This window comes from Strigops habroptila, chromosome 1 (genome assembly GCF_004027225.2).
Source record: "Strigops habroptila isolate Jane chromosome 1, bStrHab1.2.pri, whole genome shotgun sequence".
Lineage (NCBI taxonomy): Eukaryota > Metazoa > Chordata > Aves > Psittaciformes > Psittacidae > Strigops > Strigops habroptila.
In genome coordinates, this window is record NC_044277.2 from 29,614,142 (window position 1) to 29,758,320 (window position 144,179).

Genomic DNA, 144,179 nt, shown 5'->3' on the forward strand with positions numbered 1-144,179 from the left:
AGCTCACTGCGCACAGAGCTCAGCCTGCAGCCTTGCGCCTGCATTAGCTTCTGCTGCTTTTTGACTGACTGCCAAGTCTTCCAGGGCAATAACTTGGCTCTGAAGTAAAATAGGCTTCATGGGTCAGAAACTGACTGTTGCAGATCTGTAGCTTTTGGTCCATATCTCCAAAAGAGCAAGTAAAAGCATGACTTTAGATCAGAAAACTAATCCTAGGGGTAATTCTCGATCACTGGTCCAGTTCTAAATAGGGCCTGATCCAATTTTATATCTCAGCTTTGCAGCTCAGCAGCTTTCCTAGTTATTTTGTGTTTTTCAGAAAATCATGTAAACGAGTCCCTTTTACACTGAAAATCAGTGCAATAACAGCTAGAATCTTGCTGCAGCTATTGATGTATGTACCCAGAGCTACATTATTCACTTTTATTTCCCCCAGTTCCTTTTTTTCCCAATATTGAGTCAGGACTAAGGGGTGCATGTGCATGTGTGTGTGTAGCTAGTTCTCTTTTCTAATAAATTCAGTGCTAGAGGTCACATTTATAGGCTTGGTTTATATGGTAATCTTTATAAACAACCAGCCTAAGCTCTGGAAAACACATAGCAGGGGTTAGTCCTGTATTAGCAGAGGAATAGGCTTGATTTATTAGTAAGTCTTATTTAAATCTTATTTCCATGCTTGTATGACTACATTAGGTTTTCACATGGGCACGTGTCAAGAGAAGTAATGGAGCGAGAGAAGAGACAAGCCCTTTTTCAGTTCACAGAACCCCAATTCTTTATTAATCACAGCTTGCTCACAATGACATACAGGAAAATAGCACTAATGAAGAGTAGAATATGCAGGCAGCAACCTCCAGGGGGGTAGGGACAACTTCAAAACTGCAGCTATTTTGGGAGTGATGTGTTAGGTTTGGTGATACTGTACTTGGCACAAGCACCCTGTCTAGTCATTCCTCCTGCTTCAGCCCTCTTAGTCCTAGATGTCTGTCACTAGGTAGGGTTGGCTAACACTGAAGAGTTAAGGTCATGATGAATGGAAGTCAGCAGTGTCAAAAAAAAAAAGGTAACAACTTGCTCATGGGCTCCGGGTGAATATTCTTTAGCCTCTTGTACTATTTATTACAGATGTAATGTGGTAGCATCAGATAAGTATCATAGATTATGGCACCTACAGATAAAGCCACTTGATGCTGTTTATTAGTTGCTCCATCAATAAATTTTCAAGTGGTGAATTAAGCTCACTTTACAATTAGCATTTGTATGGCTGTTTGGCATCATCCAGAATTTGTCATAGCTTGATGGTTACAATGTGCCTCTTAAATTTGCCTCAAACTGATCCCACTTGCTTTCATTCTGTCGCACAGCTGTATTTGTTGCCTCTCACCCCAAGAAGCAGAAACAACAAGTACTGCACGTGGAGATTTAACCTCAATTATTCAGTAGACTACAGAGTCCCACAGTGCAAGTTGCATTTGAAGAAACTACATTTTAAGAGCCTTTTGTCTTGGACAGCTGAATGTGAAGTCACGATACCTGTGATCAAGTCACTGTTTCAACAAAGCTTATTGATGGCAAAGCAATCTAGATTATTAGGCAATGACTGGTCTCTAGCACCATAGAACTACTACTGACCTCGTGGTGGATTGGAATGAAAGTCGCAGGAAATGGAATTAGACGTGAGGTGCTTCAGATGAACAGACCCAGCAGATTCAACCGAGTGGAAATAGACAACATCAGAAGCCTGTTACAGGACATGTAAGATTATGAAATAACTTGCATAATGCAATACTTGTATTTTTTAACAAAAATGTAAGTATTTACAAAATAAGATCCAAGTTTTTTAAACATCAAGCAAATCATTCTGCAAAGAGACCGCATTGGTTTTGTTTTTATTTTTGTTTCTTTTTTAAAGTTTTTTATTGAGTTCTTGATTTTTTTTTTTTTAAACCATGTCATACACTTCCCATACTGATATCGCATGATCCATAATAATATAGGCAGGGGGAGTTTACTAATGGTGGGGATGGGTCACATCCACCATTGCTGTTTTCAGCCAGACAGTTCCACCTGGAGCTCCTTGTTTCTACGGACCTCTGCAGCATGCCTCTCCTGAAAAACATCAAGAAGGGAAAAATCAAACCTTTTTCTCATTCCACCTGCCCAGTGAGGCTCCTGATAACAACCCGTTTAGGCTGTGCGTTTAATGCTTGTGCAAAACTTGTTTCATAGCACAACTATCTTTAAAGGATGCAACTCAGGAAAGGTGTCATCCACCCGACCAGCCTGAGGCTTACATTCTACTTATTCTCTGGTGCTCAGTCTTTTATCTGATATGGCTTTATACTCCTCAGTACCTCACAGAATTTCATTGTAAAGGCCCGCACAGAGAGGTGCTGCTTGCAGCATAAAATATGCCTCATGCTCACATTTGCCCTTTGAAGTCCTAGATGTTAAACTATACCTAGGGAAGGATGAGTGGGCTTGAATTAATTTTGTGCACACTGTATGTAGAAGTAGTGTTAGTTACTGTGTTATCTGTAGCATTTAGGAACCATAGATAAAGGCCCAAGAATTCAGTTCCATCATGATGGGTCAATCTGAACATCTCAAACATCCCCTTAGACTGAACAGTGAAGCTAGCTGTCCTCTCCATTATTTCCTTGCTGTGATGGAGAAGGGACATGGTAACCAAAAATCAATGTTGGCCCTTCTGTCCACTTTTAGCCATGTTGTCTTCCCTTTTACAAAAGCAGTCATTATTAATTTAGACTTATTTGAGCCACTGTATATTCATATACTTCTGTGGAAATGGGCCTGTGGTCAGGAATAACAGATCTCAAACTAATTTAGTAATCCTCTACCCGGGGTGTTTATAAAACCATCATTTTTGGCAGCTTCTGGGCTTTAGGGGTTTTGGTTTATGCCTCTTTCCTTTCAACTGTCAAACTATTGACAGTTTTGTGTCTGATCACTAAAAAAACCCCCAGACAACCAAATGACAAGCATAAATTGACTAAAGAAGAAAACATCCATCCCTAGCTGGCTTCAGTTTGGGGCACCCCCTAGGTATTTCCATGCATTGGAGGGTCTTTATATGATAAAAATTTCTCAAAAGGCAATGGTTATCTTTTTATTGTCTGAGTTGGACTATGGACCTAAGGCCAGCTTATTGCATCAAGTGAACCTGTAAATCACACTTCTTAAAAGATCCATAATTCTGAATGCTAGATTTTATAAGGGACTTCTTCCTCAGAGCTCCTATTCACTGCAGTATACAGAAGTTATCTTTGATTGCAGGAACTTCTAGACACCAATACCTTGGGGCATTCACAGTTCTGTGTAACTTTTGAAGATTTGGACCCAGATACCTCACTTCTTTTCCTGCATCTTCAGGGTTTGCTTTTGTGTTGGCAAAACTGTATAGTCATGCAATTTTTAATTACTGGTCTGTACAAATGTTCCCAAATGAGTTATTGTTATTTTTGTTCAGAAGCCTTCTTTGGATTTCATGTACATACGACATCATATTGCTGTAGAAATGGGGTTTAACAGCCTGTTAACATTAACCTAGGACAGAGAGATGCTTCAGCTGTCCTTCCCATTTCCTTTTGGACCTCAAGAATGGCTAAATGGCTTTTTCCCTTGTTTTCATAAGCTCTGGGATATGTGCCTGCAAACTAATCTAATGCAAAAATGTCAAGTAATCTCGGTACAGTTCTTAAGCTTAAAAATTATCCCATTTGCGTAGTTACTTGTAACATCATCCTTTGGTTTCTGTTGTTTCTTTCCTACTCTCTGAGACTTTTGTCTCCATCAAAGAAGCAGAGGTGCTTATGGAGAAGATCTCATTGAAAACCACTGAGAGCTATTTTCTTTGTTAGTCAATTCACTAACATATTAGAAAGTACATCACTGAGAAATGCAATTGATCACTCATGCAGAACTAATTTTTTTTTAACAATTCTAAATCTTTATTCACATATCTCCCTCTCTTGTGTGGAAGGGTTGTTTTGGAGACTGGCACGCTTGGTCCTGCGTGGTGGGGTTTGTGGTTTATCTGTTTCCTCTGGCTGTACCACAGGTCTCCAAGAGAAAATTTACTGTCTTTTAGTTGTAATACTTATGGAAGAACAGACCCCATTTGATGTATAGGAAAGATTTTTTCCCCATATTTTTTCGTCATTCTCCTCTGAGAAACCAAGAGCTACAGACAGAGGACAACTGTTTGATTTGATCAATGACTTTTCTTAAAAGCTGAAATCTAAACACAAGTGACCTTCCATTTGTTCACAGCACTTCTTAAAAGCTAGAAAATCAGCCTTTCTCTGGAGAAAGTCCAATAGAGAGCCGTGGAGATCAAGGAACTGGAGGAAAGGCTGAGAGAGCTGAGACTGTTCCTCCTGGAGAGGAGAAAGCTCAGGGGCGTCTCCTCATTGTAAATAAATACCTGAATGGAGGGTGGACAGAGCCAGGCTCTTCTCAATGGTGCCCAGTGACATGACCAGTGGCAATGGGCACACACTGAAACACAGGAGGGTCCCTCTGAACATCAGGAAATACTTTTTCACTGTGAGGGTGAATGAGCACTGGCACAGGTTGTCCAGGGGGGTTGTGGAGTCTCCATCCTTGCAGATATTCCAAAGCCATCCGGACGTGGTCCTGGGCAACTGGGTCTTGGTGTCCCTGCTTGAGCAGAGGGATTGGACCAGATGACCGCCAGAAGTCTCCACCTCAAAAGTGAGTGTTGGTTTAGACAGGCATAAGGGGCTCTGACTTAAAAATTGCTCAAGTCTAGCATGTAGCAAACTGAGATAAGAGCTACCCACAACATCTCTTCAAAAAGTTGATTAGACTTTCCTCTCTAGTCTAAGGTGAGGAGTGATGGTGTGGTTACCTTCTCTTGGAGACGTTCAATAAGAGCAGCTAAGTTAGCTTCACGGTTTTCTTTGATCTGTTCCATTTTCAGTATCAGCTTTTCCTCTGCCATTTTGCTGAAGTTATTGTTCTCCTCCAAAGCTTTTTGAAGCACTTCCCGCTCATGTTCTCTCTTCTCTGCCAGATGTTTCAGCACCTGGGCCTCCTGGGACTGGAAACAGAAAGACATGCAGCTGAAATACTCACGCGGAGCAAAGCAACCCCTATTGGGCAACAGTTCACGGAGTTTGGAAACTGTGTAAAGTTTGTTGCCTTGTTGTTACGTGCACTGTTTGGAAAGATCACTTCTGTGTATAAACCAGATTATCTCCACTAATGGGGTATGTGCCTGAGGCAGCAGCAGAGAGGTGTCCAAAGCACTTCTGTTAACAAGAAATGCTGCCATGAGTTGCTGCCATGAGTTACTGCCATGGGTTGTCTGGGTTACTACAGTGGTTGCCCAATCTCTGACAGCTGCAGTCTTTCAGCTATGAGCATTGTATTTGTAGAGAAAGGGGACGGAGGGCTAAAGGTATGTACAATGTTAGAAGGAGACATAGGAAAGGTGCATTTTTCACCTAAGTAAGTTGGACTGTCCTTTAATGTGCTTGAATAGTTAAAAACAGGCTTCAGAGTTCACTGTTGTGAAAGACAGACAGAATCAATTAAGACAATGCTTCTTCCCCCATGATATTTATGTCTGGCTTCATCTCACTGATTAGGAAGGGGAAAAAAGGGGCTTATTCTGTAGAAAATAACAAAAAAAGTGCTATTTTTAGTTAAAAGTTCAAATTTTGCATGGAAGATGAAAACTGCAGGTAGGATACAGCCTATGTGTAATACTGTGTTATTTTTCTTTGTAAATTCATTGCTCAGAAGCATAAGCTTTGTTATTTATTTTAAATCGAATTACTAACATGAAACCATTAATCCTAGGAGAGAAGCCAAAGAACTTGCAGAATTGAGCCCATCCTCCAAGCAAGCCTAGTTGAAAAGACAATATGTTTGAGAGGGGTTATTTGGAAATGATAAACAACATTGTATGCTTTTGGATAAAATAAATTAGAGGGAGCATGAAAAGCAAACAGAAAACAGGGAGTGAAATATGGCTCTGGGAAGCTAAGTGTGTATTTCAGTGCAGATCACAATATGCTGTTGCTATTGTTATCTGTAAAAATGAATTAGTTTAAGGCCTAAATTAAGGCCTTTAACCAGTAATTACAATTAGCGGTAATGAATCTTATTAAATTCTGTCCTATGGTTGAAAGAGAGTGAAAAAGGCTGTGGTTCTTTTACACGACTAAGATCCAGCTAAGAGGAAAAAATAAATAGTTTAACAAAGGTAAGACAGATATATATCAAGACAAATGCATTGATGAGGCAAATTAAGTACTGTCTAGAAAAGGCTGCAAAAGCCAGGCAGAACATCTTGCAACACGACACTAGAGTAAAACATATATAGCTTTGAAAGGCTGTAATGGCTTACTTGAGATCAGAAGAAAGAGCTACTTTCATCCATCTTGGCCACTTAAGGTATTTGCTTTCACCTCTGGCCTGGTCACAGTTATGGTCTCATTTCTCAAACTGTGATTCTGGGAGCATTTGCTGATGAGAATGGTCTACTGAAATGGCTGGTACCTTACAATCGCTCTTGCTGGCTCTTACCTCCATTATAGCATATGCTGAACAGAATGTAATCGAGTGAGCATTTTTCAGATCTTTGAATCAGAGAAAATAACTGTTGTGCAGGCCAAAAGATGTTGCCAATGGGAACAAAAAGTCCCCAGAGAGCTGCAGCCAAAAGCAGAGCGAGTTTCACTGGTAGAGAATGGAAGGAGGATGAGCCAAAGGGAAAAATAGCTGGGCAAAGAAGCAATTTTGTAGATTAAAAAATCATAAAAGCCCCATAAATTTAAGAAAAACATCAATAATTTTAATAATCATATAATAAAAATAGGTGATTTTGAAACGAAATATTTGTTTTCAGATACTTAGCATTTAACATTCCTTTAACTGCAGGCTAGTTCAAAATGTAAAAAAGTTATTTTGGGAGGTTTGGTACAATGTAAAACTGAAATAATTGAACATCTTCAGCTTGCTATGGACCAACTTGAGTGGCTTGGTTTGACCAGTGCTTGTGAAGTTATTCTGCATTTTCTGTTTAATTTACTATTCAATTGCAACCTTTCATCTACTTTTGGAAAAGTTATCGTCATTAAATTTTGGGTGGCAACATGAATTTTGTGAACCTTTTGCTTAAGTGATCTTGAAGTGATTTTGATACTCTATGAATCTATTTCCCTTTCTGTCGGGATTTGAATAGAAAAGGTACTATGATACTAATTGCAATGTCCTTTTCTATGAAATGCTTAAGAAGTGACTTCTTAATTTGAAAGGCAAACATTTCATGCTGTTTAAATATGTATATATGGCATATTATAAAATCAATCCTTTTCAGATTTGGAAAACAAACATTTTAGAGGATATATCCAAGACCCATGAAGATGCTATAATAAAAAGCAGGATTTGGACTGCGCCTATAAGCAGCATTTTGAAAAAAGCATTGGCTTTTAATGCGAGGTAGCAAAATGCCTTTGAGACTTCAGGGCACTTGTCTATTTTTCAGGATTTGTTTTCTTCCATTCAAACCCTTTGCCTTCTGGAACTACTTCTTCTTATCATAAATCCAGGAGGATAGTGAAAAATTAGAGTTGCATATTAAAGTACACACAGTTCTAGAGGCTGTGCTGGCAGACAACACATTCAAAAGTAATCTGTCCACTAATGCATGACAATGAAGAAAATCCTTATACTCTAATTTGGTATTTACTGGATGCAAATTATGTTGGCAGCAGTAGAAGTCAGAATGGAAGCTAAACCAGGCTTCAGGAACTGACTGTACACCCTTAATGCAATTTTCCTTTATGATATGCCTTAAACAGCATTCCTTTTCCTCACTCAGAACGTTCAACGTACTCAGGACTGGTTCAAATTAAAGGAACTCCCCTCCCCACTAGAAAACATCCATGGGGTAGAGTGCCATTTAGACTGATGTCCCTGTTCTAATGCCATTGTACAACAGCTGTGAGACTGCCTGTTTCCCTGGTGTTCAGACCATTTTTGAAATCCCCTTATGACACTTCTGGAAGGTGGTTGGTATGTTTTTTTGTACTGGATTGTCAAATGATTTTCTGCTTCCAACATATTTGGCAAAAGAACTTGGCCACCCTGTCTGTTCAAAGTCTACTACACGTCCAGATATGGGTAAATGAATGACCCAGATACCTAGTGGGGCTGGGATTAATAGACTCCCTTCGTTGTTTGTGTTGGCTTTTAACTGCTGTGTTTGGATTCCCACAGTCTTGATCCAGGATTCCAACATACATAGGAAGTTTATTTTCAACAGTGTATTGTTTGAAGTGCTGGAAAGGATATTTTCAAATACGTGATAGTCCATGTTCTAACACAGCTGTAAACGGCTTATGGTAATTGCTTCTAGTACAGTTATTGTGAGAAAATGAGTAAAAAAGGCTGGAAATGGGATGAAAGATAAAGAAGATTAATAAGGAGAAAAAAGTATGAAATGGTGAAGAAAGAAAAAAAGCAATACTCAAGGGGGAATATCCAGAAGAATTCTTAAATATAACAAAGCATAATCAATGCAGCTACAGCTGCAGCATCTAATGCTAGATGTGGAGGAATAAAAGTGTTGCAAAGCATTCCTGGTACAGATACCTTTGCTCCTAGAAATGTACTGCTGTGCTAAAAAGATGGCTAATGCAGGCCAACTCCTATGATATTCATGTCATATTTCTAAAGGATCCTGGGCACACCCACCTTTCGGAGATGAATGCTTCAAAAGGAAATCCACATCTCATACGTATCTGGCCAGAGATAGATGCAGGCAACTGAACACTTACAACATGAGAAAAATTATTTATGGAAACTGGCTTTGGAGATACATATATTTTTAAATTATTACTCACAGGAGGAAAATTCTACTTATCTGAGTAACGTGTGCTTTATTTTCTCACATTTGACTATTTTTATTTGACATGTACATCCAAACATTGAAGTAATTTATGCAGAGATAAAATTAAAGGATTACTTTTAAGCAAGAAAGAGGCTCAGACAACTGCTTTTACACTGGGAATTTCAGCTTGAATGCATTCACCTTAGTTACTAGCATCCTTAGTTACTAGGATGCATGAGGCACCCTATACCAGTCATGAGAGCTCCACTATCACAACACAGTCATTCACTGGCTGGATTTTTAAAAATTCGTTTGTTCAGCAGAACAGTGTATTGTGTATTTAAGAAATACTATTGATGGAGCAGAATGAAAAGACAGGATTAAAGGCTCCCACTGCAATGTAAATGCCAAGGTAAAGCCTAGGTGTTAATCAGAAAGAAATGGTGACTTGAAGTAGTGATGTTTTCAGGGGAAGAAATTGAGGTTGAGATTTTTTCCTTTTCAAAGCAGGGGAATGTACTCAAGTTAGACCTCACTCATGGCACTGGCTTCTTCAAATCTCTCCTTGGTTACATCCACTTCCTCACTGGGAATAATATTTTATTTGTAATACATTAGCACCTGCCCTGGCTGTCATGAGGACTTACTGTTCCACGCAGTGTGCAAATACACACAAGAGAGGCAGCTCCTCTCCCAGAGCGATGGCATTCTGAGGAGACACGAAGAAGAGGGGGATGCTCCTGCTCCATGGGATCAGAGCAGAGAAGTGAAATGGCCATATGACAGGAGAGTCAGAGACATCTGAGCTGTAACTGTAGGGTGAAGTCCTTCTTCTACCAAACTAGATGGTGCTTGAATTTAAATGAGGATCTTTGGGGTTTTTTTCCACCCAGTCTGCCAAGGGGCCTTTGGGCCAGGGCTACTGAGAATGTGAAGTAGAGTAAAAAAACATAAAGAGCCCACCCAAGATGTCATTCAAGAGAACTCTCTTTCTCTTCATCAGCTGGCATGAAATCACTGCTCTGAGGCTTGTGACCCATGGGGGTGAACAAGGCATGTTGGAGGGATGCAAGAAGTACCACCTGAGCCCTCTGTCTGATGCTGTCCTACCTGCTCAAGGCATTTCATGGTCTGCTGCAGTTTGAGGCCTGGCATTTTAAAGTTAATGAAGATCAATCTCCTGATCATGTTTTTGTCTTATGACTGCTCATTATCAGCAAAGCCCATGGCAGACTGTGGGGAGCAGCTTTGTCAGCACTGGAATGTACACTATGTCTGCTCATGACTCTGTGCTCTGAGGCAGACCCTGGTGCCTAACACCAAATCCTCTCCTAGCTGGTAGCAAACATCTTCCTGAGGGCACATATAGGCATAGGCTTATGCTTTTTGGATGAGGAGCTGCAAGGTGGCTTAGCAGGTTTGGCTATCTTTTGTAAACATTAGGGGCAAAGCACCCTGTATGGAGATGCTACAGTGTAAATCAAAATGTGTCCAAAACACCTGTTTCCAGGGCTGATTCCAGTTACTTTACATGGAAAAGCAGTTCATGCTGTATTCCCTCTCCTCACAAGCACAGCAAAGGGCCATCAGTAACAGAAAGGGAGATCAGTATTTGGGTAAGATGGGAGGCAAACATTCCAGGCAGTGCCTGTCCTCCCTCCCAGCCTGCTTGCTTACAAATTTGGTGACAAACCACAAGGAGGGGAGGATGAATGAGGTGGAAGAAGAAAGGAAGTTCCACTTTTGCCAGGGAAGGTGCTGGTCCCTTTTCTGCCTATCCTCTCACCTAGAGAAGTAGTTTTGTAGGTCCCATGCAATGTCTAGGAGTGAGGATTTGTCGCCCAGCTCTGCTATGTTCCTGCCTGGGCAAAGCCTTTATCCCCCGCAACAGCCTGCTGCACTGTGCGGTAGAGCACGGGCAGCTTTTTCAGTGCCAAAGGAGAGATGGATCAAGAGTACTAAGAAGTGCCTTTGAGCAGGCTGTGGTGCTGGCTCAAAGGGGCAGCTAGTTGGGTGCTGAAGCCTGATGCAGAGCGCAGCCACGATGCTGGCAGAGATGCCTGGGCTGACAGCCTGCTGCAGGGAGCTCAGCCAGCTAGGTTGCACAGGGGCTTATAAAGCAGCTTTCATAGTAATGGTATTAAAAACTCATGTAGCTGTAAGTCTGCGTTCAACAGCATGAAAGTTAAAAAATATGACTGTTCTCCTGCTTTCTTTGTAGCGCTAAGCACTAGGGATAAGCCTCATCCAATTTCATCCCAATACAAAGCCATTAAAAGGATTTAATTACATACCATTTCTCTCCGATAATCCAAAGTCTAGTACAAACGCATGTCCCATTAGTGTTTCATTTTTATACCAGTAAGTTGAACATGGGCAATAAAGACATATAATTTGACATATGCTCTTGAAGTCTACATCAAGGGTAATAAGGCCAAAAACATTCAAGGCCAATGGATAAAAATCGATAAATGGTAAAGACTCTGTAAGAAATAAACTTTTGCTGCATACAATGTCATGGTGCTCTAATTTCTTAAGTGAGAAGGATGAAAAGATCTTGTTGATTATCTGCCAAGGTGGGAAAATATAGCACACATAAGCCAAAAAAATAATGGGATAATAATGACATGCTGTAAGGAGGATTCTATAATTGGAAAGGACAAATCTGTAACTAGCCCAAATGGATCTCGCTGTGTGGTGCAAAAGGAAAAAATGCCTCAGGTGAAACTCTCGGTTTAGTCTGAGAGTTTGAGGTCATGACTGTCAAGTGAAGTAGAAAAAAAGGGGCAGAAAGTGAAAGAGCCCTGTAAAAGCTTATAGGGAATAAACAAGGTGATAAACAGGAAATAGCATAAGCAGGAGACTGCTGTAGTGCATGCATTGCAGTAGATGTTCTCATGACTTTGAAAATTTATTAATGAACACTGTCTAATTAACAAAGCAGAACCTAAATCCTAAACAGTGTGAAATCAATTAGTATTTTTTCCAAAAAGGCAATTCTCATCCATTAGTTATACTTGATTTTAATTAGAACTATGCTGGAAGAACATGCTCTAGAATGGTCATGCCTGATAGCTGTTGTACATAGATTAAGAAGTATGATAACTGCCATGCTGGATGTCAGAAAAAGTCTGCCTGCTTTGTCTAGCGGTAGAAAGTGGAAGATGCTCAGGAAAAGTGTAAATGAAGTTTGGCAAATCTGCCTGGTCCTTTACTGCAGATACATAGAGACAGATAGATATATAGACATAGACAGAGATAGATAGACAGATAGATGATAGATAGATGGATAGATAGATAGATAGATAGACAGCTTTCACCAGTCATTAATTAACATATTTTCTGAGCCAGGGGTTGTATTCATATAATCAGTTCCTGAAAGGCGGTTCTCTATCAATTTTGCTATTATCTTTGTGAAATAAATAATATTTTAATAATCTCTCAATAATCTGTGACAACAGATTTAGCTTGATTAACAATACACGAAAAGGTGATTCGCTCTTTGTTTTGAAATTGCTGTCTGATGATTTAATTGAGTGTTTCTTCCCCTTTGGATTGTGTAAACTAGAATATAATTGTTCCTATTAATCATCTCATCACCATTCATGACTTTGCAGACTTCTGTCATCTTTCATCTGTTGTCTCTTTCTGACCTGAGAAGTGGACTATTTAATTTATCTTCTTATGGAAGATTTTCTATTCCTCTGACTGCTTTTTTATCCTTCTATGCTCTATAATCTTTTTCAGGACAAAAATGAAGGCAGTAGTTGAGGTGTGAGAGCACCAGGGATTTTAACAGTGATGTCATGAAGTTTTTTGCTCTGTTCTTTGTTCCCTTCCCAGCAATTTCTTCTGCAATGCTGATGTGGAAGATCTTGTCTATTAAAATAACTTAGTTACATGTTATTTCAAAATGAATATAGTATCAAGGGGAAGAAATGGCAGGTGTCTGTACTGCTGTCACTGATTACCAGTTTATTGCATAATGAATTTTTCTTTAGGAAGAAATGAACAGTAATGAAATCAATGAAATGAAATCTCATGGACATTCAATTTATATTTTTCACTAAGTATATGCATAATATTTGGCTTCTTAATTGCTTCCATTTCATTCTGTTTGCATGTATTTACTTGGGTATTTGTACTCGGTACAGAGGCACTTTACAAATTGAGTCTTCGAGGCATACCATCACTTCAGTGTGTGAAAGTTCATACTTCTGGGCAGGTACTAGTGCAAATGCATATTCCTTTCAGATATGGTCATGTTCTTTTACTGAAATGAATACTCTGGCAGAAGTATTACTTTTAAAGAAGCAATAGTGCTAATGTGTGTGCACTAGGAGCTGAGAGTCTTGTGTTAACAAGGCAGCAGAAATGGCAGATGTGGCAATGATTCAGTATTCATCTGAATGAATTATTCAAACAAGTATGGCCCAGGATAGTCAGGTTTCACTGCAAATCAAAACTGAGGGACAGGTTTTAAGGACCTATCAGAAATCAGGATCTATTGACTTTAATGGTCTCACATCTCACCATACACCAGTGCAATCACTCCATCTGGTTTCCTGGAAGCAACCCTGCTCTGATCTGACAGGAGTGAAAGGAGAATAGAGCTGTTTTTGTTGGAGCTGCTCCATGTGCTACCTGTGGCATATCTGCTGTCCCTGGACTTCTGTATACATTTTTGTTGATATCTGGAGAAGATTCTGTGAATGTCAGTTTTAGTAACAAATCACTTATTTCTGTTAGAGAAATTAAAGGCTTAGAGACATCTAAACTTCATTTTCAGATACTCTCTACCAGGGACTCCATGAGCAGCTGGAAGGGGTTTCTACCTCCAGTTTAACTGCTGCAAACAGATTTGCCACAAAATAACATCAATCACCTGGTCTTTCAGGCACTGATCAGCCTGAAAGTCCTTCTCTGGCTCCTGAGGCTTTTCTGGCTTCTGTGGCTCTCATTTTGTGCCATAGCAAAGAGGAAACATGGATTAACCAGGACAATAGATTGCCATATCTTGAGTAGCCATGGCAGCCAGCCGTGATTTTCCTGAAATGGTGCAACACAGCATAAGCATAAACACTGGGCCCATTACAGAACACTGCCAATTTTCAGACTGGCAATTCAGGCTGGCTGTGTCTCATTGGCTTTGCATATCATCCTCCAGCTTACCTGATCTGGAATTTTATCTTCTGAAAAACAACCCAAAAGCAATCTGAGCTAGTTCTGACTAAGAGCAAATAAAGACCTCTTCAACCCATCAGTCATGTCAAACAGTCAAATATACACTTAATGTGGGCTTTCTGCTGCATGCACCCTGCATTTGTGCTAACCTTTGTGAAGGAAGTCTAACAACCCTCCCAAACCCTGTGTGACAAACTTACTGATTATGAAACAGGTTTTTACCATTATGGGTAAGGTCATAAAGAAGGGAAGACTTAGCCTGTAGATAACCCTACAAGGCCAACTTCCAGCACTATTCAGAGTGTCTGCCAGAAATGCCTCTCTTACTAGTTGTGCTATGCTGGTGTCTTCATTCAAGCATGTGGTGAGTGATCCAGAACACTCTTTATTCAGTGCTGACTTGCCTTCATACTGCACAAATAGAATATTTTAGCTGCCTCAGACAAGCCTTGTGAGTAATTACCATGGGCACTACACAGAGTCAAGATCTGTCAGCCCAGACAGAAGCTGTTTGTATTGCACACCCGTCTTCTTAAACTTAGACACCAGAAGAAGTGCACTGGGTTTCAGCAACTACTACAGATGCTCTGAATGAACCACTTATTTCCATTCACACAGCAAGCATGTGTATTTGAACCCACATGGGCCTCGTGTCTGAAGCTATCTGTATTTTGTGACGCATACTTCCCAAACATCAAAACCACTGAGGTTTGTTTGCAAGCTGCTGAAAGAAAATAAACTCATTTGTTTCTCTAACCATGTTAAATTTTGTCCATGGAGGCCACTGTGAGTCAGTAATGGTAATGGAAAACATACAAACTGACAGGAAACTTGGCTGTTATTGCATACACTAAAATACTAGTATTTTGTTTTTAAGGAAAGATACCTTTCTCCTCTCCTCTGCAGCCTCCAGCTTTTTCTGGATCTCCTCAAGAGAGAGTTCTTTCTTCTTTGGAGAAGCTAAAGTTCGTGGTGCTTCGGAGACCGGAGATGGAGGCTTTAGGATCAGTTCAAAGGCCTGGCCAGAGGCACGTTTGTTGATTTGTTTCACTTCCATGTCTGCACAATAACATGAGAAATGGTAAGCTCTTCAATACTCAGCAATAGTGAAGAGAGAAGCAGCACAGACATCAGAGTAGGATCAGAAGTACAGAAAAAAGATTTAGCATCTTTGCCTTGGGCATTTTAAATGCAATGGCAGATTACGGGCTGAAAACTCATCTCGGGAGAAGTATATTCCATTTTATCTGTAATAGCTTAATTATACCTTAATGTCATAAAGATAAAAATTTACAGCAGTTTTGGAAGCTTATTGGGGTTCTGTGTCATTTCACACCCCCTGTGAGCAGTGCCCAAGCCGATTAATTTTTTAAGTGTGTTTTCATCTTTTCTTGGTTTCCTTGGGAATTATGCCAGCTATGAAAAGCTGTAATTCTCAAATGGGTAGTAGGAAAAGAACAGCTCAGTATGACAGGACTAGCTTTATTAATTTAGTGAGTTGCTACAAGGAACAATAGCCAGCATCATGGGCAATACACAATCAGTAAGTAGTAATAGCCAAAACCAGCAAATAAGTGGTTAGATCAGCAAATTATTCACTGACTAACACTACGGACTGGGATGATGACCTGAGTCATTTCCCAGCACCAGCACATTATCTGACCTGCAGGATGATTTCCAGAGAAAGTCACTCACCATCATATTTATAGATGTTCATGTTGCGAGGTTCCGGGTAAAAACAGGAGCAGATCAGAGAGAGCATGGACAGCTCCTTCATCTTTTCCTTGTAAGCTGAAATGAGAGATCTCGTTAGCATGCTTCACTTCCCCAGCTCCTCCTTGGTGAATCTCTAGCTGAGGTGACTGGCTGGAGACCAGCAAATCTGGTCTCTCCTCCACCTGGCAGATTTCTCTAGAATATTTACTTTCAACTATTTCTTCTGAACACTGAGCCTTTATCAAATCACACATGAGATGCCCAGTACTGCAGAGACTATTTCTGATCTCTTACATGACCTCGGCCTTGGGTGTAATGCAGACAGTCCTCTCTGGTTTATAGAAAATGAATCTGGCTACCAGGAAATGTATTTAGCATTGGAAGAATGCCATGACTCCACTCTCTCCTGGCAGGTGGAGAGACATGATGCTCTTACAAATCCTCTGACGTATCCAAATGCAATTGAGAACAGCTCTGAAACACTGCCCATGTGTTGCCATAGGCAGATGCTAAAGACATTATCTGTTACAAATGAAAATGTCATCCAGATAATTAAAAATAAAACCAGAAATGAGGATACATTTATCAAATCCTTTGCATAATATCCTTATTATGCGTAAGTACTTGAAAAAAAATTCTTCCTCCCTTACTGGCCAAAGTATGTTGCTTCCAGGTCTAGCATATATCAGCTGATGCAATAAATACCCTTAAAATTTACCTTTACAGTGTTACTTTTATTGACTTTGTAATGCCTATAGGCCCCAGTCATGCGCTGAGGAGGAGTTCATCTATAAATGGTGATACCAATGCCTAACCATTATACAGTGTTCTGCTTTCACCCTAATTTCTATCATCCCAGCTTGTACATAGGAAAATTGTCTTGTATCTGGCAAGTCAATGACAGATCCCAGACTAGAGACAGTTCTCCTGGGTCCTGGGGCAATACCCTAGCCACTGCCCACACTGCATAAAGCATGTATGTTGAGGGAGGAGATTGTTTCAAAATTCATCTTGGCACGCACAAATCCCTGCTACTATCAAAATCCTATCTACAGAGACAGACACACGTTTGCTGCTGGCATGCGAAATATGGCTTAAAATATAACTGCAGCTGAAAGTATTGTACGTAACAGATTAATCCTTGATGTTACTAAAGGAAAATCAGACAGCCCTTTGATGTTCAAATCGTGGATACATATTGAATTGTTATTCAGCCTTTCTCATAGATGCTTTTGTGCTTTCTGTAATTTTTGCCTACTCAGAAAGGCCCCTGAAGTTGATGAGGGTTTGAGAGACTTTGGGAGCTGCTCAGTATGGTGGTATTTGAATGATCTACCAGTTTAGGAATGGATTTCTAGCTGCCAGTGGATGGTCGATTAATTAATTTGCACAGGGGCCTCTAATCATGGACATTAAATAACCCACCTAAAGGACATACAACATTTTGGAAACCATTGGTGAAAGCCAGAATCTCAGGTGAAGAGCATACTGAAAATTTTGCTTTCTGTGAACTGAGGTTGTCACGGAAGCTTGGACTTGACAAGTTTTTTGGTTGGAAATATAAGTACCAACTTGTAAGGAATAACTCAAAAACACTCTGAAGAGACAAATCATGACTAGCTGATGTGTCTTAATAGTCAAACCTAATTATATGTTCATTTAGGCCTCCATCCAACAAAGCATTTACCCGCATGCATAATTTTAAGCACATAGGTGTGGTTGTTCAGACTGTCCTTTGAGGAGGGCTTGCCCAGCCTGCTGCCCAATATTGCACATCCTTTCCAGGAGGGAGAAGTGGAGTGGGAGCATGAGAGCCAGCACGCTGCCGGGGAGGCTGCTAAACCTACAGAACATGGATGCTGGGTTGAGCGTTAAAGACATGGCCACTCATGACACAAGCTGAAAGCTGTATGTTCTTGCACAAGGTCTGCTCAATCACTGCTACAGTGTATGCCCTGAAATGTCCTTGTAGAAAGATCTATGCAAAGCACCATCCTAGGAACCCTGCCTTTTGGGGCCTTTGTTATTTTTATCTTTGCCTGACAATGAAGGTGTCTTGTTTTCTAACAGCATTTAAAACAATTAGAAAAAGGTGTTTGTTCTCCCAGCTTGCCATCCGCAAAACATTGCTAGAGAAAGGTAAGAACATGCTCAGCTCTCCTTCCTTTCAGTACAATAGCTGCACTGAAAGTACGCTGGTGAAATCATTGTCCTGTTTCATTCTGGCCACTGACAGAGTTAGGATGACTTTCCATGCTTTGTAAGCATTGCATTTTCTTTTTTCATGGTATTGATTTAGTCTCCATTTGCCCTAGAAAATCCTTCAACCATAGCTGGAACTTGGCCTGAATACTCACAGAACATTCTGGAGAACATGCTGCAACCCTGGGAACCAAGACACATGCCATGTTGATGAATACTGTTTTTCCTGTTGGAGACTTTAGGGCTGAGGGCCTCAAAGGAACTGAAGAGCTACACACCTCCTCAGGGGTCCAACATCAGCATAGTGATGATGTCTCCCCTTTGACCAGGAAAATAACAGCTTACTTGGCAGCACTGAGTAGCAGAAGCCCTGCTTTGCTCAGCTGTCCTTTCCTTAAACTACCATACATTAAAAAAAAAACCCAAAAGCACTAAAGTTAGCCCAGCTAGTGATCTGATAAGAGTGGCTGACCCATGTCACACAAGTTGAACAGTGAGATAAATGTGCTTTCCCAAATCCCAGTGTGTTAGTGTTTTAGCCATAGAAGACCGTTTTCCCCAAAATAAATGTTCTTCTATTAGAAAGCAGCCCACTTAGGCCAGAAAGCAAACAGCACAGCATTTATGCAATCTGCACAGGACTTCTTGTGTTAACTGAAGTAGGCACAAATATTATCTATCTTATAGTGGAGCTTTCGAAAACCCTTGAAGACAAGCAGTGATTGCAGCAAAGTTTATTTTTCAAAAGTGTTTCGACTGGCTTGCTAATTACAGAGCTCCTTGTGCAGTCATGTAGGGGACATATCATTCCATTAACTGTGCAGGTTAAATGAAGGAAAGTAAATGATGGTAATCGCAATTCTACAAAAGCTTTGATAGGGAAATTGCTAAGAAAGAACAATGTTGAAAAAGATGGCAACGGAAACCTCTTAGTTATATACAGCAAGATTTAAATGTTTATATGCATTAAAAGCTTCAAAATTGGCTAAAAGCAGAACACTGATTTTTGCTAAAGCCAGAAGGGATTTCAGTATTAGCAATTCTTGCAGTTTTGCTGTGAATATCCTAGAATTTACAGGTCTTCTTAAATTCAAAAGCTGTGTGACTATTTCAGAACCTCATCTATTTTTTTAAATAAATTCCTTATATTTAGAGTTGCAGAGAAAGCCTTAGAAATATTATCTAATCCCCTTAAAAGCTTTGACAGCTTCAGAGAAGTCAGATAGCTTTGAAACTCAAGAATGCATGATTTTTTTCTGAATGAGTCCCAAATGCACCTTAATACTAGTGTTTTAAGCTATTTTCTTAAACTATTTTTAACAACCCTGTTTAGAAACTGTGAAACCATGCCCTGGGTTGGGTGAACATTTCCACGCTCCTTCTTTGCGGGCTTTCTACTTGCTGGTCCAGGTAAGATCTCCCACAGGCTTTCAAGGGTGCCAGTGCTACACCTGCATGCACAAGCAGGAAAGCACAGCAGGACTGGCTCTCCAGAGGGAAACAATATTAAGGACTCCATGCCCATGCTGTATGCATTTTGGGGTTCTTTTCTTTAGACTAGTTCAGTCCCGTTTAATGCCTGCAGCATAGCGGATATACTGCTAATGCACTAATGCACTCCTTCCAGTTTCATTACCTACCAAGTAAACCACTTTGTGCCCTCAGAGACTGGTCTACAATGTCAGCCAAAGCATGGTCAGCTGGGGTGTTTTGATGATTCTCTTTGAAAGTGTCAAATAATATGCTTATTCAGATACATCCCATATTCCTCTACAAACGACAGAAAATGACTCCATTGCCAGTCCTGAAGCTCATTTGCGCATTGAGTGAAGCTAATAAGGAAGAGTTCCATGCCTGCCATTAGAAGCCAGCAACCAATTATTTGTTGCTGGCAGACACAGGAAGATTAGGGAAAACACTGGTAAAACCACCCTGCCTGTTTTAATCTGTTAACCAGTAGCTATAAGGAATATTTTACAGTTTACACTGTAAAATGAAAATCTGTCCTGACTGACAGGCCATTGGCAATTTGGGTCACATTTTGTTCCTTGGCAAAGCACTGCTAGGACAGATTGCTGTGTCACAGCAGAGACCATTATTCATAAGCAAGACTATTTTTAACAAATAAAAGCAAGAGAGATAAGTGTAAATGTTACTTATAATTAACATCTGATGAAAGCAAATATATTGATTCCTTTTGCCTTACTGAATCCAGTCCACATACAATGAAGCGTTACTGATTTTTGATGGTTCAAGTCCTACTAGCCAACTGCTTCTTGATGTTCTGCACACCTGGAAGGAAACAGAAACTGGCATGTTGCCCATGGTCAAAATATGCAACTGATAATATTGCTCAGCCCTGTGTTCCCATGCCAGGTACCTGTGAGATAGTCAGCTTTCTGATACTGAACTGAAATCATAGAATCATAGAATGGTTTCAGCTGGAAGAGACCCTAAAGATCATCTAGTTCCAAACCCCCTGCCACAGGCAGGGACACCTTGAACTAGACCAGGTTGCTTAAAGCCCCATTCATCCTGGCCTTGAACACTGCCAGGAATTGGGCATCCTGCTTTGCTTTCTGCTTTGGAAGAGACTGCAGGGAGTAAGAATTAAGATTAGATGAACCCCGTCCTCAAGCACAAGCTCCTGCATGCCACTTCTCAGTACAGTTCAGGCTGGAAAAGATCTGGATGGAAAACCCATCCCAAGGAATACACAAGCAGCTGTTTGCTTATGCAAAGACTTCCCAATAATGCTTTTCTTGCATCTGTCGTGTGTAGATGCAAACACATACAAACATGCAGATCAGAGAGTGGCACAAGTCTGACTGAAAATTGCCCCTAAATTTCCAGCTTAATCATTGATTATGAGTATGGATTTTTGGACTAAAATGGACTACTCCAGATGACATGTCTGTGATTTTTACTTAATGTGTGTGACTGGATTAAAATTTTTTTGTTCACTTTATTTTCTGGTGTCAGAATGTTAATGTTAAGATGTAAAGTTACTATTTTGTATTATTTCTATTTACGTAATTTTCAGTGCTGAAGCAATGAGAAAACCCATTTACTGAACCCTGACTGTTATGGTCACCTGTGACATGAGTTAATGGGACTATTTTCTTATGCTAATGCAACTGCATTGTCAAAATGAGATTTTAATGGAAGATTTTTTTTTAATAATAAAAAATAATTTATCTTGTCATGGTTACTCAAAACAAACAGTGATGCAGATGCTTTGCCATAGTCACTATTAGAGAGTCTTGGGCCAGATTGTGTTGTCTGTTTGCAGAAAGGAAAACTCACGTTTCCTTCCAATGTGGAAGGAATACAGACACATGCCTGTCCAGAGCTTGTTGGTGAGCTCAGAGCTGTGACAGCATCACCACATGGCATGCTGCTGGAACATGGGAAGAACGGACAGGAAGGCTATGGGTAGGCTTCTCCTCCTTCTCTGGCTCTGCAGAAACTGGTCTGCAGCATTGGCAGAGCCAGCTGCTGCACTCTGTCTTCTGACCCACCCCTTTGGAGAGCCAGTGCATCACATCAGCATGAGGAAGCCCGTGGCAGTTCAGTTCCAACAGTCCTCCAGGACTGAGGGGAAGGAAGCAGAGCCCAGTGCTAATACAGAGGTCCGTGATCCTCCTGAAACCCATTTAAACTTCAGGGAACTTTGGCCAGGGTGAAAACAAAAATTCCAGTGATATTTTTTTCCCAAGTGGAGAAGACCTCCTTCTTTAAGGTCTGCTTTGCCTTTGCAATTTTTTCAAGACTTCTCCTCCCATATTGCCCTCCCTACCTCCACACCTTATCCTCCTTCCCCCAATTTTCTTCCCATAGAGCTTTTTATGTAAGAAAAGGTGTGAGATAGTAAAGACACTTTGAAGACAATGAAGAGGATGAACAGTGAGGAACGAACTCAAAGGCTAGAGTACTCCTACGTCACCTTTATTTCCTGCTGGTTAACTGAAGACAACTGTTCAGTTTCTTGCAGTGAGAAGTTCAACACCTGTTCTTCAGATGCTTTGGCAGAATGCTGATGTTTAAGATGCTGAACTTATACCTACATTCATAAGAGGCTACCACAGCCATAGATAGTTCGTATTATCACCTAAGCATGAAAGTTGTGTAAGCATCCATAGTTTGCAAATCTTTAAGGCAGACCCTTCCAGTAACTGTTCTATCTGCTGTCTCCTGTATTCTAAGGAAGCACAAAAGACTGTGGAAATTCAGCTATGGGATGATGTGAACCAAAGAGACTTTCCTGAATGTGAAGTGGATGGCAAAAGAAAAAGGGAGTAGGCTGTACAGTTAGTCCTCACTTGCTCACCTCACCTGCTTTAGAACTGTTGCTGGTTTTGTTACATACCTGCACACAGGAAAAACACTCTCTTTTGTTATTGTAGTAAGCCTGGCTGTGTCATGTCTCACAGAAAAGTTCTGTTTTACTTTTAGTTTAGGACTATTGATACAGTAGTAATAATGATTCTGTATGTATTATTCTCGGTCTGATCCTATAATTAATTTTTCTGTTCTCAAGAAAAATCCCTATCCCCTGAGTTATCACTCAGAGTCTTCTATGAATGATTTAAGAATCAAAACCTTAATCCCTGGAATTTCTGAATGAGCGGATTTGCTCTCCATGATTTAGTGCTCACTGTGTGAAAAGTATTTCCTTCACATCGTATGCCAGAAGGATTGTGATATACCCTTTCGCCAGCACACAGAGCCGTTAAACTCTTTTACTTCTGAGACAGGTTAGATGATACAAAATGGCTTAAAAAGCCAGGTATTTCACTCAAAAATTTCCACTAACATGGCTTTGAAGATGCCCCCTGGTAAGCAGCACTGAACCAGAATCTCAGTCTCCATGCAGGCTAAAAGCAGTGTTTTCAGGGGTGCTAATGTCCATGTGTAAAGGCCAGAGAAGCAGAAAGCTTCTTACAGACTCTCCTAACACACCCACTCCAGCCCTGCTGTTCACAGATTATCTGGTCTCAGCATGTCTGAGGCTGGGGCCACCACCTGTACTAGCCTGCCATAACAGCAGCTAGTGTAGTTTGCTTTGGGACTTCCCTGCAGCAGGTCAACCCCCAGATGTATGCTCCTTCCCTCAGAAGTGCCTGTGTAGTGCTTAGGAGCCCCCTGAGCCATGCTGTTTCCTGGCTGCAAAGCCGTGGTGCTTAATCCTGGGGCCTTGCTGGTGGCTGAAGCACCAGGGAAGGACTTGCAAAGGAAGTGGTTCTTCAGTGTCTTTGTCAGTATGGGGTGGACTGCATTACAGCTTGGAAGGTGCAGAGCCTGCAGGCAGCCTGCTTTCCACCAACAGCCCTGGCATGTAGGTATCAGTCATCACAACGGCAGTGTGCCTATGCTTGTGCTGATCCAGGCATGGGGTGGGAAGCGCAATTTTGAGTCCTTGTGTTGAGCGCACTAGACTTCCTGAGCACCCAGCAGTCAGGGACTAGGAGATGGCTGCTGTCTCCCAGTACACTCTTAAGGTGATCCTGTTATTGCATGTGGAGGTCCATCTACCTGTGCACTACCTTCTGCACAAACAAGTTGGATGCCAACACCCCATGCTGAAGAGCTTATGGTGTGAGAAAGACAGGCAATGGATGCTGGAGGAGAAATGACACAGAGTTGAAAAAAACTGCTTCAGGTCACAGATCCTCTCTATAGGAAAGCTTCATGGAGAACACAGGTCTCCTGATTTCTGGAGTGACACCTTCATTGGCACAGGCTGTCTCCTTGAGAGTGTTGCTGGCAACACTGGTACTGGCTGGTGAAACAGCCCCTAGAGTGAGGATGCAAATTAAGTATGATAACATAGAATGGCAAGTTTAGTTCTGCAGCCTACTATGATCAAACAGCATCTCCCCAAGGCATGAATCGTGCTACGGGTTCTGTTTTAGTGCAGTAAGATTGGGTTACTAGAGCAGGGTGTGACAGAGCTGGCTGCCAGTATCTTTCATTTTATTGACTCTCTCTTTCAGCCACGTGTGCTCGGAACAGTGGCATTTATTCAGTTTTTCCTAATAATCTCTTCAGAGGCTTCCACTGACTTGATTTTGCATCACCTTGATCCCTTTATGTAGGCTCAATAAATTCTTCCTGGTCGTCTATCATCTGGCCACGTATCACCTGCTGACATTGGATGTCATTTTGTTCCATGGTGGCTGTGTATTATCATGCCTACAGAGTAATGACATAATCCTGGCATGTTGTCAGTCTTCACAATTGAAATAAGAGTTTTGCTACTGTTTCTTTTCATCTGGACACAGTAGATCCTTTCTGGATTTGTACTGGTGTTATTTCATGTTATGAAATACCATCCCCTGTCATTGGACTGAGATCACTGCCAAAACTGTTCTAACAGCCATATTGAGCTCAAGAGAGCAAATTTTTAGCAAGCTGGGCTTGTCCAGCCTGGAGACCTCATAGCAGCCTTGCAATATCTGAAGGGGGCCTACAAGGATGCTGGAGAGGGACTCTTCATCAGGGACTGTAGCAATAAGACACGGGGTAATGGGTTTAAACTTAAACAGGGAAAGTTCAGGTTAGATACAAGGAAGAAGTTCTTTACTGTGAGGGTGGTGAGGCACTGGAATGGGTTGCCCGAAGAAGTGGTAAGTGCTCCATCCCTGGCAGTGTTCAAAGCCAGGCTGGACAGAGCCTTGGGTGACATGGTCTAGTGTAAGGTGCCTGGGCCCATGGCAGGTGATTTGGAACTGGATGATCTTGAGGTCCTTTCTAACCCAAACCATTCTGTGATGCTATGATTCTATGTTCTGAAAGCAAGACAGTAATGCAACATCAAGCAAAGGAACAGCACAAAATCCTTCAGCAAGGCAGGCAATTTAGAAAGAATGGGTAAAAAATCCAACTTCTTCTGTTTTCATCATTCAGGGAGTCTTAGCTGCTATGTACCTCAATCAAGGGAACAGAGACACATTACTACAGTGCCAGTTTTCATACACAAACAGGCTGGTCCTTGTCATTTTTCTGGGATCAGATACACATGTGGTTTTAACAAAATTGTAAGCCATATATAGAATGTGACTTTTTTTTATAATTCATATTGGGCTTGTAACCACAGCCCTCATTAACAGACATCCTGCGCCATTCCAAAGTGCAGATACCTTTGATATCTTCCAATATTTAAAAAACTGTGCTTTGAACTGATGAAGGCAAAAATATTAGTTATTCACAACTCAAGGCTCAGAAAACAATAAGTAAATTCAATTGCAACGTACATGTTTTTTCTTTAGGCAAAGAAAATACTGAGGGCAATCAGCTAAGTAGACGCTTGTGTTTACATTATATGGGATGGATTATAGGGTTGGACTCTTGATCTTTGCATTCCAGCAATGAAATGCATTCCTTGCTTGCTGAGTCACTCCATTGAGCGCAGAACCAATTGCAATTATTTTCACACCATAATTATCAGGAGAATCAATTTTAGAGACAATATGCTGCTGTGAGGGCTGTGGAAGCTACCCCTCAAACTAATTATTTCATATAGACTAGAAAGCCCACCTTGTCATGTCTGAATAGCAGACACATAGAATCATTCATTATTTAGTTTATACATACGTTTATACATAAAAATGTATATATAGATAGCTTTTTTACATATGTTTATTGGTGGATTTAGAGCAATCCACATATATTTAATATACTTAACCTAAAGCCAACTATGTGTAACTGCATCTTTATGCTACTACAATCACTCTTTCTAACTGCCATGACTACCGACTAAGTGCCAAAATGCAAAAGACAATGAAAGGAGACAGTTTGAAAAATCCAATATTCTTCTGGGTTTTGAATGGAATTTTAATTTTGTGGGACATTTTAAAATAAGGATGTCTCATCAGTTTGAATAAAGGCATTAGTCTGCTTTCTGTACACAATCGCAAATGACGTATGTAAGCAGATTACTTAAAAATGAAGAGCTCCTATCCTTGCAATAATACAGACAATGGCATACACATTATAATTGTGTTAATTAACAAGTGTTTAAAATCTGAATGCCAGAACAAAATAAGCTCTTAGTAAATGACTTTAAAGTTTCTGAGTTTGTCTGTTTATGTAATTTGTATTTGTGGAGGATTTTGCTTTAAACCCAAGGAAGTGTGATAATAGAAACTGTGTTATGGATGCTGCAGTAGTCTTGTTTATGCTGTGTTGCTTTACGTCATATGGCTTAATTCCATTTTTTTTTCATAACAAAGACTACAGAAATTAAATGCTTTTATACAAATTTAAGAGTCTACACAATTTGGTACATTTGGGAGCAAGGGGCTGTATTTATTTGATTACAAGATATTCCAAAGGACTGGATTTCTGGGTCTAGAAAAATTTAATCCCTAATTTAAGGATGTCTCCCTAGGAGGAAGCCTGTCAAGGGCGTGTTTATTCCTGGAGAAATTCTTTCATTCAAAAATAATGTCTTTAGGTTTTGAAGGACTTGGAAAGCACTGCACAGAGTAAGCAAAAATGACACCAACTACCTCATCAAGGATGTTGATACGAAGCAGAATCTGTAAAATTCATTATAATAATGATAATGCCATTTTCATTTGGCATTATCTCCTAACCAGTGTGCAGCAGAATGACTAGGAAAAAGATCTTTTGGCCCCCAAATCTAGAAACTGGGGCTACTTCTAGATATTTCAGTGTTCACTGTGAAAATTTATTTCACAACAATTAAAGACATAAGATACTTTTCTGTTGGTCTTCTACAGAGTTCTAAAGAGAGTACAAATGCCCATGTGAGATTGAGATTTTAGATGATGTTTTGGTGTGTGTCTGCATAAACCCATAACTGTCGATGCTGAAAGGTGAAATCTATGCACCAAAATACTAATGGATACTGGGGCAGTGACTTTTTTCTTTTTCCTTTTTTTTTTTTTAAATAAATTTACAGAAATAAATTGAGTGCATGTAGGTTTGCCCTGAAAGTTTCACACGGAAGAGTTTTTTTGCTGTTTCTTCCACCTTTCTTTTAAAGGGGTCAGACTGGGAAAATGGAGAGATGAAGGAGGCTGGCAGCAGAGGTATGTATGACTCAGCAGAAGGGGAGGCTGGGTTCACCGGTAGTCGGAGGTGTTTGGTGCTGTGGAACTGCACCTGAGGTACTGCATCCAGTTCTGGGCCCCCCAATTTAAGAGGGACATGGAAGAACAGGTGAAGGTCCAGTGGAGGACTACCGGGAAGGTGAGGGATCTGGAGCACGTGGCCTGTGAAGGGTGGTGGAAGGGGCAAGGTTGTTTAGTTGGGCAAAAAGGTGGCCAAGGGACAATATACTAACTGCTTACAACTATTTGAAGGAAAGATCAATGAAATGACAGACCCAAGCTCTTCCACATAACATATACCTGTGCTTCTGTGGCTTCAGATTTTTCTATATGATCTTTAACTAAACTATGTTATTATTACTAATTACCTGATTTATATTTCTACTATTTCTACTACAGAAGTATTTCTATATTTCTACTATTGCACCCAGCCATATCTTTATGCATATATTCAAATATTTGATTGCTTCCATTAAGCAAATAATGATACCACTCAAGATCATATTGCTAAAATATATCAGTTAGGTATAGATTGTAAATATTATAGAATACTTTAATCAGAAGATATGAAAATGAATGAACAAAAAGAAAAACAAAGAATGACAGCCGCTTCTTTGAAGCCATGTTGATTGTGTAAAGAAATTAGTATATTATTCAGAATTGATTAAATTGGCTGAGAGAAAACATTTGCCAGTGGAATATTTTGTTACAATTGACGCCACAATAAAACTAGAACAAGAACCACCGTTCAGAGGAAGTGACCTGTGTTTTAAGTAGCTCTGCTCAGACTTGCATGATAGAAATACAGAGATTCTTTTTAAGATGTAAAATTAATGCTTAAATGTCTACACTATAACAATTTATATGGACTTTCAGTAATGTGACTGCTCTAAATGAAATCTTTCACACCTCTTTTTTTTTTATCTTTCTCTTCTCCTTCCTTCTTTTATATTGTTTTTCAATTCAGTGATTTTTTTCCTGAGCTGAAACATTACTGAAGATTTTTAGAATTCATCTGCTCTATCAGTCTATTTATCTCTCTGCAGCTATCTATCTGTTAGACAGAGCCTCTCTGTCTCTATTTTTCTACAGTACTGGCCTTCACTTACACAGAAGAGGATCTTGAATGAAGAGACACTGCTCTGCTACTAAATCAACCACACGAGGAGTCAATCCCTGCAGAGATGCTCCATTGGTTTCTGTGCGGCTCTGGTGTGAGGGTGCTTGGCTCATTTAGAATAAAATAGCTAGATTTTCAGGGCACCGTGCACCAGCATATCCCAGCATCAACAGCCTGTCACTAAAGGCAAATCAGAACTTCTTCTATTTATCAGACCGTCCTTTCTAAAAGACTTATCAAATTTCCAGGACTGGCTTGGCCTTCATATTTTTCAGTATGTTCTAAAAGTAGCAGGAGATGTAGATAGCCAAACGTCAACTTATAACAGCCTGTTTTTTCTCTTTGGTTGTATAACCAAATTCTTTTTTATGTATTAAAAAAGTCTCCTTTCCTGTATAATCAAATTCTCCTTTATTAGTGTAGCTGGCTTTTGTATGACTTTTCAAAATAATAAAGGAGATGTTTCCTTCCTAAGATGATGCTTTGGGAGATTTAAAGGAGAGGAAAAATGGGTTCATCACACTTAAATCAACACGGGTCTACTACCATAGATTTCCACTGGTTTAGGATCTAATTCTAGCAGGGCTGATGCTCCTGGCGTTTGCACATCTGAGCAGCTTAAATGTGTGACCCATACACCACAGTGAGCCATTGCTATTTCCCACCTAGTGCCACCTTTTTACTTCCACTGCATTAGAAAATATGGGAGTCCTCTTTCCACTGGACATGACTTTGTTAAATTACAATTTGGCCTACAGTTTTCAGGGCTGGAGGGCTGCCTCTTTCTGAATTTTGGAGAAGCTCTTAGCAAAAATTATTTCACTGTTTCTAGGAAGATGTCTAGGGAAAAATAGATGCATGTGGTAAACTAAACGAGAACTTATTTTATTTGTTTGGAAGGCTCTAGCGCTTTGTGCCAGGAAATCATTCCTCATTTGAAAAATCTGCCCAGGCCTGGCTGTGGAAGAAGTTGCTGAAATATTTGATTTCAGGCTTCAACCACGACTGACAGAGACATGTCCAAGCTTTACAGCCAATTGATTTGCAGTGCTCCTTGTCACTGTGGATCAGGGGAGTGCTGGAAATGGGAAAAAGAAGAGGAAAGAACTATCCTGTGGTCTTAATTCTTCCCCTTCTGGCCCAACAGAAGTGTGGAGGATTAGCAATTAGCAGATGGAATGGGCTGTGTGAAGGGACGACAGCTCAATCTGCCTGGTAAAAGAAATTGCCAAGAGTAGATGAATTAAAAATAAAAGAATAAGAAACAAGGGGATGGGACGATTGAAACTGGACCAAGAATGAGGGTGATACTATGACTGAATTGATGAGATTGGTTTAAGAAAATGAGGGAAAGAATACCAAGGAAATGGACTGGGACTGGAAATCAGTAGGTGGTGGGTATGGAGCAGATGGAAAACTCTGATGAGGATGGCAGATTGCTCACAAGAAAGTCTTCCTGACTGCTAGCTCAGACTTTCCTCTAGTATGTAAATGACACTAAAAGACTATAAAAATATTAGAGTAGCAGTTCAGGGGCAGACTGAGGTCCATCTCATACAATACTCTGTTTCCAGGATACTTTTTCTTAATTTCTGTTTTACTTTACGAAACTATATTATATAATTACATAGAAAAGTACTAAATGTAATTTTGTAACCTCTGTAATGTAGATTATTCCTGTTTGCTTCTCTAAATGCCTTGAATTTTTTTGTCGGGGTTTAGTATTTATTCTTACTGTGGCAATTTTTTACCCTTGACAGGACTGTTCACATCTTCTGTGCAGAAACCAGTGTGCCAGCAGAACTGAGACCTCTAGAATAGCATTGGCAAGCTATGCAGACTGATAATTACAATTCTGCAGAGCACTTAAATGTACCTCTGTCATGTTTAATCCTGTTTTTCAGGCCTCCCACCACTAGAAGGTGAAATTCTTTGCATCATTAATCTAATGCCGTATGATTCTCTGAATAAGACATTTCCCTTTTTAACATTTCAGAAAACATAAATGCACTTCAAAAGGGAATAATTTGAATCCTCAATGCAGATTAAAATAAGTATCTTACTATTAGCTTTCTTAAGAAGTCATTATTGATATTTTACTTAGAAAATAATGATGTTTAGAGATAGAAAATCATTTCTCCAGCAAGAAGATACTTGCCTTGAGAACAAGTGGTTTGTTAACAAATATTAAACATTCTGGTTTTTAAACCACAACGAATATGGGATTCTTTCCTATCTACAACATATAATACTGAAAGGTCTCTGACTACAGACTTGACAGTGTAAAAAAAAAAATAAAATCTAAACATAGGAGAGATACTAGCTTAGAAATAAGTTTTTTGTATTACATCTACATAGCGAATTGAATAAATGCCAGTACTTGGAGACGAAGACTGTATATTCAAGTGACTAAAAACATACCTGCTCAGTGACATCAGTAGCTCTTTCTTTTCACATGAATGATGTAGGAAACTAATACATCAAAATAGTTAAATATTATATTTAGTAAAGGCTAATAAAATGCTTTACAGAAATGAATTTCAATTCCAAAAAAGTCTTTGAAAAACTACGGAGCTTGATTCATGCATCTATTTTAAATTAAAAGATTTCCCAGGAGCATGCAAACACTTTTTTACAGCTCCATTCAGGTAACTGGAAGAATTGCATTACAAAAAACAAAAACCAAAAAACAAGTTTTGCTACACTTTTATATACAAATATAGGTAATTTTTTTTGTGCATCTTTGACCTGACTGGTCTCTACAGTCTTTTGCAAAGGAAAAAATAATAACTATAATAATATTGAACACTTCAAGGAGCCCTGCCAATGAAATCATATCAGGAGACATCCTAGTGGAAAACAGACGATGAATGTGAACACATGTATATCAGCAATTTTAGGCCAAAAGGACAATTTGTCTTTTCAATAACTTTAGAAAGGATCAAAAATAGTAGAAAGATCAAAAGTTTTAGCTACATAGTCATTTAGTGACTAGTGAATATATTTAAATGTAAAAGACTTAAACATTAGAAGGTACCTTAGTTAGCTTCAGGTAAAACATACCTTACCTTAAGGTAAATTCTCAATTTGTAGACTTCTACACCAATCAGTAGTATAAAATACACACCTTTTTTTTTTTTTTTTTAACCTAAAAAATCCCCCAAGGATTACAAAAAGAACCTGAACGCTAACATAGCTTCAGATGGTAAATTGCTTGGTTTCCTAATTTGATCACAACGGATTTCACAACTTCTGTAACATCCAAGCATAGTTATACATTTCCATGCATTATGGAACATAAACCTCACATCACAATTCTGGGGTAAGTATTTAAGATTATCCCCATCTTAATGAAGAGAAAGTCAGTTCATAAAATGATTAAGGGACAAATCTGATAAAGGAGCTAGGTGCCTAAAAAGTTGTTTAAGAACAAAATCAGACTTCTAAATCCAAAATGTGGATTCTGCAAATTCCTGCATGGCTGCAGAGAGATCATGAACATCCATAAATACCACAATTTGTGCTCTTCAAATTGGTGGTGCATTGTAGGGTGCTACTTTTTTGTACAAGCAAGGGTGCCTCAGACTTGAACTGTTTAATCCCCTAACACTGGCAATTGGATGTTCTTCCAACTCAGACCTTGCCCTCTGAAGAAATCTGTGTAGCCTATTTCATGAGAGCATGTGGCACGCATAGATAGGACAGGGTCCTGCATAAATCCAGGGGCAGCCACTGCTTTCCTTTAAAATGCAGCTGAGAGGAAATGTTGCTGGCAGTCTTATTGTCTTTTGGGCCAACTGTCTACAGTGAGCACCTTTGACTGGGAAGTGCCAGAGCTGCGTTCAACCTTTTTCAGAAATGAGGGGATTCAAGGTGAAGGGTCCCATCTGCCACCCAATGAAACTCAAGTTTTATTTTCTGCTCCCACAACTGCTTCTATTTTGCTGTATCATGCAAAATCCAGCAATGGTCCTATAGGTCAGAGCTTCCCAGTTATAGGTGGAGGTCATCTCGCCTCCTGTGTGCTCTCTTGTTCTCTCTCCAGCCAATGGCAGGGGGGTTGGAACTAGATGATCTTAAGGTCCTTTCCAACCCTAACTATTCTATGATTCTATGATTCTATGATGCTCTTCCCTCAGGAGGGTGGAAAGGGGCCACAGCTTGGTGGTTCTAGTGTTCTCTGGAGAGGGAGGACACACAGGGACAAGGACTACCACATCCCAGCAGAACACTTGGAGGCCAACGACCAGCTGTTTGGCTGAGGGGCAGGAGCACACCCACTGACCTCTTTTTGCTCCCACCACGATGGAGGAGACTGAAGCAGGGCTTCTCTGCAGCCACAGATGAAGTGCCCAAAGGCCAGCTGAAGTCTCACTGTTCCCCCCTGCATCTCTCTCTGGTCACTGAGTGATGAGTACATTCACTCTAGGCAGCCTCCAGCAACGTGCTGTTCGGCCATAGCCAGAGGCACTGACCTCTCCCTGTGTGTTGTGGGGGTACAGTCACACCTCGATCCCACCACAGATGCCTCAGAGCTTTAGTAACTCTATCCTAATTCACCTCTCTAGACTACACCACCTGCTTGGGGCAAAAGTGCAAAAACCACCCCAAAACCCCACCCAAAGGCCAACAATCCTGTTTTGTGATTGAAGGATCACAATGGTTCCACACAATAACTGCTACAACAGTGATGGGTTTTGTGTATTAGTATGAATGTATAATTTATAATTTATTTATGAACTTCTTGGATTAGACAGCTATACCTTTAAAAAATAAATAAATTTCTGAATGTCAGCAACTTCAGCAAAGTTGAATGTTTTGTGTAGATGCTGTGCATCAGTTTAACTGCACATCCTGGCAGAAAGAGCTTAAATTCATTTCATTGGTTAAACTATATTTTAGCAGACAGAAAAAGGATAAATGTAATAATTGGACGAGAAAATTAAATAATTACAGAGTAGCTTTGTGTGCTGGTATTGCTCAGACATACGGTGTCTTGAGTATTTTGCTCCCAGGAGCCAGCATTTCTGCATCAGTCCATTTCTTTTGACTGAGGATGTTGGTCTGTGCAGATTGAGGTCTCTAAAGCAATTTTTTTCTGGCTTTGAAAAGTGCTGAGCAACTAGAGCAATAGACACTGACTGCACTGTAGTCATGGGTGCCCAGCACCTTGCACGATTGAGGTATGTGTCCCAGGTAGAATTGCTGGCTGATGGTCGCAGGAGGACTCACATGAAAACTACCACCACTTCAGACTGTATCCACAGAATTCACAGCATGAGCATTTTGTGCAGCCTAGAAAGACTTGTGAATGGCAGACATTCCTTCAAATCATCCTGCAATTTCTGTGGCCCCCATGGGACGAGGATCAGCTGATGGTGCTGAGGCTAGTGGCTGGACTCCCTTAGCTCCAGTGAGGCAAGCCTTATTTGCAAAGTTGGTTCATCTATCATCCATTTTATGGATACTGCTGAAGAAGACATGTTCTCTATAAGCCACCTGATACCAGCAACAGTTTTTTTGTTTATAAAGGTGACTTGTATGGAGAACATTGGATTTTTGAAGGTAGTTACTGCAGAGATAAGTGAGCACTGGTTCATCATGTGCTATTTGCTCCTCAAAGCACTGGGCAGTGCCAGCATAAAGGACTGTGAAGTCTGGTAACAGAAACCGACAGGCAAATGGACTCAATATATGTATACAGCCTGGGGGGAGCACAGCCGGTGAGAAGACTTGTTGGAGGACTTCACTTCCAGATGTATTGTTGCCCACTGGTCACAGGGCTAGGAGCTACCCTCAGTCCCTCACACTCAAGTGGTAGCAAAGCTTTCAGTGAGTTTATTTTCCAACTGTGTTAATTCTTTGGGGTGACACCATTTTAGGATGCCTACTTTAAGACACCTAGAGCTTGATGTTTTTCAGGAATGATGAACATCTCTTGTTCCTTTTGATTATGAAGGTAGTTAAATCAGACCTACATGAAAATGCTGCATGGGTCAAGTATTGCCCAGACCTACCTGTCATAGGAACCCTTTCATCTTTGTGTTTCAAATTACATAATAATGCCTACTACTCACAGAAGGCTCTTAGGAGAATTAATTAGTTAATTTTCTATCATCTCTGAAGGCTAAAATGCGATCTAAAAATATTGCTGGATTTGAGTGTCCCATCTCTCTTCTGTAATGAGGTTGTTGGGCTTTTTCTGTGGTTTTGTTTTTGTTTTTGTTTTTTTTTCTATTTTCATTAATGCTATTAATTTGAAAATGGAGAATTCTTTTGTAAAGAAATGGCTACAAATGTCACCAGAGAAAACCTAACCATGAGGTTGGATTACACATATATTAATAGTAAAAAATAGGTGTGCAAAATGTGATCTAGAGAAATGTATTATTGTTGTAAAATACCAAAGAAATGAAAAAAAAAAAAGAATTCCACAATTAATTAAAGGCAAATTCAAATTGACAAAATCAATGTGAATGAATTACAGGTATACACTATTAAACAGGGAAGCCTATTTAGATAGAACTTATATTAGAACAAAGAGGTGATGGAGGTGGAGGTGAGAGAACATTTTAGAAGTGTTCAAGCTGGTGAATTTTATTTTTATTTCCTCAGCATGTTATGGGATCTCTTCCATAAGATGATGGAATAGATGACACCCCATACTCCTGTCTGTACTTCACAGGGTAAGTAAAGAACTGCTATGAGGCAACATTCATTCTCAGCCATATGGACTGTTTTTAAGCTCATACTGCCTCAATTCTCAATAGCAGGAAGAGTAATCTACTCTTTAAAAACAGGGAAAGAATGTGAATGGGTGTTAACCTTCAGTTCTCTAGTAAATTGTACTTGCTACCAACTTTATATTAGCTTGGTAATCAAAATTTTTGGAAAAATAAGCTAATTGAAATGTTTCTTCTAGATCTTGGCAAAATTTGGAATAACAGTGTCTCAGTCAAATCACATTTCTCCTAACATAATGAGACAACAAAGTCTTTTCTGAATCTTGTCTAAATTCCTTCTCATCTTAAAGTAATTTCCTATTTGTCTATTCAGATATGCAATTTTATGACAGTTGAAAATAATGCAGTGCTGATTTGTGTTAATTTATTTATAAAAGGGGAAGAACTGTACTTATTTATAAAAGAAGGTTAAAGCCTTCTGCTAAAAACTGCATAATATGGAAAGGAGCATGTTCTGTCCAAATTCAGCCTGGCGCTTAGCCATATGCTGTTTAATTTGAAGCTTGTCGCTGCCATTGATGTCCAGATGACTACTCATGCACAATTGTGGAAGATCAAGCAATTCTTGAAGTGTACTGGCAGATCAGAGGCAAAATGCTTACCCCTTTGCAGTAAAACCCCCTAGTTATTAAAATAATTGAACCAGTTAAATTCAACAACCATACACTTACTTGTGATTTCATCTATATGTTTGTATACCAGATAAAAGAATAATGCAGTACTTGGTTAATAGACAGACTTAACAGTGACACTGCATCCATCAATCTGAGTATGGAAGACTGGGCTTGTAACTAAAATGCAAATGACAAAGTAGAAGAAGAACTCTGAAGCACTTTTACAACAGTTTAATCAGTCTTACTGAGATACGCAAAGGAGGCAGTGTGGGGCTGCCTGAACTCCTGTTTCCTCAGAAACCCACCTATTTATCACCTCACAGAGTTCCTGACTGTCTCAAAAGCAGTCTGAATTAAAACAATTATTTAACACATTATTAACACATATCCCATATACTTCTGTCAAACAACTTCCTACAAAAAAGAACCATAATTGTGACAGAGACTTTCTGTGTGATGATTGTCTGAAGATGTTTTCATAATAAATTCTTTAAATTAAGCACCACAAGGAAAGAATGAAATAATGGTTTCTAACACCTTTTTTAGCTCCAGTGGCATCACTGACAGCTTCATCCTCACACTGCCATGTACATACCCTAAGAAAGTTTATCCAGCCAAGTGCATGGCGTATAGGGTAGGGAGCATAATGCATGAAGGAGTCCATCCATCCAACCCTGACTTCATTCGGAGAATAGTGTCAAGGGAAGGATGCAATTTAAAAGCCCCCAGAATTTCTGTATGGTTGTGTTATATGAAATTTAAAAATAAGGCACACTTAAATACAAATACATAAATGTGTGTGTGTGTGCCTTGTGTGCATCATTCGTATACTCTGTAAACTAAACAGAAACAACTCCATGGGCCTTGAGGGTGTATTGAGCTCCAGAGGTTCTTGCAGCTGTTGAAATTCCAGTGTAAGACAAAGGGACTTTCCCTGAAAACCTTTTATTTAACAGAGCTGAAGAGAAAATTAGGCTTAATTTTGCTTTCTATGGCAGAAAATAACCACAGGCTTATCAAGGTATTTAGCATCTGCCTAACCTGAGTTATGTGGTGTTCTGTCCAAAGCCCGTAGGACTATCCACATGCTCAAACTCAGACACCCGCTTAAGTGCCTTGCTGGAGCAGGGCCAGAAACATAACAGCGGGCCAGCTTAAGCTGATTAGAAATGTTCTGTTGGCTCTGGTGGCAGCAGGATCTAGCCTTCACTGCCACTTTGCAAAATACGGTCCTTAACAGGGAAAAAAAAAAGGAAAAAATCAGGCACTCTGTAGTTCTCTCAGTGGTCTATTGGGTAAAGCTTGAGTACAAAGCAAATATAGCTTATTTAGCACTAACTGGAAATGTGTATGACTAAGAATGCATTTATTTTTCCACATGAACATAAAATTTGTTGCCCTGAAGAAACTCAAGATAAAGCAGCTTACTCTAATCAGCTGCCTAGATCCAAATTTCCTCTACAAATAACTATAACAAGGAAGAATAAGGTTTAAAGAAACGGTGAAGAACATACTTAACCTTTGGGAGTTTAAAGAGGGAAGATGCTTTTAAAAACATATCTTTCACTTTTTAATTGAATGCTGTTGTAATTAGCGCTGTTAGAAACCCGAACATTGCTTTTTATTGCTTGCGTATGTAGCTCCTTAACCAGGTATTATCAATAGGCAAACTGGTGTGACATGGTCAGCCTGTCTCTGGGCAAAACCAATGATTCCAGGCATCTCTTGCTGCAGAAAGCTTCCCGTTTGGTGCTGTGAGATCATTAATCGAAGGCTGAAGAGCCCTTCCTTCCCTAGTGACAGAATTCCTAACAGGCCTTCTGCGGAGATCAGTCTCTGACTGCCTACAAATTATCAATACTGATTACCAGACTGCTGCAGTGGGGAGGGGATGGCGTGCTCGGCACTGCAGGGCTGGCCAGACTCCCACAGCCCTGTTTTCCCTCCTCTGCTTGCACCTATGGCTGTCTCATGCCTTGTTCCCAGGGGTGCCATGGCCAGCTAAAATGCTTTCAGTCCACACCGATTATTCCTCAGGAGCGGAACATCAGCGTTCAATTAAATAAATGTATAATGCATCAGAAACAGGAGGATTTGGTGTAACTTTGTGATTTACAGAGAGAGTCTGCACAAAACGGGAATTTGAATGGGATTTGCTTCTTGGGGAAGGATAATAATTGTGTTGGAGCGCTCCATTCTTATTCTGCAGGATTTGTGCGTTCATGACTTTAATGGTGAATGATTGTGAAAACTTGAATTTGAATGCGTCAAACGTAGGTCCTGCCTCATTTACCCCAAAAGAAAAGAAAAATCAAGGATCAATAGTGTCTGGATGCTTTCAGCAGCCTGTTCTCCCGCTTCCACACCCTCCACTGCGATTTTGCGCCCCCCCCCCCCCGCAGCCTCCCTCGAACAAAGAGGCCGGAGCCGTGCTGCGCCTTTAGCTCCCGTCACGGGCGCCGGGACAACCGCCCGGTGGCCAGAGGGGACCGTAGGGCAAAGGGCTCCTGGGGGGTCTCGGTGCCGCGGCTGCGGCGGGCAGCGCGCACCTCCCCCGGCCGCGCCCGACCACTCCCCAGGGCCCGGCGGGGAAAGGCGGGGGGCGCGGCGGCAGGGCGCGGCTCCTGGCCGGGGGATGGAGAGGGGGACCGGGAGGGTGGGAGGATGCTGTGCTTGAAGCTGACAACCGCAAGGTAACAACAGCCCTCGGGAGAGAGAAAAACAGGGTGGGAACTGCTAGAAAATACCAGCTAGCTCTGATGCAGTGACCTACTTCAGCCTGTCCCCTCCGTCCCCGTTATCCACCCCCCGTCAGACTGCAGGTGCGGGCAGCGCCGGGGCAGCAGCCGAGCGGCGGCTCCCCTCTGCTCCCCCCCCCCCACGCCACCGCCCCTTCCGCCGGGCTGGGCGCGGCCGGCCCGCAGTGCGCGCCGCGGCCAGTGCCCGCCCCGCTGCAACCACCCCACCCGACCCTTCTCGGTCCCCAGGGCAGCACCACGGGCACCCGCTCTCCCCGGCCCGGCGGTGCCTGTCCCCCTGCCCGCTTTTCCTCTTCTCCCGATGCGGTGCGTTTCAGGAGCAGACGGGAGCGCAGACAGGGAGCTACGGGGGCTACAACGCCGGGGGGACGCGTATCTACAGTGGGGATAACTTTCCGGTTCGTTTTCTTTCTTAAATATATATATAATATATATTAATATCATAATATATATATTAATCTTCAAAATAACGAAAGCTGTTTCAAAATCGGGCTGTGCTCATGTGCCGTCCTCACCCATCAGTAAATAATTAATCCGATCTCAGGATGGTAAAAGAGCCCCGGGGTCCCCGACCCTCTCCCTTTTTTTTTTTCTGATCAAAGAAATCAAAAATCTGCTTAGCGTTGTCTTGATTTCCTCCTAAACTCCAGGGATGCTGGGAGGAGCGGCCGGTGCCAGCAGCGTTCCCAGGGAATAGTGGCCGGTGTAGTGGCTGGAGGAAAGAGAGGCATTTTCTTACCCATCGCTGTTTTGGCCATGGTGGGACGCGCAGGCTCTCAGAGGCTGTGAAGGCAAAGGGGTCCAGCTACAGCGGCAGAGAGAGGAAGAGAAGACTGAGTAAGGCACTGAGTCAGCAGAGTGGGGCTGTGCAAGAGAAGGAGTGAGAGGCAGGAGCCCATGAATAATTATCACTCCTCTACCCAAGCAGATTGGCTCTAGAGGTCCCCTGACATGACTCCTGCAGAGGCAGAATCTCCAGGCATTAAATATTGATCCACCAATGGTGCTGGAGTACAAAGTGCCAGAATGCAGTTTGAAATGGAAATCAGCCCTTGAATGCCTCTCCCCCCTCGGCCTGGCTTCGATAGTACATTCCATGTCAAATGTTTTATGTCTTACATGAGAGAAGCCTATTGGTGTTGAAGGCTCTGCTGTTGCTACCTGTAAAACATGTACAAATTCATTTTAACACATTTTATTCTAAAGAGACACCCAAAAAAAAAAAAAAAAAAAAAAATGGTACCAACACAAGGGATTTTCTAAACCATTTCAGTAAAACTGCTGCTCAGATTATTTTTATCTCTGCATCCCATTTCTTACAAAGGTATACAGATACCATAAACAATAGTTTTGTATCAAATGTTTCTCCATGTTGGTATTTGTTTTCATATCTCCAGACCTTACCCTGGACAATTGGAACTCTGCTAAAACATGGTGAATGGAAGCTGGACCTGCTCACACTCATGAGGGGCTCTGGAAAGCCAAACGTAGGATAAGTGGGGGAAAGAAGTCAATAGCCACGCCCCTGCTGTGCTATAATAGAAGTCACTGGGAAGCTGTGTGTGTTTCACCTGATAAAGTGTGCAGGATGGGCCCTGATGTCAGTATCACATGAAAGGGGATGGACACATTCTAAGGATTCTCTACATTGATTTATGTGCATGAGAATGATCTACATTCTCTACATCCTCTCTCCCCAGCGAGAGGAACACCAGTGACATGACTGACAGCCACTACACAAATGTGGGTGTTTAATTCAAATTCTTGCTAGAAACATGGCAGTGATTGGGCCTATTTGTACATCTCCTAGGGCTAGAAGCAGTTACTGGCCTGGGGGAGACAGCATGCAAGATGGTGGTACAAAGAGGAGGACATTCCATCTTTACTGTCTTATCCTTGTGCTGTCCAGCTGGAGCTCATTTGCTTCTCCCAAGGGAAACCAGTCCTATTGTTAGAAGCTATCAGTGATAACAGACTCCCACGCTGCTTGTAGACAGACATGGCAAATTTTCAGCTTGGAATTTGGAGGATGCTACTTGTGGAGTTGTTTCACAGTGTGTATGGGGGGGGGTGAGAAAAGTAGGAGGGGGCACAGAGGTCGCCCGGGTGGAGCTCTCCTGGAGCAGCCAGATCGCAGGCAGGGCACTGGCACCATTCTCCTTCCTTCAGTGGTGCCATTGCAGCTGCATAGTCCCTGTGGTGTGCCAGCACTGGCTGGGATGTTCTTCCTCCATGTATACTTCCCTAGGACAGGTATGGTAGGATTACGCTTTTCAAGCTTCCTTGATGCCAGTGAACAGCATCTTTGAGTAAAGCACGAGTCTGAGGGCCAGCTTTCTCTTTTAGAGTCACTATTGGTGATTTCTGAATTGCAGGAACTAGGTTGGTTGTGGTTTTTTTCTTTAAATGAGGATAGTAAAGTCTGGAAGTGATTCTGGGGAGAGGAGCATCCCCAGACTGCACAATGTGCCCAGGGAGATTGTGTGTGATTCACCAGGGTGTGAGCTGTGGTGGGGCAGATGCTGCGGTGGCTGCCTGCCGAGGTAGCACGGCTCGGCGGAGGGGGTGAGGTACGGGGATGCAGGGGGTGGGCGATCCCCTGCATGCAAGGCACCGAGAGAAACAAGGTGGCCAGAGGGCCCTGCGGCCTTTTGAGGGGAAAGACTTCTTGGCCTTCAGCTGTGGCTGCATATGGGGTAGAGTGCGCAGAGACAGAGATCTCTTAGTGTCGGGATGTCTATAGTGAGAGGAGCTTGCTCCTGAAAGGAAATGGTGAGAAGCGACTGAGTGCAGCGCATGGAAGGGCGGAGGCAGGGGGACGCCTCGCCCTAGCGAGAGACAACCCCCATTGCCCGGTACCCCGGCAGGTGTGGCCCCACCCCGGGCCCGGCGGGGCAGCAGGCGGGAGCAGAGACCGGCCCGGCCCGGCGCGGGCGGAGAGTGCATGGGCGCTGTCCGTTGTGCTGGAGGCGGCGGCACTCCTCGGGGCGGGGTGCGGGCGAACAGGCAAGAAGGGGGCAAGCTGAGAGACAGGCAGGGATGCAGGCAAGGAGGGGTAGGGAGACAGGCAGAGGAAGCAGGCATGCACCGAGGAGGGGCAGGCAGGGTTGGGGTAGGCAGCATTGGGCGCGGCTGTCTTCCCCCTGGCCCCCCCCGCGGGCTCTGCGCCAGCGCGGCAGCCGCAGCGCGGAGCGGGTGAGGGGCCGCGGTGAGGCTCCGCCCGGCCCGGCCCGGCCGCTCCCCGCCGCTCCCTGCCACCCTGCTGCCTTCCCGGCACGGGGCGGCATCGGGGAAGCGGCGGGGCTCGGCTGCACGGGGGAGGAGGGGACGCCAGGACTGCGCTCGGTTGTTCTGTCGGTGTCGTCTCCCCGTCGCGGCACCCGGCATGCCCAGCCCGCAGCAAGCCCACCCTGGCACCTGGCTTTTTTGTTTAATCCTGTTTTTCCTCTCCTCCGAGCTCAGCCGGCGGGCAGAGCGGGAGGGTTCCTGTCGGCGGTGGGTTCCCACAGCCCCTGCAAGAGCTCGATCGCACCCGTCTTCCCCGCAGCCACCGCCGCAGGGACAGCAGCACTTACCGCTCCCGGCCCTGCCACCCGGCGGTGCGGGAGCGGCTCCTCTGCCCGGCCCCCGGTGCCCGAGGCCGGGGCCAGGGCCCGGATCTTCCACAGTCCCCTCCCGCGGGAGCCGGCGCGGTACTGCCGCGGGCTGTCAGGCCGGGAACGGGCCTTGGCACTCCCTCAGGGAGGGGGTACAGTGTTTCCGAGAAAGCGGTGCAAGAAATTGCATGGCAATCAACTGTCACGTCAAACCCTTGGCATATGCAGGAGCAGTTATGAGATGCTCCATGTATCATCTCTGATCCACTGCCACCTTTTGATGTTCTGTTTCACATAAATTTTAGAGGGAGTGTGAATCAAGCTCCTGCATGTTCTAGCAAGCCTAGGACTTGTTTTCCTTCACAGTTTGGGCCTTCTCTTTAATGACATTAAAATGCATTTACAGCCTAGCCTAGCTCCAGATCTAGGATGCCCAGGCTGTAAGGATGTGCTGTGGCGCAAAGCACTCCCTAACTGCTTCTAAATAACAGTGGGATATAACTGGGGCTTTCACCCCACTTCTGTTGGATGCTTCTTCCATGTCTTTTGCCAGATAACTGAAAAACTGTTGTTCTTTTCTCCATTTCTTATAAAGGATCTTACTTTTTACCCCTTTGCAGACAAGAGGGAAGGGGAGATGATACTGGAAAGATAAATGTTTATGCAGCACTTTGAAGACTGTTGCTAGGTAAATGAACTACAGAGGCACTGGAACAGTACAAATGGCAGAGATGGGAGTCTCTGCCTGGGCTTTGTGTCTCTTCTGCATTGACTGGGAGACTGTGCAGCCTCGTTTCACTTTCCTAAATAACTTGAGAAATTCAGCTTTTGCTTACTGACTTTTGGGAGACTTGTTTACCCTTGGCCTTTGTCATTAGGAAATGTAATGGACCTTATTTAGAACAGCTGATTTTTTTTCCTTTGGTCGCTCCTACTTCTTTAGGCCTCATGGAGTAAATTCTCTTTGTGTCTCTGCAATTTTAGAAAATTAATTAGTAATTAGTTCATTATTAGCTCATTTTCATCCCTATTGCTTCCAACCCCTCACCAAAGCCTATGGTAAAAGAACTATTCAGACTCGATGACGAAGTCCTCAAAATTCAGAAAAGAATGGTGCCTGTGCAACCTTGGTTACCCTTCCTGTGCATATATATCACGATACAGTTTTTAGTTATATGCTCATGTGCTATTTTTCCACCAGATACTCCCTACGTACATAACAAGATGGATGTTAGTCCCTCAGTGAGCACTATTTGATATTTTGTTTTTATTCTGTTCTCGTAAACCAGAACCTTGACACGGTCCTCTGTGCCCTGAAACCATGGGTACAATAAAGATTTTGTTGCAGGGATGTTTGCCAGAATCCTTTCCTAGCATTGGTGAAAAAATCTTTTGTCTAGCCTTATTCATCACAGCAGGTTAAGCTAGGTTAGATGTTAGCATAGTTTGAGTTACAGTAAGCAACTAAGCCTATCTATTTTAATGTGAAATGTAGAAGACTACAAAAATATGCATGTGGAATTTTGTAATTTCTGTAATGTTTTGGCTTTTTCTGTAACTTTTCCTGCAATTTTGTGCAGAATGCTATCACTACACTAAGCAGATGTAAATATCAGCTGTGTGCTGAAAGCATAGGGAGAAAGAAGGGCACTGATACATATGCATAGCTGTGTCTTATATCTGAAGCATGGCACCGTTTTCTTCTTGAATTATATTTTTCTTATCCTTTCATTTTCCTATGTAACATTCAAGTTACAGAAACGTAACAGCACGTTACTGCTGTATTAGCATTTCTCTGCTCCTGAATTTGTGCTTTTTTGCTGGGTATAGCCTATCTAAAAATCATCTTGTTAAAGCTTGGTTGTGGCTTTGTAAGCCATCTGCAAACAATGTCACCATTAGTGATTTCAGTTGCTGCTCATTCCACATATACGTTGGAATAGCGCAGCTTTAGCACTTGCCTGGTTTCATGCAGGCTTTTATATGTGCACGGCTGCACATGGTGTTCCTTTCAGCAGCATTCAGGATCACTGGGGGGAAGCTGAATAATGGTAGTACAATATTTGCAGATATTTTTTCCCTTAGAAATCTGTAAGCGATGGCTTTAATGCTAACACAGGGATTGTACATAATGAGGTCTCCCTCAACACCCTTGCCCATGAGACATGAGCTGTGCAAGGCCATGTGATGGGAGCGGCTTAGTTGCATCTAGACTCTGTCCTGTGCTGCAAATACATAGACTGCTATAGGCCTTGTGGGGGAAAATGGGGCAAATTGAGGCAGAAACCAATTGTGTCATTCATTCTCAATGAGGACAGCATGTTCATAAGACCATGAGAACTGTTGTGTGGGATCAGACCAAGGGGCCATCTATCCAGTAGGTTGTAAATTGTACATCCTCTCCTTCCAAGGCCCCAGAAAATAGCAGGATTTTCTGGTCAGTAACATTTGCCTTGGGTGAACCTGTTTGCAGCAGCTGTTTGAGGAGGCAGCTTGTAAAGGGATCCCAGTGCCTGTAGACCCATTTTGGTTTTCTCATCCTGACCCATCTCCGGATAGGCCACTGCTGTGCAGCCTCCCCACATCCTTAATATGTTCAGAGTGGTCACAGAAATGCTGTTAGAGATGGTCAGCTTATGTCCCCCTGTAAATCTGTATTTTCTGCATTTGTAACCCTTTAACTCTCTCCTGCTTTCTTGCTTCCGCTTCCATGTTCCCTTGCCTTAGTGTTTTTGTTTGTTTGGTTGGCTTTTTTGGGGAAGAGCTGACACTTGTCTCTGAAATGGAAAACCACATAGGAAAAGCAGCCATAAACACAGGTTTAGGAGTAGCAGCAGAGGGCTAGCATGTATGATAGAGCTCCCATTATTCTACCAGTATATGCAGCTTGAGGACTTCCTGTGGTCTTCTACACATTTAGTAATCCTCTAGCAGTCCAGCCTCTCTCCGTTATCGTTGGCTGTAGGTGAATGCTGGGGGAAGGCTGATAGTAGGAGCAGCATGTGCTGTATTCCCACAGCGGTTGTTCCAGCCACTGACTGTTCTCAGGAAATGCCTGAGCCTGACACAGTTTTCCAACTCTGTAACAGACCTTGACAGATCTTTCTTCTACAATACCACAATGTCGCCTGGCAGTTGGTTCCACAGGGTGACTCCTTGCTGTGTAAAGAGGCATCTTCTTTTGCTTATTTTAAGCATATGTCCTACTAAGACATATTATGTTTATCTAGATGTGGGATACTAAGTACACTTCCAGTTGTAGAGTCACAGGGTTCTTCATTCCTTAAGATAAAAAGCAGTGGAGGGAAGAATACCAGATCCAAGTCTCTTTTTAAAATGGGAGGAGACAGGTAGGTGATGCAGGAGTAGTTAGATTAGGCTAATGGGAGACAATGCCATCTGCTGCATCTTGGAGGTTCACAATGAAATTTTCCTAGAAAAACAAAAATGCCAATATTCAGCAGATCTAAATCACAAGTCATTCCAAGACCAGGAGGCCTGGTTTGAAAGCATCCTCCGAGTGTCCTATTGAAATGAGGTATATGCTGGCACGTTTTCTGATTTGGTTTCCTGAGTGTATTTTTCTGCACAGCAGATGCCTTACGTACCAAGAAATAAACAACCAAATTATGCTGCAAAGTGCCTAACTCACTTTGCTCTGTCTCCCTATTTGAGTGAGAAAGTACACAACAGTTTTAACTTTCTTTTTCTGTTTTTGCTCTTCTTCAGATTGACTAAATTTCTTGTGACTGTTGGCTGCTTATCATCTGTTTCATCATAGCTTTTGTCTTGTGCCCCCGGGAGAAGATCAGCAGACAATTTGCTGCTCCCATCTGTATTCTAGACAGGTTTTCTCTATATAGTCAGGTATATCCACAGGTTCGTGTTTTAGGACAATAAGTGCTATGTTATTGCTGGCTCTCAAATAAGTTCTTGGTATCAGGCTCATCATCTGTTCGTTTTGCAACTAAAATTTATTTTGACTTAGTGATTTATCACAGTAAAGACAATATGTGATGATAAAGTAAAAATGTGCTGAGGATAGATAAAACAGACTGAAAATCTTAGTTGCATTTGGGTGAAATTCACACTTAGAGGGAATCAGTAGCAAAAACCACGTTGAGAATGAAGTGTAGGAGAACTTTTTTTATTTTTAGTCTTTCTCTATTAAAGAAATTTGTTTCTCCATTAAAGAGTTTACAGGAAATTTAATTTAGCACTGTTTTTGCTCACAGCTTTGCCAGACTTCATTGTCTTCATCTAACATTCTGTGTTGCATGCCCATTGATTATTTTGTCATTGAAAAATGTCAGCTGAGATGTCTTAGCTGGTTTTGAGGATAAATTTTGTGCAATATGACAATATTTTGCTCATTCTGGTGATCTTTTCTTGGAAATGCAGCAGCATGCCCTATTCTGCAACAGATGATTGAAATCTGGCAGGCAGTTGTTTTGGTAGCAGAGAGATGGACTGTCTTTTCACTGCAAAAATCCACTTAAACTTGGCAACATTTTAATGCTTTAGAAAAGACTGTGCTTTACACTGCTTTTGGAGACTTGCTAAAACCTTAACAGCTGAAGTCTCTGAAGTTTCCTCGCTGAGCATGCTTTAATTTTTTTTTAGTGGTTTTTTTTTCATCTTTGGGACTGAGAGCTGGTCAGGGACATAGGAAATGGGATGAACTAAATGTTAATTATGAACAACACAAAGACAGAAAAACAACTGGAGTAATGAGTGAAGGCAGGTACTGGCTGGATAAAGAAGCTGCAATGAAGAAGCCTTTGTGAGCACGGGTAATTAGGGTTGCAGGAGCAGACTAGGGAAAGAGCAGGGTTGTGAGACAGGGTCTGGCATTTGTTTGCTGAAGAGATGAAGGACAGGGATTTGTGGCATAATATGGGGAGGTGGTTGCTTGGCAACCTTAATTTGGTCCCCTTATGATACGTGTGTGATCACACATTGTTTTTACGCAGTATTTCTGGCTCAAGCGTTGTGCGGGATGGACCTGCTCTAGGGATGTACTAGGGCTGTGCAGGAGAGATGAGTGATGCCTGTGTGGCTCCTGCCTCATTTATTGCTGGAACTGGGAAGTCATTAGTGAAGGAAGCAAGGGAGGGTAAAGGAAGGTCATGTGAGTGAAATAATACACTGTTGCACTGGACTTTTCTTGTATGATGCTAATATAACCACTTAAACAAGTTTTGTGATCTCTGTATGTAGAACCTCTAATAGTTTCTAATTATCTAATTTTTAATGACCACCTTTAGAGTCCTAAATCCGATTTGCTCAGCAGTCACACCTGTGACTGATGCTGCAACATCTGTGTTTGAAATACTGTTAAATACTTTTTAACTACGTCTATGATGCCTCAGACAGGACATCTAAAATCAGTGGACACCTCTGCCTTTAATTTTTCTGTGCCTCCATGCACTAAATTTTAGACAGCAGTAGTACCTTTTCTCTGCCACCAGATTTTTGTGAAGCTAAGTTAATTTGCATTTGTGCAGTGCTTAGATACTGAAGTGATGAGCACCATTGAGAAGCCCTGGAGGAGATTAATTATTCTGCCATCATAATGCAATTGAATAATGGTCAGTAAACAAAGCATGGGCCACAGAGTGAGTTATGAGGTGAATGCAAAATATTGATTAGCTGTTTGGTAAATGAAGCAGTGGTCCTATGCAAAACAGTGATTAAAGACTGTGTCAAAATACATAGATACTAAGTGTTGTTGTCTCCTTGTACAGGAGAGATTTCCAAGAGGGGAATTAAACAATGTGTTGATGCCCCATGTGCCTTTTTCTGTCTCTAGGGCAGGGTTTGTTGTTCAGATAGTATGGCATTTTGGCTTTGTGATGAGTACTTTGATGGTTATACTCCTATTTTAAATGCGTAGGGTTCATGAATGTACTTTGTGCTGAGTAGAAGGTGGTGGAGTTTTTGGAGGTTCTTGTCTCTTGTGGGAATTTGTTCCACACTATGCCCCACATCGTCACTGCCTCCAAGCAGTGTGGTTGGGTACACTAAAAGTAAATAGCGCTTAGGTAGATATTTAATTGGTGCCATGAAAGATAGTGGCAATGCATTAGCAGCTTGTGTCTGGTTAGAGGTTAGGTAAACATCTTAATGCTACTGTTTGAAAGAAAAAGGGTGTTATAGTGAAAGTTCATGCAGGTAGGGAGCTACTGGCTTGGTAACTCACAACAAAAATTGTTCAAAGTGAATAAAGAATTGTTCACTTTTGTATTGACCTTTTGATTATTGATATACACAGGGTGGCTTTTTGGTATTGTCTGCTTGTAGGTACTGTAGGTATGGAGCTCAATAGGAGTCTACTTTTTGGATCACATAAAATTTCTCCCATATTTGTTGGTTCAGCTCTGAACTTTCAAACGCCCATGTACCACCTGAGTTCCAGCTCTGTGATATGGCTGATAGTTCTGTTGACTGGTGTACATCTATTCAGTCCCTTTCAGCCTTTTCCTACTTTTATACGCAGCTCTGCAAAGCCCGTGTGCTGCAGTCTCATGCTATGAAATGTTCCCTCAGTTTTTGTCCTGTAGACCTTTACATTTGCCACATGGAGGTGGTAAAAAAACAGTGCTACCAGCAGCCAATGCTATTTGTGCTTTTTGCTTTGCATAGCTGTTTCTTTTTTCATCTCTGGAGTTTGAATGTAATCACTGTGTCCAGAAGGAATGAATCTTTTCCAGTAAATCTTCAGACAAGAAGTAAAAAGTAGTCTTATTAAACCACAGAACTTGAAAAGACTGTGAGCTGTTATTCATATGAGCTAATTCAGCAGCCAGTTAAAGCAGTAACTCACTTTTATCTTTTCTAGGGCTGAAAAATTCTTGTTTGACTTCTGATTTCCTATTCAGTCAAATGCTATTAGATTCAAGTCATGTAAGGGCTATAAGTTTAGCCAGAAAATAATAATTAAAAAAAAAAAAAAAAAAAAAGCAAAAGCTGCCTGCCTTTTTTGAGGACTCCATGGTACATAGCCATTGTAATAACCAAACGTGGAAAATCACATTAGGTTAAAACTTCCATTTCAGCAGCTGAATGGGACTGGACAGGAATGCATTTTTATACTGTTTTTTAAACTTAAGTTCAAATTGTTCAAAAGTTCAAATTGTTCAAAAGTTCTTTGAAGTATGGGGGTTTGGAGTGGACTTATTACCAGGGAAGCTGGTAGATACAGAAGTCTGGATGGGTCATAGTGTTGGTAACCTACAGGTTACTGCTTCACTCAGCACATGAAAGCCGTTGTTACCTGAAGGGTGAAAAGGAAAGATGATTAAAGGAAGTTGCTGGAGAACAAATGAGGTTGTAAGCTGAAGAGTGATGCACTCTCTTTCTAGGGAAGATTCAAGTAGGAATCTACACTGGCAGATGAATATGTACAGCTGTTGGTAGCCACAGCTGTATTCTGTGGACTGCTGTAGGATATCATCTTCCAAAGGCTGGTGGCTTTTACAGCTATGTCAATTTTAGAATTAGAAATACTTCATTACCCAAAATTTCCAAATTTAGAATACCACATTTTGTGATGGTTTGCAGTAGAAAATCCAGTTGCTAACCCAAACCTTTTTGCTGTCCTTGGTATTCTAACACATCTCTACAGCGTAAGGAGAGAAGTTGTGACTATGACTGAAGTTCACAAACCAAGAAAACTAAGGCTGTCATCTCCTTTTGAAGCTGTTCCATATTGCAGTGTGTATGTGACATGAGATAATGCAGTGCAAGTACTACAGATTTAATAGATACTGCAGATACAGATACTACAGATTTAACAATATGACTTTGAGGATGAAAACTTTAAACTCTTGGATTTATAGACTGAATAGTTAGGCAAGGATCACATTCCATTCTTTTAAGATATGATCTTCCAAAATTGCTTGTTAGATGCCTGGTTAGCAGTGAAATTGTGGCAACAGGACTACTGAGACAGAAAACTTTGATCTCCTTTGACTGAAATCCTTGTTCCACTGACATTTCTACCTTTGTTGATGGACAAGAAAGAATAGTAAATCATAAATTCTCTTTTTTTCATGTATTGAATGCACAGTTACTCTTAAATTCTGACAACTATTTGGCAAAAAGACTCATATTTTCCTAAAAGTATCCTAAAAGAAGGGTACCTAGTTTTCACCTGAAGGCACTGAGACATGAAAAAAATCCACTAGTCTTTGTGAAAAATGATGTCTAGTTTTAAATTTTAATTTCTCTGCTTTTGGAGTCCATCTTCTCATTTTGTTTTTGTCTTTGGTTTAGTTTGTAGTGTTTTCTCAGTCCTTCTACTGAAAAACCAAGATCTTCTGGCCCCTGAAGTTCCTTGCTTAGGCCTGAGCTTTATGGCTTTTCCCTTTCCATTTCTATCCTTCTTTTTTAGCATCTTAAGGGTAGTAGACAGGAACATATTATTCTAAAATGATTTCATCAACAGGCAAAACCTGCCTCTCTGCTTTTGCTCATTTCTTTTTTTTTTTTAATGTGTTCAAAACTGTATTAGCTTTTCTTGATATAATGTAGCTGCTGAAGAGCTTATGCCACTTCTCCACTTCTCCACAGATCCCTTTCAGACTCTGCTTTCTAGGTCGTTGTTCTCTGTTATGTTAGACTGCCTATTTCTGGATATATACCTTTGTATTGGAACATACTAAAATGCAAATTTATATTATTTGCAAAATAGAACAAATTTATTTTTCCACATCTTCATTGCTATAGTAATGATTTAAAGTTAACTGATAGAAGAAACAAACCGCGTGTTCTTTTACATCTGATTTTTAACAGTGTTGTTTCATCAATTATCAAATTACATGTCTCATAAGTAGCTTTATATTGATACATAGGTAAGCATAAGATGCCTGAAGTTAATGAGAAACACTGCGTGACTTCATTAGGACAAGCAGTAGGTTCCTCAGTAGACCACTCCATGAGCATGAAAATGCTTGAATGTGGGGACGTTTGCAAAGAACTGGGGCATAGTGTCATCCTGCTAAGTACTATGTTTAATTCTGTGAACAGTTTCATTAATTAGACCTAATGAAGGTGCAGTAAATGCTCCAATCAATAGAGTGTCATCAGTTCATAAATTTTTAAGTCTGAAAAGGGCTATTGCTTTCTCTGAGTCATTCTGCAAATAATTATTTATTAAGTCACAATTTTTATCAGTATTTTCACGTCTACTATCATCATCGTAATTTAATAGTCCCATTTAGATTACTGACAAATGCCACTTCACATCTGATTTCACATCGAGACACATTTTTTGGGAGTGCGTCTAGAAAGTACCTCTTTGGATAAAGATGCTGTGCTTGCTATTGTTTTCTTCAGTCTCTCTTGTTAATCAGCCTTTAGACATTTAATGTGGTCACATCGAGACACATTTTTTGGGAGTGCGTCTAGAAAGTACCTCTTTGGATAAAGATGCTGTGCTTGCTATTGTTTTCTTCAGTCTCTCTTGTTAATCAGCCTTTAGACATTTAATGTGGTCACATTTATTTAGGGAATTTCCTAAAATCGAAACATCAAATTAATTCAAGTATAAGTATCTTACAGAAATCTGTTATATGAATATAACAAGTTTATATCCCTCATGAGCTTTTTCATGATATTGCTCAAGTTCTAATTCCTAAGGCTAAGTAAATACAATTTTTTTTTTTAATGGGATTCCTAGATATTAATATGGATCAATGAAGTATTCCTGTATTGCCAGAACAGCTCCAATTCCAGTCATTGGGTTTTACTTGCAATCCTTCCTCTGGCAATAGATTTTACAAATGGAAGAAATTCAGTTGTCTGAAAGGATGACAAGAATCCTAAGCAGCAAAAGGAATGCAGCATCCATCACTTCTGAGAAGCCATGTATCTCTATTGCTAAAAAAAAAATAATTTTGAAAGTAAATAAGACACATTCTGGATAGCTAAAATTTTCAATTCAGTAATGAATTTAGATTGGCATTATTAAACATCAATTATGGCAGCAATGATTCTGAAGTGAGACTTGTCAGCTAAAATTTGCAAAATTCAGTAGGTTTGAACTAATATACTACAGCACATGCTCTTTTTTATCTCAGTAGTCATGCATCTCATCATCGTAGTAGTAGGATAATAGTTTTTCCCATGTCTCTGGTGGTTCTAGGGCATAAGAATTTACTTCGCAAAGCCACAGGAGAAGCAAGGACTGTAGCATAAAGTTAATTTTTTAACACAAAGGTGGCATAGTTATTTGAAAATTTCAGTTGTGGTGAAGAATGGAATTGTCATGACAGTAATACAGCAAGCAATTTTTTCTTTTTCCAGGTGTATCAGGATTAACAAGATTTTATTCCAATTTTATGGTTATGGAAACTGAGGTCAAATGGTAATGCGACTTTTGAAAGGCCACAGCTTGACTAAGAAATTTATTTTCTTTACTCAGGGGTCGGGATACTCAACTAAACCTTTGTATATTAAAAAGTCCTCTTATATAGTAACTGTGTATTCCAGTTTACATGTTCCAGTCAATGGCAGAATGTCTACTGATAAACACATTCCTGGTAGGAGTGCGGAAGATATCTGTTTTATCTGTACAGAAATGGAATGTTGTATCCAGTTCATATTTTAAAAACTGTTCAAAGATTTGAGAGAGCAAGAGAAAGACCTACCAAAGTGGTTCATGAGCTGAGAGAAATATCTCATCCCATGAGGAATAAGGAAATTGGCATGTTAGTGAATTAAAAACAAGACTTGGAGGGGACCTCATTAAAATGTGAGAGCATATTCACAGTAAGAAAATTCTGAGTACTACAGAAGCAATGGCTGGAAGCTGTCACCAGCCAAATTTGAATTAGAAAATCTGTGCCCATTTTTAACGGAAAGAGTGATTAATCATTGAAATATATGATGAAGGAAAGAGATGGATTCCCCATCCCTCATTTTCAAATTAAGATGGTACGTCATTCTGGAAGATGTAGTTAATTCAAACACGAAGTTACTGAGCTCAGTACAAACGTAATAGCCTGTGATAAGTAGATCAGATTAGGTGATCACAAATTGTGCTTCTGGATTTAAGCACTATGACTCCATAAGATCATGTTTCTGCCAAGAGCTGGATGAGCAGCTAATGTTTTTTGTGTGGATCATAACTTGTAAAATTCAGGTTGGCTAGCCCCATCACTATTATTATTCAGGTGTGTCTAGAACAATGTCTTTATGATAATCCTGGCAAAATTAACTAGACCAATTCAATAACCAGAAAAGCTACTGGAAACTTTAATATATCCTGGATCAAGATGACAAAATTTTGTCTATTAACACAGTGTAAAAACTTCCATCAAATCAGATGTCCATGTAGCCCTTTAACTTGCTTCTGATACCAGCCAGGATGTTAACAGTGTAAGAAAAGAGCATGTACAGAGGGATGTAGCACAGTTCAGGTTGGAAAGCACCTCAAGAGGACTCTGGTCCAGCCTGCTGCCCACAGCAAGGCCAAACTAGGAGAGGAGACCAGGTTGCTCAGGGCTTCCTATCTTTTGGTGATCACTGGTCAAGAGGTTTCTTAAGCAGCACCTGGAATGCTGTGTTTAGTCTCCTGTTCCCCAGATTTGTCTAGGACTATTTATGTGTCAACTGTCCTTAGATTTGATGATAAAGAGTTCCATAATTGTATGTTGTACAAAAAGCTCTGCTCCAAATTACCTTAAACCTGCTCTTTACCCACGGCTGATGCTGTGAGAAATAATGAATAATAATTTTCCTTCTCCCACTGTCCACATTTTACTAAAGATCTGCTGTAGTCGCCTTCTTTTACCCTGGTAATAAAATGCAAATATATTTTCATGTTCTTCCCACTTTAATACAGGAGATTAAACTGTGATGTTGATGACATTAAAAATAGTGGAGCAAACATACAGTTGTTCCTAAAGGTCTTAACTGTAATGAGTTTTGGCTTCACTCAATAAAAGTCTTCTGCAAAGCAGAGCCTATTCAAGACTGAGTAAGATGTGGAAAATCAATTTTCCATGGCTGCTTTGGCCTTGTGCAAAAGCTTAGTAGTTCTTATAGTGAACCAAGCCTTTTGTTTTATTATTTGTTCTGCTTATAAATTGTGAGGATTGAGCTACTAATTTACAAATGACAAACAAATCTCGTGTGACAGTTTAATCACCTAATCAATATCTTAAGTCAGAAGCTTTATTGTATTTTTTTGCATTTGTGTAATTTTGCACATTAACACCTGAGCAGGAACATGTAGTAAAATGTGTCATGAATTTATCAAATGCCAAAACCCATGACACAGCTTAAAACTATAATTTTTACAATGAAATGAGATTTGAATAATTGTCACGTAAAACTGCAGCCCTGCAGAGGCTAATGGAAAACTACATTTCAGTATAGTTCCTGAGGACTGCTCCCAATGCATTAATTAGGAAAATTACCACTAGCTTTGTCGGGATGAGATTGGGTCCAATTTCTTGGAATAACAATCTGATTCTGTTATGCACAGTCATGTGCCATAAATCCTCTGCACGTTAGGGTGCCAACTTTCAAGCCGAAGTATTGTACAGCATAAATAAGTCTTCGGCTCAGTCCTGCAGGCTGCGGATATTAGTACAAAGAGGCAAGGCCTGAGCAGAGAGTGTGTATTATTTGCTTAGTATGAGTGAAGCTGTGTTTCTGCGCTCTGCAGAAGAGCTGGAACCACAGCCCCAGTGGGAGTCCGTGAGCGAGCGTTAACAGGCAGCCTGCGAGGAGCAGAGACCTGGCTACACTGCAGTTCCTTCGCTGCAGTTGATGAGCACAGTTGCCAGCTCTCAGGGCCTGATTTGAACCCCACGAGGAGGTGGAACCAGCAACCTCCTTGGCCAGCGCTTGCAGAGCTGATCTCTGAAGAGTTCTGGCTTAAAATGGATTTTGGCAACAGCATCCCTAAAAGCTAGCTGCTGAACATCCTGAGGTGGATGCTACACTTAGCTTTCACAGGTTTCCTGTGTTTGTTTCCCTCATCTTATTGAGCTGGAAACAATGAATTGTCATTCTCAGCAAGCAGCTCCACTGGTTTCTCAGCAGAGTTTTTTAAAGTCATTTGTTGACTCCTGGAATGACTCAATTATGAAGTCATATATGATGGTTCCGACCAGCTGCAGTTAGTAGACATATTTCCATAGGTTTACTCTGCATTTATAGCAAAGATCACAGTTTTACAGTGGTATTTTAGGTTAGAACATTGTGATACTGATGTTTTGAACTACTTATAGTAGTTTCTGAAACCAAAAGCTTTTATTACTGACTCCAGTCAGCTTTTCTGAAAGCTTCACTCAAGTTTAGGAAGCTCTGAGGTTCATGCCTGAAGGTCTTTGCTTGAAAACAAACCCAAATGAAATTCAGTGCTTCCTCCTGGCTATCACTTTGAAAATTGGAGTTCATTTGAAGCCTACTGCAGATACTTTGGAAACTGTAGCTTGAAAGCCATGGGAGTGACGTGCATCCAAGTAATGGCAAGAGGAGCAATCTAGGATTCTCGTAGCCTTGGGTGTGGGTATTACATCATTCAGAAGAGTTAGGAGCAATCTATATTTTTGAAAATTAGGCATTCAGTCCTGCTCCCATTACTATGATGGTGCATTGGTTCATTCTGTAATGTATCTCAGAGCAGCATTTGTATAAGACAGAGAAATAGAGGAAAAAAGAATACTGTTTAAGGCTGAAAATGTCTACTTTCACACTTTTATATCCCTAGATCTGTGTTGCATCATTCTTTCCATGTGATAAAAACAGATTACTTCTTTATATACACGTGTAACCTTAACAGTGAAGGAAAATACAAGTATTTGGTTCAGTTAGTGTTTTGTGCTAGATGGTTTTGAATTTAGGGTAGAAGACCATGATATATGTTTATACAATCATTTTTCAGTTTTTTTCTCTCTGAGATTGTCAGTAAATGTGTTCATCCTATTCATATAGCAATGATTGCTGCAGTGCTGTCAGAGATTGCGGAAGTAATTGTGGGCCTGTTACCATGGTGTGCCCTGCTTCAGCTGCTGGAGTAATAAGCACAGTTCAAGCGAACTATTATGTAAATGTCCTTGAAGAAATGTGAAGTGGCGAAAACATCAACAGCTGGAAGGACAGGACCCACTTATTAAGAAAATAAGGTCGAGTAATCCATTTTGCTCCCCGAGGAGGAAGAAAAATTACTTCAGGGTAGTTTCGCACAAGGAATCAAAGTTTGATAATGGGACCTTCGTTTTAGCAGGCCCAAGTGTAAAAGAAAGGTAAAGACCAGAAATTGAAAGATTATTTCAGCCTCTAAGTGTGTTTTACATTTTTAACCATGGAGGTTACCAGTCATCTCTGTTATTTCTCAAAGGTTGTGATGGTTTTACTGCCACCAGCATTTTTACAAATCAGTGTTTTCTTAGAGAGATGTTCTTATCCAAAGAGAAATGAAATCAGGAAACATCTGTAGTTACAAAAAAGACTGTGTTACTGTATCCCAGTGCTCTCAGCTTGCTTGGCAATTGCTAAATCACTCACAGGTTTTGACTACAAAAGGCACAATGGCATTGTGTGTGTTGACTTGCTTTAAACACTGTCATGACATGGGCATGGATACTTTGCTTAGATAAAACCAGTCACATACAGAAGGACATTTCTGTGTGCTGCTTGAGTCCACAATAATTGTTGTCTCTCTCTGTCCTTTCATCTATTTGGTTGTCCACCAGTGACACCTGGCTCTGAGGTCACTACAGCGCCAGTTTGAGTGGCAGGGGAGAAGGACAAGGTGATCCCAGTGTGTAGTGGGGGACCTTCTTCTCTTCGTGATGCTAGGATGAGGAGTCTCACAGTTCTGCAGTCCTCAGCTCCCCACAGCAGATCTCTGCCTAGTGCATTGGGACTGTGATTTGGGTAGCCCAGTGCTGGAACAGAAGTCAGGAGATGAAGATATGAGGTTCTGTAACATCCTCTCTTCCTCCTTGGCCAGTCCATGCCTATGAGGGTTTTGTGTTATGGATTAAATTTGACAGAAACCCTTGTGCTGTTCTGTGCTTCATAGTCAATAGCATAAATGTGTCTTTTAAGACAGTGGGATACGTATAAAAATAACTGTCTGAATCTACTTCAGTGAACTTTTGGTGAGTGCTGTTGAAGCATACTGTGTCCTGTTTGGGAGATAGACCTGCAACAGAGTTCATCAAAATTCCCCTTTTGGAAGGAACCAAAGAAAGATTTCTTCTTCTCCTTCTCCTTCTCCTTCTCCTTCTCCTTCTCCTTCTTCTTCTCCTTCTCCTTCTCCTTCTCCTTCTCCTTCTCCTTCTTCTTCTCCTTCTCCTTCTCCTTCTTCTTCTTTCTTCTTCTTCTTCTTCTTCTTCTTCTTCTTCTTCTTCTTCTTCTTCTTTCTTCTTCTTCTTCTTCTTCTTCTTCATTATTATTATTATTATTATTATTATTTGTTTAAAAAGCAGGCTGGAAAGCTGTGATCTCTCAGCTCTGTTCCTACTGTCCAAATTAGGAGAGTAGTAACTCAGAAACCCTATGAGTCCTTGATTTATTTATTTTTTTCTGCAAGACATATGCTATTAAAAATGTATTATTGTATTCCAGGTTACACTGCAAGTTCTAGCAAAGAGCAGGACATTTGTTTATTTAAGTGTACTTATTTGGCATGCTGAAAGACCATACTTGGCAATTTTTACTTTCAATATGGCAATTAAAACATTAAATTTTCCAGATAGATATAAAGCAAATATTTCTGCTCAATGAGAATGAGAAACACTGAAATAATTACCTAGGAAAGTTGGTGAGTTGCCATCCTTGGAGATTCTTGAAACTTTCTTGGACACAGCCTTGAGCAACCTCATTAAACTGGAAGCTGGCCCTGCTCTGGGAGGTCTGCCTGGATGACCTAAATTCCTTCAAATCTAAATTATTGTATGATTCTTTAATAAAGTTGTAGAACAGAGATACTTCTTGTTTTGGAGTTACAAAATTATGACTTGGTTTTCTGCTAATAACTCTGCTTTGTGACTATTTTTTTTTTTTAATGTCTGCATTGTAGAGTGCATAAATAAAGAAAAAGCCCTGTAGAGACTTCTGTTTTTTTCCATCATTCAATTTTGTGAGAAATAATAATAGGAGCCACAATAAAAAGAACTGCTCACTGGTGGCCCCAGCCCTGGCACAGCACATCATACGTGTATGTCCATACTGCGAAGCTCTATGAGAGGGACCATGTCATTCCTTACCTTGCTGAAATGTATCCCTACTCGTTGGATGGAGAGCAGCCACCCAAAGCATTTTCTGCTTTCTTCTGCTCAGATACCCTCTTCAATTCTAGTTATTAATAAACATTCTAGTTACGAAGTGCAATGTTACATACCAAATGTAGGGGCATAGATTTTTTCCACATACAGGAGAAATGGTAAGGTTTCAATGCCCATGTGTTCGACCTTCAGCTAAAAAGATAACATAATAATAGTGATTGAATGTTCAGCCTATTTAAATTAGCGACAGCAATGACAGATGTGCATTAGTCGACAATTGACTTTGTGGTACCCAGCAGAATATTCTTCCCTTACAAGTTCTCTTTCCTCTGACATGATTGCATTCCTTTTCTGTTCTGTGGGGACTCACCTCCAGACCTGCTGGGTTTAGAATTAGTCCCATTAATCTATTATTTTTTCCTTTCAGAAATGATGGCCTCTTTAAAACAGGCCCCTATTGTAGAGATTTTGAAGGTTTTCTGTAGCTTTCACTGAAGTCTGACAATTACCAAGACATCAGTAAATTAGCCCTGTTGCTCTTTAAGTCGTTGTGCCATTCTCAGTATTTTGCCTTCCCTCCAAGGTCTTTCAGGAATGACTTCTCTTGCTCCTTTCCCCCCAGACCCTCTGTCCAAACCCCTTTAGCCATACTAAGTGCTCCTCATTGCTGTAAACATAAGGACATTTTCAGTGCAATTCCTCATGCACACATAAGGATGTCTCCTCTCACCTGCGAGACCATTGTGACAGGAGATCTTTTGCTGTAAGTCATAAAGTGCAGTGTAAATATACATTGTTACATGGGTTTTAATAGCAATAAGTCCATAACTACAAAATAAACCCCTTTTGGCAATGCAGGGATTGAGCGAAAGCTGAGTTGTGAGTATAGCATCAGTATCAAATCCTTGTCGGATATTTTGTAGCTCATCATATGAGCTGTCTGTTTTTAGCTTGGTTTCTGCTGCACTTTCCTGTTTATTAAATCTTTTTTCTATTCTGCTTGTGTTCTTAGTCTTTTTCATTATTTTACAGCATAGTGCCCCTTATTCCATTTTGGGAACTTCTTCACTGTGTAATCCATGCAAATGGATTTCAAGACTACTTTCAAGCTTCTTTTGAAACATTTTTAAGGGTTTACCAGTACTTCTGATTTTATGTTTTCTTTTTTTGCCCTTTTGATGTCAAAAATATTACAATTTCAGATGGTTCATCTCTTTATAGGTTCAACCTCCATCTGTGTTCAGTTTTTCTCTTAATGTTGCAATGAGATCCTGATTTTCATAGTATCATACAACAGCCCAGGTTGTTCTGCTGTTCTTGTGCTTCCGGGAGGTTGTTCTTGAATAATTTTGCAGAATGTGAACATGTAGTGCTGCTAGAAAGTAGAAGGTCAGACCCTGATTCAGCCCCTTATTCATTATTCTTCAACTGAAGACCATTATCCTTGAAATTTAGTAAAAAAATGGCTCTGTAGAAGGATATGGCAAGTTAGCCTTCATATATACTTGTGTAGAGCAATGAGTGAAGTTAAACTTTTATAGCTAAATAGGAAAAAGGAGGAAAAATGCTTAGTTTTTCCAAACCAACATGGAAAACTTCTGATTTGTAGGTCCTTCTTAGGTCTTCATTGGCCTTTTGGCAAGGAGGGAGGTAACAGATACTAGCTCTCTCTTGGGGATGTGGAGAAATGTGTATAGCCGTGAGTGTCAGGAAGCTGCAGCTTACAGTTGTAGCTTTACTACTGAATCTGTTGAAGTCTTGATCCATTGATTTCTTTTTTTCTATCTTGGATTCATTTTTGATGATAAAATGGGATAAACAAAACTTCACAGAAATGTTGTGAACATTAATTAGGGACTGTTGACTAAACACTGTCTACTTACCATGTGGACTGATAAATAGGCATGCAGTTTTTCACATTAACAGTAGAAATAAATGAATATCCCAGAGGAGAAGCCCATGGTAATTTTCAAATATCAGTAAATAGGAATTATGGATTACCAGAAAATCTTGAGTGCATTTCCCCAGGACTGTTAATAATAAAGCAGAGGCTTTATCATCTCAAACAGTGGGAGCTGAGGCTTCTAGCGTTTTGAGGGCTTTAACATGTCTGTGCAAGTAATTGGTTGGGTTTTTTTGTTTATTTTTTCTGAGTTCAGTTTGAGTTGAAGAAATGGAAGAGTGTGGGAAGGAACATATAATTCAGGTCATCCCTAATTGATAACATTTCACAGTGCTTTGTTTTTGAACAAACAAAACAAAGCAGGTCAAATAAATCAAACAGAACATTTCAGCAAAGGATTTAGTTTTTAGCTCTTTTTATCCCCCTTTTTAAATGCTGAAAAAGAAAAAAACTTTTTTGGCAGAAGTCTAAAGGGTCCCTTTTAAAAAGGTTGAGCAAAATACATCTGGGAAGATAAAATTGTTTATCAAATGAATTCTTAATGTCCAAATAATTTTAGTGTCCCCCATAAAAATCTGCATTAGTTGTTTCTCTTTGCACCTATTTTAATTTCTTTGGTCTCTGGTCCCAGCTATTGTGATAATTGGCAGCTGTTGTAATTGTTTAAGCCTTTGTCGAAGGCTGTCAAAACTACAGGCTTAAAATTAATTTAAAATAAATTAGTCACATTTGGCAAATATATCTTGTTCATCAGTTCACATTAGTATGTTAATGTATTCAGAATAAAATAAGAGAGTAAGTTAGCAAAGACTAAGTGGGATCTGAAGGACACAGAAAATCTTCTGGTAAGGCTATGTCTAAAGCTAATAGCTTTGGTCTAACTCAAAATATTTGAATGTTTACCTTGATCTGCTCAGATCTGCTCCAGTAGGTAAACTCCAAAGAAAGTGTATTGGAAATAGCTCCGTAGGTGGAGCTGATAGAGGAGCATCAATGCTCTGAATCCTGCTAAGAGATAAGCAGGTGTAAAGGCTGGGAATTAAATAATTCAATATTATTGACACTTAGGTGATCCAGGCCAGAGACAGTCAGGCATCAAAAGCATTTTTCTGTTAGAAAATTAAGTGCCAAATGCTGATGTTTTCAAGCTCTGTGCTGCAGACCCTTGGGGAATCCCTTGGGGATTCTCAGGGCCTTAAAGCGAGTTGACAGTGGCCATACAGTCACACAGTCATGATTATGAAATGCTCACTGAAAAATATCTTGGGCCCCACAAATGGAAAAGATTAAATCCCTTGCCGAAGGAAACTTGGATGCCCCTCTGGTTAGGTGACAGCTTAGTGCAGTTCAGCTTCCCCTGAATTTCCACTTTGCATGCAGTGGTTCATGGGAGAATGTAAAATTTGGTCCAAAAGACAGCTAGGGAACTGTCCTATTCTGGTCTTCATTTGTGAAACAGAGATAATGAACTGTATAAATTTTGGTCTTGTTTGCTTTGAAATGAAAGGTGAACATTATCTTTGGGTTCAGTGTGGGAGGGTCAGGCTTAATAACACTTCTGCTAGTAGTCAGCAGCTACAGGATCAGGTTGTCCTGAGGATTGCCCATCTGCCTGGTAAACAATAAAATACAAATCACTACCATTCTCTGAAGAGAACAACTTTCCAAGACTCTGACCAAATAGCACCTTTTTTTTTTTTTTTTTAATTTGTCATTTATTTTGGCATTTTTGTTTTCTTTTGGGGGCACAGTGGTGGCAAAAAAGAACAACAGTGCTATAGTAGCTCTTAGTAGTTGTCCCCAGATATTACTCCATTTGCTTTATGTATGAATGACTCTAATCGCCCCTGGAATGGCTTCTTAATGCATATTTCTATTTTGCATCAGGAAGGGAAAAAAGTATAAATAAAACTCCCAAAGGTGAAGAAATGCTTATTATTTGAACTAAATAATGAAGGAAGGAACACTGTGGACAAGGAAGAAAAAGAAATATACACCAAGAGGGATATTAAATCAGAGAGGATGACATGATAGAAACATAAAACTTGTACATTTTATTATTCATCACTTACTGTTATGGAAATGTATGCAGTGGCTCCACTACGATGAATGCAGATCCTTGACCCATTCTTCTGACAGTCACCATCTGCATGATTTTCATTAACCCCACCTTTTTAGGTCAGCTTCAAGTGCTTCTGTACTCTTATTTAAACTGAAAAAGCAAATAGCAGAGAGAAGAAAAGTATTCCTAGTGTAATGTAGCATCGTGGTAGCTGTTACCAGAAAAGCATGTATTCAGGAACTGAGATCTGCTGATGTGTCCATGTGTCCTGGTGATACAGTCAGAAGGCATGAAACTGATGCTATGTGTAATCAGTTTGTAATTAATTTCTTTGCTATATTGTCTCCCAGCTCCCTAGTCACATAGCTGTTTATACTTGGAGGGGTGTAGTGGAAAGGTAGCAGGTGAGCACCATCAGTTTCCATCTGCACAATTTTTCCAAATGTCTCTGTTAGAAGGGCAGACCTCCCTCCACTGCCTATTTCATGAAGTGTGAATTTAACCTGTCAACTCCAGGGTCGTTACACAGAAGTAGGATTCATAGCCATGTTTTATTTTGTTTTTTTCCTGAATTCAGGCCTTCTGGGATCCTAAATGGTTTAAGCTTCTGCTTGACTTCAAACAGAATTCACATTCATGCCCCCATGCTGCAATGCTTTATTGAATCAGTACAATGGAAAGGGGCACTGCAAAAAATGAAAAACATGAAAAACAGTGATGAACCTCTCTAAAAAAAAAAATATCCTAGGGCTTATTCAATGGTTTTGTTACTAAACTGTTATTACCATTCTCAGATAGAAGATCCCACATAATGTTATTCTTTCTAGCCTTTAATATGCAGTGTCACATAGCTGCTTATAGAAATATTGTTAATTTTGACCAGGAACATTATGAATATATCTTACAGGACCAATGGTGTTTCCCAAATGCTTTTAAAATGCATACATCCTTTACACCCAATGTATACTATAGCACAGTGGCGGAGCTGTACATGAGACTGCAGTTTCTGAGAAATGTCAAGTCAGTAGAATGGTGAAAGCCCTATTTCAGAAATGCTGAAATTTCAGAAACCCAGAAATTTTCCCCCACTCTGGATTAAGATGAAAAATCAACATTGTGAAACTCTTCACAAATCCAGACATTCTGCAAACCTTGCTCTGATAAACCACGCCCTTTTGACAATCCTATAGGTAACTGAAAGGCTGTACTGATAAAGTTGAAATGGAGTAGTTTAGTAATTTCATGAGAAAGTGTCTGGATTTTGCACAGATTCCTGCAGATTGCTTCACCTGAGAACTAGAAACTTGTGGCAAACACTAAAATTGATGCTGATAAGATGATTTAGTTAAAATTGAGGTTTTTTTTTTTTGGTAAATTACATAATAATTTTTGGTGCCTAAGTGTGACATATTATTAGTGCTAGAAATCTGAGCTGTCTGGAGTGTACCTGAACACTTAAAAACCTTATTATTAATTATTAATTTATGAATACAGAAATTATATAGGCATTTTTGCCTGTAAGAATGCTTAGAAGAATGTAATGTATTGGTATTTCTTATGTTTCCTAGCAGTCCTGCTTGAAAAAGATGACAGAATGTGGGAGAATTGACTTACAGAAACTGAAAATTCCTGTAACGGTATGAAGTAATTCTTGGAAATAAAGCTATGAAGATATGTGTCTACCTGGGTAATACTATAGGAGGGAATCAGAATTGTATCATCAGTTACTTTGGGTGGATGTCTTATATTTATAGACTGATGAATCTGTGAGTTACCTTGCTGAAGCATATTAATTTTTTTTATTGCTTGCTGACTAGCAACTCTTAAGAGGAAGTTGAGGCTGAAAAGATTCCCAAAGCTGAACAACACCCTCAAAAAGCATCTGTGCCTGAGGATAAGTGTCTTGGAAAAATCCTGGGACGCATCAGATTTGCAGTACAGGGTATGCTACTGACGCAGTCCCATGAGTGCCAGCTGGTGGTGGTTTGTTCAGGAACACATTCCCAACAGGCTGGGATTACTTTTCTTGGTAGATGTCCTCCTTTAGCATCACAGCAGCTTTCTGTGCCTGAAAAGAAGAGCAGGTGGCCAGTAAACTTGTGTGGGATAGAAAATTACCACAGATCAGTCACTGACTGGCTGATGTTGCCTAAACATGATCTTTTGTGAAGCAGTTGTACTGATACATGTTGGAGCCTAACCTTTCATTTAATCTTTGGACTTAAAGTTTTTCAGATACGTATGCTTTCTGATGCTGATAACATAAACATGCAGAATTAGCTGTCTTAACACTGTTATTGGCCTCTGTTGCGAACTCACAGAACCCTTGCAATGACTGTTGGAAGCTGGGAGCTGCATCTGCGTGCTGGCAGCTAACATGAAGGTGTGGAGATCACAGCCTTCTGACTCTTCCCATGAAGTCAGAGCCCTTTCACTATTGGCTTCATTCCTGATGGGGTCATGTAAACTGCTAGGTCAGAGCTGAGATTTAGGCATTTTTAGTGTGAAGAGTTTGATTCTCCTTTGCAGCATACCCCATTATTTTAGGATCTATTGTTTCTATAAGATCTCAAGTTTTGTAAACATTTTGGCTGACTGAGTGGACAAACATCCTAAGGCAGAGGGAGACTCCTGTGGGAAACTCCTGTGGGAGCCAGAAATGGAAATTAAGAGAGCAGAGTTTGGAATGTCACACCTATGCTAGTGGTACTGGTGGGAAGACATGTCTTCTACAGGGGAAAAGCTGAAGGGCGTTTTAATCACCCCTCTGCCAGAGTGAAAAAAACTACTGGATAACTGCAATAGAGCAGCAAGGTGCTGATTTTCTGTAATGGTATGTTAGGTATCTCTGTAGCTGCCATAGCTATTAGTAGCTGCTGGAAGTAGGAGGAAACTATTGCTCAAGACAATGAAGCGAAAGGCAAACCTTCTTTGAATCCTCCTTAGCTTCATTGTTATTAGCTAGAAAGTCATTGAAAATGTATGGTGGTGGAAGCAGAGGTTTGGTAGCTTATAGTTATCCATGTGTGGCTGCAAGCTGGGAAAAAAGTGAGAGAAGCTAAAGAATGGGGTAGGATAACCTGTGGGGTTCTCCCTAGACTGCAGTGTGGCTATCTATATCTGCTCCACTGTGGTCCTGTATGGGCTGCAGGGGGATAATCTGCTTCACCACAGTCTGCACCATGGGCTGCGGGGGAATCTGTGCTCCAGTGCCTCCTCTTCCTTCTCTGAGCTTGGAGTCTGCAGTGTTGTTTCTCTTGCATATACATAAATGTATGTATGTATAATGAGATTGAGGCAAGGAAGCTCCACTTTACAATCAGCATCTCTCAGAAATAGCTTTAGGAGCATGTGAATACACCTAATGCCTCAGTCCCTGTGGGAAACATTATATATAACCTAACATTTAGAGCACTGTATAAGTGGAGTGGAAAAAAAAAAGTAATTTTAATTTGAAGGGAATATTTGAAGAAATAAAAGAGCCAAAATCCTTTCAAGAGTGTTTCTGGATGTCTGCACATATGGTTAGCTAAAAAGTCAGTTTCTATGGAGCAATGTATCAAACCAGGCAAAACTGCATAACACAATGCACCTGTAAGTGGCATAAGCAAGAAAATAATACAGTTAGCACTGATACAGCAACAGATAAATCGTAGTATAGATCCTTAGACCCATTTTAGAAATGAGGAAACTATGTTTTCAAGTACCTCTATGGACCTTGGTTTTATTCCTTTTTCCTTAGATTCCTCAAAGAATCAGAACATGGTTCATAAACTTAAATGAAGGCCTAAAGGGGTATTTCAGAACCTACATCCAAAGTTCTTGGTGGTCCTCATAAAACTGGGGGGTTGTTTCTGAGTTTACAGATGAGATCGGGTTCTCTGGTCATAGGACATTTGCCTGGATAAAAGCAAACTGGATCTCCAGTGCTAGCTCCATTGATGACTTGTGCATTTTATTTAATGGCTATTTAATATTAAATCTGTAAATGGTGACTTTTGTCTTGATCTTGTAGCAAAACTACCTGTAGAAGAAAATGTAGGCTTGAGAACCCTGAAGGAAAGGATCTACCTCCTCATAGCATTTCAAATACTTTGTATACCTTGGGGAGTGGTGGAATATAGAAGTCACTCAACTTTGCCTCCTGGTTAAGGGTTAGTAACTCTTGCCAGTCTTCACGAATACCAACATTTAGCTGTCATCAGACTTTATGCAGAACAGGTGAACTGCTGAAGGTTGCCAATGCCCCTGCAGGGAGCAAGGCTACAGCACATTGCACAAACAACCTGGCTAAAACCACACTTGAGTCGCTAAGAACCCAGGTGAGAAGGCAGGATCCCTGATGAGCCATTTCTTTATCTTAAACACACAAGTGTTTTTATTTCTTTTTAAAATAATACATTCTTAAAGTCTTTGCTTTGCTTTAGGTATAAATAATTAACTTAAGAGTTATTTTACCTCTTACCTCTAGTTGTTTTCTGATACATAAAATCATTCCAAGTGACAATCTTTGACAAATTGTTGCAAGAGCAATATTTAGATCACGGGAAATTTTAAACTACTTAAGGCCTGACAATTCAGCATATTTCTTTCCTAAATTTGGAAATACATTGTAATGAGAACTCATTCCAAATGCATGTGAAATCGAGCAAGACAAAATTCTGTCTTTGCCATGCACCATGTGGGTCCAGCTTTGTGCTGTGCTGTGTGCAGGGGCAAAGACATGCCTCATGAAGCCAGCTCACTGACAGCCACTCAGACTCTTGCGCTCACAGTCTGACAATAAGAGGAATGAAATTTGAATACTAAGGCAAAGCTAGCCCAAGGTAGCTATTATGAGCAAAGAATATAAAAATCTTGGTTAGACCAAAGCAGGTTTTGTGAGTTTTGGAACACAATAGAAATATAACTGTGAGACCATCTGCCATTTCAGACTCATACAGTGCTGCAGGCCATTGCAAACATGGAAAGACATCTCCTGGAAAAGCAAACTTGTTGAACGATTGTGCTGGTTTTGGCTGGGATAGAGTTAGTTTTCTACATAGTAGCTGCTGAGGGCTGTGTTTTGGATTTGTGTTGAAAACAGGGATGTTTTTATTATTGCTGGGCGGTACTTACAGAGCCAAGGCCTTTTCTGCTCCTCACATCACCCCACCAGCGAGCAGGCTGGGGGTGCACAAGGAGTTGGGAGGGACACAGCCGGGACAGCTGACCCCAGTTGACCACAGGGATATTCCAGACCATATGATTTCATGCTCTGCATACAAAGCTGGGGGAAGAAGGCGGAAGGGAGGGGGATGTTCAGAGTTTTGGTGTTTGTCTTCCCAAGTAACCACTAGACATGATGGAGTCCTGCTTTGCTGGAGATGGCCGAACACCTGCCTGCTGATGGGAAGTGGTGAATGAATTCCTTGTTTTGCTTTACTTGCGTATGTGGCTTTTGCTTTATGTATTAAACTGTCTTTATCATAACCCACAAGTTTTTTCACTTTCATTCTTAGGAGTCTCTCTCCCATCCCGCAGGGGTGATAAGTGAACAGCTGTCTGCTGCTTAGTTGCTGGCTAGGGTTAAACCGCGACAGTGATGTAGCAAAGTTTCCTTTGAACCTGGTAATATGACTGAAATTCCCATTAAGAATCTTGAAGAAAGAAAGACAATTTGAAGAAAACTGGACAGTGACATCCTGACCTCCTGGGTTGCTCCAATGTTTCGGTGATTCGATTGACCCCATCTCTCCATCATGGACCTCTAAAAAAAAAGATAGGTCAGAGTATATAGTATTTTATAAGAATATTAATTATGCCTGCAGTCTCCACTCTCAAATGGGTTGTGACAGCTGTGTTATGTTGGTAGGGGTGTTGTCAGTCTTGTTAGTTTTATCAGACTAAAGAACAAACCTCCAATTTTTTTGCTGACAAAGCCTTTAGGAACTTTGCTTTTCCCTGACTCAGTAGCACTGAGAATTGTCCAGATACTTTTAGACTCAAGTGATATTTTCAGATGGATTGGCTGATTTTTGTTAACTGTGAAACCAAAAAATGATGTGATTTACTTACAGTTGTCATCAGATTTAAAGAGAAAGTTATGCTGTTATTTCTTCTGTAGAATGTGTTCTGGGCTCCAGTCTTTGAGGCTTTGGCTTTTTACTCTGAGATTGTTTAAAAAGGAAAACAATCTTTGCATCTGAAGCTGATCCTTGGCAAAGTTTACTATTGCCTCAAGGCCTGTCTAACTTCTGCTGCTACCAGAAAAAGTGTTCTTGCAGATGGAGACTGCTGTTGCAAAAAGATCTGCATTTGTGCTTGGAGTGTCAATATGAGTTGCTCTATTGTAGAACACACCCACTGAAATGTTAAGCTAGTGGGTTTGGTCATCAAATGCTCTTTGAGTTTTGTCAAATTTGCTTTTGTTAGCTACTCAAATATGGCTTGTTAGCAAAGGGAAATAGGACACAAGGGGGTCTTTATATTTAAAGAGATCAGCTAATGGTTGCAAGGGGTCCATTTCCACCTGTCTGCATATGAATGGCAGTTTTCACCACATTATTTTGCGCTGCATACAGTGAATGTATCAGAGACATTAGCATCCTAGTGAAGAGTTATAGTTAGTTTCACTATACAGTATAATATAAATGTTATATATGGTTAAAATTCCTTCTACCGGTAGTCTTTATCACTCACTGTACCATGCAGCTGAAGGGCAGTAGAGGTATGTGTGAAGGACACTTGGCTGGAAAGATTTGTCAGGTACTATGCACAACCAAATCACATCCCCAGACATGTATGGTATATACCTGGCAGGATCTCAACTCTGTATTCTAATGGGTACTGTTGATAAAGATACTATTGATCAAACTATAACTAATTCTTCATACTTATATACTCACTTCTCAGCATAAGACCTTCTTGTATCACAGATGCTTTCTCAATCAATTGAAGTTATCATCTTTGCTGTGAAACACAGACTTGTAATTAATTTTGTAGAATTATGAAATATTTTGCACATTGGCTGTAAATAGATTAATTTCCATCTGATTTACTAGTTAGAATAGAGGAAATAAGTGTATGTTCTCTCTCTCTCTCTGAAATTTCTATGCTAATATTGATTGAGCAGACATAAGACTGTAATTTCTTAGGCTGTCTTTTTATGTTTTCATTGTCCTAAGAAAAATCACATATAGAAATGCATAAATGAATTTTGTCTTCTGTCTTTCTTTCCTTGTACCTACAAGAGAGCCAAAGGTTAAAGAAGTAATGTGAACTTCAGCGCATGATTAGAAGATTGCATCTGTTTCACTGGAATCTCAACAGTTAAGGTGCTTTTACTGTGGCCCGCTCCAGTGCTGCATCAGTTGTCCTATATTTCTAAAAATGATGGAATAAAAAGCCCCACAACAGTAGTAATGGCATTTTAAGGAGAAATTACTCTCGTGTAGCTGATCCTTGGTGCTGACAGTGTGAGCAAGGAGCAGGAGATAATTAGCAACTTCAGCTTTTGACTGCAGTGAAGCAGAAGTGAGAAACTGTGACTAGATTGTGGCATGAAAATAACAGAGACTGTGTTGGAAGAGTGAAAGCATAGATGAGGACTTGAGAAGTAGAGAGACAAAGAACCAAAGTTATGTGGTTGAAATATCATAGTCATGAAGCAGGGCACAAAAATAGGGTCCCAGAGTGCTGCTCTTCCGTAGCAGTGTGATGGCTTTTTATTGTTTGTCTCCACAGTGCAGATGCATGAAAGCTAAGACGGCTCTAGACAGTGACTTTAGTTTTGATCAAGGCTCAGTGGGATGAGTGGAAATACAAATGATTATTCTATAATGACAACGAGAAATACAGCTGATGGCACAGGCTTAGATCTACTGGCTTGAGAGCAGGGCCAAAGTGATGGGAAGACAGGTGGAGGCCCATGAATAAACATCCTGAAGATGCCAGGGGAACAATAACAAGACAGGTACCAGTGATTATCTTTAGATGTATACTGAGGGGTTCAGAGCTGCAAATCAGTTGTCAGATATGTGACAATGAATGCACATCCTGATAAATATGCTGCATGCTATCCCAAAATATGAACAGCAAAACTAAGCTATTTCCTGAGTTTGATTGCACAAAGAAATGTTTACTGATTAATGCTCTAACTGCGTATCATGCCTAAGAAAAGAGGTGTCTGCTATTCTAAAGAGCATCTGGCTCTTTATGTGCCACAGATATCAACCTATCATGCACAACTGATGAGTTGTTAGGGTGTTTTAGTCAGATATCAGAGGAAATGATAAAGCATTTCTTAATTAGACCATAAGCACTGGGTCATTTATTGACATCCTTCTCTTTGTCTAGGAGACAGCAGCAAGGTTGTAACGCCTGCAGCCAACAAGTATATTTGGGTTGTAAGGCTGGAGTAAGGAGGAAGAAGAAAAATTTCCAGATGGCATTGCTGAACAGGGATTATTGGGATTATTCGTTGAGGGTATACCAAAGAACAGGGGACGGAATTATGGCAAAGTTAAAGTATTGCAGGGAGTTTTGGAGTACAAGCTATTTGCAAAATGGCAAGGATCCATATGAAATGCTTTGAAACAGAGGCTGGTTGATCCACATGTGCAAAAAATCATTTTGCATGGGGAAGGTGGAAAAGCAAGGCTTTCAAGTAGCACCTTATCTCTGTAAACCCAAGCTGAGCCTAATCACACCAGTTATCAGAGGAAGTACAAATAGGAAATCAAAGGACGGTACAGCACTGAAACCCTTTAGATTAGGTGGTACAGAAGTTAACGGATGTGTTCTCTCAAGGATGAAGCAAACGCATCTGTTATCATATCTAGACACTGCCATAAAAAAAAAAAAAAAAAGGGAAGAAAGAAAAAGTTGTTGAATTAAGGTCAAAATCCAGAGAAGCTGCTAGTCAAAACCAAGAGCTGAGTAAGATAAAAATAGGAAATGACAAAGGAATCCCATATCCTGAGGAAAGACAGATAGTGATGTCCTAACCCAGATGGCTTTCTGTTAGGTAAATGTGAATCCACATCTAAGGGATATTTGATTAAGTACTGAATTTGCTAATTTGCCATGTCTTTATCCTCACTGGTTTTCACCAAAGGACCTTAGTGTATCGCTGTGGCCCGAAGGCTGAAGGCAGGGCAGAAGGCAATCAGCCTTTCCACACCTGGCATTCACAATAATGTCATCTGGTCAGTGGATGTAGCTAGTTTTCATCATTCAGTTTCTCTGGCCTCATCAGGAATGTGTAAAACGTATTCAAATGACACTGTGATTTTCAGTGAACAATGGGAAGACAGGCTACATGGGATCAGGATTTTTTTTCTGAATTTGGTAGAAAAAAAGATTGAGAGCAATCCCTGGGTAGTATGTGCAGATTATGAGTTTTGTCCTTCAGTCTTCTAGGTAAGAAGAATATAAAGCACATGGTGCAATAATGTCCAGATGCAATGCAGACAGATTATCACAAAGGGAGAAAGAAGACAGATGTATGCATTTTTGTGTGTGTGTCTAGTTATATGGGGCAGTTTGTATCTGGGTTCTTGGCAGTGATATTACTGCTTCCAGAATAAAGAAAGAGAACAGCACCACTGCTGATGGTGCCAGACTTTCATAGCCATTTATACTCCAGACAGATGCCTCCAGCAAGGTGAAGGAACTGCATTATATTGATATAATGTTAAGTATATTTATAATATTAGCCTTAAGCACAAAGCTATCAGCATGAGAGAAAGCATATTCAGCCATTGAGAGGGCATCCTTGCCAGCTGGGGAGAAATTACAAGCCTGACTCAGTTTCTACTAAGGGTTTACTTGTCTTTGATGGACACTATGTACCACATCATCCTGGGTAAAGAGTTGTAATTATAAATTACTGTCGTCATCTCTCATTCCACCACTCTTTTCATTTGAACATGGCCTTGGAAAAGTACAAACACAGATTTGTTTTCATCATAAGGAGGACCCTCACCATGTTTTTGGCACACTGGGGAAGTTGCAGTGAGAGGTTAGGGAGCCTATATTAATGCTCATAGTACTTGTATTGGAACTGAATGTCTCTTTTATCTGCCCCCTGGAGAGCGCTGCCCGATGAAGTAGCCCCTCCAGCCAGGGCAAGGCAGACTCTGGCCTGAACTGATAAAGGACCTCCTAAAAGATCTCCTAAAAGCTGATCAGGGCCAAGAAGTAAAAAGACAGAAATGGCTGGGCAGATACAAAAGACAGCCTCCTGGGAAAGAAAGCCTGAAAAAGAACCAAGAATGCATGTCATAGGCTCAGCTATGTGTTACGTTAAGAAAACATTCAGTGGCAGTGGTGTGAAGTATCAGCTGAGTCCCGCAGAGATTGTCTTGGAGATGGAAACCCCAGGAGTTCTCAGAGGCCTCCTTTCACAGGCAATCTACAGTGCTGATGTTCTTGAGGTGAAAGAGGACAGTAATCTTTCTGCCCACTCTACGCTTGCTGTAAGGCAGCTGCCTGAATATCGTCACAGAGCATTTGTACGAGCCAGGGTGGTCCTGATTTTCAAACATGCTTATTCCCCCATGGTTGAGACTAATGTGAGAGCAAAGAGCAACTGGAAATTTGGCCACAGCATGTGGCATATTTACTACGCTAAAAATAAGTCTTTGCCTTGGGCACAAGAATAATTCCTTGCAGCCAATTTCAGTGTCACAGAAAAAGGTAAAGGCACAGATGGAAAGAGAACGTCTGCTGTCTTGAGAAATGAAAAAAGACTCAAATTGGACGTTGTGCAAAATGGTGTTTGCTCTGGAATATAATGGGTGGTGGAAAGAGGTCATAAAAGAAGAGGTAACAGCAAAGGACAGTAACATGATGCTACAAAGCAACAGACCTGCTGTTCCCTTAAAAATAATCTGCTGCCTCATCTCTCAAGCTCCATGCATATCAGAGCTATTTACAGGCTAGAATTTGCTGTGGAAACCCATGATCCAGTACTAGCTGCCTTAACATTAAACTGTGTGACACTGCTCTGGAGTGCTCTGTCTCTGTAACACTCCTGAAATCACTAGATATAGGTGTTGATAACTGCATAGTTAAAGCTGCTTTGGCGTCTACCCATGCTTTTTGCTAATGAACCATCTGTCTTAGTAAGAGGTTGCTGAGCCACAAATCAGCAGTTTTCTTGCAGATGTTTGCTACTTCTTAATTCCCTTACTCCTAGTTCCTCCTTTTGCCTTGCACAGCCCTCACTTTGCCATTTGTCCCAATTCTTTCTGCAGAGGTGGCTTTGATCGCAAGTATACCAGTGTCTGTGACTCTCATTAGAACTTAGAATACCAAGTTTTAGCACCTTGGAGGTATGGATTTTCTGTCTGAAATGAAGATATAACATCTTCTGCAGACTCTACTGGGATACATTTCTGTCCTGGATCTATAGAGTTAAAAAAGATAAATATCACAACTTACTTTCCTCCTCTTCGAATTTCATTTCAAAGGCTGAATATTTAAGGTCATGGACAGCATAGTTTTCTTTACAACAATCATGTCATAGTTTTGCTATAGAAGAAACAGGAAGTGTGCTATATTCTGCTACACTTTCGTAAGTTATGTAGCACCCCATTCACAAATATGTCCAAGGGAAACAAATTAAATGCTCAGGAAATTGGGCATTGCTCTTGGAGAAGGTAAATCAAGAAGATCAGAATCTGGACCTTGATGCTGGTGTAGAAGAGAAATTCTGCAAAGGAGAGATAAATCTTGTGATCTATGGGGCATTGTTATGAACTACAACATCCTGCTTAACTTCTTTATTTTATCTCAGATGATACATTTTCTTACCTCCTCCTTGGCTCTGGGGGTTGCACCCCATTTCCCATGCATTTTACATAAAAATTAACCTTTGACATTAGTGCAAATCCATGTGGGTGGAAATAACGTGGTCTGTATATTGCCCAGTAACCAGAGGTTTTTGAGCAGACCCTGGAAATCATGCAGTAAGAACTAATTTATCATGCTTTCTGTAATAGTAGATCCTTTCCTAAAGCTGTTCTCCTGCAAGACGTTGCTGTACTGAATCAGCATGGATTTTAAGATATTATGAAATGTTTCCTGTGCATGTAGAAGGTTTTTGTCTGAAACAAAAATAATAATAATTAAAAAAACTGATGGGAAAGCAGGAAAATATGAAAGAAAACCTGGGGCCTTAATCAATATCTGAGTCGGAGACAAGAATGTCTGCAGCATCCTGAGGAATTGCTCTTACCTATTTCCTTTCTTCCTGCTAGTGAGTTTAATGGATAAGGTTCTTCCAGGTAGGCAATCACAAACCTATCATTTTTATTTTCCTGACAGAAAATTGCATCTCTTTCTCCTAGCAGAAAATGACATTTCCCCTAGAAAATTTTGATGCTTTTGCATAAGTGGCTTTCCTTGTCAGAGTATCTCTCCGAAGCAACATTCCCCACTGGTTTTAACAATCTAGGCAAATTCTTGAGCAAATTATTATTCTTTTCTCATTTATTTTTAGTTATCATGCTGTTCTGGCAGCACGGTATATCCCTAGGTACCCTGGCGAACAGGTGGAGACCATAGTTCCCCTGTCTTCAGTGCTACCAGATTATTCTGAGGATAAGGTAGATGATTTATAGATGCTTTTGATCTGTTTTTTGCTGCTTTGGAAACTTTTCCAACAATGTATCAGGAAGAATAAACCCTTTCTCTGCTCAGAGCAATGGCTGGAGGTGGGGCATCTGTCATGGTCTGGCCCTCATTTCTACAGGTGCAACCACCTGTTCTTATTGGTGCAAGAAGAACTCAACTAATTATGTCAAGATTATTGTGTTGTAATTGTCTTTTCATGCCACAACTACAAGAGCCTTGGACCTCTCTTCATTAGACTCTGTCCTGTCCAGCTGGCACAATCCGTCCATGTTCTCTTAAGTGCTCCACCTCTTGTTGACAACTTTCCTCATTTAAAATGTGGGTATCAGCAGCATTTACTCAGTACATTTAAAACTCTATTTTACTTCGTTATATTGGATGTTTCAGAGAGAGATATTTCTGGATATCTGTTTGCAAATTGCTGTTAAGAGGAGATTCCCCTCCCTCTTACCGTGCTGTAGCTTTGTGAACACCAACAGCGCCGAAGCACATGCTGGCCACGGCTCACTATTCTCATGGAGACTGTTTCATCCTCTAATCAGAAGCTAATGGTTGGTCATAATCCTCCCTTCATAATGAGAAGGAAGCCTTGAAAAAGATAATGTGCTCCAACCTTAAAACTACAGTGAAGCAAATCATGATTATTAATGCATGCCACTAAAAATGATGAAAGTCATAGCTATAGCTAGAATCTTAATTTTTAATCTATTTCTAGAGAAGTCCTCAGAATTTTTGTTTATAAATTCCCAGTCATAAAACATGGCAAAACTGAATGTGGATGTCAGGGAAGAACACCACCAAGATCCTAAATTTTGATATTATTTATTTTTCACAATTAAGTTTATATCAGACTCTTGGTATTGCTTAAGTAGATATACTTAAAATGTTTATAATCTTATGCACAGGATTTATATTTAACAGGCTATGCTCAATGGACCTTGAAATTAATTGAAGAACATCATTCATCTAAATTATTTCAGACAACCTCTTTTGCTACTTACTCTCTTTGAAACTTTAAATGTCATCTTTTTGTCAAGACAAGTTGTTGTGAAGTCTGAATTCATTAATAAGGAAGATCCTCTCAACCATCTGTGAAATACTCAGGGGCAAGTATTTCACTGTCCTCTAGAAAAATCTTAATTGTGTGATGCTTTGGGGTACACAGATGTTTCCAACGCCCTGTCAGACAATCCCATCAGGTTGCAGGTGATAGGTGACCTCATTTGCTTTCACTAATGGAATTGCACTTGGATTTCCCCTGGGTTTGGCAGGGAAAGCATCTCATAAGGATTCATAAGAAGAATAAAGCTCACATGCTGGTATCAGCTGTTCTGCCAGGGGAGAGAGGGAGAAAGAGGAATTTCCTGCACAGGTTCTGAACCTGAAGCTAGGCAGTGAAAACACGAGTGTTATTATTTATGGCTCTGGTTAGAGTGATGGATTTAACTGTACAGAACTTTTTCTTCTGTACTGTAACTGAAATCCAACCCAGGCTTCCTTGATCTCTTTCTTTCCAGAAATAAATCATTCTTTGGGCATTGGAACCCCTCTTTTTCTCCATGCATAGCACACCTACTCTGATGAGGGGGACTGGCATCCTCATAAAAATGCACAGGCCAGAGTCACTTTGTAGACTGTTAAAGGAGATTTCAGAGAAGGGCTTCACAGGATTTGTGCATAGTCATGAATTTTAACCGGAAACAGAGTCTTGGGCCAGTCGGGCTGTTCTGTGCTATGAGTGTTGTCATCAGGAATGCTGCTAGATATTCAATTAACTACTTGTGGCTGCTATGAAACCAGAGGACAGGCTCGTGTCGTCTACCTTTAGTTTCTGGGGCATTCATTTTTGGAATACAGTCATCTCTTCCTCATCACAATTAGAGAGACATTTACAAATGCTGATTCTGCACCACCCTCTAATCCATGCCTGTGGCAGCAGCTTAATGTTACCAGAATATAAATTAAATTTAAAGAGAACCTGGGTTGAACCTGGCCTGCATCTGAAATGGTGCTGAGGAATAAAGCTGACTTGCCAAGCATCTCCAGACTGGCAAATGCAAATACAGACTTAATATCTTCCAGTTTTCCAGAAAGCAAAACTTGCTGCATCAAGAGCATCAGTTACTGGGAACACATCCACAGTTCTCCTGCAATACTAGGTTTAAATCAAGACACCATTACTGATTCCCTATGACAACCATAACGTAGATCTCAAATACTTTTTCTCACCACAGATTTCAGCTTTCTCATAACTTATGTTCCTCAGGAGTTACAAGTTTGCTACTAAAAGGCAATTTCAGTAGGGAGGGAGCTTTACTACTAACTGGCTCAGGACTGTGGACGTTAAGATGGAGTCATTTGGTGGCACTTCTAATGAAGGTGCAATAAACTTCACAATTGTGTTGGCTTTCCCATAATAGCAACCCAGAAAACAATGCCTGAGAAAAAGGAGTCAGAGGGGGCTTAAATCTCAATTTATGTCAAGACAAAAAGAAGGCAGGATCACAGATAAAATCTGGTATTCATTTACACTGCTATTTAGTCTAAAGTGGAGTTAAAGTTTTTTAGATCTTTAGCAGATCTCAAAACAGTTTCCTCATATGCATTAAGTATGTGTTTAACTGTGATGTTTAACATTGTTTTCACACACTTTTCATTTTACTTTGACTACTTTGTCACATCTACCTCCTGCTGTCGCAATTATGTTGTACTGCAAACTGAGGAGACAAATGTTTACCAGTGACTGGAAGGCTGAACATGAGTAATAGAGAAGTGCTGTCCTTTGTGTGGATTGGCTAGTGAAACTGGAAAAATATTTGCTGTTGCTGACATTTTGTCAAAGATGAAAAGCAACTGAAAATATTATTTATAAGCAAATAATCTATGTTATTCAAAATCAGTTCCTTTAGATTCTGCAGTTGCAGTCTTGCTTTCTTGAAATAGAGGTGTCTCTGCACTTGGTTGCTTCTCCTAGGTAAGTCACTTCTCGCACAAGAATGTGGTGCAACCAAGATCTGTCATTTAGAAAAATGTGATGCCTGTTGCTTGCTGAGTTTGTCAGTTGTCCTGTGTCAAGTCAGACAAACTGTTTAAATGTTTGTCCTCATATACAGTTTGACCAGGCAGGTGGACTGTTTCTTCCAGCTGCTGATGGCAAGGTTTAGGCAGCTCTCTGAGGTAGTGTATGTGTCCAGGTTTGTCTCACAGAACGCGCACACTGCACTGCTTATCCCTAGGTTTGTTGCTAAAACCAGACTGGCCATTTCTGCACACTCAGACCTGCCTTCTTTCTGAGGTTATGTAGTCTATATCTGCTCTCAGGGATTTGCTTAATGTTCTTCAGGGAAGTTTATAGCAAAGAGAAATGACAAAAATCCCAACCAGAAAGATTCTTGTCCATTTGTTTTGTAGTTGGTTTCTAGGAGAGGTTTGCATATGCTCACAATGAAATGTCCATCCAACTGCTCTAGTTTCCTTTTTATGTTACTGAAAAATGCACAGAGTCTGAGGAACCACATGCATGTTAACCAAAAGGTTAGTGGCTTGCACATTTTAACATTTAACCAACATACAGATTAACTAGGTAGCAATAGATGGCATTTATCAAGGAGCTCAAAGTACAGTTCAGCCGTTGTATGTAATGATAAATAGAATCTCAGAGAGGAAAAGTCAGATGCAAAGTAAATGGGAGGGGCATGGCTGGCTTCACACACACAAACACACAGATAGATACGCATACAGGCATAATCAAACTGGAATTTTGAATTAACTTTCTTTAGATCATGCAGAGTATGAGCTTTGTCTTGGTCCTGCTGAATACACATATTTTTATTTAGTCCTTCTTTGCATGATGCTCATGTTTTAACCCTATAAATATTTTATAGTTCATAGTTTATCAACTGGATTCTCAGAAGAGGTAGAGAACAGTATCCTATGCTACTGGGAACTATTTACTGCATTATTTCTTGTGATGCTCTTTGAGATTTTAGGAAAGTAAATACGTTTGAAGGAACCTGCATACCTATGAGTGTTCTTGCACTGTCCCATAGATACCAGATGGATTTGTAGAGAAACATGATGCATTTTAAAATTATCCTCACTAGCAATATTTGATCTTAAAGGATTGCAGAAAATGGGATCAATGAAAGATCTGTTTAGAATGTGCTGGGAAGTCAGAGAGTGAGAACTGCCAAGCCCTGGAAATTTTGAGACATGCAAAAATTAGAGGCTTTTATTGCTAGAAAAAGTGGCACTTATTGTCATAGTAATCTGTCCTTTTAAGCTGGCAAATATTTTCAGTGCAAATAATATACTGAAGAGAAATCTTGTACGCTTCTGAGCATAATGCACAATTACAGTGATCAGGGAGAATAGAGCTGCTGATGCTGCAAATAACTAGCTTTGAGTTTCATTCAAGGCACAAATGACAATGTAGCCTTTTCTGAGACCCAGAAGATGCATAGAAGTTCAACTTCCTTGTTCCCCTTTGTCATACTGAAATTCATCATTGCACAGGGTGAGTCATTGTTATGGGCAATTTTACATATTTGGTTATATCAGCCCAACAGCTCGGAATTATGCAAGCTTTCAGATTTGGGACAGGAATTCAGATGGGAGTTTCTGAAGAAACTCCCCCCTAATCTAATTTTTAATGCCATTTCAGGTTAGATATGAGGAAGAAGTTCTTTACAGTGAGGGTGGTGAAGCACTGGAATGAGTTGCCCAGGGAGGTTGTGGATGCTCCATCCCTGGCGGTGTTCAAGGCCAGGTTGGACAGAGCCTTGGGCCACATGGTTTAGTGCAAGGTGTCCCTGCCCATGGCAGGGGGGTTGGAACTAGATGATCTTAAGGTCCTTTCCAACCCTTACTATTCTATGATTCTATGATTCTATGATTCTATGATTTGTGAACCCACTGGCATGTGCTCAAGATCAACTTTAGGCATTTAAATAACCTCAAAAAACACATTTCACAGGATTAAACATATTAATGTGAGATAAGATGAAGTATATTTTGGATTTTCCTCTTGGAAGTGTGTTCCCAGCATTTGTCCATGTCTATTTTAAATGATTGCACGCAATGTTGGAGTCTTGCTTGGAGGCTAAGGCTTTGCTGGAGAGCCTTTGGTGGCCCTGTCTCTCTCCTTTATGCTACGGTCTTTCCGTTAGAAATCTTCCCTGGTGCACAACCCCATCTTCTCCTTTACTAGCCTAATCTTTCCCTACCTTTCCTGTCTTCTTTCAATACAGAAGACATTTCCTCTCTTGTGCTCTACATTATCCCAGTATATTTTAGCCTTTGTTAAATGTCCTTACATCTCTCTAATCCGAATTGGCTGATTCTTTACAATTTTGTCTGGTATTTCATGCTTTCCCATCCTTTGCATTGCTGAACCTTGCATCCAGTCCAGTTCTCTTTACAATTCCGGTTTCCAAAACCATGTCAATGAAATCACCAACCTGGAAAGCTTTCAGCAAATCCCTTCCAAAAGTCACCTCTACTGAAGGACTAAGTACAAGATTCAGTAAGGTTCTACGGACCTGCTGATGTTTTTTCCATTATTAGCCAGTGATGTTAATTCTTGTGAATGAACCAGAGGCCAACTGCATTTCTTATAGAGTGACAGTCTGATAAACCCCTTAGAATTAATTAGTTTAATATGGTTGATGAACCATCTGGTGTTTTGAACTCCTTATTTATACCAGTGTCACTAGACCTAGGAAGAGAGAAGTCAGATATGAAACAGGTCCTACCAGTGAAGGCTATGGGATAGTGAGCAACGACTGTTCCCTTTGGGTGGCTCTATTTCTTTACCATGTTTCTCTATCTAACTTAGCCAAGTTAGATATATAGTCAAGAATAAATCAGAAAGGAACAGTTACACAGCTACATGTGAAATCTATTGAGGTGTGTAGATACATTTGAAAAGATTAAGGTCAATTCAGGCTTTAAGAATAAGCAATTAAAGACAAAGAGTAATGTCTGCAAGTGGTGTAACTCATACATTTTTATTGGGTTAAGTGCAAATATGGAAATATCCACCAGAGTAGATCTGACCCTCAGTGTTACCCAGAACATATTGCTTATTCACAGAATGCCCTCTAAAGGAAGACCGTAATACATAATGTTATTTGATAATATACATTCATGTCTCAGAAGATGCTGGGGAATTATTAGCCTTTGACAGACTTCCTTTTGGCTTTAGCAATTAGCAGAAATGAAACTCGTTAAGATTAAATTTATCCTTTGGACCATGCATAATTTTAAGACTATTTCTATAACCTCATAAAGAGATGAAAGAATCCAAGCACTGAAGTTTCAAGTAATTGTGCAGTGATTTAGCCAGCTCCTATTGAAGCTGTTCAGACTATGAAAATGATGTATATGTGTCCTGGGTTCAGCTATAGCAGTCATTTTTCTCCTTCTTAGTAGCTGGTGCAGTGCTGTGTTTTTTAACTTTCAGCCTAGGAACAACGCTGATAACCGATGTTTTTAGTTGTTGCTAAGTAATGTTTACTCTGACCAAGGACTTTCTCAGTCTCATGCTTTGCCAGGGAGTAGGGGAAGCCAGGAGGAAGCAGAGACAGGACACTTGACCCAAACTAGCCAAAGGGGTATTCCATACCACAGCATGTCATGCCCAGTATATAAACCAGGGGGAGTTACCCGGAAGGCGCAGATCACTGCTCGGGTCGGGCTGGGTATCGGTTGGGCAGGTGGTGAGCAATTGTATCCTCTCCCCTTGTTATTTTCCTTATCGTTATTATCATTGGTGGTAGCAGCAGTGGTTTTGTATTATACCTTAGTTACTGGACTGTTCTTATCTCAACCCGTGGGAGTTACATTCTTCCGATTCTCCTCCTCATCCCTCCAGGAGCGGGAGGAGGAAAAAGGGGGGGAGTGAGCGAGCGGCTGCGTGGTTCCAAGTTACCGGCTGGGCTCAAACCACGACAATATGAAAATGAAATTCATGGCCTTTAGAGCTCCCTTGAAAAATGTGCCCTCTTTCCCCAGCATCTGAAAGCAGCATGTGAGCAAAAAGAGTTGTTGAAGATGCAGAGGGGGAGCAGGGTTTGTGGTGGTGTTTAAATTATTGCCCATGTATGTTTTAAGTTAGACTGAACGTACCCTCAACATGAAGAAAATAGCATACTTTTAGTGTTGAGGAAGTGAAATTGCTCTATAATGCAGTGCTGAAGCCTTTCAAAGGAGTGGCAGGGGTCTGTGCCTTATTAACCAAGCTCGTTGATGTAGGTAAATGAAAGGAAAGTTGGTAAATTGCTGATGAAATGGAGTTCAGTGGATTGTTTAGTCCATTGCATGCTGGATTGGTCTCTACCATGAATTACCCTCCACCCTGCTAGCTCAGTTTTAAATAATGGGACTCCTGACACCTTTCTTGTTACATTTACAAAAGTAATGGCTTCCTCTTTCTGTTGAGGCTTGACAGGCTAAAACACATTTAAGTGGAAAAAACTGATGGTAGGCCAGTATTTTTCTGAATTGCACATAGAATTCATTAAAGCAGCAACTGTAGGTGAAAGTTTATTAATGTGCAGAGGTACCTTCAGATTAGTCTGGATCCCTTGTGGAAGCTGAGCAGAAGTAGCCACTGTGGGAAGAATTTGACGAAGCTGCAGCTTGTCATGATTACAGCATTGGTTGTAGCAGGCATAGGAAAATACTCATCCTTACTCATTGACAAATACATTATTTCCATCATACAGCAGGAAGAGACTTTGAAAAAAATGAAGCAGAACTGAAGATCTGTATTGGAAATTACTATCTAAAGTCAACTGAGTCTAGGAAATCCTTATGGAAAAATCAACTGACTACAGTTGTTTGTATACAGTTGTATATGCTCTAAGATTTTATAGGTTGATCAAAGGAGATTGGAGGTGGAATTTTCTGTTTCATAAAAATATCTTAAGTAATCATACTGACAGACGAATACTAACAGATCTTTCAAAGATCTGTGTCAGCGGCTGGGTAGGATAGGGCTGTGGGAGCTGGAGCCCGACTGTGGCGGTGCTGGGACAGGGGCTGATGGTTTGTCAGCTGCCAGTCATGCTGGGTTGAATGGGCACGCAGGCTATGCCTACCCAAACCACCACAGTCCTGAAACAGAATGAATCCAGCTTCACCTTCGCAGGAAAAGCAGCAGCAGGGAAGTTGTAGGAGTCTGTGTCAAACAGCTCATCACTACAGTAACAGATCTCTTTAAATCCTGGCTTGGTGAATGACCACAAAACGGGCCCCAACCCGCTGGTAGTTGCATGAAATTAGAAATAAAGGCTTAGATGCATTATTGCTCTGCAGAATGCTGACAATATTTAGGTTGTGCCTTTGTCCTGAGGAAGTCTAACCACTCACGATCACATGGGAAGGCATTGGAAGGATGAGGTGACTGTTACTGTTTTAGATTAGCTGCTAATTGCAGGGCAATCAGAAGGTATAAAATATTTAAAACACCTCTGCCTAATTATTATTTCTGTGAGTGGCTATCAAAGCCTAAGTAGCACAGGTGACAGGCTTTTAAGCATGAAGCTACCTAGAGAGAGACCTATTTCTGTTTCCTGGTCTAGGTCTGGAGTATTTTCATCTCAGTCCAGCAGGCAAAGCCTTGATCAATACTCTCAAATCTGGAGGACTGTCTAAATTCTTTAATGCTGTGGGACAGGGCAAGAGGATGAAGAACCTTATCTGAAGAAACCTTTTTGCAGTTCAAAAGGCTCTTGGGGTTTACACAGTCAGGGCACTGGGTCACTAGTACAGGCTGGATTTCACCCCCAGAGTGAGAAAGTTTAGCCCAATCCAGCAGTTATTCCCTGGCTCTTGAGATGCAGCCTGACAGCAGAATTCCCCTTGGCCTGACCTGTTCACAGCACTGCGCTTCATCAGCCCTTCCCCCTGCCCTGAGAAAGTGTGTTGGAATCCTGGTTAGTCAAATAAAGCCGTTCCTCCTTTTCTGCTCCCATCTTTTCAGTTTAGGATTCCCAGCACTGGAATCTTTCTCTGCCAGAGACAGAAAGGACAGTGTGCGCGAGCAAGCACCACCTGCCTGTGGGACATGCCAAAGCATGTTCATGCTGCAGACAAGCAATCAAAGAGCTTAGGAAAGTACATCATCTGCTGCCTCAGCTCAGGGAGAGCCTGTGAGACTATGGTTACTTAGACATTGACACAAAGAAGGCCAGGGAATTTGGGTTAACATTTTTCTAATTAATCTTTTTATCACTTTTTTTTCAGTTCAGAGAAAATCTATTTATGGTTCCCTGCTGGTTTCAAAGAAGGAATGAAAAAGGTTTTTAATTAGAGCTGTACAGTTCATGTACCTAATGAATCAATAGTAATTGAATACGGTGGAAGCTTCTTCAAAGCACACCCATGGAGTATAGTAAATCCTTCCTTTAACAGGTTTAGTTCTGTGCAAAGTGATCTTTAAGAGGATTCTTCATGATATATTGGCCTGAATGCATATTTTTTTCATGTATTCTCTTGAGTTCATCCAGGTACTAAGTGCCTGGATGCCCAGTGGTATTGTAGCTGTCTTTGAAAATGTGGGTATTAGACACAGTCACAGACATACATTGTTAATTAATACACTCCCTAAAATTCTGATATTCTCTGTATATAGTTTTAGGAAGCGCTAAATGACTTATCCCTACAGACTACTGAAAATGGACTATAAATTTTCATTTAAATGATTTTAACTACTACTTTAATTTAAAAGTTAAGGCTACAAAATACCTTCAATCATCAGATTGGAAAAAACAAATTTAGGTTATCGGAAGGAGAGGCCTTTCTGAATAAATGATGCCTTAGCATTACATCAGTCCGCTTTCTTAGGGAAAAGGAGAGATTCATAATGGAGCACACTTCTCTAGATCAAGAAATCATTGTACAGTACAGAGTTTTTGGAGATCCTTCTCTAAGGAGATTCCCCACAGCTGCTCCTTCAAGGAAAAGCTTTCTGGTACAGATGCAGACCTGGGCCTTCAGAACTTGTCCACACATTTTTGAGGACATTTGGAAGATATTTGAGGGCATAACCATACCAGGCTTAGGATACAGTAGTTAAATTGATACTGCCTCACTGATAAGCATAATGTCTCAGCCTTACACAAAGATGCCTTTAGAGTGTCTAGCCTGTTTTGATATGGTTACAGATATAATCTGTATACATATTGTTTTATCTGTCTTATTCCTACTGTGACTTCATCTGCACTAGCAGCTTGCAATGATGTACCTGCATGGTTCACAAAGCAAAGCACTTGAGCAGATCTGTGCTAGTCCTGCTCAGTCCCCATCCTGTGGCAATACATGTGAGCTAGAATGGAAGGGACTGTGCAGGAAAAGCTCAGCAGAAAATGAAATCTTACTTTGATTTCTCCAATGATTTTGCTTCTTCAAGAATTTCACTAATGCCCAAAGGATTTCTGCTTTGTGCAAACCAAAGCATTTTTCTGTCTTGTTTGGGGATTTTATGTGGGGTCTTCTTGTTATAAATAAAGGTGAATGAATATCTTGTGAAAAACCAAGCAGAAGGACATTTGCCTCAAAAAGGACTGCTTTGTAAAACCTAAATCGTAGTAGAGGAAAATCTAACCTTTCATTTTCAAAAAGCTCTCCAGCCTTCATTTTTTGAAGAAAGTGCAACCTGAAGGCATGCCAAGACTATAAAGCCAGAAGGCATTAATATGATATGTACATATATAATATGGCAATTATATAATACATATATTTTATATAATAGAATATATTAAGTATATTTAATCTTGTGATTTTCAGATTAATATCTTCCTTTTCAAGAGTGTCTGTGCTTCTGGAACATTTATAGCTACCAACATTGAAAAAGCTTTCCTTAAGAAAGAAAATAAAAAAATTACAAAGGAAGTTTTTGGAGCAAGTAATTGAAAATCGGAAATTAAAATGCAAGCTCTTTTTAGTTAAGCTATTCCCATAAAAGATTTGATATATGGGCTAGCTAAGATCCCAGCTTCGATGTCTCTTTTATTTTCTTTTCTTTTTCATTCTCAAGAACTCTCTTTCTAGAGCTCATCCTCTGGTGTTCTGTATTAAAATTAATAAAATTCATCAGCTTTGTATTAAATTTATGAAAAATTTGGACAATTTAACTCACAGCAGGGTCTTGCTAAGGAATCTAGGAACCTGTAATATCTCAATGTGAAAAAGAGGGAGCTTAGCTGTGCTTATTTGAACTTGATTTATTATTACCAGAGAATGCCGGTGCCTGGAGCACCTGAATGTCCTTCTAAAGCTAACTTCTGGAAAGTGGTGAAGAACAGCCAAGCAATTCAAAAACATAATTAACTTTTGGATGCTCTTTTCCAACATGATAACCCAATGTTATAATGTGATCTTTAGGTGATCCTAGTGTTCCCAAACTGCATTTTGTCTAGAAGGATCTGTGCAGGAAGGAGCTGTACCAGAAAGCATTTTCCAGGATTCCTTTCTAACTGAGACAATTTTTTTATTTATTAGAAATAGGATAAAAGTTTTTTTTTTGTCAGTGGAGCAAGGGGGAATTCCTTGCTCCACTGGTGAAAAAACTCCCCCTCATTTGAGTTTCTTTGTTGAAGTGGGTTTATTTCTTGAAAAATTCATATAACAGTGTATAAGTGGATATAATAATGCTTACATGCCTCAAAAAAACCCCAACATTGTGGGGCAGGACAGGTTGATTAATTTACTTGTGTGCTATGCACAGTGTTTCTGTCAATTCTCAGATCTCATGTGTGTGTGTCAAAAATCAGATTGATAAATGTAAAGCGATGCATACAGGGAAAAGCAATTTTAACTTCACATATAATATGTTGTGTTTCGAGAGACCACTACTGCTCAGGAATGAGACCTTGGGGAGATTATAGATAGTACCATGAAATTGTCAGTTTAGTGTTCAGCAGCAGTCTGAAAAGCAGACAAATGTTCAGAAATATTAGGAAAGGGATAGAGGAGAAAACAGAGGACATCATAGTGACAACAAATACATTGGTTTGCCCACACCTTGACAGTTGTGTGCAGTTCTGGTCCTCCCAACTTAAGAAGTAAAAATCTTGAAAGGGGAAAAGGTTCGGAGAATAGCAACAAGGACGATACAGGGATATGGAACAGCTTCTGTATGAGGAAAACTAAGGTACATCTGCCAGTTTTGGTTCAGATCAGGCATCTGGTTTCGAAAATATCTTCAGATCACCCTCATTTGCTGCACTTTGGTTCAAATGCAGCCATGGTGCACCTGAACTGAATTCCTTCTGGATGAAACAAAACAAGCTCATGTCCTGGAACATGACTAGCGCAGTTCTGGAACATGCGTAGTGTGATCCAACTGCTAATGGGTATGCAATATGCATGACCAATTTTATGGTAGTTGGAAACAAAAAGCCCCCAGAGAATTCTGGAGACTCTGTATCAGTAGTTTCATTTCACAAATGCACTCCTATTGCCTGCTTGTCAAAGGATGTCATATATGGATGAATTTTATGTGGATTTGGAGACAGACTGACAAGTACTTGGAAGAGAGATCTGCTGACATTTAGTAACTGGGGTACCAATCATGTAAGGATCATGAAATCTCTTTGGCTGAAAGTGGCTAGATCACGTATGTTCCCTTTGCTTTCTCTTCCCTACATGTCCACTTGTGATCACTGCTGGAGACAGAACACTGATCAAGGCAAGCACTTGCTCTGAGCTGGAGTTATGTTTTTTCCTGTGTTATGTTCCTATACACTTTTTTTTTTTTTTTTTAAAGAAGTGCTGTAAAAATGGTCTATGAATAGACAGTTAGACTTAAATTTTATCTTTGTGGCTGGTGCTGGTGATGTCCATACTAGAAATGTTCCCCAGAAGCCTGTGCATGTTAAATTAAACTGTGTTATTCTAAAGAAGTTTTAAATGAGTCATTTAGATGATTTTCAGCATCACATTACCTAGACTCTAAGTGACAGCAACAATAAACAGTATTCATTTGAAGCAGCCAAAATTTTCTGTTGATATTTTATGTTCATTTTGATGTAACCCTTATCATTGCAACACTGCATAATTTCATGGGTGTATAGAAAAGCTGGGTGTGTTAAATGTGCAGTTGGAAAGGAGGAGGTGAGATACCTGAGGGAGACCCCAAGTCTTCTTAATCTCAGTGTTTATGTCACTTATGGCAAAGCCACCCCCACTTTTTTTCTTATATATATATGCATGCCTGTGTGTAGTAGTGAGATAAATCCACCTTTGTGTTGAACGTGACAATTTTTGACAGTAAACAGCAACACTATATTTGACATTTATGATACAAGGAATGCAATGTCTGATTGTGATGATAGAAGATTTGAAACATTCTCCTTAGAGAGATGGTATAATTAGGTGATGCTATGCCAAAGCCATAAGAGGATTGTCAAACTGAGTCAAATAAAGAGCAATTGGTTTAGAGTGATGAATTAAAGCTCTGTGCTTTGGGGGAAAAAAGGAGCTTGCTTGATCTAATAGCCAGAAATGGTCAGAACAGGTTTTATATATATTTTATTTCACGCAGAGCGCAATGCTTCCAGCTGCACCATTTTCCCAACTACTCTTCTTAGAGGAAGTGTTGGTTATGGAGGGGCAGCAGCTCCCCGTTGGACCGGTCCTTGCCACACTCCTTTGGAGATGGCAGGGTCTCCTGGCTGGCTGGCATGGCCTTTGGTGCACAGTGTGGTTAGATCACACCCTGGGATGGCACAGCTGCAGGGAATACTTTTTATTACATCTGAATGACTAAACTAACCAATAACAGTAAATATTTAATGTGAGTCAGGCAAACCTTATGAGTCAACACATTGCAGTATTACAAGATGCATTTTCGTACCAGTTGAAGAGCTTGGATTCCTGTAACTGTACTCTGCTGGTAATGACCTCAGACTATGGGATGGCAAGATGTGACTCTGTAGCTCTGTCATGGACCAGGTCATTTGAGTGCTAGGCAGTGCTCTGGCTTGCAATTGCTTGTGTGGTTTGAACTGTGCTTAACTGAAGAGCAAAGCACCATGAGAGATGGAAAAGTTTCCGAAAAGGAACACAACTCCAGTCTGGCTTCTGGCTTAGTACACTGAAAAGACTTGTCTTTTAAGAGAAATGTAATCATTAAGAGATATGGAATATGCTTTCTAAAGATAGATAGTTTGTAACTTACTTTTAGGTACAATTTAACATATAGGAAAGCATTTGTACAGATATTGGTTATCAGCACCATGCAGTCGTCAGTTTTAAAACTTGCAAAGGGGAGAGAAACTCACAGAACCTGCTGGGGAAGATTCAGAGACAGCTGAGCCTCAAGAGGTTGATATATTCTGGCTGTTCAAGTTATCTTTTGATTGTGATAAGAAAGACTTCATCACCAGCATTCTGCTCATGTAGCTTAATACTTGCTTTGCTCTACAAAAAAGCTGTGCCAGAGTTATTATCAGTGCACATGATACTGTGCACCAGCTGTTTTCAGTATGAAAAATGTCTTTGACATAGCTCCGTAGGAGCATAATTTCAGAGGTTATTTTGTTTGTTCTCATTGTACCTGGTGTTTATGTGAGAGGGAGCGCACATGCACTTTAATGTAGGCAACTAGAGATGAGAAAGCTGCTAAAACACAAGAAATGCCAAGGTAGGACACCACCTGTAGAAAGACAAACAAGGAGAAATCAAGATTAGGGAACACATTTCTATTTCCCCCAGAAATTTTTAAATTGAGGGATGATACAAAAGGGAGAAACCTAATCTTTTACTCCAGTTCCATTCAGAGGGTTTTTTTTTTTTTTTTATTTTTTCAATTTGACTTTCTTTTCTAATACAACAAAGCTTTTCATTTGATTGTGGGATATTTCCATCTCTGAAGGTAGATAAAAGGGTTAAAGCTGTACCAATATGTTGCTAATTCCTCCTCTCAAAGGCTGGGGTAATATATGGGAAGGTCTATAAGCATGGCGTTTTCGTATTTTAATCCTCTTCCATTAAATTCTAATGACTGGTTGCTAAACGATGTCATGCATTTCCTCCTACTTTTATGGGGAGCTGTTTTATAAAGCAGCAGCTTGGAAGCATGCAGGAAGCAGTCATCTCTGGAATTGATTGCATTTCTGATAGAGCACTTTTGTACTGTATCCCTGGAGAAATACTGCAGGTCATAATGGCTTATGTTCTCCTTGTAGCTGCAGCATAATAATTTACAGAAGTAGAGCAAAAATGGAAGCAAGATCTACCATCTTTAAACCTCTTACTAGCCTCAGTTCTCTCAGTTTCTTTTTTTGTTTTATTTAAAGAAAGCAGATTGTTATTATTAGTGGAGTGAAGGACTATGTATAATACAACGAAAACCTCTGGCTCTGAGACAGCTGATGTTTATAAATTGGTTGGGAGTATGATCTGCAAGAAACATGTCCAATTTGATCAAGTGATGTGGAAGGGGCAATTGAACAAAAGCGATATTTGCATACATTGGGATGGCAGTAATGATTGTGCCCCTTCTGCCTGTCACATGGATTCATTAGAAATGGGCGTCAGCCATTAAGCTTTGATTTTCAGCACAGATAAGTAATGAACAAGCAAATAAAGGAGACAAAGGCTGGCCACTCTGCAGGGTAGTGTGATGATCCGATTATGCTGAGAAACTGGCCACCACTTTCTTGTCTGGCTATTCAGCATAAGGGGATGCTTCCCATTATTTCTATTTCCCTAACTCTGTCCTCAGTCAAATATTGGTAAGAAGTGTGTGGGTCTTACATGCGTCTTCCCTGGAAAATTGCTTTCCTGATAGAAATCAACAAGACAGTCCCCTAAGTGAATTCTTCCTGATGTGGCAAATCCAGTGAGTGCCTGGGTGTGCAGAAAGCATGTAGAAAAAAGCTTTTGAGGTGTATAAAACACGTGGCATTTGCTGTGTTCTCTTATTTCCCATTTGCAAGTCCAGAAGAATGTATAAAAATAGAGATGGTTTTTACTCTTTCTTTCTGCAGATGCCTGGATTTTTAACATGGGACTAAAGGCCTGTGCCAAGTAGTAATTGGCACTGGACATCAATCATTCTACTAGAATAAGGCTACCACAAAAAATGTTTTATGACTGGACTGGCCTTAGCCTGAGCAGATTTCTGATGATACACCTCCATGGTAGCTCAGACCAGGTTTTCTTTAATACACTACTAATTTGTGTGTTCACTGAAATGTGAACTTTGGCACCAAAATTGCAGGTGGGCCAAAAAGATATACTGCTGTGACCAGAGAACGGGAAGGATAGCTAAAATATGCCAGTAAATGTACCTCTGGGTCTCACTTTAACTTTAGGAAGGTCACTTAGCTGCTTCTTATTTCAGGTTACCCATTTATGATATGGTGATGATACAACATCATTGAGTACAATGCAGTTTAACAAATAATTATTTGCAAGGCATTTTGAGATTTCACATAAAAGGTTTTGCAGTAACAATGCCTGAGAAGACTGCAAAGTCTTGCCAGTGAAGTCTATAGTGGTCACTCTGAGATGAGACTTGAAAACTGAGAGAGAAAGCAGTGGAGAAGGGAGCCTCAGGCTATGAAAAGTGAAACAAAGTAGAGGCAAACCCCTCAGTGACAGACTTGAGGCCTTTTTCTTCTTCACCATTTTTTTCTTTGTGTGCCGAGTGGCACTTAGCATTCTGTGTTAATCCATTGGGATCAACACTTCTCATGTAGGAGAATCTAGCCTGTTCTTATTTCGAGAATTATTAAGAATGTAATAGGGGTGGCAGAAGGGAAGGTGATTAATGGAAACTTGATACAATTAATTTGATTTTCACTAATGATGTCACTAGCTCCTAATGATGTACAATCACCTTTACATTAAGGAGAAAAATTAAAAACCAAAATACAGCTATCATAAGCTGTGGTTCATCCTTTGTTATATCTGCTCTCCAAAGCCCTAGATTTGTGCAGCAGTGGAAAAGGTACAAAGTGAACAAGCAGTAGAGATTTTGGGGTTTTACCTTTTTAAGATGATTTGAAAATCCACATACGTGAATTGTATTGCGTTGTTCTGTTGGATGTTTTGCTTTTTGCAGTGGACACTGGCTAAGTATATGAGGGCTTGAGGAAAGCTAAGGTTGAAATTCCTACCAGAGTTGAATGGTAAAGGCCTTGTCTTTTTTCTCGTGCTCCTTTTTGGATGGTTTTAGGTATGTTGAATTGGATAGCTTATTCTGTAGAGGCAGCTAATCAAACAATAATCAAGGAGTAAGTGGCAACAGCAGGACAAGGCAGGGAAAGATTGGGAAAATTATAGAAACCTCAGACACATGGCTGAACATCAACTCTGAAGGCACAGTGCTAAATGGGCGAGGAATATGGAATCCTAGAATCATAGAATAGTAAGGGTTAGAAAGGACCATAAAATCATCTAGTTCCAACCCCCCTGCCATGGGCAGGGACACCTTGCACTAAACCATGTGGCCCAAGGCTCTGTCTGGCCTGGCCTTGAACACTGCCAGGGATGGAGCATTCAAAACTTCCTTGGGCAACCCATTTCAGTGCTTCACCACCCTCACAGTAAAGAACTTCTTCCTTATATCCAATCTAAACTTCCCCTGTTTAAGTTTGAAGCCATTACCCCTTGTCCTACCACTACAGTCCCTAAGGAAGAGTCCCTCCCCAACATCCTTATAGACCCCCTTCAGATACTGGAAGGCTGCTATGAGGTCACCACGCAGCCTTCTCTTCTCCAGGCTGAACAGCCCCAACTTTGTCAGCCTGTCTTCATACGGGAGGTGCTCCAGCCCTCTTATCATCCTCGTGGCCCTCCTCTGGACTTGCTCCAACAGCTCCATGTCCTTTTTATGTTGAGGACACCAGAACTGTATGCAGTACTCCAAGTGAGGTCTCACGAGAGCAGAGTAGAGGGGCAGGATCATCTCCTTTGACCTGCTGGTCACGCTTCTTTTGATGCAGCCCAGGATACGGTTGGCTTTGGCTTTCTGGGCTGTAAGTGCACACTGCCGGCTCATGTTAAGCTTTTCATCAACTAACACCTCCAAGTCCTTCTCCGCAGGCTGCTCTGAATCTCTTCTCCACCCAACCTGTAGCAGTGCCTGGGATTGCCCCGACCCAGGTGTAGGACCTTACACTTGGCTTGGTTAAACTTCATAAGGTTGGCATCAGCTAATATGAGTGATAACGATAGATTAGTGACATATTAATTCTTGTCGTGGTTTGAGCCCAGCCGGTAACTCAGAACCACACAGCCGCTCGCTCACTCCCCCCCCCCCCCCTTCTTCCTCCCCCCGCTCCCGGAGGGATGGGGAGGAGAATGGGAAGAATGTAACTCCCACGGGTTGAGATAAGAGCAGTCCCGCAACTAAGGTATAACACAAAACCACTACTGCTACCACCAATGATAATAACGATTAGTGAAATAACAAGGGGAGAGGATACAATTGCTCACCACCCGCCGACCGATACCCAGCCCGACCCGAGCAGTGATCTCGGCCTTCCGGGTAACTCCCCCCGGTTTATATACTGGGCATGACGTGCTGTGGTATGGAATACCCCTTTGGCTAGTTTGGGTCAGGTGTCCTGTCTCTGCTTCCTCCCGGCTTCCCCTCCTCCCTGGCAAAGCATGAGACTGAGAAAGTCCTTGGTTGGAATAAACATTACTTAGCAACAACTAAAAACATCGGTGTTATCAGCGTTGTTCCCAGGCTGAAAGTTAAAAAACACAGCACTGCACCAGCTACTAAGAAGGAGAAAAATGACTGCTATAGCTGAACCCAGGACAATTCTCTTTGCCTTTTCTCTTTACTTAAAAAAATAATTTCTTGAAGAACTTGGTACTGATTTTCTGTTAATGTTTATATTTGAGAAAGGAATGATATTGCAAAACATTATGTTCATGCATCATTAATTTTGGCCATAAGACAGTCTGAGATTTTGGTTGCAAAACAATCAGAAAAGGACTACCTGATTTTTAGTTTTTAACTTCCTTTTTACTCATTGAAATTTTTTTATGTGGTGAACACAGTCCTGGAGAGACACATCCCTGTTTCACTGCTCTTCCTACTGGGGTCTCTGGACCATTAGTAAATCAAATTTTATCATGTTCCCTTACATTTGAATGAAGCTGGGCTCTCTTTCTGTGCAAGGCAGGAAAGAGGAGTTGTCACTATTAATGTAGTTATTTTCCAGGGGTCGATTAGATGGGTCTTTTATCATCTTTATAGCGGCAAAATGACAATATGATGATTGTGAAAACACTGGAATAGAGTAATAAGACAGTTCTCATGTGGAAAACAAAGAAAAGTGTGGTGTATAGAACTAGGCATTTGCCCATAGAGGTCAGAGAGGTGACTGCTTTTCCCAGGATCATTTCTTCTCCATCCTGGATGGGGTAAGAGTTTTATCTGTAAGTTCAGGAGAGGTATTAAGAAGGAATACCTGAGTTAGGAGTAGATTGATTAATTTTCCCTTATTTCCAAGAGGTCACGTCTTTAGTGGAGTGATGATTATTTACTGATCTTGCACACTTCATTAGCAGACCCCCACCAAGGAATAGCCCTAAATTCAAGTTTGAGCAGAAGGAAGCATCCATGAGTCTGAAAGCAACCCTTTTGGCAATTTTTATAATCTAATCCTGCCCACCATTGCTGTAAAAATCCAGGAGTACATTTCCAGCTCTTCTCAAGCTCCTATGCATTGCGAAATATGTATTTTACATTAACACTTAGTATTCACAATAGAGTCTCTTTTCATTAAAAAGCGTAGGTAGCATCCATAAGGAAATAAGAATATTAGGATTATGCAATAAAATCTTTGTGAAGATGGCCAGAGAGAGAGAGAGCAAAGTGGCATTGTGTTTAATGAAATGCCTCCACAATGGTCTCATCCCTTTGGATGGTGACATTATATAGCAACATACCTTAAGCATTATAGGGTGCAGGCAGAGTGTTGGGTGAGGACTCAAAATTCCTATGGGCAGACCAGTCCCTAGCAAAGGTCACATACTCAGTGTCCAGGGAAGAATGTTGATCACAATGTACTGGACAAAAAAATTTAGGCATCACTACTTATTTTGTAAGCATGGTATTTCCTTGATCTATATTTCCTGTCTGTGTTAAAAAAGCCATTTTGATTTGCGTACTAAGAAACAGGCAACCCAGGTCTTACTAAAAATGCTATAATTTTTTTCATAGTTTTTATCTATTCAGGGTCCATTTTTCACCCTTTACCCTTGGGATCTCATGGTGAGTTTGTTTTGCTAGATTAAAGAGTGGCCTGTCATCAGAAATCTCCTCTCATATGAATATTGGTAGACCACAAACAAGTTGTCTTGTCTTATGAATAAACTAAACAGGGTAAACCTTTGAACGCTTTCAGGATGAAGCATGTTTCCAACAGATTTTTGACACTACAACTGTTTACTACTGATATATAGTAGTTGCACTTATGTGCTAAACAAAGGAAATATTCCCTTAAGTACCTATTTCTATACATCCATTTCTGCCTACTCTCCTAGTTACAAGAGGATGCAAATACAGCTGGTCTAACCGATTATGTATTGAGACTCTGAGATCTTCCTTATTGTCACTGCTTTTATGAATTCTTTGAGCAATGTTCATAACTGTGTGACCCTCCATCTGGCTATAGTAAAACGTGGTGTTAGAAGATATTTTGTTTTTCATTTTCTAAAAGATAAGCTCTAATGGCCTCTCTCACTCTGTAAGTATGACTGTGAAAAGTAGGTCATACAAGAAGTCCCCTGAACATATTCTGATTTGAGTTATTTCATTCTCTCCACCAAAATTTTTCTTGCAATTTTAGGTCTCCTACCCAATCATCTAAGACTGTGGCAGACTCATGTTCCTTTATTCTGATCCAGCTCTGCACCGCACTGGTAATAGATTTTCTTACATACCTTCTGCCCATCCACCACTTGGCTGAATCTTCAATCATCTATGCCCTGTTACTAAGGAAGAGGAATAAACTAGAAATTAGCCTGTTTCCTGGAAAGGCAGGAAGGTTGTACATTATTGCACTATTCCCACTGCAATGTTTCTTGCACATTCACCAGTTTTCCCTTCCCAGTCAGCATTTCTCTTACTCAGCAGCATCAACAAATCAAAGGCTGTAGTTGTACAGCCTAACATAACTCTGAATTTTCTGGACATTTCTACAATTAAATCTTGAAAAGTAATTTCTGTTGAAATATTTTTTTCATATAATACAATGTGTTCCAAAACACATTATGTTTTTAACATATGCCTGGTCCTTTTAGTTTAGCGTGAATTTCAGATCAAGCTGTATGTTTAACATTCCTCAGTTTCCTGTTAGTATTTACCCTGCAGTAATCCTCATCAATAGAACAGTGAAAGGTTCTGTTTATCATTTGGTGTTCATTTATTATTAATCTAAGATTTAACAGACTCCAAGACACTCTTGCTTTTTATTGTGGCACATAATTGAGCTAGAGGAACTGATAGGTTTTTCAGGTTTGATGGAAATAGTAACATGCATTTTTCTAGAGTATTGTTTTTATGAATACGCTATCTGCTAAAGGAGATAATTTTTCTTCTACTTTTGATTTAAAAACATGTAATTTTAAGATCAATTAAAATTCTCTTCCAAGTGTAAAAGAAGAGGGAAATACAATAAAAAGCACGCCATAAAACCATCTGTGTCCTACTGGTATAAAATTATTAAAAAAAGAGAGAAAAAAGTCCTGTTACGCAGAAAAGAGCAGTCAATATATTTTTCATGCTCTCTAACTGTGAGGGCAGAGGGTAGTTTTGGTAGTTTCTTGCATCAGAATGCTTATTAAGGAGATTATATTTCTAATTATTATTTTCCTCAATATTGTTTTCAAAAATAAGTTGAGCTCCTAAATTTAACTCCAGATATCATTGCTCCTCTCAAGGAAATTAAAATAAATTAAAATGCCTACATAACAAATTATAACATTCAGTTGCTATTGGGAGTGAGTACTCCAGATCTAGGGTGCTTCCAGACACAATTATGTTATCTACACAGTGCCCCCCTCAGTAAATTGTCTCTGTTATAAGACCTTATGTTATTTCAGACTACTATTTTCCTCCTGCTGTTTCATTCTGAATGTCTTAGTAAGTTGTTTCCTATTCATGCAGATAATAACCATTTACCAACCTTCCCTGAATACAGTTGGAATCTTTCTATCTTTAATCAAAGCTGTCATCTGCTCTGATTTCCTTACTCAGACTTACTTTTGTTTAGGTTTATTTGACCTTTTGAGGTAGCAATGTCAGGTCTGAAAAGCTTTTCATCTATTTAGTGACTGGTACCTAGCAATATCTATAAAGCTTAAGGACCGCCTTGGCTGCAGTGGCCATGACATGGTGGAGTTTGAGATCCTTAGGGCAGCGAGGAGCGTGCACAGCAAGCTTGCTACCCTGGACTTCAGGAGAGCAGACTTTGGCATCTTCAGGGGTCTGCTTCATAGAGTACTATGGGATTAAGCCCTGGAATGAAGAGAAGCCCAAGGAAGCTGGTTAATATTCAAGGATACCTCGTCCAAGATCAGGAGTGATATACATTCTTGGAAAGGATTTTAGCCTTTAGTGGGCTTTAAATTGATTCAAAACAGATACAGAAACAAAGGTAAAGTTTGTCAAGCATCTGTTCATAGTGAAGTGTAATAGTAGTATTCAAGAAGGTGTGCACCCACATGACATTTTGCTAATCAGTTTTACTTTGAACAGTTGTGGAATTGCTAATTGAGGTTATCTAGATTATGAATATTGCAAAAATCAAGAGATACCTGAGAAACTGAGAGGACAGATAGAAAAATTCTCAGCCTTTTGGAGTCCACAGAAGTCTGACAGTAATTTCTATGCTAGTAGGAATCCAATAATTCAGATTTCTTCCCTGTGTATACCAGCTAAACTGAAATCTGACAAGTGGAAATGTATCCTTTGCATGATCAGACAAGTAAGTTCTGTAGATGCAAAATACACAGGATAGTTTGTGTCCATCCCTCTGTGACTGAGGCAGTAAGATTTCTTTCTTCATTCTCTGTATACCCCATCAGAGGAAACCTGCAAAAACACCAGTTCTTGTTTTTCCAGCATACTGTGAAAGTTGTACTGTTCTAATGATAAGGTAGAGCCCATAGAAGTAGTGGGATCAGAATCGTAATCAAAACATTCTTGCAGCAATCAGTAGAAAAGATGAAGGAAAGCAGAAGGGAAAACAGTTCTTTAAATCTTTCTTACACTTTCTCATGTAGTCACAGACAGGTGGGTGGGCAAACATGAACACGTAGGTATGTCACCCCACAGCCCCACTCACAACTGTGCAGTTATGCACATGTGCACACAGTTTTGCTTCTGGTCTAAGTCCAACCTGGAATTTACACTGGTTGGGTGACCACATATATCAAGAGCCTATTACACTCTGGTGATAAGGTATTGACTTTCATGTTCATTGTTATCATTTTGAAGGTTAAATTTGGTCCCTGGGTTAGAAGCACTTAAGCAAGTGTTGTGTCTGGAATAGTTATTCTTTTAGATTCCTCAGTGAATCTCATCTGTGTCCCAGCCACCAGCTGAGAAGGCAATGGGTCTACTGCAGGACTAACCCTATCTTTCATCTTCTTCTGGTTGTCCTGGATACTGAATTTCACCTTGGACTGTAGTCACCCTATCTTTACTGCCACTGTATGACTATGTTTCATGGTCAATTATGATGTGAGGTTTGATAACTTTTCCAGCCTTTATAGTCGGAGTTGTCAGGAGAAATCCATGACCACTGTGAAGGTACATTTAATGGGATCCATATGAGAACACACGTAGGTAGGCAGGCAGGTACCACTTATAAGTGGTAAATTATGAATGATTTATCGAAATTATTTACATTATTACACTATTATATCATTCTGACAGATTCACATTATGTCTGATAAGAAGTCAGTCACTTACTCTTTGGAAATCTCAGTGTTAGTAGTAAATGGTTAAACAGTTAGCAAGTTTTCCATGGGATTGTCCACCCATGGAACGATGTCTGTTAGCATCCTCATTAACTTCTACCGTAGAAAGTGATGATTTGATTATTTCTTTTTAATTTTTCTCCTGGAACAGCAAGTCTGCAGCATGATGTGTGCTTTTGGCTGTATTGAGCTACATCCATGATGTGAATCAGTTTTGCCTGATTTGACCACAGGCTAGCTGACTTACTATTGCGTGTCTGCATTGAGACTTCACAATAATTAAATCACTAAACTTATAAAACACACGTTACTTATTTCAAATCAAACATAACATGAAGCTGCATGGCATCTGTAGTACTAAAATGATTCACTAAATGCACATCTATGCTCCTGATGTTTACAGAGTTTGTAAATCCATCATCTGACACTTCCAGGAACTGATTGTGTGTGCAATGTGGAGAAGATCAATACCTTCTTGTTAGGAGGTTGTTTTTCTGTTAGTCTGGGAGATTGGTATATTCAGAACACAGGAGGCAGGGCTCACTGTTGATGTTTTGTGTCCAAATTGCTCATTTATTTTTCTGGTAGAGTCAGATGTTTCTGTTTTACGTTTTGTTTGGTATGCACCTTAAGGACATCCTAACCTAAAAGTAATAGTGGTCTGGTTTTCTGCCTGCATAGATTTACTTTCTGTCTGTTAAGAAACCAAAGCAGAAAATCCCATTGCAGTAGATTCACCCTGATCAAATGCCTTATATGGAATCAAATAGAAGTTCCCTGAAAAAAATGGCAATGCTAGGTGTCTTCAATACATTTTGACATATGAAACTGAAATTTGACAGTCTATGTGTGTAGTGAAGACAACCAGCAGTAAGGGTTAGCAATAGCAGAACTAGCATTACAAACGCATTGCTGGATTTGGCCAGAAGATTTGGGTTACACGGGCCTGCCTTTGTGGTACAGAGTAACGCGTTATCCTCTCTGATGGTCTTTAAAATAAGCATAGAGCAACTGACTTCTTTGGTGGAGAGACAGTGAGAGAGAGGAAGAGAGGGAGGGATTTTTACTCCTCTTACTCCTTAGGGGAGTAAAAATAACTCTGATGCATATAAAAGTGTTATAAACCTGTAAGGGAAGGGCAGAAATCAGCACTGTTTGAAAGAAGTGGTGGTGTTATTTATGTCAAGATTAGAGTCAACGTATGAGCCAAAAACTGTAGAATAGAGATTCAAGGTAGGATGCTCTGGAAAGGTGATGCTGCAGAACTGAGTTGACCAGAATCAGATTTTTTACTTCTGAGGCTACTTCTTTGCTTCACACGTGGCCACAGCAGACAGTTTAGCAAATGGAAGATCAAGAAGGAACTTGATTAAAATCTCTAAATGTGGACGTCAGAACCTCAGAAACTGAAATGAAAAATAGCATGCATACGTAGATGGCTTTTGGGAAGATATGCTTTTGCTAAACTCAAACTATTGCACTCAGAAAAAGTGCACTTGAATGAAAATCTGTGGCCTTTGGTAGAAAGATGCTCTAATGGTTTATTTGGCTTTAACATGAGAAGCTATGGCAACAAATGACTGCAATAAGACTTTCTCTTCATTAAACATAGCAGCTGCTGTTGAAGAATTTACCACTGTTGTCTTCCCTGAAAGTCTGCAATACAGAAATTTAGCAAGGCAGGTTGCCAGGTGTTGTGCTGAATGAATGGCCTCTTACTTGCTGTAAGTGAAGGTGGCTGTAATCACACTTGATATGGTAGTGATCAAGGGCAGAGTTGAGGTTACTTGTGCACCTTACTTCTTTACAATGTCATACTTTTCACTGTTTTAAAATGATATTGATATGGTCTGATCCCTGAACACTTTTAAACAAAACAAAAATAATAGTCTGCTTTCTCAGTATGTTTTGGGTTGGTTTTTTTTTTTTTGTGGTTTTTGTGTTTGGTTTTTGGATTTTTTTTTTTTGTTTGGGTTTTTTCACCTAAATTCACAATAATTCTTTAATTTCAGGTTTATAGTTAGTGTGCACATAGCTTAAAATATAGACAACATGCAGTGGATAAAGTCACTCTCTGAAAGTGTAAAAAAGTATGACTTACATATCAGTCATTTTATGTTTTCTGAGTTTCAGTTAGTGAACTGCATTGCACTAGCTATGTTTCCTGCAAATATATAGTAAAAAAATAATACATTTAGATTTGTGCCTGTATAATTGCATGAGTTTGTAGGTGAAAGGTATCCTACTACAAATCCAAATTAATCCAAAATTTGTGCCAAGAACCTTATATTCTGCATCACTGCGTGGGAATTTGTGCTTTTTTGCAGGAGCTTCAGATATGTTTAAAATGGAGATTCGGATTTGAATCTGGACATATAATCTTCTGTTATTATTGCTATATTTTGCGGTGTTCCCACACTTTCTGATGATCATTTCCTACTTTCAGAGTTTCAGAGTTAGCAGCTCTCTAAGATAAATGGTGTTGCTGAGGTCTGTGCCCTATTGTTTTAGTCTGCTTGCTAGTGCAGGAAGACATGACTGTTGCAGTTGATATTCAGCTCACAACTCAGGCTTTTTCTTGCACCACAAAGGCTTCGCTAGGGCCACTTTTGTGCATGATGAAAGCCAAGTACCTGGAACATATTTTGCAGCAAGGGATAAACTGCAGAGTCACCAAATCATGTAGTATACATGACCCTGCCTGTAGCAACACATCTGTCTCTGTGAGTTCATGTGGATACTAAAGTATCCATGTGGACATAATGGATGCAAATAAATTAACTGTGCATAATTATATGCTTAGTAACACAGAGGGAAGCAAGTTAAAATTTCATTTGTCAAGCTGAACCATATATATTTGCAATCCAATGGAGCAAGGCTGAGCTTTTTTTTGTTTCTCCTAGGAAGTGGGTAATTTCTCTTTTTTTTTTTTCGTAAATCATATCATCATTCATCCTGTAATGAGTCAGACAGATCTTTTTGCACAAGCAGGTACATTTTCAGGATATTTTTACTCATTATATTGGGTCTGGCTGAGATGGAGTTAATTTTCCCTATAGCAGCCTGCATAGTGCTGTGCTTTGTATTGGTAGCTAGAAAGGTATTGGCACACCTTTCTGAGCAGTGCTCCCACAGCATTAAGGCTGTCTCTCCATCATCCCTCTTAACCCCAAAGGCCACTAGGCTGGCCTTGGGCAAAAGGTTGTGAGGGGATATAGCCAGGACAGCTGACCCAAACTGACCAAAGACATACTCCATACCATAGGATGTCATCCTTCGCAAGAAAAGCTAAGAGAAAGGAGGAGGAAGGGTGATCATTCATTATTACAGCATTTGTCTTCTGAAGCAACTGCTACATGTGCTGAAGCCCTGCTTCCCAGGCAATGGCCAGACATCCTCTGCTGGTGGGAAGTAGAGAATAAATCTTTTGTTTTCCTTCGCTTCTGTGCGTGGCCTTTGCTTTTGTTTTATTAAACTGCCTTTGTCTTGACCCACAAGGGTTTTTCCATCTTATTTCCAGCCCCCCCATCCTGCTGAGGAAGGGAGTGATAGAGCAGCTGGGTGGGCACCTGGTGTTCAGCAGGGTCAACCCACCACACTCGCTGACAATTCACTTCGTGAATAATGAATGCCAAATAAACTTGATGTCACCAATTACAGGGTCATCTGCAGCTGGCTGCAGATTTTGTTTCAGTTATATACTGCCACTAGAGAAACACAGATAACAAAATGCACAGGAAAATGATGATTCAGTATTCTGTTAGAAACAGTACTTCAAATGCAAAGGCTGTGAATCCCTGTGCCTGAGAGCACAACTCAGAGCATTAATTATGAGCATGGGGCAGAAGGTTTCATCTTCATTTGAAATTTGCCTCGGGGTAACAGGGCGGTATCAAACCCTTGTTTGCCCTTCTAGGCATCTTTAATTACCTGCCTCCAAGTTTCCAACCACTGAGGCTCCCTTTCTGTTACCATGACAACGTCCCTGCTGTCAGCATCCTGAACCTTTCTGTCTATGCTTGGGTCACTTGGAAACCCATCCAAGTAGTTTAAGCAATATGGAAATAATACAGACATATAGAAATGCAGCAAGGGTGTTAATTTTCTCCCTTCCCCTCATGGCTCCTGGGAGGTAGGTGGCTGTGGGGAATCCTGCAATGTTAATGGGGACTGCTCATGTATGAAAGTCTGAATGGTTGGCTTGGTTGTCTTCCGGGATAACAAAACCTTCTCTCCATGACTCGTTAAATCCATCAGGTTTCTAGTGAAGTGTTGCATGGTGAGAGAATTTAAAAAAAAGGCAGTGGAAGGCGGGGAAGGGAGTGAAGAGGATGCCGGGGAAGCAGCTGTCTGGCTACTGTCAGCTGAGACCTGCCTTGAACACCTGGGGCTCTCAGGATCACAAAACCACAGAATTGTTAGGGTTGGAAGGGACCTGGGGCAGAGCAGGGTAGGATGTGGTGAGAGGAGAGTGCCCAGGACTGCAGTCCTTTTTATAATTTGCTGGCCCTGAATGGTTCCTCCTGGCTTCTCCAGACTGGACTGCAAACCTGGATTTGGATCTCTCATCCCTAGGACCATGCTGTTAAGACTTGTGGGCCATAATATATCAACAGCACGGCAAACTGTGAAAGATCACTCTCTTTTCTGTTGCACCTGAAGGCACTGGCCCTCTGCTGTTGTGCTGGTCTGACTGCCACAACACATGTTGGGTTTCTCAGTTCTCGATGGGTTAATGAAATTCCTCAAATCCAGCTTCTTGTGCATATAATCCAAGTGACACTGACAAATTTGCACTGTGTTCTTATGGTCCTTTAAGAAACAGATGTGGTAAGGAGTAAGATTCATCTGTTGTTGTTCCTGCTACAAAACCCCCAAAATAGGAGCTGTTCTCAAGTGCCATCTTGCACCCTGTCACCCAAAGTGTTGCTGTCTGCCATTTTTTTTACAGTACAGGAATGGTGTATGTCTATGTATTAGTAATGGACTTGGCACAGGATGTCATTCTTGGTAGAGTATGCTAGAAAGTAAACCTACAGATTTATGAATATTCAGCTGGCCATTAAAGAGCTTGCTAAATCTTACAGAAGATGACTTTAGGAAGATGGGGAGGGGGGAGTAAACAGACTATTGACCCACTCACAGTCATGCTTATTACTCTCTGCAATAAGGATTCTCAGTGTCTTCCAGCTAGAGATGAAGGCCATCTGGGCTGAGGAAAAGTTTGCAGACTAATGCAAAGAAAGATATAGGTAAGTGAAAATACATGTGTAGAAACCCAATATTTACTGTCTTTTTTTTAGGATTCCAAACTTAATTTCTTTGATTAAAATAGAGGAAAGGTTAGGGGCAGAACCAGAAAGATTTGGTTGTGAAAGGGTAATGCTGCATGGCTTTGATAGGCTAAAAGCAGGAAGACAAGACTTGACAGCTGTGGGGGAAGGGCAAAAAAATCACCTCTCATACAGCTGGATCTATAGTATTAAGCATATGTAAAGCAACAAAGAATGGAACCCTAAACCAAATATGATTTCAATAAGGATCATCTCATACACTGGATACATCATGAAAATTTCGAGGTTCCCATCTGATTGTGGCTCTAGTTGGTTTCCCATTTGTGATTCCACATCTGTCATTTGCAAGCATTGTTCCTCTGTTAATCTCTCTACCTTCTGGCAGCAAATCAGATAGACACACGCACAAAATCAAGCATGGTTCTTTTTTAGGCAAATCAAAGTGCTCAGAGAAATATCTGCCTTTTCCCATTTATTTTTATAGTTATGTACATTATACCATTATATTACAAACAATCAGAACCATGTAATTAATTTCTGCATACTCATGCTTTTTAATATGTAATGGTGGCACTTTAATCCTTGCCTGAGTTTCTTGCATCCAGCCATGCACTTACTATTTCTTTAATTCACTGTTTCAGGAAACACTGTGTGAAGAACAGAGTAGCAGAGGAAGGGGCTGTTGAGCTGTCAGGGTCATTTACAGGGTCACTAGAACAAAAGGCTGAGATGCCTCCCACAAATGTGTGGGGACCTGTGATCAGTGTGAAGGACTGAAGCTCTGGCCCTGTATTACCCTGGGCTTCATGTGTCCTTAACAGATTTGCATCCTTGCCTAAGTTAGGCAAAATTCTCTCACAGGAGCTGGAGAAATAACCTGCTTTGAACACTGAATCTAAGTATTTAGAAAAATACATAAAGGCTGTAGCTACCCTTCTAAACCTATATTTAGGTACCTGAACAAGTGACCCGATTTCTGAAGCACTGAAGTCAAACTCTGAATTAAGGTTTTTGTTGACATCTGTGGGAGTTGTTATGCATAGGAACTTCAGAAAATCAGGTCATTCATTTTTCAATTCTGATTTTGGAGTAGGAATCTAATTCTATGCTCTTAATTTTTGAAATCTGAGTTTGCTTGTAGGCTGTGCTCAGGTCTGACTTGGTTTGGAGATTGGATCCAAGTTTAAAAAAAAGCTTGTAGAAAGCTGAAAAAAAAACCCCAACCCAGCAACATTACCTTTGCTATCTTTTTAAGGGAAAGAGGCCGTAGAAACATAATTTAAGTGTTGTAATGATAGGGGGTTAGGCTACCTGTTGGCTAAGGGAAAGAAACACAGGATACCTTACAGTCAGCCCTTTTCTTTGCCTAGCCAAGGTGTAAGTCTTAGAATTTTATATCCTCTTTCTTTTGGGGGCTTTGTGCTGTGTTTATCATCTCCAACGTTTATGCAGGGCAAAAGAAGAGAAGGAAAAATTGTATGCCAGCTAAGCCCTGTAAATTGTTATCTTGCTCAGGCAACATGAAAACTACCCCAATATCAGCATTCTGGCTGTGATGTGTCATTGTCCCACCAGGGACAAACCCTACTCTGACAGTTTGCCGGTCCACTGGTCTGCAGCCATCCCGCTGTAGCTAAGGATTGTGGCTTTAGCCACACATCTGCCTTGCCAGTCCTACCTACTGCCCTGCTTTGCTTCGAACTGCCTGCTGGATCAACACTTGGATCTTCTACACTGCAACCTCAGGAGCTAAACATGAGGCCAGTGGGTCCATGTCCTCATTACACTAGTGGTAGGTATTGTCTCTGGTATATATGACCAGTGGATATTTGTTCAGAAGAGATGTGACATAGGCATGTAGGAAAGGAAAACAGAGAGTGAGATTACTGTCAGAAAAATTGATGTCTTTCCTTGCTTTTAATTTAGTACATTTATACCACCTTTGTTTAGGTGAGAAGGCTGTGAAGAGCTATTTGGAACAGAAAGAGTTACCACAGCTTAGCAAGTCAGCTCTCTATTTACATGCAACTGTCAAGGCAAATGTGATGGTGGTTTAAAACTAATGAATTTTAGTCAGCAAGTACTATGCTCAAGGGTGAATTGCGAAGATTCATCCCATGAACCAAGACAACAATTTAGTCCATTTTCCTTCTTAGTACTCAGTAATCAATAAATTTTCTGCCTGCTCCTCTGATGCTGATACATCATAGGTTAAGACAACAAACTTCCTTAAGTAATGATGTGAGTTGCAAGAGCTTGTACTAACAGAGAGCAGGAATTCAGATGTTGTAACAACTTATATCCTCTGTAGATAAAAGTGGCCGGGGACACTAACAGACATCCGCTGGGGGGCTGCGTGTGCATTCAGGCATAGGTTACTGTCTTTCCTATCTTCATCAGTTAGTATGAACTTGACAATATTGATCAAACTTATTAACTTTCTCACCTCTTTTATTATGTTATTTATTTGGGTTGTAAGTGCTTTGGCCCATGGAAAGTCTCTTATCTTCAATTAATGCTGTTTGCACTGGCCTCAGCTACATCATTAGATAACGTTTTCGTATGACATTATAAAGCAGTGATTACCGGTGACTGATGGAATGATTCCTGTTCCATATAAGTAGCTATATAAAACTGTGCTGCCATACAGAAAATGGCTAAGGCCCGGTCCTGATAAAGAGTGCACCTGGACTTCAGTTGGGACTTAGTATGGCCCTGCTTTAGAGATTTACAGGAATTTAATCAGGGCATAAGGAAGTTTGGCCTAGAAACCCCAATTAATCCTTCTGCTTGGAGCCCATTGAGACCTCTCCAGTTATTTCAAGGGTGCATGGTAGTCTGTCAGTAACTTCAGTGGAAGCTAGTCACTGCTCTTCGGGTTCAAAGAAATACCCGAAACAGCTGAAATATGAGAATGCCATGTAAAAATCTGCTTTGAGGTCTTCCTCAGTTATCGAACATCTTCACTACTGTCAGTGCTGTAATCGTTGATCATTTGAGTGTGTTGCCACTTTTAGTAAACATCTTAGTAGTGATATTAGCTTTGTATGTCATCCTTACTTTGTTCATAGCAGATTGCTAGCCATTTGAAAGTGAACTACTTTGACTACTTTAAAGTGAACTACTAACTGCTTTAGTGATGGTGCACTAGTTGATTACTGTGCATGTATGTATGGAATAATGGAATGAAAATAGTCAAAATGGACAGTATTAACATGTCCACTACTTTAACTATGTCCTTGTTAAAACTGACAAACCTGGGCAAGACATAATGCAACTCGCAGTCTGATCACATTTGGCGAACTGATGCTTGTGTTTTATTTCTGACTCTCCCCTCATCCCATCAGAGGTGAGCAGCTGATGTGAACACTTGGAGCTCTGGATCCAAATGCATTTATTCATGAGAGGCTGTTCTTCTAGTGGCCCATACTTTCCAAGATGGGATTATATAATTCACTTTGCATACTGAAAAAGTGCTCTTGTAAAAAGGTGCATATAATTGAAGTATTGCATAGAATAGATGCCCTAGCTAGTGTGTTACGTGACCAAGAATTTACATGTGGTTGATACATATTAAAATCATCTCTAGAAACAGAAAAAAAAAAAGGAGGAAAAGGTTTTGTCTTATCTAGTAAACTGAACAGAGTATGTTCTTTAGGGTATGATACCTAGGGGCAAGTACAATAGTGGAATTTATATACACACGACTAGAATTTCTGGAAATTGTTAGGAAAATCTATCTGGACAGTCTCACCTCTGTCTTCTTTCAGATATATTTCTTCCACTAATTAATAGATATCCCTTTGTCATTTGTGTCTCTGTTTCCTGTAATCAACTGTAGTTAACTAATTGCTTTTTGAAGAGGAGGACAGATTTTCTCTTTTTTTCTTAGTTAAGAACAACCAAAAAGCCCCTCTTCTGGCATCAAGGAACCTATGCTTTCATGAATTGTAATAATTGAGTTTCTCTTATTTTTAAGTTCTCCTTTCTTCCACCCATTTTTTTACTATCAAATGCACTGAAGAAAATTGTCCTGGAAAAAGGTCAGTCCTGTCACTGTTATGTACTTAACAATTCTGTGAAATTAAGGGTGTCTTTGTACTTAGCACAAGAGTAGGACTGTAATTTCATTCCAGTGCAGATTGATTACAACATTTTTTATAATTATTTTCCTATGTAAATGACTTGTTTTGTGGCTAATGGACAAGGATGTTCAAAAATGTTATAGCAAAGTCGTGTTTTAATGGGTTAGTTTGCTTTCAAGAAGTAAAATATTTTTGTGGGGAGGTTTTGAGTTTTATCAAATATTTTTAGCACATATGATTTAAAAACAACAACAAAACTCATTAATATTCCCAGTATTAGAAGTGTAATTGTTCTTTCTCCTAGGCAATATTAAATCGGTTTGTTTGGCAGTGGTCAGACCCATAGCATGGGTTCCCGTGTCAGCTTGTCCCTTACTGCATTCCAGTTAGAGGAAAAATAATTTTGCATCTGAGAAATGTTGTCCAGTTGTGGAATCCTTCTTAGAAAGAAAAGTAGAAGAATTTATGTGTTTTATTTAAGGATAAATTGTTTTTGTTTTGAAATTTTTGCAAAGTTGCTGACTTCTGTGGGACGTGCATGGAAGAATGCATTCTATCTGGCATGAAATTTCTACGTGGAGCCAATAGAAAAAAACGAAAGCAGAGCTACAGTTTTACATCATAATTATCAGCAATAAAAATATAAAACATAGTTCAAAAATCCCAGTGGAAGAACAGGAAATCAAATTATCAAAGTTGTTTCAATTTCTGTTTTCTATCTGGCAAAACGGGGTATGTTGTATTTCATACCTGAAATTGTATTTCATCACTACATATACATGCATAAATGCAGACAAAAAAATATATATGTATGCAAACACATATATATGTCTACAGTAGATGTGCCTCAGTAGTCAACAGTTTAATATGGAAAAAATTACTTCTGGGATAAGGGAAGTAATCTACTTAAAGCTTAAGCTTAAATATTTTTGTTCACATGACTGAAAAAATAAATTGAGGGAAGATGATATGTCTTCAGAAACTGGATAAGTGGAAAAGAGTGTTTGAAAAAAGTAAAAAAGATTTTTAGTTACTTCTAAATGAAAGATTTTTTTCAATAGCTGTGGTTGAGATATTTCAACTTTTTCTGGAAAACCAAGTTCAGACATAGATAAATTCCTGACAAAAATAGAAAACTTGGGCTAAACTAAAAATGCAAAATAAAAACTAAAAATGAAGCTGTATAAGACACTGTATAAGATACAGTTCAAGACTTAAGTACCCAAGAGGTTCACCCAAAGGCTGACTGTTGGTTTACAAATTTTTGCTTTAGCTTGGTTTGAGAATGATCCCTGCTGGAGCGTGGCTCTGCACTCTGGATGCAGCATTCCCACTGTGCCGCTCCTTCTGCAGAGTGCTGTGGCAGACAAGTGTGGCTTCTTTGGAGCTGCTCTTAGTTTGGTTTCCTTCAGTTTTAATGGCTGTCTGATTTCTTTCTCCCTCCCTTTCTCTCTGCAGGAGGGGCTATAGCATCTTCATGGGAAAAGGTTATCTTCCTTTTATTAAGAGTCTTTTATAAATCCTTTTTGATTTTTTCTCAGGCGTGCAGCCGAGTGGACGTTAAGTCACATTCTCTTGATGTGGCAAGTTCAGTTACTTGCAGGAATGAGGCCTTCAAAAGGCCTGCAAATGGTGACTGGTCACACTCACCATTCATACCTGACCAGTCACAGATTTCTCTGACCTGGGAACAGAAAAGGTTATTTCCAATGACTTCAATTAAAGACTTTCCACACCTTATAGACTTATTAATGATTTGTTATTTCTTAGTCATCTTTTGGGGACTAAAGTTGCTCTTTGATGTTTGCTTTAATCTTCCAATATAAACAATCACTCTGAAATCTCATAAACCAAATATGAGAACAACTAGTATGACATTTGCTCTTCTTAGATAAGGACAGCATGAATGCAGTTGGTTTTATTTATATTTGTATAAATTAAACCTTCTAAGAGATAATTAAACTGCTGTGTTTGATTTGTTTCACTTAAAATTACGAAACAAGGATTTTTATCCAAAATTTAAAATAAAAACTCCTGCTTGTGGAACATTGGGTTGTAGCTATGTTGTGTGTTGCTTAATCAGACTGGATTCAAGGACTGCAAAAACATCTTCTTTTTAAGAACTGGAAAAGCCTCCACCTTATTCTGGTTTTAGCACACTTTCCATTTTCATTCTGGGCTAGTTAACTCAGTAAATGAGCACACAGTTCATGTTACAGTTTCAAGAAATATGTTTCAAATATTTCTTAGAGCTCAGACTTAGAACCCTAAAATATCTGATCGTTGGTCTCAGTATAGAAACATATATTGTCAAACTGACCAATAAAATTTAATTTGGACCATTCATTCTTAATCCAAATGCCTGTCTTTCCTCCATTGTCAATAGTGGATTTGCAACAAACAATTTTGCTGTTTTGTTTTGGTTTTGGTTTTTGGGGTTGGTTTTTTTTTTTTTTTAAATCTTGATATTTTCTCTTCATTTTTCTGAGTTTCACTTGGATTTCTAAATCAAAGATTAAAACTGGGAGTGGAACCTTCTTGGAATATTTGCGGGAATGCAAATTTTGCTAGAGTGTAACCAGAACTTTTATGAAAAATGGCAATCACTGGGATGAAAGTGAAAATTCAGAACACAAGAGACATCAAAGTCAACAGGAAAGTGAGGGATATAGATGATAAGAAGCACGAAAACCAAAAAGAACCTTAAACATGTACCTGAAAGTTGCAAAGGAGGTAGACTCTGTGCTGTGATACATTTCAGCTACATCCACAGCTGTTCTAGCAGCCAAGGTGGAGAAGTGTTCACTCTGCCTTATGTTTGCCTGCTCAGAACTTCTCGAACTATTTGGTATTTTGATAACATTTTTAAGCACTTCATTAATATGAAGATGTTTTCTTCTAACAGAAGTCTTACCAGGACACTATTTGCTCTTTCAGAGCTATGCATGAATAGTTATTACTTCTCTAAATATGATGCTTGTGTTTCTTCTCTCTTGGTTTTGATGGGTCAGAGGTAAGCATGGGTGACTCTAGGTAAAAGAGGCATGAACTTCACAAGAAAGCAAAACTCTGAATTTGGGAAATAAAATGGTTTTTGTTTTAACAGATATTTTACTGCTTTCAAAATCTCAGTGAACTTGCCCATGCAAATAATGCTGAGGTTTTTCACACATGTATTCAATTAGCTAAAGGCTTATTTGCTTATCCAGGAAAGTTCTCCTAGAACTGGAAATGCTTCAGTGAACTGAGTAACTGCTGAGTGATGGGGACTATTTCCAGAAATATAGTGCCCCAGAGGTTATCACACAACAGACCATATGAAGTGAGCTTTCGGGGAGGTCTGTAATATAGTACACTTAAGGACATCTATAGAAGGCTAAATCATCACCTTCTCATTTCAGAGAAAGCAGTTGAAAAAGAATACCTTTTTCCATCTGATGGGGAGACAGGGAGTCTTTTTCCACCATTTCTGTTTTACCCAAGGCAAATGCATTAATCCCTGTTCAATGCAGAACTCTGGCAGTAGTGTAGCAACACTGCACTACAAGAAGAGGGAGCCTTGTTGCCACGAGGAAGAAGCCTCCCCTACAGGTGTCTGTGCTGTGTGTATCTTCGTCTGTTTGAAAGTCAGATGCTTAGCATGAGCAGATGCAAGAAGAGGCTAGGATGAATCACTGCCTGGAGATAGCCACTTCATTCACTAACTTCAAGCGGCAGTCAGAATGGCTAAGATGCAATGCCTTTCAAATGGCTAAAACTAAGGGAGGTGAATCCCAGTCAAATGCTACTGATTATGTACAAATGTACATAATGTGGGGTTTTTGTGTGTGTGTGTGTGTGTGTGCATGTGTGCCAAGCACAGCTGAATGCAAGGAAATGGAAGGAAGTAATGTTCTGTAAAGAACCCAGTAGGAAACAATGCTGAGGAGATCTGTAATACATACTTGGATATTAATGAAATATGTGGAATAATGCTGCTCTTCCTGGCTTACTGCTGATGTTTGGCCATTGCTGACTGCTAAGGAGCAAAATCTGGGATTGCCTTTAAAACAGTCAGTGCTCCAGGTTATTAGCAAGAGGCAGCCAACAGAATAAAAGGAGCAAATTATAGCAGAACATGCCTCAGAGTGTGGATATGGAATGTGTTACGATGATGACTATATGCCCCATGTGGGGAATCAGACCTGCCAAGGGGTGTGATGGATTAGGTCTCTAGTGATCTATTGAGAAGGTCAATGTCTAGAGAATATGACACTACCTACATAATTATGAAAAATGAAAAGGTGAAAGAACATGAAAACTAATGCTTTGTGGGATGAAAAAAATCCCTAACAATTAAGCAAAGTACTTATATTTGTTAGTATAATTTATTTTTCCATTTATCTATACCTGATTGCGATGTTAAAAGTGTATTTCTTATTATGTGTAATACTGATTCTTTGACAAAATGCAGATATTAGTGGAGTGATATGCCCCTTTATCTTGTGAATTCTTGGAAAATTATGAACATGAATCAAAATCTAAAATTAAGAAAATGATTTATTACTTTCATGTGATTATTTGATAATTATTTTATTAATCTCTAACCTAATCAAATAGATTTTTTTCTTTTTTTTTACCATTTTTCAGATATTTTTATCTTAGTCCTCATCCTGAGTACACTCTCCATCACACACGTGCTCCTGAATTTGAGAACAAATAATCAAACTTGCCAGGTGTTAGTGAAACTGCCCCATGTATTGTACTGGAGAGGATCAGCTGGAAGACCATGGTCATTGGAGGGAGTGATCTGGGCAGGGATATTTCCTTTCCCTGCACTTCATCATGCTGCTGCAAAATTAATTCCGCTGGGTTGTCACTTTGCTCCTTCCCATTCCCTCATCATGCCACTGCTGGCTTTTCTTTTTATATCATATCAAATGCGAAGCACTTCACCTTGAAGGCCCTTCAAAGCTGCACCTTCCCTACAGATCATCTATAATTCACGGAAAGTGTCATCTCTCAGCCCTGATAGGTCACTGATGCCAGCTTTGGCATTCACTTGTTAACATTTCAAACAACTACTTTCATGTCTTCTCTCACTCTGCCTCCTAGGAGCTTGCTGCATACGTTGGTGAAGCTGCCTCATTACCCTCCATCAGACACTGCTGAAAGCTCTCTCTGGCCAGGGTGCCTATGACAGTCTCAAGAGAATGAGGCTGCTGCTAGGCTGAGCCCATTGTTAGCTGTACTGCCCACCCTTGGTCTCATGGCTCCCACCTCCTCCCTCGCTGGTTGCCTGTTCTCTCATGTTGTCAGGGTTTTGTCCTTTTTTTTCCCACGACCTTGTACAGGGCCAAACAAAATGGAGTCCTTGTGCATGACTCACAAGCACTGTCATAACAGTAGTGTGTAAGAATAGAAATGTGACCGAAACTCATGAGCTTAGTTATTTAAGACCTTATGGTAGAGAGCCTTGATTCAATACAGAATTTGTCAGACACACACTTTGTTGTATGTATTTCTGTACCACTGACTTAAAATGGATACAGTATATTTATTTTTACGTGTGTGGTTAAGCATCTGGTTGAATCAGGCTGCTAAACAAGCTGTAATTTTGGTGAGATCAGCCATGTTGTCTTTTCATTGGCATATGCAGGTCCCTCATTGCTGCCCTTGCTCTTTCAGCTGCTTACAGACACTTCATGGGGAATGCCATTGGCACAGCGGCAATTAACCATACAAGCAGGAAAGGTGAAGAAGGCTCTGTTCTAGGGCTGGTGCTTGGCAAGGTGGTCATGTCTTCAATTTGGGGTTAATTACAAATAACCTCTGTTTTTGCATAGCTGCATCCATGCACATGTGAATAGAATTAAAAGATGATATATGGAGATTAAAGGGAGGCTGGAGGCCTGGAGAATGAAAATTACTTAGCACCTCTAAATGTGCTCAGGCAGCCCATCATGTTACAAAACAAGAACACATTTGTCTTCTGACAGACAGGTGTGACCTCTGGGATTTACTCTATGTACTAAATGCTGGAACAGACGCTGGAGTATGAGAAAATGTGTTTTGTATAGTACGGCTAGGGCAAAGGAGACCATTATTAGTTGCTTTGAATTTGTGGAAAAAAAATACATTAGGAGCAATATGGCAGAGCTTGGTGTATTCTGCAGACACGTGAATAGACAATAATGGTACTCTATAAATTTCTGTCTTATTTATGGAAGGCCCAACTGATTGCATTTTGGTTTTTGTTGCTGTACAGGCTGGCAATTATGCACTCTGCTCATATGAGGTTCCTATTTTTGATGCTGCAGAGTATGAATACAGTAAATAAGGCAGCAAACAAAAATTTAAAGAAATCAAAATGAACAGGGTGGAATGAATGCATTCTCTAGAAATGCTTAAATTGGGCTGAACTGAAATCCTCTGCATCTCCTGGCACAGTTGTAGAAAGTCAGCATGTCATCTGACCTTGTGAAACAGTCTGCTTGCATATCTACTAGTGACTGTTTGCACATCTATCAGGTTAGCTCTTTCGGCCAAGTGACACACAACCCACATCGAGTCCAGGTCCTTGCTGCTCCCTCCTGCTTTGCTGACTGCTCTGCCCTTCTCCGGGCAACATTCAGCCCCAGGAGAGCAGCTGGTCATCTCCTGCTCACTGCCATTGGGCACAGTGCCGTGACAGCACTGCAAAGATCCTGTCTTTTCCAGGTATTTTTTTAACCCTCTTTTTTCAACCAAGGCACAGCCTTTCTGCCCTGGTCAGAAAACCCTCAAGAATATGGGAGAAAATTATCTGTCTTTTATAAAGTAGTTCATAAACCAAGAACATTAATTTCTACTCATTTCTAAAATAACTGCTTTAGAACATTATTTGCTTATTTAGACTTTTAAAATAAAGTTTGGAAGGAGTTGTGAAGAGCATAGATTTTTTTTGTTCCATAATATCATTAAACTTTTTTTTTAAATCATATTGAAGAAATACTGTATTACTAATTGAAAGCAGGAAGTAATTAGGGTTTACCTTTATATAAAGGATAAGCAAGATTATTCTGATTCCCCAGTTATTTCATGATTATCTTCTTAGAAAAAAGGTACATAAAGTTTTAAAGGTAAATTGTTGTAAAAATATAAAAGAGTGAAAACCATAAAGGATAGATGAAAGGTTAATGGGATGCCCCAGTTACTGACTGTGACAAATTTTCTGGTAAATTAAGAAATCAAAAGGCTTTAAGTTGTGTGAGTCCAATTTTTATCCAATAGAAGGACTGGTGTTTATAAATCCCCACTCGGGAAACCAACTCACTTTGTCATGTTGTTCACAACATTTTTGTAAGTCACCTGCAGTGATTCCCAGCAGAACCTTCTGAGTGGGAATGGCTGGAAAAGATTGCATTCAGAGGTCACTCCACACCTGGAAGGGTGGCATTAGTAGGCACAAGAGAAACTGTGAAATTGTAGCTATGAAAATACAAAGCCAATCCTCACAGGCCACCATGTGGCCAAGTAAGATCCATCATTTGTTACCCATAGGGTCAAAAGTTGTCCAGACCCCGAGGTCATTATCAGACCCCACTGGCCTTGCCCAGCCTCCCCCTATCCCTGCCCATGGGCCCAGGAGCCCCATTTCAGCTCAGGCCTGGGCACCAAGTCTTTGTCCAAGCTACATTTTGGGTCAACCTGTTCCTAGTCCTTGTTCCCAGGATGGATGTTGGACCTGTGTATCAGGCGTGCCTCCAGCCTTGTGTCTTTCTCCACCTCCTGCAGCTCCTTGTGGGAGTCCCTGGACAGTGTCTCATCCTGATTCAACACCTTGCCTTGTTTGGGACTGTCAACAAAACCTCTCCCTACCACTGTGACAAGAGCCCCGTGCCAGTTGCAAACCAGCAGTGCACTGTGTGTGCTTTAACAGCATGTCTCTTCTGAGCTTGGCCAACCTTCTACTGTGTGAGTCATCCCTTTGACAACAGTGACTTGTGTGCGTGCGTGCTCCTGGAGAATAAACAAACATTTCATGCTCTGACCCCAAAAGCTATGTTTTAATGAGCTATTGAAAAGCCAAGGTTTCCTGCTGCAATACATGGTATCCTGTCCAGCATTGCAATGGGACAGCTGTTTATAAATTTTTGGCTCATGGTCCCAAATGCTGCCTTAATGTTCAGAGGCTTTTCTTCCTCAGCTAAGTGGTCAAGAGAGAGAGGAAAGAAGATGCTAGATGGCTAAAGTAGATTTCTGCTTTTCAATGCTCTTTGGAGGAGCTTCGCTCCAAGCCTCCTCCAAGCAACAAGGTCCCTGAGCTAAAGTTTTCCTTTACAAATGCTGCCCTTAGCTGTATCATTATCATACCATATAAGGTCTGGGGTTGAATGTTTTGTGTTTTGAATTTAAATACAGTAATGGCAGACTTACAGCTAGCTCCACAAACCAGAGTTTGTGTCTGTAAGCAGAATCACACAGAATCACAGAATGGTTGAGGCTGGAAGAAACCTTTGTGAGTCATCTGGTCTAGCCCCACTGCTCAAGCAGGTTGTCCAGGGCCATGTCCAGATGGCTTTTGGATATCTCTAAGGTTGGAGACTCCACAATCTCTCTGGGCAACCTGTGTCAGTACTTGGTCACCCTCACAGTAAAAACATTTTTCCTGATATTCAGATGAATATTGCACCCTCCCTTCAGGTATTTATAGACTTTAATAAAATCACCTGTGAGATTTCTTCTCTTCAGGCTGAACATTTCCATCTCTCATCCTTTCCTCAAAGGAGAGATGCTCCAGTCACTTAATGATCATTGTTGCTCTTTGCTGGATGCTCTCCAGTATGTTAATGTGTCTCTTGTATGGAGGAACCCAGAAGCAGTAGTTATCCACAGTTTCTAAAACATAAAAAGGGTTCCTATGGAGATTTTGACTTCAGATGTAACGTGAGGCAGGATAGAAAGGCTGTGTCAATGGAAATTCTTGTAATGATTACAACGCAGCCAGAGTTTTCACCATCTCTGGTATATATGGTGGCAAACAAACTTGATTTGCGTACCATGATTTTTCTGGCTGAGTTAAGATGTTAAAGTGAATGATGATGGCTGACACTTCAAAAGCACCTTGAAGTCTTTTCAGAACTTTAGAATGATTTCAGAATATTCACTATAGGAGCCTCAGAACTGACCTTTGCTAGAAAGTTGTGGGAGATTTCAGTCACACAGCAGCTACCACAGAGAAACTTACCTATCATGTGACTGTGATATCACGTTCATGTGTGCCAAACTGAACAGCCAAAATCCACTTACAAGTGCATTGGAGCACATGGGTAACTTACACACAATAACAGACTTATGACCACAGTGCAAGGTGTATGCAGACAATTTAGTGATGACATTTAGTTTTAAATTTGCAAAAAATTTCTCTTTAGGAAGATGAGAAAAAAATGAAGATCGATAAGACTATCCAGAAGAAAACGCACAGAATACATTTCACCAGTACATTTCATTCAGCAATCTTCTGTATGTGCGGAAGATACCAGAAAAACTGCGAGAACCCCACAGACTTAAAAAAAAAAAAAAAAGTAGAAAATATAATTGCATTGTTGTCTGGGGATTGCAATTTCATCTTCTGGTAACATTACACACTGATGAAAACAGGAATTTGTCCATTGAAAATGTGCTAATGGCTCCTTCAGACCACATGTGCAGTGCTGCTGGGAGTCACAGAAAAGTGACAGCTCTGCTGACCACAAACCATGTTCAGGAGTCAGAGAGTGACTCAGTGCATAGCACTGAGTGTTTCTTGTTGACTGTTAAGATGTTTAACTAAAAAGTTATTATACGATATATTTAATCAAGCTATATCATACATAAATTTGTTTCTTTTGCATACTAGTTCTTGTGTTACTTTCCCTTGACAGTCATCAAACTTATATTTTGACAAAACTAACAGTCTTAGTTAGATGGCCAACAATCTATCACTGCTCATGAGAAGTAGGTGGTGTCTATCCATTTCTTATCTCTTGTTGTTAAGAGATAAAGCAATATGAAAGGAGATAAAAGAGTTTATGAAATAAAAACTAGGGAAATCCAGCTGATGTTTTATGTGAAGAATCAAAGCAAAACAAGTTACTAATTTGTCTTAATATGTCTCACTTGGTCATCCTAAAGTCTTTTCCAACCCAGTTGATTCTATGATTCTATGATCTCAGTTAACAGTACTTTGAAGAAAAAAAAATCTGTTGAATGTGTACAGTAAGCAGTGAGCACAAAGTACAACTTCAAATGCCAGATATTGTGAATTTCCCATATATTTCTAGAAGGTAAAGTGTTTTCATGGCAATTATGCAATCTAAAAATCAAATGAAACAGCTTTTCAAAACAAAATGAGAAAGCATCTTTCGGTCAGAAAATATCAAGGTTATTCTGACATGAGCCAACATTTCTTCCCTCTATATGGTTTGATTTCAAAATGAAAGTGTACTAAAATTCCTGTGATAAAAAGACAGGCGTCAGTTGGATGTGATTAAGTTCATTACCTTTCCTGTTATCATGAAGAGGTCCATCCAAATGACTGAGGCTGTGTTATGTCTGGAAGAGTTGTGCTTCTGATTGTACTGTGATATGCCTACTGCTTTATTCAAGGCCATTAATGTATATTCATTCATATATCCATTTATGTGTATACTCAGAAAATGCACTTCATATGAACCTGTGTGAAAATTAGAGATCAGAATTTATGGCTATGTTAATTTTACAATAATTATTTATTTAATCATTGTTGAAACTAACTGCTTTTGCCTATGGGAAAAAAGGTATTTGCAGTCTTTGTGGTGAATGTTACAGGAACTAGTAAATGACAGAAATAGAGAAGTTCGAGGTTACATACTTGTCCATTATGCTTTCATTCTGAACTGGTTTATACTGTTTTATAGGTTCTATCTTGGAGATAAATCTAGGCTAGTTAAAAAGACAAAGAATCCACACAATAATAAGCTCAGGTTCCTTGTCCTAATTTGTGAAAACTTATTTTGTGTCAGATCCCATACAATGTGATGATACACTGATCTGATCCAGTCTCTATCTGCAAACTGAAGTAGAACAGAATGTGCAGTGTTTTAAGCACAAAATGGTAGATAAGTTCTCAGATGGCTTTATAAACAAACAAAAAAATTACTGAAAAGTTGTTCTAATAAACAGATAGTTATAGTGTAATATCTAAGTAGAGAATATCTACTTTTTTTAGTAAAGCAACTAGATAGAAAGCCTATTTTCCAGCTCTTCTTAATTTACATCTCAGGTTTTGTCCCTGAATTTGAAAGGACTAAACTATAATTCTAGTGGCAATGGCCTTTTAAAAGGAATTGATTCATCCTTCCTCTTGCCCTCAAGTTGACTTCCAGTGCAGCTGTTTTGAAATGCCATAATTTACTGAAGCTGACAATGTGGTCCATTAAATTGGTCTGCACCAAACAGTTTGCTAATGACACTGAGCCTTGTTGGCTGTTTTTAATGATTATCTCAAGTAATGTTTGATAGTCTTCTCACATTGATCACAATGTTGTCTCCTTTGTTCTTCTGGCATCAGCTGTGTTTGTCCTCTCTGGGATGATTTACTCCAGTGCTATTGATGGACAACGATCATCCTTTTCTGGAGTAGGAATGGAGAATAAATGACCTCTGCTGCTCGGTTTTTCAGCCATAATCACATTATGTAGATCTACATTCATAAGGTAGATTCTTCATAAAGATAGGTTGCAATAAGTTTTACATAGAAGAACGGGCTCTTCAAATATGTTCTTGAGATGAGGATACATACTTAGGAGACTCAGCATGACTAGGTGAGACTCTGGATGACTGGAAGAGCCAATAGTTACAGTTGTGGGGACATGGATAGGGAAAGGCATTTTTTTTGGTCTAGACAGAAGGAAACCTCAGGAAGTAGTTTGTGTCAATTCATTGCTGTTTGATTGGAAAAACTAATGTGATTTAAAACTTACAAGTTGTTTGTTTCCTCTTTCTTCCTAGTGTTTACTTCGAAGTTGTCAGCTGCAAGTACCATGGCTGAAACGGATTAATTTCATGGTAGGCCTCATAGTGTTTCTTATGCTTTTCAAGGAAGCTGGTGCATTCCTTGAAGTTTGAAGTTTTCTACTGCTTTTTTTTTTTGTTTCTTGGTGGATGAGAGAAAGCCAAATCTGCTCTGTCACTCACAGAAAGAGAGGAATCTGCTTCTTTCCCACAGATTTTCCCACATATTTATTGCCTGACATTAACAGCCAATCCTGAGAATTGGGGGTATCCTTTCACTGGGAGCAAGGGAAGAACTAGGTGGACGGATCAAGCATCCCTGTATCTCTGTGTCCATGTCTGTTCCAGGCCTGACAGTACTGGCATCTGTTCACCACTTTGTAACACCTTTTTACCTGCCCTCAGTACAGAGAGTATGTATTATTTGTGGTGGAAACTACTGAAATGCGTAGCCTTTTTATGAAACTGAGAATGAAAATATGTTTAAGTGATATAATAGTATAGGATATGAAATCCTTCTTCAAAATATATATATTTATAGGTGTATAAGGGATTTCTTACATTGTCCTGTCAAGTTTTTTATGCGATGTAGCCAAGAACACATCGTTCTCTGGAAGTCCTTAACACAGTACAGTTAATTGCAATCTATAGTCATGTGACTTCTTTTTACTGGACTCAGACCCTGGTGGTATGTGTTAGACCTACACAGACTGAATCACCATCATGATGGTGTCATGTCCTGTATAATTTTTTTCCCTTTCAGAGAGTACATACATAATACAGAGGACACATGATACAGAGGACTTCCTACCCTCTCTCCACCCAGCTGAACCTAGCGACTTAGGGGATAAGCAGCAATGACATCAAGTTCCTGCCCAGTGCAGCAGGAGTGTCTCCTCTGCAACTATCCCACCTTCCCAGGTTTCCTTGCACAATAGGTATGAGGCTCTGCAAATAGAACTGTATAATGAGGACAATGGTTGATCTAGTGTGGAGGTGTCGCTGAGGTTAAGTTGGCTTATGCCCTGTGTCAAAACTACATCCATAAGGAAAAAATGTCAGCAATAAACAGGAGCTGGAAGCCATCATTCAGCAAGAAAACTATGACATCGTTGCCATCATGGAAATGTGGTGGAATGACTCACACAGCTGAAGTGCTGCAATGGATGGGCATAAACTTTTCAGAAGGGATAGGCAAAGAAGGAGAGGTGGTGGGTAGCCTTGTATGTTAGAGAGTGTTTTCATTGTCTAGAGCTTAACGAAGGTGCCTATAGGGCTGAGCGTTTATGGGTAAAAATCAGGGGGAAGGCCAGCAAGGCAGATCTGATGGGAATCTGTTATAGACCACCCAACAAGCATGAAGAAGCAGATGAAAGTGCAGGGTCCTGTACCTGGGTCAGGGCAACCCTCAGTATCAATACAGGCTGGGCGATATGCACTTGCAGCCCAGAAAGCCGATCGTATCTTCGGCTGCATCCAAAGGAATGTGGCCAGCAGGTCAAGGGAGGTGATTCTGCCCTTCTATTCTGCTCTGGTTAGACCCCACCTGGAGTACTGTATTCAGCTCTGGAGCCCTCAGCACAGGAAAGATATGGACCTGTTGGAAAGGGTCTTGAGAAGGGCCACAGAAATGATCAGAGGGATGGAGCACCTCACCAGTGAGGAACAGCTGAGAGAGCTGAGGTTGTTCAGCCTGGAGAAGAGAAGGCTCTGGGAGAAGTTATTGCAGCCTTCCAATTCTTAAAAGGGGCCTATAAGAAAGCAAGACTTTTTAACAGTGCCTGTTGCAATAGGATGAGGAATAAAGGTTTTAAATTAAAAGAGGGGAGATTCAGGCTGGATGTGAGGAAAAATGTCTTCACAATGAGGGTGGTTGTCCAGAGAGGTGGTGGATGTGCCATCCCTGGAGACATTCAAGGCCAGGCTGGATGTGCATCTGGGCAACCTGATCTAGTTGAAGATGTCCCTGCTCATTGCAGGGGGATTGGACTAGATGATTTTTGAAGGTCCCTTTGAACCCAAACTATTCTTTGATGCTATGACTGTATGTTGTCTGGTATCACAAATAGTATGGCCAGCAGAACTGGGGAAGTGATCTTCCTCCCTCTGCTTCACACTGATGAGGCTGCACCTTGAATGCTGTGTTCAGTTTTGGGCCCCTCACTACAAGAGAGATATTGAGATGCTGGAGCATGTTCAGAGAAGGGTAATGAAGCTGGTGAAGGGTCTAGAGCACAAGTCTAGGAGAGCCTGAGAGAACTGGGATTGTTTAGCCTGGAGAAAAGGATGCTCAGGGGGGACCTTATCTCTCTCTACATCTACGTGAAAGAATGATGGAGAGAGGAGGTGGCTGGTCTCTTTTCCCGAGTAACAAGTGATAGGACAGGAGGTAATGGCCTCAAGTTGTGCCAGGGGAGTTTTAGGTTGGATATTAGGAAAATTTTCTTCACCGAAAAGATTGTGAAGGATTGGCACAGGCTGCCCAGAGAAGTGGTTGAGTTCCCATCCCTGGAGATATTCAAAGTATGTGTAGAAATGGTACTTAGAGACATGGTGTAGTGGTGGACTCCACAGTGCTAGGTTAACAGTTGGACTCAATGATCTTAAAGGTCTTTTCTACCTAAATGATTCTGTGAAACATCTAGTAACCGTAATTCTCATCTTCTTTGAGAATCATCATCTGTTTGATATGCTAATGATATCCAGAAACACTGCATTCTGAAGCATTAAAAGGCAGGTCATGAGATTTACTGCTATTCTAAGAAATGTTTTATTCAGAGTGCATCGGCATAGTTCATTATACTGTTTTGTCCTTTTGAGACAAATCTCTCGCTGACTCTACAATTCACAAATGAGATATTTCACAAGTCAGTGGGATAACTGACTGGAAAACAAAAATGTCAAAAAGCACCCTTCCCAAACTCCATATAAAAGAAGTGCATAAAACCACTGAAAATTATAAATATTTTTTATCTCATGCTTTCAGCAGAAGAAAAAAAACTCCAAGAGAAATATGGATGAACAACCCTAATGTGACATGGTCCCTAAATAAAACATTTACTGCTATTGGTTTACAAATAGAACTAACATCAATATTCACATGATTTTTAAAAATAATACTGCATGTTTGTTTCCAAATCACTCAAAGTGTAAGGTCGCATACTTCTGAAAAGAAGTAAAAAAAATATTTATTATGTTGTATTTTGACAATTTTATGACTATGTTGTTGTTTAAGAATGAAATACAGAAAGCAAGTTGAATTCAATTCCATAAGTTTAAAAAATTGTTACACAGCCACTGGGGAGTTCTGACTTACATTTATGGAAATTAAATAGAACTGTTTTCAGATTCATGGTGACTGTGATTATATGCTACAGTTTCATAACACACTGCTAGAGAAAGTCAGCCAAATCTCTCTAAAATGCTATACAGAAATGAAGCCTTCATTTATTTTTGACACAATTTAAATGATCTTTGAATAGGGAAATGGACTTTCTAAACCTCTTGAAGGCCCTAAAGGTTTGTGATGGAAATAGGAATCAGAATTCTGAAATGGGTTGAAGACTGAGATGCCCTAGAAAATGACAGGTCTCCTAAGAGGAAATTACTTCTGTTGTTCACCAAGCAGACTTTTTGAAGCAAAGACCTGAATGCTACTGGCTGAGAAAATAAAGGTGTAATAAAAGATGGCACAGAATATCCCAACATTGAAAAAAAAAAAAAAAGCCAACACCCCCGCCCACGGGAAATTGGAAATAAAATTTTTACCTTTTTATGTGTTTATGTATGTATACATAGTACATACCCTTCCCCACATTCTTGCCTTTGCATGTAAGCATTTGTGTGTATGTGTATACATGTGGGCTGATGCACAGAAGCAAGGCATTGCCTCCTTCTTTTGAGAAGCATGATCTGAAATATAGAGTCAAAAAGGCAGTAATACCAGCTTTAAAGAACCTGGAACTGAAGTAAGTAAGAAAAATTAAGATATGTTACAACAATGCATTTTTCCAGGGGACAGAAAACAAGAAGCTCTTCAGAAGAAATAGTAACTTCTTTGCCCAGCCATTTATTTTCACAAACTTTTAAGGACTCTATAATCTTGCAGGCTTCTGTCCCTCTTTCATATTTCATTAGAATTGCGCATTAGATACAAATGTCTATAGAAGGAACTACCTCTTAAAAAATGAGGCTGAAAAATGCATATAAGATGTCTAATTTGTGCACTTGAATGGAATAATGAAAGAAAATTATTGCCAAGAGAAATTATCAATGTTGGGAAGAATACTGTAATTTATACTGAAGTGGAAACTGATGGTCGCTGAACAACAATCAAGATTGTTTTCTAAAATATTTTGAAGTAATTTTGTCTTTGAGATTTATAGAGAATAATGAAAACTGTGGCAGTGAGCACTTCAGATCAGTGATTACAAACCAACAACAGCTGGGTTGTTGCAGAAAGGGTGGGTGAGAGAGAGGCCTTGTAACCTAGTGACCCATCTCCAGTAGAGTCTGTTGGTATGGTTAAGGAAAGAAGCTCAGAACATCAAGAGCCTTTCTCCGGTATGCTCACTTCTCATTCCAGCTTTAACAAAGAGATGATGTGATAGAGCTTTACAAACAAAAAAGGTGTGCTGTCCCTCTTTCTCCTGTGCAACAAGCATATGTGGTAAGAGCACAAGAACAAATGAGAAAATGGAGAAACCAGAAGCAAATTTTTCGTCTCTGTCCATATCCTCCTCTGTTTCTGGGAGACCAAAGAAAACCTGGAAGAGCTCATCAAACCATTCCTCTTGCTTTAGCAAGCTTTAGGGTTTGTAAAAACACTTGAAAATGTAGTTTTAACAACAACCCATGAACTTGTAAGAAAATTTCTCACTTCACTGGAGCACATCCTTTTATCACTTCCGGAGCTCTTTTCAGGAAGCCTGCAAAGGCCAGAGAAGAATGACAGTTAGGCTTTCTTTGGCAAGAAATTTCTGGAAATTAGAAAAGTATAATATGCTTCATAGAGGTCAAAATCAACACCCCTCTGGCCCCTATACCAATTTCCAAAGCTCCTTTATCACAGGGAGAAGAAAGAAAACAAAACATAGCTAAATCCCCCAAGAGGTTAAAATACTTTAACTGTGACAGTCCCAGACCTCAATGCTGTTTGAAATACAGAACGAGAGAAATCATCTCTGCCACATTTCATAGTAAAAAACAATGGACAAAATAAATGAAACAAGTGTATTGATGTGGAAGCAATTTCCAAATTTGAGGACTGTTTCTTTTCTGAGAAAGCTCATGCAATCCAAGAATTTTCTCTGTCATTTCATACGTTCTACCTTTAAAATAGAGAAGATTCAAGTGTCTAATCATCTTTTAGGAGTGGGTTGCTCTGTATTTTTAAGTAGTCAGAATGTGAGACAATCTTTTTATTTGATTGTTACTTGAAGTTACTGAAGAAGAGCTCTGTAAGAATGTACCTTTTTTCAGATTTTAAAGGTTCAAATTATGTGCTTGATATTGTTTTTCAGAATTTACTCAAAATAAATTGTTAATTAGTAGAAGCATGCAATTATTTTCTATTCCTAGAGAAATAGGTCTACATTCTGCTGTTTTTAAAAAACAAACTAATATCCACATAAGCAATATCTACATCATTTAGTATACTGCCTTGTTAAGAGTCAAAAATAAATGTTATGACAGATCCACAGTGCAAACTCTGGGCCGTAGTGAAGACTCAGATTTATCTACAACAGGAACAGATGTGAATAAATAATGCACCACATAGAAAAACAGACAAGAAGAATTGAGCAGCATGATTAAAAAATTGTATTATGGTCTCCAGACATTCATTTTAATATCAGTCATTTGCTTGCCATCTCAATCCTCCAAAGCAAATAAAATTTTAAACTCTACCCAGTTAGAATAATAAAGCAAAGAATGCTTTAATGCACACAAATTGTAAGAGACTTCAAAGGAAGAAAGAAAACACAAATGTTAACAAATAAGTGTATATTTTACAGTCTCCAGTCCATGTATCTATTCAAATTGGCTTTGCTATTGACCCTTGAAATGACTCTCTTTGCATATGGGTATTAGAGATTTGCCAGTACTTTATTGCCAAACATCCCAAGTGATCCAACTTCTTTTTTCATGCTCCAGATCAGGCAGTCAGCACATGTTCCCTGGTCTGCTGCAGGCTATTTTGGGATCAGGTGTAAGAACAGGAAATGATACCATGCTCTGTATTTTGAGTGCCTGCCTTGTTGCTGAGCCCCAGAAACACAGAGAAAGAATAATTGTGTGAGGGGAAAAAAAAAGATGCACCTCATCTTGTTTAGTCTAGCTGGAAAAAGCTATAAGTTTGAAGGACACTACAGAGGGTTGTCAGAAGGAAATATGAAGGAAATGGGTGGATGGTGGAAAAACATAATACTGAGTCTTATGACAAGATAAATCCCCTAGAAACATTTGATGGCAGTTTTCTATGCTGATTTTTGGTGTGGTTATTGTAGCAGAAATTAATTGAGTGTTTCATTCAGTAACTATTGAAGTTCAGTTCTCAGACGTCTCAGTCCTGTAATCTTACAATGAAGAGTAAAAACATGAGTGATAAAGTAATCTTCACTACCACACAGAGGAACAGCCCCTGTGCTGGGTATCATAGCTTTGTGCACATTTTTGCACCTAGGAAGAGTTGCATAATGATTATACTGGAATCAGAAATGAGTCTCATGTTTCCTGCTCTTTTCTTTGCCTTGAATCTGAATCCATCCATAGTATTTCAAAGTATTTTCTTGAGCTTTTCTTTTGATATGAATAAGTATCTACAGAATAATTGAAAAGATTCAGACCATTTTCTTTTGACAAAACATGGTCTGGTGCATCCTTGTAGAGATTAGTTTTATATAAGGAACACTATTACGTGCAATATGTGTTGTGGATTTATCCATGGCCACACACTTTGAGGTGCTTCAGCATGACCTCATGAACAGCCATTGATGCTTCAAGGCATACCTTCTCCAGCGTGGGTCACAATCCTTTCCGAGGTATACCTGCTGCTGCACAGACATAACCACGACCATAGACACTTTGGGGTGTCTTGTTCCCATGTGGATTCATCCACAGATCACAGTTACTTCAACTCAAGTTCACACTGGAGTTCCAGACTGTCCAGTATAGCAGCACAGAAACAGCAGCATAGCCTAAAAATATCTCTGTACAAGAAAACTGCTGATCTCTTGAATTTATCAATCATAGACTGAGAAAAAAAAAAAGGTATGATAAGTTTAAAAAGGTTCCATGCAGCTTTTCAAACTGTGGTTCAGTTTATTTCTTTCAGTTTTGAGGTGAGACAAGAAATACAACTAAACTGGGAAAGCTGCCTGAGTATTTTAAATAATTTTCTAATACTTACTGATTGATAGTAACATATTTTGCTTCATTGGCCTTTTTGTGTATAGCTTGCATTAAAGCCTGAGGATCAAGTGGCTGTGATTGTCTAACAAACATGAATGTTCATAGAAAATATGAACAATATAGAGGAAGTGTTTTAATTCATACTTGTAGTAATGCTCATTCATAAACCAACCACGAAAAAGAAAAAAAATGCTGTAATTTTTTATCACTTATAGCTAAGTAATAACATTCAGATAATAAGCAGTGATCTTTCCGTATAGTCCATCCCATTTCTGACAGAGCAGTTGCAGTCTACTGTGTTCAGAAGAGCTAGTAGGGAATTTCTTATTATGATCTCAATATGTGTTGCTGGGAGAAGGTAGAGTATTTGTGCTTTCCTCTTCCATCCCTGCAAAAAGCCTTGTGGAGGGAGTTCAGAGCTGCTGCTTAAGATATTTCCATCTCAGACTGTATGTTATAACCTAATTCTTAGAAGAGTATCATTGATTTTTCCTTTCTATATAGCAAAAGATCCAGACAGCATAATTTTCCCTGGCTTGCTACCTACTGACATTCATTATGAACCATGAAGCATGTCTCAGTTCAAAGTCCTCCACTGACTCAGGCCAGCTTTGGAACAGGCTTAGAGACACAATATAGAAGTGCAGCGTTAAAAAAACCCTTCACAGTCTGCTTGTCACTGTTTCACGAGAGAAAGGAGAGAATAAATTATTCATTGTGAATCACTCAGCTTGCCCTGGAAGTTGGCCTTTCATAGTGTACCAACTTTAAATGAACTGCTCCCCTTCCCTCCTCCCAGAAGTGCCACCGGTTCTTAATGCATAGTGACACTCAATTAACATAATAAGCAAATGACCTAAATGCTGAATATGGCCCACTGATGAGAACACATTTTTTATACTTGTGAATATTTTATAGATATTCTTTCTTTTCCACAACCAAAAGGAATTGTCTTCCAAAGTATTTGTTGTGTGTTAAGAGGAAAAAAAAAAATCAGAGGGAGCATGTGCTCATTGTAAAGCAGTTTAGTACTGAGAGTATTCTCTTAGAATATAGCACTGCCTACCTGTAAGCAGGTAGAGTGCAAAGATCTCTAGTCTGTTAGCTATTCCACAGTGAAGTTGTCTCTTTGTTTTTCTTTGCAGCAAAAATTCTAGCCTAAAAGCCTTGAATGATGAAAATTATGGAGAAAAAAATATTTCCATAAACACTTTTGATTTCAATCAATTTGTATTTTCAGATGGCAAGCTCTTTCATGGGGAAATGTCAGAAGAGCTTTCAATCCCAGGTTTGGAAGTCAGTACTGTTCCCATACCTAAAATATACATTTCACATACTGAATTTGATTGTCTTGCAATCTGTTCTCTTCTTTCCCTTTTCTCCTCCATCCCTGCCCTTCTGTCTCATACGTATACTGTCTTTACTGCCACGCTTTAAATGTGAGTGATCATGTTCTTGCATGCCAGGACTTACTAATTTGCCATTACACCATGTAAACTGCTTCCACATAACTCACAGCATGCCTAACTCCCCTCTCTCTCCATTCCTTGTAGACAAAACTAAGGGAAGCTTTCCACTGACCTTAACAGTTTGTGAATACAGACCTGGATTTTACAGGTTTGAACAGGTTACTGCAGGGCTATTACTCTAGCTGAATGTAAATACCATCAATCAGTTTCACAGTTTTCATCCATTGTAAGTGACTCATCAGGCATTCTTTCATTCTTTACAGTCACATTTTTTATCCTTTGAAACTCTCCTAGGTAAACTCACCTTGGCCAGTGAGACAAAAACTTTTCCCATTGAGAAATGTCTTCTCTTTGTCTTTTACAGACCTTTTTTTACCTTCCATTTTTGCAGATGTCTTTTTTTACTAAATGGACATTTTCTAAGGCTTGGTAGAACCATAAAAATGCAAGTAACTGACAATTAGCTATATAGGAGGGTCTTCTGGATGGCATACTGAATGGACATCTGGGAAAAGAGGTCCTGCCTTCTGCCACAGGCTTCTCACATAGCCCTAAGCAAGTCATTTAACTGCTCTGTTCATCAGGGAGGCAGGAAATGTGTTTCTACTTCCATTTCTGTCTTGTCTAGACTACGAGGGCTCTAGGGTTGTTGCTACATTTGCAACATTACCTAATATGTATGTGTTCCCCATAGTTCCCTTTGTTCTGCACCCCGATATTAATTACAGTGGCAAAGATCATATGGAAAAGAGGGAATTTCTCCTGATTCTTGATTTCTATAATCTGTAGCCAGGCTCTGGTGTGTAGATTTCAATTTCAAGCAAACTCTGTTTTAACAGTTCTGCATTCTCAAATGATATTATTAATTTATAATGGAAATCACTGTCACAGAGCTGCAGCTCATGACAATTTTCATTCTGCATTGTTACTTCAGTGAAGTAACATAAATTTGCTTTACTTAAAATTTTCCAAATTGGCAATCTACAGGGAATTGTTAGAAAAATGCAAGCGCCCCGCCCTGAGGCAGCCAACCGGGAGACAGTGATGTCTGGCACATTAACACAGCAGCGCAGAAAATGGATTTCGGGTTTCTCCCCATTGATTTCCCATCTGAAGCCACTAATCCATCCTTGGCTACAGCTGCAATGCCATCACAGAAGCATGCAGTTACAGGCTTTTGAGCAGAACTTAACTCTCTTTCTTCAACATGGATCCTGTTCTCCCAGAGCTGACATCCTTGAGTCAGAAGCCGCCTGCCTTCCTCAGACCTGTCTGACAGACTGCATGGTTTTAAAAATCAGTATCTAGAAGTTTTACCAATTGACACTGTGAATAATTTATTGAGGATAGTCTTCCCTCGAAAACTGCCAGCATTCAGTGTGTTACAGCCCACTGTAATTACAGCACCAACCTGACCATTGGGGTTGACGCTGGGCTCCCTTACGCTGTCTTTAATATCACATGAGCTTTCAACTGTGCTTTTTCAGTGCTTTTATAGATCCAAGGCAACACCATTTATGTACATAGACATTTCTGTGACAGGTATTTTCCCACTTGTTTTTGGCCTTGAGAAAATGGTTCTTCCTCTGTTGAAGTCTTTTTTCTTCCTTTTGGTTTGCAGAACATCGTGTCTTATAGATGATCCATGGAGTGCCTTTAAAACACCTTGTGCTGAAGAAAACATGATAGAGTGCAGTTTTAGTTACTCATCTGTTTGGAAGCCCACAAGTTTAGATACACCTGTGTTAGCAAAATCTGCCCACCAAAAAGAGTGTGAAAGTCAGGAAGGCAGTCTTTTATAAAGATGTGAGTTATGACATTTGCTCTTCTTATTGTTTATTCTTTGCTCTACATTTCTGAAATTAAAGTAGGGGCATACTTTTCCTTTCAGCTAGCACTTGATGAGCATTCTGGTAGAGCTCCTCTGCTTGACACTCCTCAGCCAGCAGGCATCAATGTCTTAAAGCTGGGGTGGGCTGAGACAAGACCTAGTGACATTTCTGACTTTGACTGTCTCCATAGGATGCCCCCTGTAAGGCTCCAGCATCATATAGTACCTCTCTGGAGAACTGGCATTTCTTAGACCAGCCAAAAGGTGCTCCAAGAGCTGGCTTTCTCTGTAGGACAGCAAGAAAAAAAAAGCAGTAGGAAAATCAGTTTGTTAGGTTTATGAACGCTAGTTCCTATTTTTTTTTTGGAGCAAACAGCTTGTGTCACATGTTGGCAATGAAACGCCAGCAGGCCAGGCTCAGCAGATCCACCTTAGAGGGTGCATTTCACTTCCTCTACCTTTCCTTTTTGACACTGGGTTTCCCTGACTCATCAATGAATGCAGAGGCTACCCTTGCCCCTCTTCTATGCTACTCTGCAGGCAGCAGCATTTGGGGTAAAGTCTGTGCTTTGAGTGTTTTTGCATCCTGGCTCAGCACCACTGCCTCTGCCTCGCCACCAGATGCCTCTGGGCCAACCTTTCCTGACACTGCAGCCACCAGCCATGCTGAAATCCTCCTAAAGCAGCCCCTGAACTTCCTGGCAAATCAGGTTGTCTCCTAAGGGCAGGAGGCAGATGAAAAGTTATGGAGACACCTCCTTCCCACATATCTCAAAACTTCTTGGAGTTTCCCCAGCCCCACAGCAGCTCTCTGAGCCCTCTTGGGCTAGTCCTGTCAATAGATTCTCATGGAACCTTTCTGATGCTTCTCAGGGATCATACCTGGGCCCGGTTATATCAGTGCTGTTTGATATTTCAGGTAAAATTTTGGTATTTCAGGTAAAAACTGGTTTTCCCTCACCCTTGACATGGGTTTGTGTCTGAGGAACTCTAAGTGAATTCAGTTCCATCATATAACCTTACTGACATCCCTGTGTTTCCTAGGGTCTTAAACATGCCCGTGCCTAGAGCTCAATGCTGGTGAGTACCCTGGCTGACAGAGCTCTGCTTTGAGTGATCTTTTACTCCTTAAGGATGTGTGACAGACAAAGCAATTTGCAAACCTTCAAAAAGCAATTATTCCTTAGGTATTATGAGAAAAATACAGACCTAAAGTGACAGAATGTCTCTACCGAAACAATATGCTCTTTGTAAAGATTTTTTTATCCCACTTGAGTGATTTTGGGTTTGTGACCAAAATCTTGAAGAAGCCCTTGTCCTCTTCTGTCTCTTCTTCCCCATACATGTTTTATTTTCCAGGACAAGAATCCTCTTTTCACCTGCAGATCTATAGCTGTTATTCTATAATTATTCATATTGCTTGAATAACTCTCATGATAAATGAAGATTTATGAAGAAAGGTCTTATAACCATTCATTTCAGGGACTATGGTATCCATCTATCTTGGAGGACTGGCTTGAAGGTACCCATTAACACAGTATTGGATAGCTTTTCATTTTATAAATGTGTTAGGGTTGAAGGAATGAATTCTCTATGCGAACTAGAACAGAAATGAAATTTCAAAGAGACCCATTTAAAAATTGTTCTTACAGGAATGTATTTTCATGGAAGTGTCATAACAGTCTGATTAGGTTCATCTTTGTTTTCCTTGTGATTACTTTCTCTTCAGCTCCAAAAGGTTATCTTTTTTATTTTGGCATTCTGTACTTAGCAATTGCTATTGTTTTTTATCCATTTTGTAACCTCTTTGCAGATCTTGTTTTGTATCTCTGTGAAGAAGAAGAGTGAAATAGAAATAGAAACTGAGCATGGAGAAAGGCAAAGAGCATGTGGGAGCTGGCTTGTGCTTGCAAGGACAACTAAGTCTAACAGTATCACGAAGAAAAGCAGTGTTTCAGGGAACTGAAATGCAACCTCATTATGTGTCAGAAATTTGCTGGGATGCTCTCTTTCAATAAACAAAAACTATCGTAATGGTAGAACTTTACATTTGCCATTAAAATTTATCATGACTTTTAAAAACTTGCATTGACTACTGCCATCTCAGGAATTGGATCAATAAGGACTCTGCAAATTGCAGACATCAGTGTGTGAACTATCCTGCATTTCTTAAGGCATGTTAATTCCCAAATGAGGCCATCTTTAGCTCCTCAATGGAGCAGTGATTTCAACAGTAAGTGGCCTACATTAAGATCCAGTCAGAGACAGGTTTTGTTTTTGAATGGAAGTGTGTCCAATGAGTATGATCACCTCAAATGTGTTTAAAATTAGTACATTTGTACATAGTTAAAATGCTTTTCATCAGTTCCAGTGCATTTAAAACTTCAGGATTTTATAGTTCACGATTATTAAATCAAGATTTACTTTAAGTTTTGGATCTTAAAGAATAAGTTTAGTAAATAAGAGATAGCCATGAGCAGACTTTGAGATTAACACCCACTGTGCACACCTATAGAACAAACCTGGATAATGGCATAACCTCCAGTTCAATATCCAGATGCAGGTTCGTAAGACAAAGATGTTAGACAAGATAATGTACCATCTAAATTCAGCCCTATTGAGAATATTTTTATACTTTTTTTTCTTATTATTGTTTGCCTTCCATGGGCTATGGAGTAAATTCAGTGAAATTAGTCAGCCTGTCCTAAGAAAGAATCACAAAGTTCTCTGTTGAAAGCATGAAAATTATGCCCTGTTGGAAGATGCAGGAGAACTGCAAAGACTGCAGCATGCTGCTAAGCATCAGTGAATATTTGACAAGGTTTATTTGGGTAATCCTCCCTTTCCTTAAAAAACTATGGGAATAGAAAGGACAAGGGCAAACTTTAACCCAACTTTTTCCTTGAGCCTAAGCTAAAAATAGCTCATAAAGGGTTCCTGGAATTGGATTTTGTCTCCAAGAGATCCTAAAAGGAAATTCAGCAACCCCAAAACAACCAACGTGTTCCACAGCTCAGTTGTAGGTAGATCTTTTTGTTTAGTTCCTATTTAATTATTTCTTTAGTGTACTCAGGATTCTTCTATAATCTGTTTTAAAATGCATACACCTTCACTGGAGTTGCAAAGGGATGCACAATCAAAGACAATCCTCTGCTCTAGTTGTGAATTTTAAGGGAAACATAGTGACTTTCTTTGCCCCTTTGCTATGTGAAAGATGAGTAAGAGATGCTACATTCTGCTTTGGGAATAACATTTCAGTTTGTGCTTGGTGATTCTCATATAAGCTCTATTATTTTTGCAAGTATTCCTAATTTCTGAAATACATGTACTAATGTCGATTTGTTTGGAAAAATGTGGTCTGAGCTCTACAATGTTGGAAGAAATGCTCAAAAAATAGTAAGAATGAGGTGGCAAACATAATTATCAGAGCAAATGTAACAGAGATTAGAGTAATTCTTGCATCAGTGCCTACATCAAGCTGTTTTCTCTGTGTTAAATGGCGATTTGTGATGGTGTGGGAAATGTTCCTCATATAATGGAATTGTTTTCATAGAGTGTACTAAAAACTTTCACTCAAACAGTTGATTTCCTATAAAATAGATCAGAATTAAAAGCATTTAATTCTTTCATTCTCACCTTAGGAGAAATTTTTACTGTTAAGCCTGAGTTCACAGTCAGTTGGCTAGCCAAGGACAAATGGACGAGTAGGTTTCGGAGTGCTCCAGTGTTAGTAAGCAGAAGCAGCAGCTGGTCATTCCTCAGGTTGCAGTTGATGACTCTTTTGCCCCTCTGTGCCCCTCTGTGCCCCTTTGTGGCATATTTAAGGGTTTTACCCCAGAAATGGGAAAAAGCGTGAAGGTAAGATCATTGTCAGCGTTCAGTTGTATGGTTAGCTCTCACTTCTGCTTCATAGACCAACCAAACCTTTCATGTGCAATGGGCTGGGAAGAAAATGGGATTCAATAGCATAGTGATTAAAGCAACGTCATAGTAAGGTGTCCTCCTGATCCTCCCAGGCAGCTGTCCAACCTCTTCACTACAGGCTTTTGCTTTCTTTTTGGCTTAATGGAAAGTGAATCCCATTCCCCAGGTGTGAAGCCAACAGCAGAAATAGGCACAGAATGGGAGAGTAAAACAATATTTCTGCACTTTAAAGAAAGAGCTACTAGAGAAGCCAGCATACAGTCACAGCCATATTTCCTTTGTCAATCCATTCTGAAAATCCCTATGGATTAGGGCACGAGGGAAAACTTGGTGGTAAAACTTTTCATTTGTAGATGTAGTGGAATTTAGTAGGTTCCTCACTAACCTAAGTGCAGTCAAGGCAGCCTTTTTCTGCACCTCTGGGACTTGGCTCACAAAACACTTCCTGCAGGCAGATGTTACATCTCCAGAAGAACAAATGAGAGGGAGCTGGAGTACATAAAACCTTGTAAATAAGTGGGTAAAGGAAAAATTAGGAGATGTTTAACATCATTATATGATCACCACAGCCTGCAGTGTTTTGGTATTTGGTTTTGGTTGTTTTGGGTTTTTGTTTTATTTTCCATGTCCATCTCAGGTATAAATCGTAATTGATCTGTGCTCCCTAGAATCCAGAGAAGTAGCATGTTTGGCTGGGAGCCACCTAGGGTAGACTGCTGGCAAGTCAGACAGCTCCACTGCTATTCTTGTAGCCAATATCTTGTCCTTCTCTAGGTTTTGAGACTTCAGCAGGCTTTTCTATCTACTACAGGTCCTAAGTTCAGCACCCTCTTTCAATAGTAGCATCCCATAACTGTCTGTTAAGGATTGTTGTCATGGTGCTGCTGTTTTCCTCCTTCTCTACATATTCCTGTCTCTCCTTAGCCCAAGTGGATTTAGATCACATCCTCTGCCTTTCTGGAGAGTGTTCTGTGCATCAAACTGAAGGCTATGCCTGCCCAGCTGCCAATGGAATAAGGCAAAAAGAGGGGAGGAGAAAATTTTAGGCAGGACTGACTGATATAGGAGGTGTAAATGAATGAGATGTCTTGGACTCTCGATCTGCTGGACTCTTTCATGGTGGAGAGTGAAAGCAACATTTTTTGCATCACTATGGAGATGAATAAGATTTTGTTTCCTCTAATCCATTATGCTTATAGCACTTGAAAATTGCTGACTATTTATTCCCTTCTGTGAACATCTTAATGGAAAAGCTTAATGGAATATCACATCGTGTTATGAAAACACCTGCAAAAAATGGTGCTAGATGTTCTAAGGATGAGTTGGAGTGATGAATCTCCAAATGACATACAACTCAAGCTGTATGAGTTTGGGGAGACTTGAACATTTGTGTGGCTTTCTTCAGAATCATTGTTATCAAAACCAAATAGAAGAACAATTTTTTATTTGTTGGTTTGCCATAGCTGACTTGTAATTTACAAAGCAGTCATACTTACCATACTATTCTGGCTTTTCTGGATGTTGAGCTGGTTTTGGTAGGTGCTTTTTAAAATCTATTTTAAGAGGTTTTTGTTTTAATCAGACAAGAATATGATTTTGTTTGCTGGTACATGAAATGCTTTAACTTTTGTATATGTAACAGCTGTGGGGTGCTAAAATTGCTCTTGACATCTAAAGTGTTTTCTCTTAATTCAGGTGTCATTGAATTAACATTTAGTATTTGAAACAATATGACAAAATTGGGAGGATAGGCATTAACTGCATCTTTGTACTAAATACAGATTTTCACTTTCCATTGTTTATTACTTATAAGAGGCATCTGAAAAAAAATCAGATATTTTCAGAATACTGCATGTGGCGTTGTTACGAATAAGCTAGAGGCCATGATTTATGTATTCCTTTAAGCATGTCCTGTACTGAAGTTACTGGGTCAATGTCTTTGTGACAGATGCAGTCTAGATCATTTGCTAGTGAGTAAAACCCAGAGGAATGAATATTTGTGCTTTAGTCAGAGGAACAGCCAAAGGTGATTTAGACAAAATTCGCTGAGAAAAAAATGCTTACTGGCTTGCCTTTCTTTTTTCCCCTTCTTTTTCTCAGTTCCTTCTTTCACTTTTCTCCACATTGCATTAATACTTGCTCCACCCTTGGTCTGGGAAAGGGGAAGGGGTAAGGGAAGGAAGGGAAGGGAAGGGAAGAGAAAAAAGGGAAGGGAAGGGAAGGGAAGGGGAGGGAAGGGAAGGGGAAAGATCTTTAGCAATTGAGTAACTGGGGCAAAGGGTATGAGCACACTAAAAGAAATGTTTACTAGGATCTGTCACTGGTGCCTAAAGAGACAAAGCACATTCGGAGTCATATTTGTACAGATAAAAGAGGCCTGTAAAAACGTTAGCATACATGGATAAAGGGGAATTTTAATTACTCCTACACGGCTAGAAATCTGAACTTCAGAGCTGAACTGAATCCCAGCTAAAGAAGCAAGTCCGGAAAATAGAAACTGCTTACCTATGAGTGCTTAGGAACAAGTGAGCACACTGCAAGTCAGAGACAAGATGAGTCTGCTCAACAGGGAATAGCATAAAAATATTTTGTGAAGTACACTTCAAGGGAAAGAAGCTCAGATGAAACAACGAGCATCTATGATTGTTTCAGAAATTTGCGAGTGACAAGTGATAATTAAGAAATTCATAGTCAAAGCATGTGTGTGCTTAGAGTCCAGGATTACAGTTTTTTTTCTTTTCCTCCTTTTTTGATTTAATTTTGGAGAAGGTTCCAGAAGTCTGTTTTCAGTTCTGTTTATACTCTTCCTAGGGAAGACTGAATTTTTCTGCTTTAAACTCTGTTTGGTGACTGATGTTCGGAGCCATTGTAAGATGATATCCATCTGATATGAGATCCTGCTTTTGTCATACTATTTACAGCTAGGCAGTGATCCATTAAGGCGTCTGTTTCCGAGACACGTAATAAGAGTTTCCCAGCATTGAATATGTCCAACCCCAGGTAGAGAAACAGAAAGACAGATGATGCTATGAAAATAAAAGATCTAAAGGCAAAAGGAAGATAAGAAAGATATAGCTGAACACATAAATTATCATTTGACATGAAAAGAGAAATTAAAATGTATGAGGCAGCAGGGACCCCTTATATATGTACTAATAGACATACTTTGTTTATGGAAAATTCTCATATATCTCTTAATCATTAGAATGATTATGACAGATTTTCTTACGCTTTCCAATCAGACTTCTAAAGATATTTCTTTACAAGAAATACAATGGGAAAATTATGAAGAAAGACAGTGTCTGTAACTTTTCACGAAATACAGTTCTGCAAGTATTCATTGTCTGTATTATTAAAGGTTACCTTTAATCCTAACTTAAAATAGAGTTAATATTTGAGAACCACTTTTAAAACTAATTGCAGATGCAAAACTGCATCTCTTACATTATTTCAAACATTTCAGACAAGAATATTTCTTGACCACAGCTCAGTGTGACCCACTCCTTCTCCCAGCCTGACTGATGTCTGCAGCAATTCAAGAGAACTAGGTGAAAGCCATGTGGAAGGAGAACCAAATCTCCACACAATTATACAAGTGCAAGGAGCTGCAGAGTTCCGACCCCGAAATTCACTGCATAGGGCCTGGCACTGGGCCTTTGCAGTCCCATTTGCGGGATCTATATTTCCAGTACAGCATGAGCATGCCACAAAATGTTCACTTTGGTATATTGTTACCTTAAGTAGTTTTAAGTAGTCAGAAGCAGGTAAAAGATCTTTCATATTCAGAGCCACACTACTTCCACAGTTTTATCATTTGAGTTTTTGTTCAAAGAAGGCTCTTGAAAAAAAGTGCATCCATAATTCCAAGCCTCTGTCAGAAAAGGGCTTCTCAAAGAAAAGAAAAAAAAAAAGCTTTCATAGTAACAGAGGTCCAGGATACTATCTCAGCACAACCAGCCTCCTATTAAGAAAAGCTGATTTGAGTGGCAAAATTGGATTTTTAAAATTCTGGAACATAACACACATCAAACTCTAAGAAACAAGAATTAACAAGAATTGTCTTAACAGATTGAACAAGATCACATCCTGGGCCAATAGAAAGTGTACCGGACAGAAATACACTAGTTTTAGGATACTCTAATATCCAATAGATGCATAAGCTGTTCCCCAATGCTGTCTGTATCCCTCCCTTTGTGATTTCCCTTAAATCAACTTCAAACTTAGGACAAACCCCTTTACCAAAATCAATGGAAGTGTTATCAAGAGAGCTAATCTTGCCTTCAGGCTTTCATTTGATTTCTTTTTTTCTGTCTGTCGTGGTTTGAGCCCAGCCGGTAACTCAGAACCACACAGCCGCTCGCTCACTCCCCCCACTTCTTCCCCCCCCCCCGCTCCCGGAGGGATGGGGAGGAGAATCGGAAGAATGTAACTCCCACAGGTTGAGATAAGAGCAGTCCCGCAACTAAGGTATAATAGAAAACCACTACTGCTACCACCAATGATAATAATGATTAGTGAAATAACAAGGGGAGAGGATACAATTGCTCACCACCTGCCCGACCGATACCCAGCCCGACCCGAGCAGTGATCTGGGCCTTCCGGGTAACTCCCCCCAGTTTATATACTGGGCATGACGTGCTGTGGTGTGGAATACCCCTTTGGCCAATTTGGGTCAGGTGTCCTGTCTCTGTTTCCTCCCGGCTTCCCCTCCTCCCTGGCAAAGCATGAGACTGAGAAAGTCCTTGGTTGGAATAAACATTACTTAGCAACAACTAAAAACATCAGTGTTATCAGCGTTGTTCCCAGGCTGAAAGTTAAAAAACATAGCACTGCACCAGCTACTAAGAAAGAGAAAAATGACTGCTATAGCTGAACCCAGGACACTGTCTATCTCCCTTATGTTTTGTCTCAAAGCACACAGTGCCAGGGTAACATTGGTCCATCCATTCAAAAGTATTATTTATACAGTCTGGTCGTATAGCTTTTAGAATTTAGAAACTATGAGCATAAATCTGAAGCTACTGTTAAAGTAAGTCGAAAAGAGATAGTACCTATTGTGTGAAAATTTTTCAACAGTAATTGCAGAATTCAGTAATTGCAGAAAAATTCAAGAGAATTTTCATTTTTGTTGCATCTCTAATCCAAGGCTCTGAGGATATTTCTACTTCTGATAAAGAAAGGGGAGTCACAGCTATTGCTCTCTGACACACGGCAAATGTACTTTCATAATCAGATTCTACCAGGTATTGATAAGTACTGAATTTGAGCCCAGGAAAATAAACAAGATGTGGAAAATACACTATTTACTTGCAACAAGAGTCATTGTTTGGAAACACGCAAAAAGGTGAGCTTGAGCTAAAGGCTTATGAGTCCCAGGGAACATGTTGAGCTTGGATATGATCAAGTGAGAAATCAATATACAGAAGTCTTGGTATGTTGGTATGGAAGTTAGATTTAGATGAGAAATAAATAAAGGCATGGATCTCACTGTTCTATTCTCTCACCAATGTGAATAAACACCTGAATTCTGAGAATGTTCAGAAAGGTGTCTTTGCACATCTTTATTTTTCATACTCAGTATTCTTTCCCCTTTGTGTTTCTCTTTTTCATCAAAGGATAGTTTAAGTGGATATCACTCACACAAGTTAAATGATTTAAGAATTTAAGAAACTGTGATAAGGGTAAGCAGGCAAGATCTTCCAAAATATATCCTCATATTGTAATGCAATATTTTTGTGGATCTAATCCAGAGACATAAAAAACCCCCACCACCAAAAAACCAACTTTGTAAGTTCTTCTTTGCAGGACTAATGACTCAAAGAATCATTGTCACCACTGGGTAGTGGTCAGATCAGCCCCTGATCCAGCATGCTGCTCCCACATCATCACAAGACGGTACAGAGTCTTATTTTAAACTGATCTGTTGAAATATGAAAAGTCAGTGCATCTTGAAAACCTGGGCAGAGGTATGCATCCAGATATGCCCAATATGTAGAGAGATAACACATTTATTTGAAGCAAGACTTCTACAAATGTAAATGGTATGAATTTGCATAGCTAGTAACTCAATTTTATAGAGCTGTAAGCTGGGGAAAAATGTAACAGAATAGTTAATGGAAGCATTTAATAAAGGACAATGAGCAGGCACAATAAATCTAGGCAGGAATGGACATTAGAGAAATGTATGCAGCTGCTCACTTAGTACAGGAAGGATTCCTGGACTGCAGGATATTTAGCATAATGTTATTATGCATAAAATGGCCCATACACATTCTAAAAAATCACTAGCAAGTTTATTTCAATTTTCATTGCAAGTCAGATTTGAAAACTTTGTTAGGGTTTGCAAGGATTCTGGGAGCTTAAAGTAGACATTTTAGATGCACATGTATCAGGACGGCAGGTGTCTAATTGCCTTTTGTAAGGTAAAATACCAGCAATGGGAAAAGTTAATCTGTGATCTCCAGCTATCCATGGAGTGCTCTCTTGTATTTCATTCACACATGGAGGAGGTCTTCATTATTCTTCTTGTCTCCTCTGTGTAGATGTATTCTGCCTTTCTTGCAGAAGAGAAGAGGGAGGTAACAGAGGGAGATCTATCCTCAGTCGTGCAGAAATCAAGACCATGTTGTTTCCTAGTAGATGTTTCACTGACAGCTTTGAAAACTGATGATGGAAGCATAACCCTCTTATGACAATCACAATTCAGGATACATAATGGAAAGCTTGGTCACCAAAAAGAAAGGTCAGACATTGTGCTGCTAGTCCTTCTGCCTATGGACTTCCATAAAACAACTTTTAAGACCAGACCAGGATTGCAAGCCAAAGCAGTTTTCTGTGTTTCCCCTTAGGTCAGAAACACTTGCCCAGAAGGGGGTTTGTGCATGGGACCATTTCAGCTGGAAGGATCTTTGCTTGAAGCTGAGGCTGTGCCTGTTGCTTTGTAAAGTTTCGGAAGAGACCATTATAGGGTGTTATATTATAACATAATATGTCATTGTAACATGACCCTCCAGTAAGCTATTCTATTACCTGAGGGCCTGGTTCACTTTTTTAATTCATCCTCGAAATGAGTTGCACTCCCATTGAAACATCTTGGGCTCCTACCAGACCAGAAATTGAATTTGGACTTCTGAGTGTGATTGATGAAGAAGAAAGGAAATGTTTGATACATAAATCCACAGTATGTGCAGTTTAACCTCCTTGTGTCTTTATATGTACACACACACTAAGGGGCACACACATACAGACTTGCACTCTAAGAGAGGATAAACCTTTAAAGTAACTTTCTGTAGTCATCTACCAAGTGCAGAAAATTCTTTTGGTGGTTTTAAATATGTTTCTGAGGTCTAACTATTCCCTAGGAAGGTATCTATAGAAGGTATCTATGTGGTGCACTATATAGCTGTTAAACAAAAGAAATACATTTAGGTAAATACCTACCATGTTAAGCTTTGTCCTGTGTGGGGGAAAAGAAAAAAAGAAAAAAAAGAATTTTAAAGAGAAAACAAGCAATACACTTTTATTCTGGTCATAAAATGAAAAGACAATGTTTTGTTCTCTTTTCTCTGTATTATCAAGAGTGATATGCTCATTTTCTTTCCAAAAGAAGCAATATGCACAGTAGACTAATCTGTTTTTAAAAATCACATATTTATCACAATTCTGCTTTAGAAGCTTTATGAACATTAAAGCTTTTATTATTTCTATTAGCAGAATACAGATAATGCACTTTAGAAAAACAATTAGCCACCAAGTTTAGCTGACAGTTATGCAGGTGATTGTAACTGGGTTGTGTACATAAGAAGTGAGTTCAGCACTTGACAGTGGGCATTTTTGACAGTGGAGGAATCTGTGTGCCCAGCCCATGTATTTTCTACAGTGATGTAAGAAAATTGTATGTGAGTGAAATAATTTCTGATTTAATAGAAGTCACCAGACATATTTGCAAGAGTGTGTTATTTATTGGTCCAAAGTAAACACACTGGAATGAGCCAGCATTTTTTATGAGATGAACTTTTAATAGGACATCAAAAAACTGAAGCAGATTTTCATAGTTTGTCAGATTCAATCATAATCAGTGGGAAAAAAATGATGTTGTGAATCTATTCTGAACATAAACATCTTCTTTATAACAAAGCTGTCCTGGCACATTTAGACAGAAACTACTTTGCAAATAAACATACTAGTTGGGAGAAAGATTGGAAGGAGAAAACTGGGTTATAATGGTTATTCAAGGTGACCATATTATATGCCATTCCATAATGTCACTTACTATAAATTGTTTATAAACTTTGGTCTTAAAATCACTGTTTGTTACCATCCACTATTTCTATGCGGAAAAGTATTTCAGTACCTCTGTTTTGCGATGCATAGAAATTTTTCTCTAGCTGCTAGTCTAAATGTAATGCACAGATGTTATTGATATTCCCAGAAATGGCCCCATCGGGACAATTGGTTTTGACTCCTAAAGGAGTGTGCCTGGCTGAGCTGCCAGTAGTGTCATGAGATCATGATCAGAGTTTCCACATTACAAAGGCCAAAAAGAGGTTGACAGTCTATTTGCTTGTTGGTCTGTCTCATACTATTTTTTTGTCTGATACCTGTGCACATCTACAGAACTGTCTAGGTTCATGGAGGACTGATATGTATGTATTTCCCGTTTTTATTGTGGACCGGTCCCTGCCATTAGCTGCCTCTGAGACACTAGCTCTGAGCAAATAACTCTACTGCATGCTATTGCTTTAATGGCGTGATTTATCCCTCAAGGATTTATAAAAGGAGAAATTTAAGAGTTTAGGCAGTAACTGATACAATATTTCATTAACTAAATTCAGCAACAAACTTCATGCTGCTGTAAGACTACCTGAATTACACATTTAAAGCTTCGTTGTTCTATCTTTTTGTCTAGTAATTGTCTTGTATCTTGTGAATAGCTGTGAAATGAACATTTTAGGGTATTGAAAGAGGTCTTTGTGTATTTTTGTGATATATCTGTATCTGCATGCCTGTTTTTTTTACCTCAAATGTTTGCTCAGTTCTTTCTGTTGTGTTTATACATTGCTCTTCGCTATTAGCATTTGAAGATTTTTTTCAGCATTAACTTTTAAATGGAATCATAGGTCATTTATCTTAGAACGCATGCTGAGAAGTAATCAGTTGTAGCATCACTTTATTGATGGTGTTTTGAAAGTCTTCCAGAAAAACTCTCTGCCTTCTTCTGTAGTTCATTCTGATTGGATTGATTTATGCTAAAAATATGTCCTTGGGTTCCACAAAAGCTGCATTTTAGTGGCTGGCATCCTACTATCTTTCATTGGCAGTAATAATAGAAAAGGATAATGTTGTTTATGAAAATACAGCCATTATCACAATTTAATTATTCAGATAAGTACAACAGAACCATTAATAAGACACTGTAATGACATCAAGCACCACCCATAAAACAGGAACGTTCAGTTATTTTCCCATGCAGAT

At 39.9% G+C, this 144,179-nt stretch overlaps 1 protein-coding gene across 1 annotated transcript; it reads right to left on the bottom strand.

The window, feature by feature from the left end:
- Positions 1–749: 749 nt before the first annotated feature.
- STMN2 (stathmin 2) lies at positions 750–39,383 on the bottom strand. Its single transcript, XM_030505578.1, has 5 exons — positions 39,045–39,383; positions 15,767–15,862; positions 14,958–15,130; positions 4,895–5,086; positions 750–2,109 (listed from the first exon to the last, which is right to left on the bottom strand). Exons 1-5 carry the CDS (start codon positions 39,061–39,063, stop codon positions 2,050–2,052), a joined length of 540 nt encoding a protein of 179 aa, XP_030361438.1. The 5' UTR covers positions 39,064–39,383; the 3' UTR covers positions 750–2,049.
- Positions 39,384–144,179: the final 104,796 nt, after the last annotated feature.

Coding starts and splice junctions, on each gene's coding strand:
- STMN2 (XM_030505578.1), bottom strand. Junction 5,087..14,957: donor CTGCAGAGGAGAGGAGAAAG/GTATCTTTCCTT, acceptor TTCTGTTTCCAG/TCCCAGGAGGCCCAGGTGCT. Junction 2,110..4,894: donor TTGAACGTCTCCAAGAGAAG/GTAACCACACCA, acceptor GATGTTTTTCAG/GAGAGGCATGCTGCAGAGGT.